The sequence below is a fragment of the Peromyscus eremicus genome, chromosome 8a (assembly GCF_949786415.1).
Source record: "Peromyscus eremicus chromosome 8a, PerEre_H2_v1, whole genome shotgun sequence".
NCBI lineage: Eukaryota > Metazoa > Chordata > Mammalia > Rodentia > Cricetidae > Peromyscus > Peromyscus eremicus.
Genome location: NC_081423.1, coordinates 85765787 through 85908915, shown reverse-complemented (window position 1 = coordinate 85908915; position 143129 = coordinate 85765787). Strand labels below are relative to the sequence as shown.

Here is a 143129-nt window from a genome sequence, read left to right as displayed (position 1 = left end):
GGAGTCCCACCAGTTTTTATCCCCCATTACCCTTCCACTCAACCTGACATGGCCCTATGGGAATGGAAGTTCTCTCTCCATCTGTCTTAATCTAATTACCTAGTCTGAAAATTCAGACATGTTGACCTGGAACTGGCCATCTCTCCTGAGCTGAGAACTCTGGCTTCTTAGTAGGATTATTCAAACAACTAGCAATATTAATTAGTTCAGTTCCCACACCACAGTTTCTTTTGAGAAGCATGTGGGTTGTGGTTTGGAGTTTCGTTTCTGTTCCAAGCTAAGGCCCCTTTCTGACCAGCCTTGTAGACCTCCACAGAAGCTCTTGTCACCTCGCTGCCCAGCTCTCACAGGCCTGTTTTTGTTTCTTCTTTCTCCATGGCTCCCCAGTGTGGCTCTTCCCTTAGCTCTGTACTCCACAGTGCTCCAGTCTAGACTGGCTGTGTTTGCCGCAGGTGCGGAGGCCTGGGAAGGGCTGGTGCAGGGCTGTCATTTCTTGGTGGGGAAGGCAGCCGCCTGGATGCTTGCTCTGTGCAGTTTTGTTTCTGCCCACTGGCCTTTGTTTGCCTTCCCAACAATCTCACTGTTTCCTGATTAGAAATGGAAAGAGGTCATTTTGACAGCCTTATCAAAGGGGATAAGGAAAGTGACTATCACTCTGTACCTCTGCGGGCTCTTTCCTGGGTCTTTCCTATTGATATGTGGTCTATTCCGAGGCCTCCAACACATCGTGTCCTACCCGTGCTTTGAGAACACCTCTGGGTGTTTCCATACTAATCTTCCCTTTCCTTTATGCTTCTTATTTTTCTTTTAGCCTCATCTATGAGGAGTTCAGTTGGCAACCTTTTAACTCGGGGTTTGTTATCCATATCTGAGACCAATCTCAAATGGAACTATATCAAGATTTAGCTTAACAGTATCTGGGCAACCTTTAAATGTTTATTTTCTAAAGGTGGGGAGTTTGTCTTCAGACATGCCTTCTACTTTAAAAACAGGGCAGCTAACAGCTATGCTTGTCTGTATGCATATAAGGGCACACATGCTTTGAAGCACAGTAGACCTTGAATTGATTCATCTTTGTGTGTCTTGTGCTCCTTTTGAAATACATATGTTTTAGTTGGTGTTATAGAAAAATGTTTATCACTTTGTGGGGGCGTGGTTTGAGACAGAGTTTCTCTGTGTAGCCCTGGCTGTCCTGGAATGTGCCTGGAAGTTAGACCAGGCTGGCTTCTAACTCAGTGATCTACCTGCCCCTGCCTCGTGAGTGCTGCTGGGAATAAAGGTGTGTGCCACCACTGCCGAGCATGATTTATCACTCTTTTTTTTTTTTTCTTTTTTGGTTTTTCGAGACAAGATTTCTCTGTGTAGCTTTGCGCCTTTCCTGGATCTCGCTCTGTAGACCAGGCTGGCCTCGAACTCACAAAGATTCACCTGCCTCTGCCTTCCAAGTGCTGGGATTAAAGGCGTGCGCCACCACCGCCCGGCTGATTATCACTCTTAATTTAAGTTCATTATCTTTTTTGCAGAAATTATTTCTCTCTTTCTCTCTCTTTTGTGCAGTAGTAGAAAACGAAATACAAGCAAGCATAGACCAGATATTCGGCCATCTAGAGCGTCTGGAGATTTTGTCAAGCAAGGAACCCCCTAATAAAAGACAGAATGCCAAACTGTGAGTGTTGACCCCTGACACGGCTCAGATACTTCAGGCCCATTGAGGCAGCCCTTTCTCCCATTAGAAGCTATAGAATATTCTGAAAATCTGGGTACATAGTAAAGAAATAAAAACTATGCAAAGATAAAGCCTCCCTAAAATACATAGTTCTAGCTAAGCCTCCAAATTAAAAGTATGAGGTTTTTGGCTCAGAAGCCTGTGATCATGGTCCCATGTTTCTTTTGGGGGTAATTCTGATCTCTTGTTTGAGGTCATTTTGAAAATAGGCATTTTTTCAACAGACCCCTGGCCACTGAAAGCTTAGTGCTGCTGGGGAGTTGGCTCTGCTGTTTTGTTCCCACTGGCCTCTGTTGGGCTGAAATGCCCTTGTCCCAATCGCCTCAATCAGTCTGTTTATAATGAAGTACTGATCTGATGTTTGATACTCCACCATGAAATTCAAAGGAAACTACCCTCACCACCACTCCAACCCCTGCTCCTAAAAGTTCCATGAAACTTCATTGCTGCCCTACCTCAAAGCTGCCCTTGGGCTTTTTCCAGGAGTGTGGAATGACCCTCGGAAGGTCAGGAAGGGGTCATCAAGCCTGCTTCCTGTCACCTGTTCACTGAAGAGTTGGAGTCCTGCAGACATTGAAGTAAAGCTGCTGGAATTGTGTGTGATTCCAGCCACCTTAACCACAAGCTGCTGCTCCACTCAGCATCTTGTTCATCAGTTTAGGCACTGGTGTGGGCACTGTGGGGAGAAGCCAAGCAAGGTCTTCTCCCCTGAGTATAAAGCCAGGCTGCCTCAGTGTGCCATGCTCAGTTCCTGGGATGTGATCTCTGTCTCCTTAATTCCAGCCGTGTCGACCAACTGAAGTATGATGTCCAGCACCTGCAGACTGCCCTCAGGAACTTCCAGCACCGGCGCTACGCCAGGGAGCAGCAGGAGAGGCAGCGAGAGGAGCTTCTGTCTCGCACCTTCACCACTAACGTAAGCCAGACACTGGAGATTGACGGGCACCGGACAGGTGTCAGGACTGAGTGCAGGTTACCAGGCATCACCTCTTAGTGGGGCGCTTGAAGTCGACTCAGGAGGAGGAGACCAAGTGGAAATGACAGGGGACTTGTGCATTGCCACTAACACATGCCCAGATGGGGAATTTCTCTCCAACACAAAAACTTGAAGAGGAAGCAGTTAAATTGAAGGAATGGGGAGAGGCTGGTCCGCTGCAGAGGTGGAAGCTCACACTGTTGAGGTGTTTTTGTGATTAGATGGAGACAGACGATTAGAACTTAGCCCATCTATAGAGACGCAGATGATAGCATTTGGAAGCTGCCATGGTGCAGTGTGTGTGTGTGTGTGTGTGTGTGTGTGTGTGTGTGTGTGTGTGTGTGTGTGTTTCCAGCCTCAGATGCATTAAAAAAATTTTTTAAATTTTTCTTTAATTTATTTTTATTTTATGTGCACTGGTGTTTTGCCTGCATGTATGTCTGTGTGAGGACACCAGATCTGGAGTTACAGACAGTTGTGAGCTGCCATGTGGGTGCTGGGAATTGAACCCAGGTCCTCTGGAAGAACAGCCAGTGCTCTTAACCGCTGAGCCATCTCTCCAGCCTGCATTAAAATGTTTTTAACCCTGGTCCGAATGGCACTTTGGAGGACTTCATTACCAGATGTTTAGTGTTGGATGCTTGGCTTCAGTCTTTGAGGAGCCTGTAGGTTTGCATGTTGGATTTCTTAGAAGCCCCACCCCTGCCCTCTAGCTTCAGTAGGACTGTTCTCTGCATGTGCAGTGTGCTAGCCCTTTTCAGGGCCCTGCGTTCTAACCAGGTGAGGTGGGTTTGGCCTTCATAGTTCGTTGTTTCTAACCCTGCCCTAGAATTCCTGCCTTTGCTCTGTGTAACCACACTGTAGACAGAAACACCAAGAGTGGTTTTGGTGGGTCTCATCTCACACAGACCGGGCTGGGGAGAGGACCAGGGGGCTCCTTCCTGCTGTCTAGCCTCCTACCAGACAAGGCCCCTCCTACCACAGAAGCCTTGGTTCTCACCGGCAGGAGGCTAAACCCATCCCTCCATCCCCCTGCCACAGTGCATTTCTCTGAGTGCCTCAGGACATGGCTTCTGAGTTTTTCCAGAGCAAGTGGGCAGGCAGATTGTGGTGATTAACAGTTCACAAATACAGCATGCTCTAAGATACTAAATAAGATAGCATACTGAAAGACAGGTCACATTCAGGAGTTTTTAGGCCAGAGATGACCTCTCAGCATTATTTTGTTGGTTGCAAGCCTGATGAGGCACTGCATTCACTAGGCTACTCAGAAACATTGACTCACCAAATGAAACTTCTTTTTGTCATTTTACCTATTCTAAAAGAGAATACCTAGCAACCATCCCTTTTCAGATGAGATGAACGTAAGGCAGATTTGTGTGTAAAGTCAATAAGTACTAGTCAGGTAAGGGGAGTCATTGATTCTCTTAATCACTGGAATCAGTACCATGGTACCAAGTAAAACATTTGAGAAAATTACTAAACATGGCTCCTCCCTTTGAGTTCTCATGTTAGCAGGGGAATTCAGCATGTCCACCTGAAGGTGGTTCTGAACTTCAGCAGGAGAACAAATGATGGTCTATCTTCCTACCAGTGGGAATTGAAGCTGCTGTTTTAGAAGGGGCCTTGCCTGGCAGGAAGCTGTGTCTGTCAGACAGCAGGAAGGAGAGCACCTGGTCCTCTCCCCAGCCAAGTCTGTGAGAGTAGAGCCAGCAGGATCGCTCTTAGTGTTTCTGTCTACAGTTGTGGTTACAATTGAGAGTTGGCTGTGCACTCCACCCTGGGATCCTGCCTATCTGGATGAGTTATTCCATCTCTCTGGGCTTCACTTTCTTCATCTGCAAAGTGGGGAGAACAGGAAGCCAGCATGCTGAATGAGTTTTAGGGAAATGGACCTGTGAAGTAAAAGGACTTGGGCAGTACTGATAGGGCATGTTCAGTCTGAAAGTCCAGCATCCAAAGGAGCTGCTCAGTAGGTAACCCATTCCAAAGTCTGCAGAGGCCTGACATCTGAGACACTTAGGTCCCAAGCCTTTGGGATAGCCTGTACTCAGCCTGTAGTCTGCAGCCTTCTTCCCCACCTTTCTTTCTTTTATAGTCTTTTCCTGCCTCCTCAGAAGTGTGTTCCCATCCTGAACACACTTAAGCCTTCAGTAGAAAACACTGCTCCTTTGATCTGGTGTCTCAGTCTAGTCAAAGGGATAAGCTATAGACAAAATAGCTAAAGAACAAAAGCAAGCATGAGCAAGAAGTGGTGGAAAGGAACATTTGAACAGCTAACTTTGGGAGGAGCCAGAGAAAACCTTCAGGAGAAATGAATTGAGGTCTTGAAGGAATAGCTGGCTTTTCCTCAGTGGGGAATGTGGCAGATGCAGAAAGCAACACTGTGGCAGAACTCATTTGGAGAGTGTTAGGCCTGACCCCTCCTCTGCTGTTGTGTAAGCAGACCCACCCACTCACCCCCCACCCTATCCACACACCTTTGCTTTGCTTTTTCTTGTTTGACTATGATTCTTGCATTGTTCCTCCTGGTTCTACTGGCTTGACCTTGGCCAAAAGGCAGAGTAGTAAGATGTGGCCAGATCCCAGGAGCCGACCAGTGAGGGAAGTTAATCAAGTGCCTGCATTTCTTCCACAGGACTCTGACACCACCATACCCATGGATGAATCACTGCAATTTAACTCCTCCCTCCAGAACATTCACCACGGCATGGATGACCTCATTGGAGGCGGGCACAGTATTCTGGAGGGACTGAGGGCCCAGAGACTGACCTTGAAGGTGGGGTCCCTGCTGGAGAATAGAGAGAAGGCCTCTTAGTCTGGCCGTGTCCTGTAGTTCAGCATCTATATTTGTATTTGCTTCTGTGTCCCCGGCTCATGCTGTGACAGTAAGCCCAAGCCCTTGAGCTTGCAGGTTTGCCAGGGCTACGACGCAACCCAGTGGCGTCTCTTGACAGCTAGGGCTTTGTCCCTTCACTGACTGCATGAGATTGAGGTTGCTGCAAAGGGACCAGTGACAGGCTGAGAAATGCTTCTTTAGATTTCCTCTCATAAGAATGAAGCATGGCAGTCTTCTAAGGTGGTTTCCCTTTGGAATTCCAGCTGTGGAGTGCATTATGATGAAGGCTTTGTTTTGTACTGATCCCAGGGGTCATGTCTTCAGGCCGTCTAATCCTGCAGTAGGTGGCTTCTAGAGCACATGGTGGTCCACATGGGTCTCTTCCTCTCATAGCCACAGTCCAAGAAGCCTGCCCTGTTGGCACTGTTGAGACCCTGACCCCTGGGAGTGGCTTAGAGAAACATACAGATTGATGTCAGTCATGGTGTTTAAGCCTCAGCCTTTTCCTGTATTGGCCCTGATGGCTTGGGGGTATGGGCTCTGTCTGTTATCAGGGTGTGATCCCAGGATAAAGCATTGCCAACCATTGGGCTGTGAGAAAATCACTTGGTAGTGTGACCATTATCTTAGTTTTTATTGACACACACTGAGCTGTCTGCTCTTCAGGCATCCAGTGTGTTTCTGAGCAGCTCCCACCATCTTTACCAGGGAGAGGAATAGACAGGCCTGCTGATGCTCACCTCCTGCTGACAGTTACAGTGTTTCCAATGGCCCAGGGGAGTGCTCCCCTTTCAGAACAGCCACTGAAGAAGTCTATACAGATACTGGTTGGCTACCCTGCCTTCTTTGTAGAGAACTGTCCTCTTTTCTGCAGCTCAGGGGAAGTTAAGACTTTTAAAACACATCCATGTGGCACTAATGCAGACGTCATGGGGTTGAGGTTCTCGATGGAGTGCTAGCTTCCTCCTGAAGTCTCGCTGAGGAGTTCATGTGCACTGTTAGCAGAGGTGGCTTGCCAGGAAGCCTGTCCAAGTGGTAGGTCTTGAGCCTCGTGATTTCTGACTCACTTTTCTCTATCTCTCCCCTTCTGTTTGTCTTGCCTCTTGATCTCTTCCTACCTGGGCCAGGGAATTTTCTTCCAAAACCGTTGGAGAGAAATGGGGGCATGAAAGAACTGGGATAATTGCTTTGATTTTGTGGTTGGAAATAGGGACTTTTTGAATTCATTGTCACTTTCAGGTGGTTTTAGAAGGTATGGCCACAAAGTAGTCTGCACTTTCACCCTAAGTCAGGATCTTTAACATAGGTCCCATTTTCTCACTGTCGTGAAAACATTTTCTAGTCTCCTCTGACAGCTGACTGATTTGACTTGAGACCTCCATTTTATTTTTATTTGCAATATAGAGAATCAAATGTAAGGCCTTACACATGCTAACCCATCACTCTACCAGTGGGCCACATCCCCAGCCCAAGATTCCTTTGTTTGGTTTTTTGAGACAGTATCTCATTACATAGCACTGGGTGGCCTGGAACTAGCTCTGTAGCCCAGGCTGGCCCCAAACTCACAGAGATCCGCCTGCCTCTGCGTCTTGGGTGCCGAGATTAAAGGCGTGTGCCACTGTTCCTGACCCAAGATCCTTCTTGATGAGGCTTATTGGCTTGTTGATCCTTGTCTAGGCCGATCATGGGCTCTGAATTCCTGTCCATGTTTCCTTGTGTCTTCATCACCTGCCCTCTTCTCTCAGTTGCTTATTAATGGGTGTTCCTTTTAGAAAATAAATGTGGAACTAGAGGTTAGAGCATTCATATGAGCACAATGGGCACCATGTGTCTTGACCTGACCCTGTACTTAACTTAGTTCTGTTACTTCATAAGAAACTGAATATACATTTAAACATTAGAAAATAATGAGAAAGACCAGGCCATGTGGTTTAAGCAATTGATTGTGGCAGCATTTACATTTATAGAAGAGGGGGTTTATGTCCTTAAGGAATCTCTTCCTCTTCTTTCTCACCCACCTTTTTTTTTTTTTTTTTTTTGCGACAGGGACTCTCTGTGTATCCCTGACTAACCTTGGAACTCGCAGAGATCTGCCTGCTTCTGCCTCCCAGCTGCTAGGAATAAATGCATGTACCACCGTGCCCAGCCTTTGCTATATTTCTTTGCTGCCTTTCCCACTTCAAACTCCCTTGTAAACACCAGCTATAACTCACTTACTCAGTAGAAGCCCTAAAGATTTCTACTCTACAGAATGAACGGGTCATTATCAAGGATTGCTGGAGCCATGGAGCTGAGGAAGTTTTTCACATAGCTTTTAAGAACATAAACTATTCTAGAAGTGTCCACAGGAAGATGGCTGTTGCACAAACCCAGTCGGTGCTGCTCATGTGTCTGGGAAATGTTTGTCTGTCATCCATTGCAGAAGTTTTCAGAACACTGGTGATGGAACATTTCAGGTAACTGGGCCATTGACAGCAGTGCTGCTTCCAGCTGGGTCAGAGGCTGGGCCCTGGACCCAAGGGCTGTCAGCTGCCTAAGAAGTCCTGGCACCAGCACAACTGATAAGGCAAGAGTGTTACCAAAGAAGACTTTGCCACATTTGATTATATACTGTGTGTAAATGAGAGCAGCCTGAGAATTAAAAACTGCAGAGTTAAAATGGAGCTACTTGAGAGCTGTGAGCCACAGAAACTGCTCAGTGTTGTAGATCCCTATTGTGGTAACTTCCACTTGGAGCTGGTGTGTAACAGTGTCTTAGACTTGTATGTAAGCCTTCCTAGAAAAGACCTTCTAGCTGCTCCTGCCCACCACTGTCCAGCATCTCATCCACTAGTCTGTGCCCAAGAGCAATAGCAATACTTGGCCCCAGGCCCAGCCTGTCTTTTCAGCTGCTTTAAGGTTCATCTTAAAAATCATGGTTTGTAAGAGCAGAAGATCTCTCAGCAGAAGAGAGCTGCTCTTCTGGGGACCCATGTTTGATCCTCACTACCCACACTGTGGCTAACCATTTGTAACTCCATTTCCAGGGCAGCCAGTGCCTCTTCTGACCTCTGCAGGTTCCTGCATGCACGTGGTACACACACATAAATGCATGCACACACATAAATGCAGGCATACACACAAATGTGTAAATAAATGTTTTTAAAAGTTGCATGTAGAAATTAGTTGTATTTTCAGAAGAGTAAAAATATTTGAGTAAGACACGTTAAGGTGTGGTTCAGAATACTCAGACTAGTTGGACCCCTTTGCCTTAATTACAAAATAATGGGAGAAGCAAATGAGGAACAAAACAGGACACCATTAGATATGAATGACCAGTAGACAGCCTCTGATCCTAGCAAGCCTTGAATAATCTGGTCTGCTTTGAGTCTGCCTTCTGTTCGCCTCACACTCTGCCACAGGATCTTCCACTCATAGTGGCTCTGTCCGCAGTAGCTCTCCAAGTTTTAACTTGTATGCACATGCTGTGTGCACACTTGTATATCTGAAGGATAGGAAAGGCTGGATGTAGTAGCACATGCCTAGAATTCTAGCATGGGAGAGGGTGAAGAAGGAGGACGACGAGTTCTAGACCAGCCTGGGTTACTTAGGGAGACCCTATCTTGAAAACAAGCAAAAATAATATTAAAAGATAGATTCAGCAGATTGCTGTAACTAATCTTTACCACTCTTACATATTTTTGCTTTTTTTTTTCTCTCTAGTTTTCTGAGCTTAGTTGTTCCCATCTGAGCTACTTTGCCTCTAAAAATTTAATGAGCTTCAGAAAAGACACTTGTATATAGTTTACCTATGATTAGTAGAGGGATGTGTCTGGTTGTATACATATGCAATACAATTGTCATGAATTGACTTAGGTATGAAAAAGTAGTATAAAAAGCCGAGAAGTGGTGACACATGTAGAGGTTTGCAGGTGGATCTCTGAGTTCAAGGCCAGAGTGAGTTCTAGGACAGCCAGAGCTACACAGAGAAACCCTGTCTCGAAAAACCAAACCAAACCAAACAAACAAACAAACAAAAAATCAAAACTTGGAAAGGCTGGGTAGAGTCCAGTGTCCATTGGTGTACTAGCTGCTGAACTTCATATAGCTCTGTTCATGCTGTGGTGTGTGGCCTCTTCCTCTGTTTTCAAGGTCCTTTCATGTGTGCGTCTATACGGTAATGTGTTTATCTATCCTCTGGTTGATGCATAACCAGGATTGCTTCTTGGTTTTCAGATCTTCTTCTAATCTTCTGGTTTTTTTTCTTTTGTTTCTTTGTTTTGTTTTGTTTTGTTGTTTGTTTTTTTTCGAGACAGGGTTTCTCTGTGTAGCTTTGCGCCTTTCCTTGAACTTACTCTGTAGCCCAGGCTGGCCTCGAACTCACAGAGATCTGCCTGGCTCTGCCCTGCCAGGATTAAAGACCTGCACCACTTCTTTTGTCTTTTTAAAGAGGCTTTCTTGTAGTCTCAGCTTTGTGTTTATTTGGAGATCCATCTTGAATGAGTGTGTTGCTCGAATGTGCAGGTGTCCTCCAGGACTCTGACGGTGCCTCTCACTGAATCTGGAGCTAGAGTGGTGGCCAGCAAACCCCAGCAATCCTCCTGTCTCAGCCCTCACAGCACTGGGAGCTGTAGGCTAACCACATCTGTTTTTTTACATGGACTCTGGAGTTCCAAACTCAGGTCCTGTGCTGGTGCCATTTCCCAGCCCCAGTTTTTGTATGTAATGTGAACCAAGGCTCACTTTTTTTTTTTTTTTTTTTTTTTTTTGTTTTGTTTTTGTTTTTCGAGACAGGGTTTCTCTGTGTAGCTTTGCGCCTTTCCTGGGACTCACTTGGTAGCCCAGGCTGGCCTCGAACTCACAGAGATCCGCCTGCCTCTGCCTCCCGAGTGCTGGGATTAAAGGCGTGCGCCACCACCGCCCGGCTAAGGCTCACTTTTTTTAAACATACATGAAATGTACATATCAACACATCTGATGCACATACATGATATGTAGCCAGTTCCAGCACCTTTTCTGGAAAAGGCTTCTTTTTCTTTGACCAAATACATGGTGGCGAAGTGAATCTATGTCTCTCGCCTCTGGCATGACCAAGAAGACAGTGTCTATTAGTAAAACCCTGGCTTGTGGTGCTCTTTAACCAACCACTCTTGGCAGTGAGGTTGATCTTTGTTTTTCTTTCTCTTCTCACCTCCCCAGGGGACTCAGAAAAAGATCCTTGACATTGCCAACATGCTCGGCCTGTCCAACACAGTGATGAGGCTAATTGAGAAGCGGGCCTTCCAGGACAAGTACTTCATGATTGGTGGGATGCTGCTCACCTGTGCAGTTATGTTCCTTGTAGTCCAGTACCTGACATGAGCCAGCTGCACCCAGCACGGAGAGTCTTCCCACTGTGTGCAAGCAAGAAGTGGGCTGGGAGGCCACCTTTTGAAATGTATGCCTTAACTGTGAAGACACCCCTCCCCCCAGGACTAATTGTGGCTTAGTATCAAACCTGCTTTGTTTTCTGTGACATCTGGGGAGTGGGAACTAGGGTCACCAAGATGTGTGGTGCTTAGGAAGTGAGTGGGTCAAGACCCTGTTATCTGGTTCTCACTGGGGGAGGGAGGGGTGGGTTTTGTGGTTTATCCACACAGCTGATGCTCACCCTGGAAAGCCTGCATGGTGAGGCTTGTACACAGGACTGTCCACACTGCTCACTCCTTGTCATTGCCCAGTCTTTGTGCTCCTGATGGGTTGGCTGGAGCACACGTGAGAAGATGAGGAAAGAAGACTTTCCTTGTGCCTTCTGGGGTAGATCAGTTCTCACATCCTTCCAGCCACTACCCAGTCCCAACCCTAAGAAAACATGACATGTAGGTGACTAACTGCTCACACCAGCACCCTTCCCTGGAAGCAGCTACTCCAGGGAAGTGGAGACATTGGAGCTGTTGCTGATAACATAAGCTTTTCCATGCCAGTTGCTGGGTGTTTGTCCTTCCTGAGGTGAGGCCAGCAGTGTTCCTGGGGAGTATTCAGTCTGGACATGAGTCCTGAGTCACCAGTGTTTTTCCAGTTAGTACAGCAATGGGCAGTTCAGAGACGGTAGCTTGGCACCTCCACCCAGGTTTCAGTGGGTGGGCCTTTGCAAGTAGCCATGAGCAAAGGGTGATTTGTAAGTTGCAGACTCATCTAGTTCTGCCATCTCAAATTCGTTGACTGTCTCTCCTCTCCCTTGAAATATGTTAGTAATATATCCATCAGCTAAGCCTCCATTTTCTCCAGCCCTGGTAGGCCACCCTGGAGATGTCCCTGGTAAGTATGTCTTTATGAGACTGTTTCAGGGACCAAGCCATTTTTACTTTGCCCAGCCATGATTAAGGCTATATTAATACCTGGTGTATTGCAGAATTTGTTTGAAAATTAATGTATCTTAAGTAAGCTTATTGTGATTAATCTCTGAAGTTGCCCGAAAGATCTAGAGAATTTATTTGTTCATCAGTCACAGGTCCTGCCCACCCAAACAATTCTAAATCTAGTAGCCTCATGGTGGGACAATCGGACACTCAGAATTCCTCAGAACTGGAAACCTGGTCAGTATTAATCCTACTTTTGATGCCCTCCCTATCTTTGCTTGAGTGTCCTCTGTGCTGTCTCCCTCTTCACAGCGTGTGTCACATACCACCTCTCTCCTGTGAGGAGCAGTGTTGGACATTTGTGGCATCCCTTTGGGGAACTTTCTCAGCTGTCACACTTTAAACCTGAGTTTCCTGGGTACTAATTTAGATTCTGGTCAGATTCAGTGTCTGTTGCTCCTTCCCCTCTAGGCTAAATGGGCCCTAGATGGCCAGGAAGTAGGGATCTGTGACTCTTCTAGGAAGAATTGATAGTGCAGAGTGAGAACTATGGCCCTAGAGGGGAGAGGCGGCTTGCGGCATCTTCAGACCTAGAGCTCACTTTGGGGAGGCAGATTGGGCATGATGAGCTCCTGGCTGACCGTAAAGTGGAGCTTGGACTGCACAGACCTGACCACCCTATCCCCTGGGCACCTGACGATCCCACCAGACAGCATGCTTTGGAAGATGTGCAAGCTGAAACTGAGCCATTTGGACTCAAAATGTGGGCAGCAAAAGCCCCCTGCCCCCTGCCCTTCAGTGATTGTTGGAACAGTGTTTTGTAGTATATAATGGTGTTCTGCACTTGCCTTGGTAGTGATCCTTGACTTTGATGAACTTGATGTTCCACAGCCACGTCTCCCTACTTGTAGTGGGGTGGGCGTCTTTACTGCCTGGGGGTAGGGAATAGTAGCCAGAGGATCTGGGCTGTGAGGGCATTGAGCTGGTTGCCTTGTGACTGTCCTCCCTTGCATTCCCATTCAGTACCTTCTGAGATTACCCCGACCTGATTGGGTGCAACTGTTGTCATTCTTCACCAGTGGGAAGGGGCCTGAGCCTGAATGGGATGCCCTCTAGTGGGGGTGGAGCTGAGTTCTTAGTAGAGCTGGCCAGAAGTTCCAGCCTAGCAGATGGTGTGCGCACCTTGGTGCAGCAGTCTGAGTGATGTGATTTGAAACAGGTAGGGTGCCTGTGTTAAACAGATGTATACTCCAGGTATGGCCACTTTAAGGAAAGCTAAACCAAGGGACCAAGTAAATAGTCTAGGTTTACAGGTTTCACTCCAGACTTTTCTCAAAAGCCAGCTTGCCCTGTTGAATTTAAATAGCTTTGATTGGCAAATTATAGTTACGCCCCTTGTTTTCAGAACACATCAGCTGAATAAAGTTGAGGTTTATTTAGAAAACTTTAAAAAAGCACTTGGCATTCTTTGTCACGACTACCCTTTGGTTTCCAGGCTAGAAGCTTTCATATACAATGTTTCCGAGCTACAGGCGGGGAGGCTGCCTCAGAAGCAGCTGGGGGAAAGACAAGTATAGGCTCTGGGAATATCCTCAGACCTCCTGTCTGATTCAGAACAGTACTTAAGGTTCCCAGGTAATCCTGCCGTGTGTGTTGGAGCCGCTGCCTCCTAGACAGAAAGCTGTTCTCTTAAAATGATAGCACTGGAAAGAATCTGGAACCAAATCTGCATATATGTGTAAAGAGCAAGACCTGGCAAGTCCCAAATGAAGTCTTATAGTAGCCCTCCTTCTACTCTGAGAAACAACTAGGGACTGTCATTCTGACGTAGTGCTTGCCCAGCATTCACACTACACTGGGCTCCATCCTCACCACTGCAGGGGCACATAATGGAAAACAAGGAAATAGGGCCTGGGGTGATGGCTTAGCAGTTAAGAACACTTGGCTGCTCTCCCAGAGGACCTGGGTTTTAGTCCCAGCACCCACACGGTGGCTCACAACCATCTTAACTACAGTTCCAGGGGATCCAAAGCCACCTTCTGACTACAAAGGTCCAAGGCACACGTGCACAGAAATATACACAGGCTAGCACCCACACACATGAAAGAGATAAAACTGAAATACAAAGTTAGGACCACAAACAAATGAAAGCAGAGGCATGTCAAATCAGGAAAACTGATTGTCAAACACAGGTCATAAAGCCCGGTGGATGCACTCTGGGAGTCCCTCCTGTAACTTGGGACAGCAGAGGAGCATGTTACTGGCTAAATAGGATGGGGTGTCACTTGTCTTCAGGCCGAGACCAGAACCTCCATACAGCCAGCTTCCCCATAGCCTTTTGTGTAGGCGAGACAAACTTCTTCACTTTCAATCTTCCCAGCCGTCTGAGTTAGATCCTGTGTTATACCTGCTGTGCAGGTAGGGACTAAGCCTTTGTGCTTTCCAGAGAAGCTGGTTCCTTGTGTGGCTATAGTCCCAACTCTCCCAACCTGCCTCTTGTATCCACTGAAGATGCTCTACTGGGAACAGGCAACAAGGCCACCTGCTAGTACCTAGTGAAGAATGTCATACCAGGAGTTATATGGCAAATTCTAGTTCTAAACTGAATGCATGAATGTCTCCAAGAGCAAGGAGGTGCCATACCCACACCTAGCCACTAGGGGGTGACAGTTCTCCACCCATAGCTGGTCTGCCCAGAGGCCCTTGCTTGATGCATTAAACAGTTTTAGTCTGGTTCCCTTAATGTCTCTGCAGAGCATGGCTCTGGGCTGCTTTAGAACTCCAGGAGTCCAGCAAAAGATGACCAAGTTTCAAGACTCCCTCTTCTCCAGTCCTTCCCTCAGCACTCTGACATGCTACAAACAGGCCCGGAAAACATTTCTCAAAGTGTTACTACTCTCCTGCTCTTTCCTCATGTGACACATAGGAGGAGGAAACAGGAGGGGAAAAGTTTGAGGATCTGGCAGGGGCTTGTCCCCTCCAATGCAGTAGAACCTGTGTTGCAACGCACCCCCCCCCCCCCACACACACACACTTCATTCCTGTGTTCTAGCAGCTGGCTCTCTACATCATGATCTCCTGGGAGCTTTTAGAAATAGCTCTGTGAAGGCATTTTACTTTGACTCGTTTATTGGTGTGGATGCAGACTGGACATTGTGTGTTACCCAGATGACTATCATGTGAAGGTATGACTTCAACTGTAGACAGGAATGGTATTCCAAGACTAGATGGTCCCCATGGACTTTACTCTGTCTCCATTGATTCCACTACATTAGACCAGCAGGAAGGCCCTAAAATGGTCCCTGGCCAGTGGTGTCTGTCATTAACTGATGCCACTCTGTCTCTGAGTAAAGTACTTCAGGGTGAGAGGCTAGCCCTTCCTGTTTCTCCAGCACACTTCCCAACCCTTCTGCCACTCCACTTCCCAACCCTTCTGCCACTCCACCCCTGGCTCAGGACTCCATGCTCCCTGCCTGCCGGGCTTTCTGGGGAATGGTTAATTGTTCCTCACTTCAGGGTGGTCGTCTGCACATAGTAGGTAGTCATATGGTCACAAGCTATTATTGGTGAAATTATTAAGGCCACTCCACGTAGTTAAAAGGGAGGTTTATTTTGTGGGGTAACTCACGAATGAAGGGATAGGCTACAGGGTCTGGGGAAGACATAGCGCAGTCTGGCGGTGTTCTCTGGAGAACTCTGTTCAGTCTACCTCTAGCGTCCAGGGTCTGGAAACCAAGAGAGGGCAGCACATCCGGATCTCGGGTCTTCAGGGCCCTCTCTTGGCCCCGACTTGTAGGCGTGATAGTTACGGAAGCCTCAATGGGGGTTGGAACTTCCAGACCAAAGCTGGAATGGCTACCCACTACAAGCTATCAAGTTAGTGGCCTGCAGGAGGCGCCTCAGCCCAGCCCAGCCCATACAGGTAATAGATTTTAGAGTTCAGTGTTCAGCAAAGCTGCTATGGCCACACCCAGAAGCCAATAAATAAATAAACAAATAAATAAATAAAAAATAAAATCCATGGCCACGTATGCTGTGGCCCACATGCTCATAGACCCTGAACAACAGCAATGGATAAAGTAAAAGGGAGAAGGGCATGGGCCACATAAAGGAAAAAAAATGGGCCAACCAGGCTGGAGAGAATTCAGGAAGTAGAAAGGTCTGCAGGAGCTAGCCCTCCAGGCCCTGGTAAATAGTGGCTGGTCATCCCCGACAACTAAAGGCAGTCAGTGACGACCAATTCAGGGTGCCCGAGTGAGGGGCTGACGCTGGCTCAGCCCTTCCAGCGGTGGTGTGGAGACCCTCCTTCCAGCCGCTAGTGACAACTCTGCTGGAGAGCTGCTAAGGTCACTCCAGGAGGGAGCAGGGGAGACACAGTGACAGCACTCAGTGCTTGCCACTAAAGTGGTGCTTCTCAGCCTTGGCTACTTCCTGGAGGTTTTTAAAAGTCTGGGTTTCAGGGTCAGCCCAGGAGGCTCCGAGCTACCTTGGTATGGGGCAGAGGCTGGGTTTTTGGAACTTTCCAAGGACTCTCCTGGGAAGGCTCATAGTGCCTTCCGGGTGTGGTACCCTACTAATCCTGTTTAGCTTCAGAGATTCACCCTGTTATCCAGAACAGCCAGAGGAAAAGGCAGCACACAGAGTCCCCACAACTGAGGGACAATGGCTCTGAGTAGCTGTCTCAGTGGGGCATTGACCAGGAAGGGCTTTTCCAGAGATGGAGGTGATGGGGCAATGACTGGGTTTTGGAGGAGAGGAAGAGTCAAGGGGCTGAGAGGGACAGGGTGACCTGTGGTGTTAATACGCTCTAACTCCCCTTTGGCTGCAGGAGGCAATGAGACAGCAGCTGGGAGGGTTGATGCCCATCACCACATGGTGTACAGCTGCCTGGATCCAGCTGGGAGCCCATAAAGAACTGGTTGCCCTTCAGAGGCAGAGAAGCTCGAGGCAGAGCTGAATGCTTGGTGGGTGTTAACTCATCAGAGACACAGGCGTGGGCTGTGCAGGAAGAAATTGATTCCTCTCTCATTTCCAACATGGCAACAGGTGCCACGTGGGCAGAGCCCACCCTGGAGCCTTCCCACATTTCTGTTAAGAGCAGTTTTCTGTTTCCAGGACATGTGCAGAGACACAGGTGAGAGGCAGCGAGTAGGTGCCTCTGTAGGAGGGCAGAGCAATCTCAGAGCTCCAGGACCTCTGCAGATGTGAACTTGGGGGTATAATGCTTTAGAGATGAAGCCTCAGTCTCCTGGTGCTGGTTAAGTTCCTGGTGCTACAAATGGAGTGTGCACCCAGTGTCCATAACAATTTAGTACAAGAAGCCATTTCTCTTTCCATTTGTGGCAGAAGGCAGCCTTTTACCACAGTTTAGGGACTCTGGAAGACCCTCAGCTGACAGCCCCAAAATGGAGAATGGGAGCTGTGACCACCTTTTGGATAAGACATTGGAATAAAAGTGTTAGGGTCATTCTTACCTGCTCTTGGTTAAAGATGTGGATGCCTGGGAAACTCACCAAAGGGAGGAAAAATAGCTCAAACCCAGCATCACCAGCTTTTAGCATAAAGTAAACCTAAGGGGCTGAAGAGTTGGCTCCTTAGTAAAGAGTACTTGCTGTTCTTGAAAAGGACCCAGGATCAGGTCTCAGAAACCACATTGCTCCTCACAACCCTCTGTAGCTCCAGTTTAGGGAATCTAATGCCCTCTTCCAGCTTCAGTGCACACGCACGCACGCACGCGCGCGTGCACACAGCACACACACACACACACACACACACAGAGAGAGAGAGAGAGAGAGAGAGAGAGAGAGAGAGAGAGAGAGAGAGAGAGAGCAAAACAAAGCCCAGTAAGTTTAAGCTGCGAGTGGTAAGTCATTCCTGGAATCTCAGCTCTTGGGAGGCAGGGGCAGAAGGGCCGTCAGTGAATCCGTAATCAGCCTGGGCTGTCAAGAGAGAACAATCTCAAAGAAAAAAAGGGCCAATTTAATAACTAGATATCATAGGGCAGCAATTAGATGCCAGAAACATGGGGCAGAGGTCATAGATCCCAAGAAATGAGTAGACAAGTAGGCTCCATGGAGGGGTTGCTGCAGCAGGCTGGAGATTATTGATTCAGGGACCTAAGCCCATAGGAGGAGTGGGCTTAGTGTTGAGTGGATTGGGTTTAGGTGCAGACTGAGCAAAGAGTAGGGAGGAAAGCTAGGGAAGGAGACCAAGGCTGGGAGTAGCTGCAGATGGGGGTAACCATGTCATTCTGGAGCCCAACAAAAGTTCAAGAAGGGCCTAATTCATGCCTGAATTTCAAGCTCCCAGAAGCCACACTACTCAGGAAGGAGTGGAGTAGGGCCCTGCACATCTCCTCAGGAGCACCCAATAGCCTAGTCCCCCCATCTCCAACCCAGTGATGTTACCAGCTGGTCTAAGACATGAGGAGACAGTAGGGGCAGGCACTACCTTCAGCTATGGAAGCACCCTCAGAGCATCTCATAGCTTGTGGTCATGCTGCTGACATCGGTGAGACCTAGTAGGAAAACTATTGGCCTGGTGTCATGTGTGGACAAGCTTTGCTCTGTTTGAGGATTCTGACCATTATCAACCTTGGACGTGATCTTTTGAGATGCTACATGGTGTGATGGTGGCAGTTATAGCTTTGATTCCTAACTTCAGCACTCATTAGCAACCCCAACCTTGGGCTTCATCTGTTGAATCTGTTTCCTGTCTGTTTAATAGGGGTAGTAACAACACTTCCCAAGGATGGCTTACACACCTGCTTTTGAGAGCGCAGTCAAAAGAAGTGGTTTTTCTAAGAAGGCAGAAGAATTTGCATGACCTGATTGTGAAGACCAGCTCTTCCCTTTATTGTGTGAACTTGAGCAAGTCACGTCCTCTATCCCATGTCTCTCTTCTCTTACCTTAATGGGATCAATAATGCCTCTGACACGGGGTGTCTGCATCCAGGACTTAGGTTTAGACAATCAGTCAAACTTTCCCAATGTTAATTAGCATTATGTAAGCTTGGCATTCAAAGAGCTGCATTCAAGTGCCCACTTTATTATTATGGGTCCCCACTCATCCTCAGCTCCTTCATGTATGTGTGGGGGGTGTTAATAATGTCCTACAGAACAGAGAGAACACAAGTTTTTGAAGCAGGGGCATCAAAATGGCTCAGTTGGTAATGCACTCAACATCCTAGCCTGGTGACCCACATTCAAGCCCATGAAGGTAGAAGGAGAAAACTAACTCCACAAAGTTGTCCTCTGACACACATGCTCTGTGTGTGTGTGTGTGTGTGTGTGTGTGTGTGTGTGTGCGCGTGCATGCGCGCTCGCAACAAAAAAAAAGCAATAATAATTTTTCTTAAATGTTGAGGCTTAGCCGGGCGGTGGTGGCGCACGCCTTTAATCCCAGCACTCGGGAGGCAGAGGCAGGTGGATCTCTGTGAGTTTGAGGCCAGCCTGGTCTCCACAGTGAGTTCCAGGAAAGGCGCAAAGCTACACAAAGAAACCCTGTCTCGAAAAACCAAAAAAAAAAAAAAAATGTTGAGGCTTATGAATCTGAGGATGACCTGGTGGTCAGTACTGGAAATGCCAATTCAAGCATCTACAGCAGTAGAAATCAGTGGAAAGCTTATGGGGTTGGTTGGTTGAAGACTCAGTGATACCATTGAGGCAGGCTTGGGCTTCCCTGGGTTCCCTGTGGGCGGTGGAACTCTGGAGAGAGAATGAAAGAAAGATGACCCATAATGGAGAGGCCGGACTGGAAACCTCACCTGCTGTCCGAGTCATGTTTCTCCTTGCGACAAGACACTTGACAAAGCAACCTGAGGAGAGAAGGGTTTGTCCCAGCTCACAGTGAATTTAGGGTTCAGTCCATGATGATGGGGAAGGTGTGCCAGCCAAAGAGGGAAGTGACTGGCAGTCAGGAGGCACAGCCCACTTTCTCCTTTTTATTGGGTCTCTTCTGGGACTGGTACCCCCACATTCAGGTTAAACCTCTTTGCAAACACCCTCATAGACATACTCAGAGCTTTGTCTCCTAGGTGATTCAAGTTGACAGTCAAGATTGATCCTATTTGCTAGACTTCAACCATTTATTCCATGATTACTAAAAAGCACCCACTGGGTGCCAGCTACAGGGCTTGGCTTTGGAGTGCGAGCAGGATAAACCACTGCAACCTCCATGGGTCTTCACATAGTACTCAGTACTGCACCTCACAGTTCCTAAGGATCAGGATTTGGAACAAGGCATGGTTAGAATAGTATGTCACTGTTCTGTGACATCCAGAGCCTCAGTTGGGAGATCCCAGGGCTACAGAGAAAAAACTCTAAATGCTGTCAACCTGAGTGGTGTTTGCTGTCTGCCGTGCCGTGCCTGGAGCTGCCCTGGAGCTGCCCAGTGAGCACCAGCACACTTCTCCATGTGGCCAGGCTTCCTCACAGCAGGGGCCAGGGGTCCAAGGCTGGGCATTCCAAGGGCAAGAGCCAACAGAATCTGTACCTTTTCATGAACAGGCCTTAGAATTTGCAGGACATCACTCTACCATACCTGTCTAACTATGGCAGTTAAGCTCCCAACCACGTCTTCCTCATTAGGAAGAACAGATGGTACGGAATGAACACACGGGAACAGCTGTGTCTGGGGACTCTGGGAGGCTGCACTCCCCTGAATCATGCTCATATATAAGTAATTTACAGTGATACAGTTTACAAACTCCATAGCTACAGGGTACTTAGGGGTGTGGCAGAACTAACTTCTACTTACCCTGGGACACATGGTGAGGCTTTAGCTGAATCTCTGAGCCTTGGCCAGGGAAGCCTAAGAGGAGGAGCTGAGTGGACTGGTGTACTCTGGGAAGTGCCTGAAACTCTGCAGCAGGCACTTGGGCTTGGAGTTGAATTTGGAAAGAGGTGTGCTGTGCCATATGCAGGGTGCCTGAGAGCAAGCTCACTAATCTGTCCCCTTCATTCCCTGTGCCTCTGCACACATCAGGCACTTGATGTATATTAATTGTAACTGAAGTAATCCACAAATGTTGAAGAGGAGCTAGGGACTGGAGAGATGGCTCAGCAGGTAAGAACAGCTGCTCTTTAAGAGGACCCAGGTTCAATTCCTAGCACTCACATTATGACTCACAACTGTCTGTAACTCCAGTCCTAGGGCCTCTGAGGGCACCAGGCACACATGGGGCACATAGAAATATATGCAAGCAAAACACTTGTACACACACACACACACACACACACACACACAGAGAGAGAGAGAGAGAGAGAGAGAGAGAGAGAGAGAGAGAGAGAGAGAGAGAGAGAGAGAGACACTATCCTACAAGGCTGTCATAAGGCCTCCTGGAGGATTCATGGGACAAAGACAGGCTAGATATCTCCTTTTTAAAAATTGAAAGGAAAAGATTGTGTGTGTGTGTGGAGAGAGAGAGAGAGAGAGAGAGAGAGAGAGAGAGAGAGAGAGAGAGAGAGAGAAGGTGCCTTCAGGAGCTTGAAAAGAGCATCAGATCCCCTAGTGCTGGAGTTCTAGACATTACTGTGTGGCTTCTGGAAACCCAACTCTGGTTCTCTAGAAGAGCAGCAAGTACCCTTAACCACTGAGCCGTCTCTCCAGCCCCTTACTTTCTTACTACAGGCACTTGAGGTCCTCTTTTTCAGTTGTTGCCTTTTCAATATCTCTGAGAATCCACTGGCACCGGCCCTCCCCCCGCCCCCGCCCCAGCCACTTCTTTCCTATCTGTGCCCTGCACCCCCTGGCAGGACTTTAGTTTTTTCTTCCCCCTGGACCATAGCCCATGCTCTCTACTACCCTCTGTAGGGTGGGTAGGAAGCCACAGGTTGGAGGAATGCTGAGGGCGAGTGAGCAACAGGGGCAGGAGGAAAAAGAGGAGAGGAGAAGGCAATAAAGGAGAGGGAGCATGGAGAAACTGAACCTGCTTAATGTGTGCTCAGTGCCCAGAGGCAGAAGCCGGGCTGCAAATTGCTTTTTCCTTCATGCCTGTCCCAGGAAAAGGCCCAATTAAAATAGCACCCATTGAAAAATGGGAGTGTAATTGCAGCAGGCCTCTTACTAGGCCCATCTCCACAGGCAGTAAGGGCTAGCTGTGAGCCTGAGGAGCCTCCCTGTATGAGTACAGATGCCCCGAGCTTTGCAAAGACAAGTGGAGAGGGGCTGCCCCAGCATCTGGCCCGAAAAGAACCCAAACCGGATGAATGCGTGGAGAATAATACTCTGTGCAGGAGTGGGATAGTTCAGAGTGCCGAGACCTGAGGCTGATGAGACCAAAACTATCCACTCCTAAGTCTAAGAGCAGGAACAGTGTGATTGAAAGGAGACTTCTGGGCAGGGAGGCAGCTTGTCAAGGGCCACCCAGCCAGCTAGGGGTGACAGAGCTAGAAGCAGAGAGGAGGCTACGTATTTGGCATTCATGGCTCCTACCACTTCATCCTGCTGTCTTGGACATCCCATCCTAGCCTTAGCCTGGGACCTTGGTCCTGGCTGCAGTTCCTCTGTCCTGGCTCTGTGTGGTATTTCTGCCTGACATGATGCGGAGAAGTAGGAGCCATGCCAAAGGTTTTTCTGGTGTCAAAGCACCTCTCCAGACCTCTCAGACCGATTTAAGCTCACTCACATGGCCAGACTGAGATGTCCCTAGGAGGCAGACAGAGATGGACACAACCCCTAAGCTGGCCAGAACAGCAGGCTCTGGGGGTGCCTGCTGGCCGCCCACAGTGAAGCCTAGTAGTGGGTGGTATTCTCTCCACAGTTACCCATTGGGCCATGTCTCATCTATCCAGACTTAGTTTCTATGACAACAGCAAGCTCCTCACCCATCCTGTTCATCCTTAAAAGATTCCCACCCCAGCTGTCTGAGGCCGGGCTCCTCGCCCAGCTGCCGTACCAGCCTACAGCTCCAGAGCCCAGGTTTAGCAGTGAACTGTCAAGCCGCCAGAACGAGTCTCCTGGGAGGTGCCTGGTAACTGGCTAGCCTTTGAAAACGTCCACGTGATTGCTTCTTAATTGGATTAGGAACTCGCTCCCAGGGGCTCTCTGCTCTCCATGTTGCAGCCATATCCCTCCTCTTTCCCCGGACCTCAGCATTAGAGATCTTCCCTGTCCCCTGCTCAATGCCCTCAGCCATAAGAGTGCTCACTGGGGCTACTGCAAAGCCAGTTACAGACCCAATGGGAAGAGAAAGCCTCTGATACCTTCTAACCCCTGTGTGGGAATGCTCAGGGGCCACAGCCCCTCTCTCCCCCAGGTAACCCCATTTCTGGTTTCCTCACAGCGTTCATGCCTCTCTGCCCCTCCTCTCTACACACCACCTCCTTCACAACCCAGCCCTAAATTCCCTCCCGCCAGAAGTCTTCCTGTCTAAATAATTTCTCCTCTGTCTTCTCACAGTGGCTATATTTAGTCCCTGTAACATGACGTGCCTTATGGTATATTGTGCCAGGGAGGGGGGGGGAGATCCCTGAAGCTATTTATTTCTGAAGTTATTTTTTGGTATGTTTTCTTTCTCTGCTGAAAAATTCTTCTAGTGAGCATATGTTGTTTATCTGCCCAGCATAAGAGTCCTGATCCCTTTCTGCTGGTGGCATTGTTTCTTTCTTATGGAAATCCACAGGCCAGCTAGAGTTGCTTCATCCACCGATAAGAGTCTGGCCAGTCAATTGACAGGTCATAGAGGTTGGTTTAAAGATGGTCATGTGGACATGTAGAGCCAATTAGAATTTCCTCTGGTATTCCTGTGGACACTGCTGGCTCTCTGACAGCTAGCGATTCTCCTGGGGGTGCTTACTTAACAAAAACAGTTAGAGATGCTCGCAGCTAGGAATTGTCATGTCACTTAGTTCTGGTCAATATGATATGGACAGAAGTTGCTGAGAGAGACGCATGGGAACAGATTCAGTTGACGTGGCCTCTTTTACCCTAACCTTAGCTGATGTCTCTAAAGATCCATGACACCCCAACCTGAATGCTCTTATCACAGTCATACAAGAGGCTTCCTGACAAAGAAGCTCCCAAGGACTACAGTGGAACCACAGTGGTGTGTGTGTGTGTGTGGTGTGTGTGTGTGGTGTGTGTGTGTGTGTGTGTGTGGTATGTGTGTGTGTGTGTGGTATGTGTGTGTGTGTGGTGTATGTGTGGTGTGTGTGTGTGTGTGTGTGTGCGCGCGCGCAGTGGCAACATCAGCTACACCCTTGCATTGAGTCATGCTGGATACTTGGGCTGCCCAGTATGGGAAGATGGTACTGTTCCTGCCTCAGCAGGCTTGCACTGGTTTCTTTCTTTCGTTGAAAGAGGCTTGAATGAAAACCTTCACAAAACCCAAACCACGTATTTGCTAGTCTCTGCCCTCTGTGCTCTGAGCTAATCCCTACAATAAGATGCTAAGTGCAGAGCTGACAGGCCATAAATGTTCCTTCCAGTGACTGAGCTCACCACATTCTTAGTAAAAGTCAGGTAAGAGTTTGAAAGACTGGCGGTGGTGGCGCACACCTTTAATCCCAGCACTCGGGAAACAGAGCCAGGTGGATCTCTGTGAGTTCAAGGCCTGGTCTACAGAGCGAGCTCCAGGACAGGCACCAAAACTACACAGAGAAACCCTGTCTCGAAAAACAAGTAAACAAACAAACAAAAAAAGAGTTTGAAAGGCTTTTCTATACAAACTAAACCAATAAAGGAATGAAGTCTTCAATTATCTGCATAGATCTCAGGCCACAGACATCTCTGAAGCAATGCATGGGCCAGACCTCCTGTCACCAAACCCTGCCTTCAGCACTCACCCCTCCAGGAAGCTGGCCACATCACATCCAATTCCACCAGCCTGTCTTTGTGATTTCTCTGACCTGACTTTCTCCCTGTGCTGCTGGACCCGGCCCAGGAACTTACACATCCTAAGCAGGCGCTCTTCCACTGAGCTGCATCCCCAACAATGACTCACTCTTCTTCAAAGTTGAACCCAGTTGTACCTAGCTCCATGAACCATTTGAGCACTGTATGTGTCGTCTTCTTAGTCCCACCCCACCAGTGAGCAAAGATCTTTCCAGACTAGAGCATTTGGGGCATCTGTGCCTTAAGACTAGGCACTCCCTGTGGGTGTGGCTCCCCTATTAGATTGGGGTCCAGATGCTGCCTCTACTCATGGAAGACTAGACACTCCACAATCACCTGTCCCTGTCTCAGTGCCAAGATAAGAAAATACGGAATCTGAACTCCAAGCCTTCAGAGAGAGCGTGGGAAGAAAGGGAAGGAGCGAGCAATTAGCATGGGGGCCATTTTCTCCTTTAGCTGAAAATGATCAACAGCCCATAAGGACTATTTGTAAGTCGGCGTTCATTACCCAGTGAGTCTTGTAATTTCAAACTCAGGTCCTGTCCTCTCCTAGGCAGCAATATATGCATCTCTACATGTGGCCAGGATTCCTTAAAAAAATTTGTATTTTTTGTTTTTTACACTTTCATTTGTGTGTGTGTGTGTGTGTGTGTGTGTGTGTGTGTGTGTGTGGTGTGTAAGTCATAGGGAGACTTACAAAAGTCAGCCTTCTCCTTCCACCATGCAGATCCTGCAGATTGAAATCAGGTCAGTAGGCTTGGTAGGTGACGCCTTTACTTACTGAGCCATCTTCTAGCCCCCAGGATTCTGCCTTACAGGACTTTCTTTTGTCTCTCGTGTTTTGATGGTTGCGTGACAATGGACCCCTTTATGTCAGACCCAAGTAGACATATGAGAGGAGGCCCTTGTGCATTTGTGGCCTATGGCTTCTGTCAGACAGGAACACCCCATATAGTGATAAGCCAGTGGAAGAGATGCAGCTTGTTTTTTGTCCCCGGTCCCTTTCCAAAAGACCCCACTATTATCAACAGCAGCCGCACAGTGAGTGCTCTGGAGGAAGAATGCTGACAGGCTCTTCCAGAAGGTGAAGAGTTTTCAGAGGAAGAGAAGGTAGCCTGCACAAGGAGGGCCAGGGTGCCCGTCAGGCAGGAGTGAGCAGGGCCTTTCTGAGCCATCCAGAGCAGAAAGCAAAGGGAATCAGGACTGTGTCCCAGAGGATGCAGGGGCTCTGTGGGGGGAAGGGGCAGAGATGCGGGATACCTTGACTACGGTTCAAGTCTGTATTTAGTATAGAATCAACGGGGAGATGGGCCAGACCCTGGACATGAGAGACACATGATAAAAATAGTGCTAATGATCCAGACATCTGCACGTGGGAAGAAGAACATGTGGAGAGACAGGCAAGCCTCTCATCTGGGTAATGCAGCTGAGATCCGGTACGGGATGTGGCTATGGAAACAGGAGGAATTGGGGTTCAATTGAACAACTTCTCAACTTTTACACAGGCTTTGTTCCCTTAGAGAAAGGTGGCCAGTAGACTGGGAGTGGCTGGTCACCCGGAGACAGTTGTGCCAAGGGTCATTTCCTTTGGGATGCCCCACCTATGACCCACAGAGAGCAGGGGGCTTCAGCTGCCCAGGACTCTTTCCATTGTCAGTAACCAATCAGGAGACTTAGAGGAGGTGAGCATTGGGAGCAGGGTGACCTGAGGCTTCAGCTCAGGTTAAACAAGCTAGAGAACAAGGGAGAATTGTGAAAAATTTTCAGCCTCCACATTTTCCAGGCATCCATACCCCATACCAAATAAGGAGAAAGATGGGATACATTTGCACAATAATTCAAGACAGGATCTCCATAGCAACAATTACCCAAAACTCCACTCCTGACAGTCGCAACAGCAGGAGCCAGCAAAGAAGATACGGGGGTGAGAGGCATGTGTGGGGCTCAGAGGATGGCTTCCTTTTATTCTTACATGGAAGGAGGGCTGGGCTGGTGGCAGGACTCAAGGCACCCCAGAGCCTGCCTAAGCCAAAAGCAGGGATCGGCAAAGGATGAGCGACTCCAGGGCCTACGTGAGGAACACTCCTGGAACATGTAGGCTAGGCATAGGGAAGCATCCCTCCCATGACCCACTCCCATGACCCACCCTGGCCTCTAGAGGTGTTGGAGTGGGCTAAGGATGGAACCTGACTTCCTGGGACCTTAGAGACCTTGGCTAATTTGAGTCTGCCTGAAAACTGAGTGTAGCCTACTGAATTAGGCTCGCATCTGACGAGATGGGGAGAACTGAATTCTAGCCAGCTCTGCTCCATCTCCAAAACTCTCTGTATGACCCCTCAGTGTCCCCCATAGTTAGATGTGTCACCGGCTTCCAAGATCTGTTACAAAGTTGGGCGACTAACAAGAGATAGGAAGTTTTGGGTTTTTGTTTTTGTTTTCGTAATAAATGTTGAATTCAGTGCAGACAGGTGGTGTCTGGACAGCCGCGCTGAAGCAGCTTGACGGGATGAGCCACACTCAAGGCTGCTTCACCAGGCAGAGACAGGTGGATGAGCATCGGTGTAAGGAATGTGGTGGGAACCTCAAGTGTGGCCAGAGAGGAACCAGGGAGACTGGGCCAGGTGGAGGGGGGGCTTAGTGGCTGGATCGTCATCTGCTTCCTACCAGCAGACAGATGGTAAGACTGGCAGAGAAAGCTCATAGGCAGGCGGTTATGTGCAGCCTCCGATGTTTATTTAGTTTTGAAAAAGAAGTTTGGCTCAAAAAGGAAAAGCATTCTGTTTTCCCTCTGGAAAGCCGTAAGCGTAGCCCTTGCTGGACCCTACACACCATCTTTGGGTTTTCTGTGCCTGGTGATGCTCGGGAGCCACTATTTTTTCTGATCCTAGAGTTCAGTTTGCTTTAGTGTCTCTGGGGAAAGGAGAGGAGTTTTGTTAGTTTAAATCTTCATTTGGGGCACAAAGAAAAAAGCAGGTTAAGTCTTTCTGCAGCAAAGAAAACAGCAAAGCCACTGTGTCTTACCAGCAGTTGGAAGGTTTTAGAAGGAAAACCACTCTCAGACACTTAGGAGCACTGTGAATGTCTCAGCCATGAAGCCATCCTTCACTGTATGAAGCACCCATGATGGTCCATACTGAGTGCCCCCAACCATACCTTACACTGACTTAGGTGAGAAGGGACGACGTTAGAACATAGCTTCAGCACATTTCCTGCTCCAGGCTCTTTCTCTCAGCATCCCGTTCTCCAACTCAAAACATTGCTCCCCCACCCTTTTTCATCTCCCTCCCACTCCATGACCGTTCTTCTCAAGCTCACAGCTGACTTTCTTCCTTTCTCTTCTGAGTAGGAAGAGGCAGGTGCAAGAGAGAGGCCATCTGAGGGAAGCTAAGCCCTTAGGTGAGACTTCTTGGAGTAGGCTTTCAGAGTAGGCTACCATAGGCCAGGTCTGGCCTCAACAGAAGGATACAGAAATCCAGTTGGACCAGAATGTCTAGACGTGGTCAGCCTCCCAGGACAGACTCTTCTTGCTGACCAAACTCAGTGATGGGCCACCAGAATGCATCTTCCAGAATCATATGTAGACAGAACGACCCATGTCCAGAGATCGGTGAGATGACTCTGTGGATAAAAACACTGGGCAAACCTAAAGACCTGAGTTTATTTCCCAGAATGCATTGGGCAAATACCTACAGGGGAGGTTGCTGGGTCATATGTAAGGATAAGCTTAATTGTATGAAAAACTGCAGACTATTTTCCATAGAGACTGTTTAATGCAATTGCATTCTCGCCAGCAGTGATAAGTCTTTGGGTTGCTATATACCCTCTTTGCCCCCGGTACTGCCCAGTGCTTGTATTGGGCAGAATCAAAGCCAGATATAATTGTGTGCATTGATGATCCCAACACTTCTGCAGTGAGGTGGGAGACAGAGAGAGGAGAGTCACCTCAGGTATCCAGGCTGGTGAGCTTGGGGTATTCAGCACAGCAGAAGCAGTAAGAGAGAGCCTGCCTCAACTGGGTACAAGGAGAGAACTGACCCCTAAAAGTTATCCTCAAATCTTCACATGCACCTTGGTGAGTACAAGCTCTGCCCCCACTACTAATGATGACCTGCATCCAAGGTCCCTCAGAGTTCAATGATGTGAAGAAAAACATCTCAACTTTAGAAGGGAGCAAAATCAACACCTGAAAAAATGTGCAACACCACCATTCGTTAGAAAGATAGGTGTTCAGTCCACAACATGGTACCTCCACATACACACAAAACCAATACAAGCACTGGGCAGTACCGGGGGCAAAGAGGGTATATAGCAACCCAAAGACTTATCACTGCTGGCAAGAATGCAATTGCATTAAACAGTCTCTATGGAAAATAGTCTGCAGTTTTTCATACAATTAAGCTTATCCTTACATATGACCCAGCAACCTCCCCTGTAGGTATTTGCCCAAGAGGAATGAAAACTTTTATTCATACATGCATAAATATCTATACATGAATATTCATGTTGGATTTATTCATAGTCACCCAAAACTGGATACAACCCAAATATACCTCAACTATAGACAAAAATAAGAATTCAAAATTTAAAACTTATGATACGGCTCAGCATGGTGGCATATACCCATGCTTCCATCACTCTGGAAGCTAAGCCAAGCAATCGCTTGAGTAGCCTGGGTAACGTAATTAGACCATGTCTCAACCAAACCAAACCTGTAGTTTAATAATTCATGGAATAGTAATGGAATAGTACCTGTTTTGCAATGAAAAATGAATTACTGACAGATGAAATAACATTGAGTGTATTAAACTAAATGTGAGAAACCAGATTGTATTGTATGATCCCATTTATTTGACATTCAGAAAAAGACAAACCATAGGGAAAGAGAATAGATCAGTGGTCATGAGAGGTCAAGGGAAATGATGGAAGGCTGGACTACCAAGAGGCTGCCCTAGGAGGTCTGTCCATGTATTCTAAGCATTTGTCAAAATTCACAATGCCATACATCCTGTCCTAGTCAGGGTTACTATTATTGTGATAAAACACCATGACCAAAAGCAAGTTAGAGAGGAAAGGGTTTATTTGGCTTCCATATCACTGTTCATCCCTGAAGGAAGTCAGGACAGGAACAATGGAACAGGAACCTGGAAGCAGAAGCTGATGCAGAGGCCGTGGAGGGGTGCTGCATATTGACTTGCTCACTGTGGCTTGCTCAGCCTGCTTTCTTGTAGAACCCAGGACCACCAGCCCAGGGATGGCACAACCTACAATTGGCTGAGTCCTCCCCCATCAATCACTAACTAAGAAAACGCTCTACAGGCTTTCTTGAAGCCCAGTCTTATAGTAGCATTTTTTAAATTGAGGTTTCCTCCTTTCAGATGACACTAGCTTGTGTCAAGTTGGCATAACACTAGCCAGAAAACACCCCAAAAGTTAATTTTACTGTAAATTTAAAGTAGAACTCAAAAGATACATTCATAGTGAATATTTTGGAGACAGCTTAAAAAAAAGCTAGGGATAAAAATGAGGCAAAAATAACATGAGAGCCAGATATGGTGATAACCAACTGTAATCCCAGAATTCCAGAGGCTGAGAGAGGAGGATGACATGTTGGAGGCCAGTCTGGGCTACATAGTTTAAAAACATGTCTCAAAAATAAAACAAAGCAATAATAAACTCAATTTTATCTATGGAGGAAGTAATCAGAATTTAAACATTTTATCAAGGTCATCTTGGGCTATATAGTGAGTTTGAGGCCACCCTGTGTTATGTGAGCCCTTGCTTCCAAATTATATATATTACATATTTCACATGTATATAAAACATCTATAGTTCCATTTTTTTCAGGATGAAGGTAGATACTAACTTCAGACTTTTCCAACAATGATGTCAAAACTTGAAAGGTAACCAACCGCTAAAAGACTCAATATAAAGTGCTTAATTTCCAAGCCAATAGAAGGCATGAGAAAAAGAAGACAAGCAAATAAAATGAGAGTTTTTTTAAAGCTTACTACATAAAATGATAGAGGTGAATCCAAATACATCCACTATCACAGTTAAGGAAAATCCACGGAACACAAATTAAAAAATTATATCTTAATAATGTTCAGCTACATGCTATGTACCAAATGGAGGACATGGGGAGTTTGCAAAGGGGAATGGGCTGACGGGAATACACACAAAAACAAAGCTGGTCTAGAAACATTAACATACTACAGGAAAGTGCAATTCGTGTTAATGCCTATGATACACAAAGCCCATTGCTAACCCTGCAGGGTGATGAGGGGGAAAAACAGCCTCGGGTGGTAGCTAACGTGACCATCACATGAATTTGAATTTCTTTAGTCAGCAAATCCAAATTTCTTTATGTGTGTGGGGCGGTGCCTGTGGGTGCATCTGTATGTTTTTGCATGTGGAAGCCAGAGGTTGGCATCATGTGTCTTTGCTGATGACTCTCCACTTTATTTCCTAAGGAAGGGTCTCTCACTTGGACCCAGAACCTACTGGTTCTACCAATCTAGCTAGGCAGCTTGCCCCTGGAATCCATTTCTGCTTCCCGAGTACTGGGATCACAAGTGGGCCACAGCACCCCTCTGTCTCCAGCCTCTGTGTGGGTGCTGAAGGTCTCAGCCATGCTCCTTAAGCTTGTACAACAAAACCTTATCCCCTGAGCCATGTCTCCAACCTCCAAAGTTATTTCTGAAGAGGGATAAGGGAGTGGAACCTCCCTTAAATTCCAGTCATAAAAATATTTTTTAATCAACCTAAGAGCTAATTTCAAAAGATACCCATAATGAACCATGCTTCCGGGTACTCATGTTCTTGTGTCTTCTCCTTCCACTTTGGATCTGACTTGAGTGGTGACTTGTTTTTAATACATAAGACGTGGCAGAGGAGAAAGATGTCAATTGTGTGCTGTTGTGGAATGTTACATTAACTATGTAAAGATGTGCTACATTTGTTTATGCTGTATTTGTTTAATTTTGTAAAGATGTGTTGCTGTTTCACCTTGCCTGCCTAAGGCACCTGATTGGTCTAATAAACAGTTGAACAGCCAATAGCTAGGCAGGAGAGGGATAGGCAGGCAGAGAGAATAAGTAGGAGGAGGAATCTAGGCTTGGGGAAGAAGAAAGGAGAGAATAAGGGAGAAGAAGAAGGATGCTGTGGGATGTCCTGTATGTTGTGAATATATGTTGCTCTGATTGATTGATAAACAGAAGGAGATGCCCAGGGCCAGCCAGCCTGCTGCCCACCAGCCAGCCAGACATGAGAAGCAGTGAAAGTAAAATATACAAAAGGAAAGAAAGGTAAAAAGCCCCAAGGTAAGACATAGATGAAGAGAAACAGGTTAAATTAAGTTATAAGAGCTAGTAGGACAAGCATAAGATAAGGCCAAACATTCATCACTAATAAGTCTCCGTGTCATGATTCGGGAGCTGGTTGGTGGCCCAAAAGAAAGCCTATTACAGTGTGCCAATTCTGGAGGTCCAAAAACGTTTGCTTTTGGTAAAGAAATTGGCCATGTCCTAAGTGCAGCTCTCCTCCTGTGAAGACTGGAGAATGCAATGCCATGGGACTGAGGAGAAGAGAGAGGTCCATTGTCCCTGACAAACTCACCCTCCTAATTTGCCAGATATGGATACGGTAGCCAGTGTGTCACCTCTGGATGGCTCAGTTACCATTGACATCTGCTGCATCAGGAGTGCCCTCCTCACCCATCTGACCCACAGAATCATCAATGTAAAGCCTAAGGGCCAGTTTGTAGCACAGCCAAAGATAACCAGTTACTTTCAATGTTGCCAGACCCCAGACTTGCTATATGTTTCCCAATTTACTCTTCCAACAACACTTAAAATATGTGTAACTGTAATTTCCAATTTCCAAATGAGGACTCAGGAAATATGTTGCACAACTGTTCAGGATAGAAGCTGGGCTTGAGTCAAGGGTTTCTTGATCATGGGCTCCACACTCCCATCCATTGCATTATGTGGTCAGATGGGGACAATCGGGTGGAAAACATATGATGTTCCTACGCCTTCCAGCATGAGCTCCTCTTCAGTGGCCCCTTCCTTTCTTCTTCCATCCTGTGTTCCAAAGGATGGAAGTAGATTACAGAAGGATGGTCAGACAATTAGGTGAGGACATAGGTTGGCTATTGTGGTTTTGAGACATTTCATAACAAGCACAAATCAGTGCTCAGCTGTTGTTTCGGGACATGTAGTTGCTGCACCTGGGAACCACCTTGCTTTTCTTTCAGTTCAAGTGAGTTCCTGACAGGGACTGTGTCTTGATCTCTGTCTGCTATCACCAGTGGAAAGGCTGAACTTCATGCATTGTGTTCATAGCCCATGGGGCTTCCCATACCCAGGCAAGCTTCTGGACTGTCACCCAAATTTCACAGATAAGGGAGGAAATGGCTCCTAATTGCTCCTGAGAGAGATCATCTGGTTAGAATACACCACTAGATCCCTCCTCTAAGGTTCGCTCTCTCCAGCTTCACATGGGTTCTGGGCTTCTGGCTGAGATGTTCTGAGCCCCCCAGGCTGTACAAGTGCTAAGGTCATGATGGTTGAGAACAGAACTTGGCTTAGGTATTCGGCATGCAGGGCTTCAGAACCATGGACAGCTCAGCTGTCTTGCTACCTAGGGGCAGGAAAGGAGATGGGAGGCTGGGTCCTCCTCAAGCTGAGCGCCGGAACAATACAAGAATCCACGAGTCTGGTCTAGTCATTTTGCATGAGAAGAAACTTAGGAAAGGAGAGAGACAACTTGTCCAAGGCCATACATCAAATCAACAGGGAACCTATTCCCTTTCACCTCTTCAAGGATCTCACATAACTGACTCCTCAGTGACCAAGCCAGAACTTGAATCAAAGTCTCCCAAATTAAAAAAACAAAAAAACAAAAAACTCATGCTCTTGTGAATGATCAGGAAATAAGAAAAACAGGAAATAAGTAAAAAGGAGAAATAAGAGAAACCGAAAGAACACCTGGCCCTGATGGGAAGGTCTGTGATTTGGCCTCTAATTGCAAATTCTTGACAGGAGCTTCCTACTTTGCCAAGGTGATGTGGCCTTTCAGAAACATTTCCGTTACTATGGCAACCTCATCCCAAGTTTTATCTCCATGACAATTCATTAGAGTTTTTCACCCTCTGGTGTGTATACATGTGAATGCCTATAATGTACACCACTCCCCAAATTAATGCAAAATCAAAATCACATTTGTTTTTGAAGTGGAATCTCGCATTATCCAAAGATGCAAGCCAGGAGAACAACGAGACACATTTGAAGGTGGGCGGGGCCCGGGGCATAGAGGTCCCCAGTGCTCTTTGAGGGAGCTCTGCCATTTCATCTCTATTAAACCTCCCCTGGTCTTAGTACACCATAAATTCACACGTGGACATAAAGTACCCCTCTTCCCTTGTATTCCTGCTAGTGCCCTGCTCATAACAAAGACTTGGGTTGCCTGTGCTGGGGAGAAGTGCTAGGTAAGGAGAGAAAAGCCTGAGGCCCCTGACTGCCACCTCTCAGAACACAGGGGTGTCTCTCCGGTTGCATTTGCCCCTGCACCCGACTTTGAGGCAATCAATCCTGGAGCTAGTGGGCTAGGTGGTGAGTGTCCAGAAGGGAGGTGTCCATCATCCAAATGCTGCTTGATCTTCCTTCTGTCCCTGGACCTCAGTTCCCTCTATTTCATGGTGAGAGCATTATGAAGCACCCCTAGCTGTACCCTGCAGAGGAAGCAGAGCTATTTGGACAGCCATAGACGAGCTGTGGCCAAGCTCTGTCCTGATAGCCAGAAGCTGCATTCTGGCAAATAATCCCATTCTACAAGAAGAAGCATGCCCAGGGGGTAGTGCTTAAGTGGAATTGTTTGCAGGACACAAATAATGAAAGAGGCTTGCAGGTGAGTGACAGAGCAGCAGAAAGAGGGGTGCCACCCTGTTGGCATTTCCCAGCCTGGCCTGAGACTGAATTTTAGAATCACATGGTCAACCTCCTTTCCCATGGGAAGAGAGCTTGCTACTTCTCCCAAGCCCTGTGTACACCTCTGGCTCCAGCTTTCTCCTGTCGCATCCCTCCTCTCCCACCCTGTGCCAGTCACTTCAGTGAGATAATGATACAGCTATAGTAGAGCAAAAGACACAGCATGTGGAGGCCAACATGAAGACACCAGATCCTAGCTCTGCCACTACCTGACCAAAAAAAAGACAGGGTTTCTCTGTGTAGTTTTGGTGCCTGTCCTGGATCTCGCTCTGGAGACCCGGATGGCCTCGAACTCACAGAGATCCACTGGCTGTGCCTCCCGAGTGCTGGGATTAAAGGTGTGCGCCACCACCACCCGGCAAATGTGAGAGGTTTTAATAGTTTGGGTTGTATATGGGATTCAGTGCGCATTGCAGATTCCATCCGGGAGCATGCAGGCTCTTCCTGGAGAGATGATCCCAAGAGAGCAATGGGAGGCAAGCTCAGACACAAGCAGCTACCATGAGTCACCAGCTAAGCTTTCTCAGCAGAGTCCATCTACAAGGTGCAGTGGGGCACAGCTGGAGCCTTTCCACTCACCTGGAAACCGAGTGAAACCCAACTGCAGGGGATCAGATAGCTAAAGGGTGATACGTGCACAACGAAAAACTAGGGTACTTATGATGTCAGTTCCCAACATGAGCCTATCACTGTATAGTGCTAAGTGAAAATAGGCACACATTTCAAACTGTTCAAAGCATGTTCAAAATGGCATGTATACTATAAAGACTTGTTTTTTTTTAATTAAAAAGCCCAATTTTTGCTGTTTTGATTCCTAAACATACAAAAGGAATTACAGCAAAGGATCCATGGCAATTCTTCCTGGCCGAAGGACTGGGGCTACTTTTTGCCCATTCTCTGTTTTTGTTGTTGTTGCTGTAAATGTAAAATTCCTTATGGAATAATTTTATGAGGAAAAACACACCGAGTGTGACCTCCGCCGATTGTACATATGGGCCTGAGCTGACATTCAAGGACCTAGCATGGCTTTGGGGCTCTGTGGCTCAGTGTTTCATGCCACCTTGACTCACTACATCCTCTGCTGTCATTGAGTCTTGATGGACCAGGGCAGAGATGCGTGGCCACTTTAAAACGTTTCTTTTCACTTAATTCACAGTGTGACTGAGAGCTTCCAGACATATTCTCACTTAACTTCTCAACCACCCAGAGGTCAGCTAATGGGATGAGGGAACTGGAGCTTTGGGAACTTTGACGGGGTGAGTGGCTTCCTCTGGCAGCTGGGAAATCTGAGGCTTGTCTCTTAGCCCCAAACCCCGTGTCTCTGTATATACCTGCCTAACCCTCCACCCACTGCCCAGCCTCTTTTTGTTCTATGAGCCGAACTGTACCCCTTAGGGTGCCTTCCCTCCCCAACTAGGGATGACGCTTTATGGAGTATGGAGGAGTGGGGCCCAGGCCTGGCTTTGAGAGGGGCTCACCTTCACCAGGAGGTTATGTGGTTGGCAGAGGACACAGACCCCATGAGGTAGGGGTGGGACCACCTCAATCATCCCCCTCGATGCTTCTGCTTCTCCTCTTTATTTTCAGCAGACTTGGAAGTGGCTGTGGTTGGCCAACCTGTGTGTAGCCAGAACCCTGCAAGTTGGGTGGGGGTTGGGGGGATCTGAGCCTCCTGCTGGGTCTCTTGCTTTGCCTCCCCCTCCACCCCATCTTTTCTCTGCTCCCCCTCATATTCTCTCCCCCTTTCCTTTTCTCTCCCACTCCTGGTCTTATTCTTGCTTCCTGCTCTAGCTAGAATGGGAAGATGTTCCCTCATGGATCCTGGCTCTGGGTCATGACGAGAGACATGGGGGCAGAAAAGGACCCCAGGATGAGAATTCCAGTTGCTGGAGCCCTTGGCTGAATGGCAGCTTGGAGCAAGAGGTGGCGGCGTCCCCCTACAACCCAGTTTTGCTCATCAAAGTACCATCAGTCAGGGAGTGAGGCCACTGTTGACAGACACTGGGCTCTTCTGCTCTCTTCTTCCCTTCTGAAACCAGTTCTGTCACCCCAGGCTATTGCGGATCCAGTGTGGTACTGGGATCTGTGGTGGGCGGGGCTCCACCATGGCTGTGCACACTTCTGGGGGAATTTGGACAGGCCAGTGCAGGAGGGAGTGGAGGTGCGGGTGTTAGCACTCCCAACTGTCCCCTGCTCCGGGATCAGAGGACAGGGCATAGAAGACCTGATTGAGCTCCAGCTGCCCTCTCCCAGGACTGGTGTTGCTGCTTCAGGAATGGCACGCTGGGACTGGACTCTTGCAGACCCCTGGCCCAGGACCTGACCCACAGTAGATTTGCTAGTGATGCTAGTTGAGAGAATGAACGTGGGCAAGTCTGTTAAGTTGAATGTCAGTTTCCTTTTCCATAACAGCAACTGAGAGGGTGTCTGCTCCTCTTACTCAGCAAGGTCCTAGTGTGTGTCTCGGGCAGCTTCTGTGGGCCTTGATTTCCTCATCTTAGGATAGGAAGTCAGTGCTTCACAAATTAGGGACTTAACAAAGTGTTTCCATTATGCTTATGAAAGAACTTTGAAAACAGCAAAATGTGGCATGAATATGAATTATTATCATTTTCCTGTTCAGGGTTCTCATTTCAGAAAGCCAGTTCCATTTTATTGGGGAAGGAGCTCATACATTAAATAAAGCTAATGGTAATGCTGGTAGTTTTCTTTATTAGCTGTCCTTCAAGTACCAGGCCCTGTGCTGGTAATACCACATGCATGGCACAGGAGCCCTGAGTCCTACCACTCCTATTGTGCAGATGAGGAAACTGAGGCACAGAAAGATTGAGCTACTTCTTTGAATTCACAGAGCCAGGAAACAGAGCAATGAGGATTTCTCAGACAATGGCACGCTGGGACTGGACTCCAGCATTTCTCCTTGCTGAATCTGGGAACCTCTGAGATTTGGCCACTGTATCATGAGCCAGCCTCACGGGGAAAATTCTTTCTGCACAAGGGTTGAGGACAGAGGAAGGGCTTTCTTCCAAAGTCCCAAGGCTCAAGATTCTGATCTTGGGTTGCCTTTCTTCTGGAGCACTGTGCCTCACTGGTTTCTACCTCACATCATCCTTCCTCCTCTTGTCTGAGGTTTACATAAGGCAATTTAGTCAATAACCACCACCACCACCTCCACTTTCTGGGCTGGCTGCAGGAACAAGAATGGTTACAATGTGACTGCTCCTCCTCCCAGAACCTGTGCCTGTCTGCTGTTTCCTCCTTGAGCCTGGCCTTGGCATGTACCTGCGTGTGTGAGCAAGCACCCCGGCACATTTGCCTAGGAATGCATGCTCGAACATTGTGGAATGGGCAGCCAAACATCCATGGTAAGCCTGGAGTGTTGCTGCATGCATGTAAGTCTGGCACACAGGACACTGAGGCAGGAGGATCTTGAGTTGGAGGCCAACCTGGGATACATAGGAAGACCTTAGAGTTTTTGTCTCAAAAACCCAACAAAACACTCATGATACTTCTCAAACAGGTCTTTGTTTATAGTGAGAGAGATCCTGCAAGGCTTGTCCACTAAAGCTTTTCTTTGTCCGCAAATTCAAGAGACTGAACTCTTGAACCACCTCCCTGTTGTCACATTAGTAGCAGGCCCTTTTGTTGCAGGAAGTTCTCAGTGTTCACTGGAACCTAGCCAGGCCGACATCTGAAGCCCTTATTCTTCCCCAATCCCCCCATCTCCCTCTTTTGGGGAGTTAAAGAAACTTCTTTGTGGTGGTCTGAGTGGCGTTACCCAGGCCACCAGGTGGCCCAGACCCCAGGCATTCATGCTAACTCATGCCAAGAGTCCAGAATCACAGTGTCCAAGTTGCCCCTATCTTCCAAGCCCTCCCCACCCAACCAGACAGGCTACCAGAGACAATGCTAATCATCAACATCCCAATATTCATTCCATGGGCAGGGGGTGGGGAGTTGTCTCACAGATATTTAACAAGGGCTTCGTGATACCTGGCCTCACTGGCCTGCCCATCCCACAGATGACTCCCCAGGTATGTGACTGAATGGCAGGCTGGTGGAAGGGACATATCTCCATATCTGTGACTCCGCAGAACTGAGTGGGAGCCAGGAAGAGTCTGCATCCTTCAGACTCAGTCACCACTTATGCTTTCGTTAAGAAACTCCCCGCCACCTCCTCCTCTCCCCAACTGTCGACAAAGAGAGAAGGTCCCTCCTGCTTCCCATTCTAAAGCCAGGGAAAGCTTCAGCCATCTTCTCTCCCATTCTCCTTCAGTTGGAGAGGAGAGGGAGGGACCTGAGCTCCTTTCCCCAGAAACCTTTCCAAGTACTGTATGCATGAGCCTGGCTAAGAGGGCACACATAGGTCAAAAAGCCGGTGGGAAGAGGGCTTTCTCCCTGAGGTGGCCTGGGCCCATTTGTCCCTTAGAGCAAAGGCTTGCTGCAAATGGCCCCCTTCCCTTCCTTCTGGCCAGTAAGCACCAAGTCCCCTCTAGAACTGGGTTTCAGGTCGGAAGACAGTGAAGGGTGCATTTCTTAATGGGAGGGTCTAGTGCCCAGAAGAAATAGCATTCTCAAGCCATTTAAGGGGCTTGTTCTGAGTCCATCCATCTACCACCTAAAAGAGTAGGGCGAAACAAGCCCTTGGATGGGGCTTCTGGGCTCAGCCTGGATTTTTTACTAGCTCCAGCCCCTGCCTACACAAATTAATTTGTCTGATATATTTATTTTATTCATAGCCCTCCCCCCTTTGGATTCCGTTCACTTTCTTTTCCATTTCCACTTTATGAAGAAGACTAAAATTACCAGTGATTTAATTAATCTCACCAACTGTCTGAGTGCCCCCAAAGGACCTGCCTCCTCTACTGCAGGAGTAGAAGAAAACAGTTCTTTGTAGGAAGAAGAAGAAGAAAAAAAAGAAAGCCAAACCAACAAAAAACAATTCCCTTTTCTCTCGCCTTTGAGAACCCAAGGGGCTCCAGAGCCGTCTGCCCCACGGCTACTTAAGTCGACCAAACTGGGGCCAGAAGTAGGACACGTTCCCTTCCCTCGCCTCCCCCAGCACACACACACACACACACACACACACACACACACACACACACACACTACAAATAGAATGCCAGGAAACCCGACGGCTATGGTTTTATTACAAAATTTATTTTCAGATGCAATGCGAGATCAGCTGCAAAGTCTCAGAGACTCACTCGCCTCTTCCCGTGCCCTCCTTGGAACCGGCCCCCACCAACATTCCCGAAATCCCCACGCGAGTGACCTCAACCCCGCATTGCATCTCCTGCCCCCTCTCCCACTCCCACCCTGCCCTGAACTTCTCTTTGTAAAAAACCTGTGACGAACTCTGCTCCCCCGGACCCGGTTGGAGCGCACACAGGAGAGACCCGGCATGACAGTCCCTTCGCGCTCCGCCGCCGCTCAGTCCTCGATGTCCAGGCCGGGGCAGTGTGAGCCACGTCGCTGACCTCAGGCGGTGGCTAAAGCCTTGAGGAAGAGGCTCTGCTGTCCCTTCCTCGCGGTGCTGCGACTCTGGCGACGGCGGCCGGAGCTCAGTACAGTCCGAGGATGGCGGCGCCCACGTCCTTGGAGGGTCTGCGCTCCTGCATCAGAAAGTTGATCATGCTCTCGGACTTGATGAGCAGGTTGCAGCCCAGGAAGAAAACGCCGAAGACCACGGTGAGCGACAGCACGCAGAGTACGGCGATCTGCGCCACGCGCGACACCCACAGGCTGCGTTCGTCGGGCGCCAGCCCCGCGGGGACCCCGTCGCTAGCGGTCAACGGTGCGCCCCCGGGGCAGCAGTCTAGCCACGTGCCCAGTCCGTGGCTGCGGTTCCCCAGGGCGGCCCGGGCGTCACCACCCGCCTCTTCCAGGCCGCTGTGGTTCAGGAAGCTCGCGTTCATCGCGGCGCGGCGCCCGGAGTCTGGGCGCGCGGTCCAGGGCGCGCCGGGAGCTGGCAGCGTCCGCGCTGTCGGGGACGCCCGGGGGGCTCTTCGATCACCCTTGAGCCGGGAGGAGAGGAAGGCGGGAGGCGGCCCACGCGCTGGCACTCTCGGTCCGCCTACCTTCCCGGCGGGAAACCGGCGGCCGGGAGCAGAGAGCAACAGGCGATGCGCGAGCTGGAGAGAGCCAACAAATAGTGCGTGGCAGTCGCCCACGGAGATCCACGCCAGCCGTGCCGCCCCGCCCCTGGCAACCGCCGAGCTCCGCCCCGCCCTACCCCGCCCTTCCCCAGCCCACTCGCTGTGCCCAAACTGCGGGAACACAAATCCCTCCCAGCGTGCAGCCTGCGCAAAGCCGGCTGGAAAGGGTCAGAACGTCCAGGCAGCTCCCGCCCGCGGGCCAAGTAACCTTGACTCACTCTGGGCAGCTGCTGTCTGTTCTGCTTAGAAAGACGCCCCAAGGTGCGGGTTCCCAGAACTGTGGCTCCAGAGACCGTCTGGAGCGCTTCTCCACTCTATTTAATGCTCGCACGGCGGGTTGGGGGTAGCTGTGGCCCCAGCGTTGCACATTCCACCGGGCTTGGCTCTGGGTGGCCAGGCTGTCCCTGCTGGACCCTCTCAGCTTTTCTCTGGCTGAAGGCTGTCACGGCCAGGAGAGCTCTTTGCCTCCTGTCCTACGTCTGGCTCCACATGCCACCCCTATTAAATATATTCATTAACATTAAGTCATTTGGGAGACTTTCTATTACTTGTTTGTTTGTTTGTTTAATAGAAACAGTCATTGTAGACGACTTAGAAAGCATGAACTAGCCAAAATGGGGGAAACCTTCTAAAACTGCAAAATCCTGCCGTCTGGGGTGGGTCAATTACCTAGACACAAACTCCTTCCGGTTGTTTCTATTTGTATTCCATACCGCCAACGGGAATGCAGTGTCTTGCCTACTGTAATGTACATGCTGTTTTGTACTGCAAGTGTCTGGCCCAGACAGTCTGTGCTTTGCTTTTGGCAGCAGGATTTCTTCAGAGAAATGCTTGGTTATGTCCTTTGTCATCCTTCTGGTCAGACCAAAGCTTAACCTGGGCTTGGAGCCCATGTCCTTGACTCCATCCAGCTGCAGCCCGCTGTCCGATACATACGGTGGGAACAGGAAGAGGGTTAGAGGAACTTTCAGGGCAATGCCTGTTCCAGTGAGCATGATCAGTATATGTGGGCCAATGACCTGGTCCATAAGCTTTCCATTATTCCTGCTTGTCCCCTACCCCCTTCCATCATCCCTGGGTCGATTTCTCTGGATAACTTAGTGTGGAAGGAGGAACCAGAGATGTTTGCCCTTGACCTGGGGTGTGAAGGGAAAAAGAGAGCTTGGGCTTGTGGAAGTGGACAAAGATCACTGGCTGAGGACAAGCCAAGGCTGTGCACTTGGATCTTTCGGGGACGAGAGTTAGCCAATTGCCTGTGCCTATCTAATTGAAGGCAGGCAGAGCAGGAAGCTTCCCAAGTAGAGGGAGGAACCCCTAGGGTGGGGGTGGGGGTGGGGGGCTGACACAGGAAAGTTTTAAGTGGGCTCAGCAGAAGAGGGGCATAGTGGACTTAGTTTGGGAGAACATATTGCTCCCCCTACTGTGTCCTTTAGGATTTGGGGACAAAATTATGGAAGCTGTCAGCTGCCAGTCAAGCTCAGGCCTACTTGCTACAGGGGCTTTGTCTGGCTTCCTGACTACTGGTTTTATTCCCCCATTAAGTTTGGTCGATGTCTGTGTAGATGTGGGCTCTCAGGCTCCGTCAGTTCAGGAATAGGGGTCCTGCCTGACCTGAACCCCGGCCGTAGTTCACTACCTGTCTGGAACCATGAGTCCTGGCAAGATGAGTCACAGTTTGGTGTGTACAAACTCTTAATATCTCTCTCTCTCTCTCTCTCTCTCTCTCTCTCTCTCTCTCTCTCTCTCTCTCTCTCTCTCTCTCTCTCTCTGTCAATATTTAGTGTCTTCCTCAACCATTTCTCTGTCTCCCCCCACTCCCAGGACTAAGGGTTGTACTTAGTGTGATTGAACATATGTAAGGCAAGCATTCTATTGTAGTGGGTAATTGTTCCAGCTTTGACCTTGAAACACTGCCCCTAGAGTGACAGCAGGTAACTACACCTGCCTATGACCTGCCCCTGGGGCTGACCTGCCCCTGGGGTGTGGCTGAGAGGGAGCCCCTTAAGACTCATGTTTGGCCCTTCTGGATACCTCGTGGTCCTGGAAGCTGGATGGGAGACCAAGCCAGAGTTCTCCGCTGGATGGTACCTCACCTCTCCTGGATCCTGTAACAAATCCCCTACTGGCTGTAAGTTATCCCAGAAATAAACCTCTCTTGATTACCAGATAAATTAGGTGGAATTGCCTCATTAATTACAGCAATAGTCTATCATGGAGCCATAGCTCTAGTCCCTTCTATTTTATTTTTGAAACAGGGTCACCAGTCTGGAGTTCATTGACTTAGCCAGGCTGTCTGGGCTGCAAGCTCCAGGGACCCTCCTGTCTCCCCCTCCTCAGCACCAGAATTACATGGGTACTGCTTTTTCACACAGGTTCTGGGGATCCAAACTCAAGCACTTTACCGACTGAGCCATCTTCAGGACCCCTGAACTCTTAATTTTTGTGGGAACCCTGACAGGCAAAGGCATTCCTTCCATATCAATGGCTGATCACAAATCCCTCCACATGGAGCAGACACTGATTTGCTCACAGTACCTGAGGGACAGGGATCTGGAAGTAGCTAGGCTGGGTGGCTCTGGCACAGAGTCCTTTATAAGACGGTACTCCAGGTTTTGGCTAAGGTTAGGCTGAGGGCAGAGGACTAGATTCCCAGATCTCTCCATCTTAGTTAGGGTTCCTATTGCTGTGAAGAGACACCATGACCACGGCAACTCTTATAAAGGAAAACATTTAACTGAGACTGGCTTACAGTTCAGAGGTTTAGCCCATTATCATCATGGCAGGAAGCATGGCGGCATGCAGGCAGACATGGGGCTAGAGAGGTAGCTGAGAGTTCTACATCTGGAGTGAGCCACTAGCACTGGCTTGAACTTCTGAAACCTCAAAGCCCACCCCCAGTGACACACTTCCTCCAACAAGGCCACACCTCCTAATAGTGCCACAATGTAGTGGGTAGCCATTCCAGTTTTGGTCTGGAAGATCCAACCCCCATTGAGGCTTCAGTAACTATCACGCCTACAAGGCGGGGCCGAGGGAGGGCCCTGAAGACCCGAGATCAGGAAGCGCCATGCCATGCTCTCTTGTTCCTGGACCCTGGACGGTGGAGGTTGACCAAGCAGAGCTCCAGAGAACACCGCTGGACTGCGATACACCTTCCCCAGACCCTGTGACCTACCTATCCCTTCATTTGTAAGTTGCGCCACTAATAAACTTTCCTTTTAACTACGTGGAGTGGCCTTAATAATTTCACCAATAGCCCCCTGTGATCCCATGGGGGCTATTTTCATTCAAACTACTATACTCCCTCAGTTGGCCATTGGCAGGAGGGAACTTCAATCCCTCACACTGGCCTTTCCATGGGGTAGTTTGACTTTCCTCAAGGCCAAACTTGGAGAATGTGCTAGAATATGAACAGTTGGTAGAAGGGAAAGGGAAGAAAAACTGAGGCTGGAAAATGAAACACGTCAGCAGCTCTCGTTGTTGAACTCTCACAGAAAGCCTTGGAGAAAGAAGTCTTTTCTTCCACAGAGACGTAGGAGAAAAATCTTGCGAGGTCGTAGCCGGCAGTGATACAGGCAGTAGATAAACCCGTAAAGCTTACAACCAAGTTCACACTCTTTCTAGCACTTCATATATGTGGGTAGACATATGTGTGCTTTGCTGTGAAGGAAAGATGGGAAGTCCAAGCTGTAGGGTGGGGCCTCAGGAACCCAGGAGCTGTGTGTCACCTGGTTGCCACCTCCTTCCAGAGAGAAGGAAGCAGGTGCCTCTGGGCCCAGCTGCCACCCACATGGGACTATTTTTACCCTCTACCTCAGCCACAGTCTGCATCTCTCAGATCTGGAAGGGCCATGTGGACAATCTGGTCCCCAAGAGGAACTGCCGGGGGGCCACCCAGAGGCTGTAATGTCCTGTCCCTGCAGCTGTTCGATGGCCCTCTGGCATGTGTGGGCCATCAGGGTTGGCAAGAAATGCTCCCCCCTCAGGCAAAGAGGTTAATAAAACCTCCCTTATTAGTGCTGCTGGCTAACTGAACCATGGGGACTAAAATGTCCTCATGAGCAGATATTAGAAACTATCTACACTGTAAACAGGATGAATACAGTGTTCTATGCACACGTGAGTTATTGTAATAAGAGGTAAGACCAAGTTAATTTGCAACTTTAAAAATGGAAATAGTTGACCATGGAAAGACGGTGCGCTTCAGAGAGGCCGAGAGCCCTTGAGTGGAATTTATTCTGTGAAGCGTTGCAAGCAGCCTCCTTGGTCCCTGTTTACATGAGTCATTATCCTAGCCAGCTCTTCCTGAAGCAGGCAAATTTGCCTTCTGCCCAGTTCCTGTCCAAATGGTCTCACGTTTCCAGTTGGCAGATGGGAGGGAAGCCAATGGCGTCTTTACTGCATTGGGTACAGAATTAAACACTAGTTGCTTTGTTTGCCCCTTGTTCACATGATGATGCCACTAGGGTGCCAGACCTATTCTGCCGTGGCAAGTGGGTAGAGGGCAGAGGCAGGCCCTCAGACTGTATGAGCCAATGTGTTCTAAGTCAGTGGGAGAAAGGCCTGGAGGTGACTTCTACAGTTGGGGAAAGGGGCAGTGCCAATATAAGCATTACGCAATGGAGAGCAGATGCATTCGTCAAAGGTATCAGAGACTCCATGTCTCACCTCTGCCATCTATCTGATTTAGGCTTGATTGATTGATTGATTGATTGAGAAAAGGTCTTGCTATAGTGTCCTGGCCGACCTGAAACTCAAGATGCTCCTGCCTCAGCTTCCTGGGTGCAGGATAACAGGTGAAACAATATGACCAGTTGGTCCATGTTTTAGAGAATATTAGAGTTGCAGAGATCAAGAATATATTTCTGCTGGGCTCCTGGTGGGCTATGTGATTTTTGGACAAGTCAACCCTCCTCTCTAGGGTTTTGATTGGTTCATCCATTAATCAAGGAAGCTGAGGAGACAGCTTAGTAAAGTGCTCGTCTTGCAAGCATGAGGACCTGAGTTTGATCCTCACAAACCATTATTCGAAAAAGGTGGAGGTGTGTTAGCACATACTTGTAATACCAGACCTGGGGAAGCAGAGACAGGAGGGCTCCTGAGACGCACGGATCAGATAGCCTAGTCTACTTGGTGGGTTCCTCCAAATGAAAGACCCTATCTCAAAAGAGTGAGGGTGGATAGTGCCTGAGGAACAACCCCTGTGGTTGATCTCTGACCTCCCCATTCGTGTGCGCGCGCGCGCGCGCGCACACACACACACACACACACACACACACACACACACACACACACGTGTACACACACACACATACATACACACACACACACACACACACACACACACACGGAAAATCTTCACTAAAACAGATTAGTGGACCAGGCAAGCTGCTTTCTGCTTTCCTGTGCTCTGTGTATGGAGAAGCACGAAGCCCAAGGCCTATTGTCTGATCTGTCCCCAAAGTGCCTGAGCCTCATACTCCATCTGTAGGAGAGGAGGCTGGCCATTATCTACAGTTCTCAAACTGTCCTCTCCAGAGCAGTGGTTCTGCAAAGTCTGCAGCACAAGAGACACTGGCCCAAACAGGTCTCTTTGCTGCAAGACTTCTCAGGGCCTTAAGCATGTGGTGTGCTTTGTGAGCTCCCTATAGGGGATTTGGGATGCAGCATTTGACAATGGAACCTCCCCAGTATCCACTGGTATTTTGTGCTGTGAGCTACCACCTAGAACACTTCGGGAAATTCTCTGTAGCTCCTCAGCCTCAGGTTCTTTATGCAGAACATAGATGCTGCTGCTGCAGAAGTTAAATGAGGCCATGCCTGGAAACAGGCCTGGCAGAGCACCTGGCAGAGAGTAAGTGCTCAATAAATGCTGGTAGCTATTATCTATAACGAGGGCCTTCCTTTCCAGCACTGACATTCTGTACTTCCAACTGCAAAGCATGTAATTAAACTGCGAAGCATCTGGCTTCCCGAGCAGAAAGAAGGAGCCCGGAGGAAGGAAAAGCGGGAGAAGGCTCCTTCTGGGCTGCCCATTTGTGCACCAGCCTCCCCACCAGCCAGTACAACAGGGAGTGGAGCAAGATGCCAGCCCTTAATGACAGGGCTTGAGGAGCCTGTGGTTCCCTGTTATCGTGGACCCTTGGGGGATATTTGCCAGTGTAGACAGCTGGAGGGAAAATCAGGGCTGCTTGATGGTTGCTGAAGTTTGAATAGGGTTGGAATGTTCCCCAAGGGTCTATGTGTTGATGATGACTTTGTTCCCAGTGTGGTGGCACTAGGAGATGGTGGGACCTTAGAGAGGTGGCCCCCTGGACTAGGCATGGTGGCTCACGCCTGTAGTACCAGCTTGGGGAGGGGTGGGGTAACAGGCTCGGGCAGGTGAACTCCCATATGTTCCAGGAAAGTCTGGGCTACAGAGCGAGACCTCGTCTCACAAAAACAAAAGGAAGGGCTGGGGGTGTAGCTCAGCTGGTAGAGCACTTGCATAAGGCCCTGGGCTTGACTTCCAGCGTGGTATAAACACGTGGTGTTGCTGGCTTGTAATTCCAGCCCTGGAGAAACAGAGGCAGGTAGATCAGAAGTTCAAGGTCATCCTCTCTCTGCTACCTGTTTTATTTGAAACCCACTTGGGATGTATGGTACCCTGTCTCAAAACAATAAAAAGGGGTGCTACCTCTGGGAAATCATGGTGTGCAGGTCAGTCCCCACCACAAGGAGCACAGGCAGAGAGGAGGACAGAGAAACTTGGTAAGGACAAGCTGGTTAAAAATGTTATCTAGGGGCAGATAATGCATGCTGGGCACCCAGAGGCACGGCCAGTGCCACAGGCTAATGGAATACAGGAAGGGAAGCTTCAGTTGGTGTTGCTGGAGAATTTTTCTCCAGCTCCCGCCACCAAGTCCCGCCAGTCCCAGAGCCCACTTATAAAATAAACACACAAACTCTTATATATTTTAAACTGCTTGGCCATTAGCTCAGGCCTGTCATTGTCTAGCTCTTACTCTTATATTTAGCCCATTTCTATTAATCTTTACTTTGCCACATGGCTTGTGGCTTACCGGTACTTTACATCTTCCTTGTCCTGATGGCGGCTGGCAGTGTCTCTCCCTCAGCCTTCCACTTCCCAGAATTCTTTTCCTTGTCCCGCCTATACTTCCTGCCTAGCCAATGGCCAATCAGTGATTTATTTACTGACCAATCAGCAACACACTTGATATACAGAACATCCCACAGCACTTCCCCTTTTTCTTTTCTTAAAAAGGAAGGTTTTAAGTTTAACATAGTAAAATTACATATAACAAAACAATTATCAAGCAAGAATTACAGTTACAATATTAAAGAAGAGATCCTATCTATCTTATATTTGTAAGTTTAAGGTTTTATATCTAACTTATCTTTTATTATAACTAAGGAAAATTGTAAGTATCTAGTCTTTAACCACATCAAAGACCTCAGAAGGATATGCTACTACCTGAGAAATGGAGAAGGATATAAGCAAGTTTTAGGAGTCTTGTAGGGTAGACAGAGACAGCTGAGCCTGGACAGTCATCCAAAGTTTTCTTGTAAAGTTGGGGCATCTGTCTTCAGCCCACAGGCCTAGAGTCTCTTATTTACTTTTCTCTGTGTCTTGTAGAATGTCTGGCAGATTTCTCTGCAAAGCAGGAACCTGAAGGACCATTTTGTCAAGCAAAGTTCAGTGGTCACCTTTCTATGGGTCCTGCATGTCCAGTTGATCAAGCAGTCCAGGCAAGAACAGTTTCTTGCCCAAATGGCTATTTTTGTCAAGGTGAAGATAAACTCCATATGGAGTGTCTTCGATGCCCATCATCCTCTCTGAAGTAAACCGGTGCCGTCAGGAGCAGACATGTCTCAGTGTCCAAAAAGTCTAAACTTTTAAAACATTTTAAATGCCATATTCTGTAGGTCTTTGAAGTGTTTGAAGACTACCTATCTATCTGAAATATATCTATGTATACCTAGAAGACTTAAGTAACATGGCTACAAATATTATCATAGATGACTAACTATTAATCTATTTTTTAATTATCCATTACAATTTTAAATGAGTTACATAAACATAATACCTCAAACAAGAATAGAAATATATATACAGTATAACAAAATTAAGTTTAAATTTGTATCAATAAACTAAAATCTATAGCAATGTAAAACATTTTAAACAAGTTGTTATTCTTTAAAAGTAGGTTCATTAATCTACCCTTTCATCCTATCATATCTAAACTATCCCCCTTTTTGTTTTAGAAAGAGATTGGATTTATAATCAACCTGATTTAAATAAAAATATTGTTTTTTCTCTGTCCCACAGCAGAGGGCTCTTCTGATTTGGGACATAAGAATCTCTTAACCATTTTTTTTTTTGAGCAATATGTCTGGGTTTAGAGGGGGAGTGAGCCAATTCCATCTCTAAAGCCAGCTTGGTATATTTGGGAATTTGGGCGTAGCTTCTCTTACTACTTCCTGCTGGAGGGGGGCGCTGTATCTTATGGGGAAACAAAGAAAATTTTAGAATTATGGAATAGTCCATGAGGCTGTATCGTCTGAGCCAGATGCCTTCAAACCATTTTGGATGTTGGATCATCTGGGCCATGGTGTCATTGGAGACCTTCAGGGGGTCTTGGCTGGTCAAACCTGATGTATCTTAATCTGGAACAAATCCATAGCCTTTGGCTTTCTGTGGGAACAAAAGCAGAGACTCCTTTCCAAAGTAACATATCCTTATATCCAAATTTTGAAGTCAAGATATCTTTAAAATATGCATATTGGTTTAACTCAGCTTCCTTTACAATCAAATATCTCTCTGCAGTTAAGAATCCCAAAGACAACACAATCCAGATTCTCTGTGTAATATTCATCTTTACGTGGCTTATTTTTATACTACCTTTACTGTCTCTTTAAAGACTTTATTTTTTAAAACTATGTATTTGTTTCTATAACTCTATATATCACCTTTATTTGTCTCTTTCAAGCCTACGTATCTTTTACACACATTGTAAACTATTACATCTGAATCTGTCTTATTGTGAATCTCTTGCCTTAAACTGCAGCAGCTGTGGCTGGCTCCGCCCACCTCAGCTTCCCAACATGGCTACGTTTACCGCCAGCTCTGGGAGCTATCGTGGGTCTATGCTTTTATCCAAGCAGCGTGTAGCCCAAAAACCTCTTTTTTTGTTTTGTACCTGCAAAGGCTAAATCTACCACGCTGCTTAATGTGCCACTTGCAGAGGCCTTATTCCCGCCATACTGCAGGTCGAGCATGCACGCCAGGAACCCGCCAGTAGCTCAAACCGGCAGCTGCCACTCATTTGAGAGAGACAATTAGGAACTGTTTTTAGCTCCTTGTTTTAGAATCTTTTTTCTCAGTTTTTAGGTGGAAACTCTTGCCACCACGTTGGACGCCATTTGTTGCTGGAGAATTTTTCTCCAGCTCCCGCCACCAAGTCCCGCCAGTCCCAGAGCCCACTTATAAAATAAACACACAAACTCTTATATATTTTAAACTGCTTGGCCATTAGCTCAGGCCTGTCATTGTCTAGCTCTTACTCTTATATTTAGCCCATTTCTATTAATCTTTACTTTGCCACATGGCTTGTGGCTTACCGGTACTTTACATCTTCCTTGTCCTGATGGCGGCTGGCAGTGTCTCTCCCTCAGCCTTCCACTTCCCAGAATTCTTTTCCTTGTCCCGCCTATACTTCCTGCCTAGCCAATGGCCAATCAGTGATTTATTTACTGACCAATCAGCAACACACTTGATATACAGAACATCCCACAGCAAGTTGGTGTCCCAAATGGCTTAATGATGCCAACTCCAGCTTAAGCATGGGAAACCATTCTTGGGCTTCATGAGCACATCTAAGGGCTCAGCACTGAGTCTCCAAGGTGACAGGATGACAACCAGATACCGACGCAAAGGAGGACCAGGCATGTAGTGTCTCTCATCACTTGCGTCAGGACCTGTGAAGACAGGAAGTAATTTCAAATTCAGTAGTTTAAGGCAAGTGCCTTTGAACTCTGGGCATCAAACAAGTACTTGGAGCAAGGCACAGGGGCTAGCTCTGGCTAAGCTTGTACTCGGTCTTGTTAAGGAAGCTTGACCTGGGGAAAGTGGGTGATATTTACTTTGTCTCCATCGCAACCAGTTACAGTGGGAGCTGCCAACGACACATCCTCTTCCAGAAACAGAGGACCCACGATAGTGCCTGGGCCAATCCTACTACCTCTTCCACTCGAACTGTTGGGGCGCAGGGGTCCATCCACCTGTGACCTGTGATTGGCTGTAACCATAGATGAACCAAGAATTCACGCTTTCCACAAACTAGTCATATGTCTTCTTGCCAATGAGACAACTGAAAAGGTAGAGCAAGGGGCAGGTTTGATAAATATTTGTTTCTGGGAGTGGTTGTCTCGGTACGCTCACTTCATGATCTTAACTGCTATTGTTAGGATTTTCAAAGATCCGGGTCCTTTGCGTTCAGTATCCATGGAGGCCAGAAGTGGGTGACAGACCCTTTGGAAGTGGAGTTACAGGGGGGATGCTGAGAAGTGAACCTAGGTCCTCTGTAAGAGCAGCAAGTGCTCTTAACTGCTGAGCCATCTATCCAGCCCTTGGCTAGATGAATTTTATTAGGTTTCATTTGAAAAAGGACCCTGTGCCGGGCGGTGGTGGCACACGCCTTTAATCCCAGCACTGGGGAGGCAGAGCCAGGTGGATCTCTGTGAGTTCGAGGCCAGCCTGGACTACCAAGTGAGTTCCAGGAAAGGTGCAAAGCTACACAGAGAAACCCTGTCTCAAAAAACCAAAAAAAAAAAAAAAAAAAAAAGACCCTGCTTCTGAAACTAGCATAAAACCACTAACACAAGAAAATGATTATTTAATACTACAAGGGTTGGTTTCAAAGGAGACACACCACACATTGTTGTTTATAAGACAGATCAGTGCCAAGCTGATGAACCAAGTCTAGCCACCACCTGTTTTTACAAAGAAAGTTTACTGTAGCACAGACATTTATGGATGCATTATCTGTGGTTGATTTTGTGCCATGATGACAGCACCAAAGCTCCAACAGAGATCTTACGGTCTAAAGGGGCTGAAATAATACTATGTAGGTCTTTATTTTAAAAAATGGTTGCTACCTCTTACTTCATAAGAATTTTAAAAAGGGAACTGGTTGAAGAGATGGCTCAGCTGTTAAGAGTATATACTGCTTGGAGTAGCACTGAACACCAACCATGTCAATGTTGTTAAGGAAGCCATTATGTGCTTGTGATAGTTAGTTGTAACTGCTTATGTAACCTAGAATCATCTGGAAAGGGAGTCTGTTGACAAGAGACTGTCTGCTTTGGATTGCCCTATGGGTATGTCTGCTGGGGGCTGTCTTAACCAAGTCAGCTGATATGAGAGGAGCATGCCCAGTGTGGGCAGTGCTATTCCCTATGCAATCCTGAACTGTTTAAGAGTAGAGAAATCAAGGTGATCACAAGAAGGCAATCAGACGGCTAGTGGTGGCACATGCCTGTAATCCCAGCACTCGAGAGGCAGAGGCAGGTGGATCTCTGTGAGTTCGAGGTCAGCCTGGTCTACAGAGCTAGTCCAGGACAGGCTCCAAAGCTACAGAGAAACCCTGTCTCGAAAAACCAAAAAAAAAAAAAAAAAAAAAAAAGAAGGCAATCAGGCAGCATGCATGCATTCATTTCTCTCCACTATTCACTGGGGATGTGATGTGACCATTGTCTCAAGCTCTTTTCATGATGCCTTCCCAGGAGCAATGGACTGTAACCTGGAACTGCAATGGTGCCTTCCCAGGAGCGATGGACTGTAACCTGGAAGTGCAATGGTCCCTTCCCAGGAGCGATGGACTGTAACCTGGAACTGCAATGGTGCCTTCCCAGGAGCGATGGACTGTAACCTGGAAGTGCAATGGTCCCTTTCCAGGAGCGATGGACTGTAACCTGGAACTGCAATGGTGCCTTCCCAGGAGCGATGGACTGTAACCTGGAAGTGCAATGGTCCCTTCCCAGGAGCGATGGACTGTAACCTGGAACTGCAATGGTGCTTTCCCAGGAGCGATGGACTGTAACCTGGAACTGCAATGGTGCCTTCCCAGTAGCAATGGACTGTAACCTGGAAGTGCAAGCTAAAACAAGTCTTTTCTCTCCTAAGTTGTTTGTTGTCAGGGTATTTTAATTGCAGCAACAGAAATAAAGTAGGAAAATACCTTTGGGGAGACAACTAGACTCAATGAAAGTTTAAACCTTCATCCAATTAGGTACCTAGACTCAACTATCAACAGAAAATGAAAAGAAAACAAAACGGGAAACGTACTAAGCCACCTCACAGATTTGCAACATGTGGTGTGGCTTTCCTCAAATAACAAGGCAGGCTGGACACTGGTGCTCAAGGGTAAGCCCACCAGCACCCGGGAGGCTAAGGCAGGAAGTGGACCACGAGTCTGGGGCTAACCTGGGTTACAGAGGCTTGCCCCAAAAAAGAAAAAATAAATAGCGACAATTTTGTTTGTGTGAGTGCCCTTGAGTAGCAGCTAAGCTCACATGTTCATGTCAAATCTGGGTTTAGCTTTTAGGCTGTCTCCTACCAGCTTGGAGACTTTGGACACGATGCTTAGCTTCTCTGAAGCTGATTCTTAGGATTCCCTGCTGGCAGTGTTGAGCATTGTAGCAGGACTCATCGGGGTCGACATTTGTTCTCCTAGGAAGCCTCATCCCATGGGCACAGCACCATCACTTCGCCTGTGTGCATTAACCCTGCTTTCTTTTTCTTCTTTATTGAGTGATTCGCTCCAGTGTCACCCTGTCTACTGTGTGCTAACTAGGCTAGCCAAGCCTGTGATGCTGCAGCAACTGGCCCTGTCAGTCACTCTGCTTCCTGACCGTGAGGCTCCAGGCAAAGTGAATGGGAGATTTCTCTAAAGATACCCCGAGAATCACAACTCTCTCATGCCATCGCCAGCTCCACAAACTGGAAACTGTGACTGCCACTATTTGAGTCAGGACCTTCTTTGACAAAGATCTGGGAGTGCAGGAAGTTCTCCTGGTGCTGATGGACTGGCAAGGTAGAATCAGAATCAAAGAGACGGAGGCTGAAATCCAAGCTATACTAAGTCTAAAGGAAATGGTAGTGGCCAACTGGGGGAGGCTGGGGCACCTAAGGGAAGACACTCCAGGAAACCTTGGACACGGGCTGCTTCTGTCCTCTAGTGGCTGCTGGCTAGCACAGCAAGTATCAGCTTCAAGATGCTGGGCATTGTTTCTGAACTTGTAAGTTATGTTGTGTTTCTTAATCATGTCTGACCCATAATTCCCTTTCCACAAAATACATTTTGTTTAATGACAGTAATTTCTAAATATTTTTCAGTGCCCCTTTGAAGTACTTCCAGGTAGGTCTTCTTTGTGAGCACACAACAGAAACACAACTCAAATTTGTTTATGTTAAAAAGGGACACTCACTGAGTCCCAGACAGGAGAAGGAAGGGTGTATGTGGATCCCTGAAGGGTTGCCTCTAGGACTGGATCCTGGCCCAGACTCCACAGACTTTTCATCAAGGCTTTGTGCCTCCTGGGGGCTGTGTCCACAGAAATTCAAACTGCAGGCTCTGGGTCCTGTGCAAAGCTTCTTAGCTCTGCAGAGTTCCAGTTCAGAATACAAACGTGGACACACACCCTTGCAGCTCAGGGGCAGGGACCTGTGACTGGCAGCTCTTCCTAAGAAACCAGGGTGGTCCTGTTCCCAGAAAGAAAGGGAGGTGGAAGGGTTCTGCCTGTTGGTCTGCCTTACATGGGACACCTTGCCTTCCAGACCCATCTGCCATTGCTACCTAAAGCTTAGACAGTTTTGCACAGTTCAAACCAGCATATTTACGGCAGTGATGACATCATAGAACCAGGGTTCCAGAAGGCTGGGGTGGTCAAGAACACGTGCCTTCTCGAGAAGAAGGAGAACCGTTAGCCAGGTGGGGCTGGAGAGTGCTTGGTGAGGAAGAGGAGGTTCCTGCCACAAACCACCTTGTCCTGTAGATCCTTCCAGAAGGCCCTGGGCTGGCTGGGAGTTAGGGCCAGAGAAGTAGGTAGGCTTGGAAGCTGGATAGAGCCCTATGATGGGACCACTGTCACCCCAAGGGGAATCCTTGAGAGGTGTAATGGCCCAAGGCAGACCTTTCAGCATCCTAAGGCTCTGAGAAACCTATCTCAGAGGGACATTCTGACTCAGAATGGGGAGGGCTGCATGTATCTGTCCGTTAAACAGCAATTTGCTATTTACCTGAAATCCTAATTCAACAGGGCCATTTGTTCTCTTTGCAACGATAGAGTGGGATAGTGAGAACAGCCAAAGAACGTCCCTCCCGAGTGCATGCTGTGTGGCAAAGACAGACAGAACAGGAGACCAGGGGGCAAGCAAGGTCACCAGAGAAGCCATCTTGCCCCTGCAGATGCTGAGGGGAAGGTGGAGGGATCCTGGCCTTTGCTCTCAACACCATACACCTGGTTTAAAGGGAAAGACGTACATCCTATGACAGGAGCAGGCCCCATGTGCTCTCATGGAGTGAACATTTTGAAGGAGAGAACACAGTTATTTTACAGATACTCTCTTCTTCATTTCTTCCCCAGGCTTCCCATCCTTGGCCAGAGCACCTCACAAGAGTTTATGTATCTAGAGGTACAGAGTGTCCCTTTGTCCCTCACTGACAATGTTAATTTTAGTTGCAAGGTCAAAACACTGTCTGGGTTTTTCTAAGCAATATGGGGAGGACCAAGACCATGTATACAAGCCCTGATATTTCTCTAGCTTCCACCACCTCAGACTTGGTGCCCATGGTAGTTCTTGTTCAAACCAATCATTATGCCCACACCATATTCCTATTGTAGTCCAGAAATCTGCCACATTCCTAGGAGTCTCGGTTCCACTTTGTAAGGAACGCGAAACAAAGTCTTGGGTGTTTATTATGTATCTTAATCATACCATCATTCTGATTGGGTAGGTATTAATAAATAAATTTTCATTTCACACATGGGGTCCGGAGAGATAAGTATGTTGTTCAAAGTCACACAGCAGTCCAGTCTTTGATAGCTGGCAGTGGGTGGGAATTCAGAGTCCTTGATCTTCAAACACACACACACACACACACACACACACACACACACACACACACACACACAGAGAGAGAGAGAGAGAGAGAGAGAGAGAGAGAGAGAGAGAGAGAGAGAGAGAGAGAGAGAGAGAGAGCGCATTAAAGTGCAGGTTATTTCTATAACAAGGTTACTTTTACTTGCTTTCTGATATGCACCTTGACAGAAACAAGCCAACAGAATCTACAAGTAACCCACCAGGAATTGCATAAGGCATAGTTTGCAGAGGTGAAGGTCATGTTTCATGTGTCTGGGAGTATGGCTTGGGGGAGATTGGCACCCCAGTGTTCCAGTCCTTCCTCTGAAGGCACGTGCTCAAATTCATAGCACAAATGCTGGTGAAGCACAATCTATTCTTCTCTCCTTTGTCAACCTGGCACCCAAATGCTGCCTGTGCCTAATTACAGGAGGACCTGCAGATGGAGCCAGGGTGGTCTTGATTTTGAGCTGTTGAATCTGGGCAATGGGTATGTGGAGGATCATGAGATTACTCTCTCTCCTTTTGTGTTTCAATTTTCCGTGACCAAAAATATGATATGAATTAAAAAATGAGTTGAGTGTGGTGGCTCTTGTCTGTGACGCTAAGGCTCTGGAAGCAGAGACAGGAGGATTGCTGAAGGCCAGCCTGGTTACATACTGATTTCCAGGATAGGCTTGGGCTGTAAAGTGAGATTGGGGTAGAGGGGGGCACTGAAACTCACCAGGAATTGTGCATTGAGTGAGCAGGAAAATGCGGTTTCTCTCCTCAGATCCCCCAGGCTCTCAGAGGCTGGCAGGCACCTCGTTCCTTTTGATGACGATGAAGGTGCTGCTTATCTGCATGGCAAGTTGCCTCCTGGTGGTGAATGGTGGAGACCTCATCAATCGCTGTGCCTTGGCCAAGATACTGCACGAGGAGGACTTGGATGGGTTTGAGGGCTACTCCCTGACGGACTGTGAGTGCCACTGCCTCAGCTCCTCTCCACCCCTCCTCTAGCTCTCTTACCCGCTTCCCTCCTTTGCCATTTGTCTTTCAAAGTCAAGTTCAAAGAACCATCTCTCGCCCCCACCAAGAAGCCTTTCCCAACATGCTGCATTTAAACCAACAACTATTAACTGAGCACTTATTATGCACCACTGTTTTAAATGTAATCAAATTCTTTCCCTCACAGTGATCACATTCTAGGAGGGGCAAGAGCAGCAACAAACACACACGCAGACATAAAGTCTTGGCTGGTGGTGACACATGCTCTAAGTGTATGATGCAGGTCTGTGATTCCCAGAGTCGAAAGCAAGAGGGTTGCTATGAAGCCAAGCAGGGCTAGATAGCAAGTTCTTGTCTCAAACAAGCAGACGAAAAAAGGCTTAAGATGGCTCAGCAGGTAAAAGCACTTGCCCTGTGAGCCTGACAACTTGAGTTTGACCCCTAAAACCAACATTGTTTTGGAAAGTTGGAGCTGGAGAAATGGCTCAGCAGTTAAGAAGATGTTCTGGTCCTCCAGAACATCTGGATTTGAGTCCCAGCACCCATGTCAAACAGCTCACAACCACCTGCAACTCCATCTCCAGGAAACCTGACACCTCTGGCCTCCACACGTACCCTGAAGTCACGCACAGAGACACACATAATTAAAGATGACTCTGTTTTACCACACCTATAACCCCAGGACTCTATGGCGAAATGAGTGCAGAGGAAGGGAAATTACCCTGAAGCTCCCGGGCCGGCCAGCCTGGAGTCCACACACGCCGGCCAGCCTGGAGTCCGTGACGCAGCTGCAGAAACAAGAAAAGCAAAGAGGAGAACCCTCTCCAAAAGTTGTCTTCTAACTTCAACATGCATTCCCATTCTCTCTGTGTCTGTCTGTCTGCCCACTTGCCCTGCAACCCCCCCCCCACACACACACACTTAAAAAAAAAAAAACCTTAAAAGCAAATACATGTGCAAAGGTAACTGCTGAAGTGAGGAGGTCAGAGACAGACTCTGGGGAAGTGACCCTGGGCAGTGTTGAAAGAAGCGACAAATGTCTAGAGGAAAGGCACTCCAGGCCAAAGGAGCAGCCAGTGCAAAGGCTTTGTCCATGGTCCTGCATGGAAGGGCTCTTTCCTTTCCATGGGAAATCTGTGCACACCTGCCTTGTAACACTTTCTCCACTTCTCCTGCTGTGTGTGCGTGTGCGTGTGCGTGTGCATGTGTGTCCTGGCACACAGTAGGTACTCAGCAAGTGCAGAAAACATAAGTGGGTGGAAAGATAGGGGGGGCGGCTGTACAAATGGACAGGGAAATGGACTGAAGGACGGATGGAGTCTGTGGGTACTTCTAGCTCTTCAGGAATAGCTAGCCTCTTGGGCCTTGTTCCCTCTCCTGATGCCTTGCTCCCACTTTTGTTCAGTCGACTCCTTCCCACTCAGCTTGCGTCCTTCTAACGCCCAAGCCTCTTCTCTCTGTTCTAAGGGCTGTGCTTGGCTTTTGTGGAAAGCAACTTCAACACATCAAAGGTGAACGAGAATGTAGACGGCAGCTTCGACTATGGAATCTTCCAGATCAACAGCCATTACTGGTGCAACGACTACCTGAGTCATTCAGAGAACTTCTGCCACACGGACTGTGAAGGTCTGGCTGGGAGCCCTGGGGTGGGAGGGCTGAGAGAGGAAACCAGGCCCTACTTACAGGCACAGCCTAGGCATGTCCTTCCAGGGATGGTTTAGAGAGCAAGGAGTCCCTTAACTGAGCAGAGGAATAGCTCCACAGTCTTAATACCCCATCCTTGCGTGGGGTCTGGAGGGTCCCTTGAGGAGGATCCAGAAAGACTCTTAATGGCTGGGAGTGGCATTGCAGGCACACTAATTAACAACATGTTCTGTATTGAGCGTATCATATGCATAGCTCATTTTATCCACCCTTCCACACAACAGAAACTTTATGATCCCTGCTTCCCAGATGAGCAAATTTAGGCTCAGAGAACTTCTAAGGGCTGTTGTCTTTAGTACCACCTATTTGGGAGGCTGAGGCGGGAGGACTGTCTGAGCCCAGAAATTCAAGGCTGGCCTGGGGCCATACAATGAGATGCTGTCTGAGGAAGGGAGGGAAGGAGGGGAGGAGGGAGGGAGGGAGGGAGGGAGGGGAGGAGGGAGGGAGGGAGGGAGGGGAGGAGGGAGGGAGGGAGGGAGGGGAGGAGGGAGGGAGGGAAGGGGAAAGGAGGGAGGGAGCCTGGAAATGTGACTTTCGGCCTTAAATGCTCAGGTATAACCATTCACTGGTTCCCAGGCTAACGGCCGGATCAAAGGCCAAGTACAAATTTCTTGCCTCAAAGCTAATCTAGGAGGCTTGACAGGACCAGTGTCTCCTTCCTACCCTAACATTCTTGGGTTTCTCACCTACAGACCCCTTTATAAGCAGGACTTTTTCTTGGTCTGTGTGTTGTCTGTTTTTACACCCTTTCCTCCCAGAAATCTGAAAACTCTGGGTGAGCCATTACCTACCCTGGCTGGAGGAACAGCAGTGGGCAGGGTCAGTCTCCTCCGGGCCCCACTTCCCATCTCTGGCAGCCACAGCAGGGCTATCCAAATGGGTCCCTAGGATGGAGGCCTTGCCTAATCTGGAAGTGCTCAGGCCCTAGGTTGACAAGTGCAGGCAGAGACAGTGTCTGTTTAGTCTTTGGGATTAGCCTTTGAACATATCACAGGTGACCTCCTCTTTCTTTTCAGATATGCTGGGTCCCAACCTCCTTCCATCTATCCACTGTGCGAAAAAGATTGTGTCTGGATCAGGAGGGATGAGAAACTGGTGAGGAGGCTGGGTGGGATCGAGTTAGGAGGAGCATATGACAGAGTGAGAGGCAGTGGACAAGGACTTGTGGGCAATCGCTTACAGAGGTTTAGAAAAACACGGAGCTGGAGAGATGGTTCAGTGGTTAATATCACTGGCTGCTCTTTCAGAGGACCCTGGTTCAATTCCTGGCACCCACAGGACAGATCACAAACATCGGCAACTCCAGTCCTAGGGGAACCAACACCCTCTTCTGGCCTCCACTGGCATTGCATGCACATGGTACACAGGCAAATACTCTCATATACAAAATAAAAATGAAAACCTCAAAAAATTAAAAAAAGGAAAAAGATGGGGTAGTGAATAGCATTCTTTGACATAATACCTGGGGTTGGTTCTTTCTCTGATATTGAATTAATAACTTTTCTTTCTTTCTTTCTTTCTTTCTTTCTTTTTTTTGGTTTTTGTTTTGTTTTTCGAGGCAGGGTTTCTCTGTGTAGCTCTAGCTGTCCTGAAACTTGCTTTTTAGACCAGGCTGGCCTTGAACTCACAGAGATCCACCTGCCTCTACCTTCCAATGCTGGGATTAAAGGTGTGAACCACAATTGCCCTGCAATAACTTTTGATTATAATAAGACAAAGCAACTTGACTTAGCAGAGGAAAACTATTTGTGCACATGTTTACTTTACTTATTTTTAGTTTGTGTATGTGTGTGGCATGCACGTCTGCGTACATGTGTGTGGAGGCCTGATGTTGATGGAGTCTTCCTCAGTCTCTCTTCACCTTACTCATTCAGCAGTCTCCAAATTGTACCCAGGGCTCACAGATTTGGCTAGTCTGGCTAAGCAGTTTGTTCCAGGAATCCCCTGTCTCAGCGCTCAGAACACTGGAATTCGAGGTGGACAGGCCTTCCTGACACTTATGTGGGTTTTGGGGGGAATTCCAGCTCTGGTCTTTATGTTTGTGAACCATCGCCCAGCCCAGAAATTTATTTTGAGAGGATGTCTCTTACTGAGCCCACTGAAGGGATGCAGCTGGGCCTCAGGAGAAAGTTGGAACCTCAGGAGAGGCTTCTCATGGCCAGTTCTGCTTCCACGGCTTCCACGTTCAAGTCACCAATCTCTGCAGACCAGCATCCCCTGCTCTCCAATCCACAAGACAGCATCCCAAGTCTATAACTTGAAGTCCTTGGTGGATGGGTTAGTCAAGTCCTGGTCAAAGTTCCTGATACAGCGACTCTAATTGGTTCAGTGTGAACCAGTGTTTTCCCCCTTGATCCAATCCGCCGAAAGCATAGCCAAGTCGTTATACAAACGTGTCTCCTGCAGAGGCCTTCTCATAATCAACAATATTTCCTATTAAAAGGGACTCCTTAGTGGTACAGATACCTCAAAGTTTTCAGCTCCTCAAAACTGGAGGCATAGGGGACCACTTAATCTTTTCTGTGCTTCAAACTGGACATAAAACTAATACAAATGGCCCCATATACAGGAACTGGTAAGAATGCAAAGGGTTGTAAGTGTTGCATGCTCAAAACAAGATCCAGGAAGGAAACTTAATGATCATCGGGGCTGATCCTTTTTGAAGGGGAGGTTCAAAGGTTGCAACTAGGATTTTGTTTTAATTAGCTCTAAATCCTATAGAATAGTGACCCCCACCTTCAAAGGGAAGTGAGGAATTAAAAATGTGGATGCTTATGAATGAGGGAAGAGGGCAAGCCCCAGGAGTGAGGGAACCTCAAAGAAGAATCAGAAAGGACAGCCCAGTCAGGAATGAAGTGGACTCTGGGTGCTGCTTTGCAGGGAGGCGTCTCCAATACTAGATCACAATGTGGGGAAGCAGCAATTAAACAGAGAACGAAAACCTTCTCTTTACTCCACAGGGTAGAATGGAGGTTGCACTGTTCCGAACGGCCGCTCTCCTATTGGATGACAGGATGCCATCTGGGATGAACCAGGGTGCAGACCCACCGGAGAGTCACTCCAGAACCCCTCTTCTACTGGGAGATTCTTCACTACTTCATCTTCTTGCTTTCACCTCACACTATTTTCTTCTCTTCCCACTCACAAGTAAAAATGACCAGAGTCCCAGGGGAAAATGTCTTACGGAGGTTCCGTGCTTGTGTTCATCCAGACCCAGTTCCTTTGTTCTTAACTGTCATTTGCAAACCAAGAAGACGTCAAATAAATACAATTATTTTTTAAAAATTTATTAAAGCACACTCTGGGCAAAGAATGTGTTTATTTAGTTCTTAATTCCACTTACATTTGAGTACGTACCACTTTAAGAGTGTTCTAGGCATGAGAAAAGGGAAGACTGACACACACACACACACACACACACACACACACACATATATATATATATATATATATGTTGCTCTTAAGGGATTCACAATTAAGTTAGTGAAGAAGAGCCAGCCACAGACATTACAGTGGGTGATAAAATATTTACTAAAATCTATACTTGTTGCTTAGAAACAGTACCAAGCTATTAGTAATTACACCCCAACAACTATTTTTAAAGGTTAATAGAAGATTCAGATATAGGTAGCCAGTGGGGCTGAGGGTCTGGCATTGAAATGGAGAAAATGGGACTGAGATAAAAAAAAAAAATGGTAACAGGTGCCAATGACTTGGAGAGAATGAATGAGAATCTAGATTATCAAAAAAATAATAATTTTTAAAAAAGTAGAAGAGGACCAGCAAAATGGTTCAGCAGGCAAGAGTGCTTGCTGCCAAGCCTGAGGACCTGAGTTCAATCCCAGGAACCTACATGGTAGAAGAAAACTGACTCCTGGAAGTTGTCCTGACCTATACACCTGTGCAGTGATATGTGGGTGTACCACACACACACACACACACACACACACACACACACACACACGTGCATGCGCGTGCGCATGAAAGCTTTTCTGGATAGGATCTGATTGGTTTGGCAGGAGCAGACATGGAGTATAATTTGCTTAAGGACACGGCACAAAGGCAGAAAAGGGACAGCTGGGGAAATGGCCTGCACACAGCCACTATCAGTAGTGTCTAACTAGAGTGTTCACGTGGGCCACTTAGTCCTCTACCCCGAGCTTTAACCGCATCGACAAGGATCTGACTGTTCACTAGCTTCCTGACTTCTATATTTCACAAGCAAGTAGGAAGTCAATCAGTAACTAAGCCAGAAGAGCCCCACATTAGATACTTATCTTGTGTCAAAATACCCGAAAAACCCAGGGTTTTATTTCTTATTTTTCATTCTTTGGCTCATAGTTTGAGGGTCCAGTCCATCACGGTTGACATGGCAGCAGGAGTGTGAGACTAATTGATCACATGGCATCTGCAATTAGAAAGCAGAAAGAGATGCACGCTGATGTTCAGCTAGCTCGCTTTCTCCTTTTTGATTGGTCCAGAACCCCAGACCAAGGGATAGTGCCACCCACATTCAAGTCGGTCTTCCTTCCTCAGTTAAAACTTTCCTGGAACTATCCTCCCAGACACACCCCATGGTGTGTTTCCATGGCGATCCTAAATCTAGTCAAGCTGATAAGGATTAATCATCACAAATTCGAACTTGATTTCAATACTTCGTTAAGAATATTACAACTAGTCTCAGCATTTTTTGGTAAAATAATTTCTAGCATCAAACTTTTATGGAAGTCATACATGCAGGAGAGGGGAATATAATACACTTCATTTTATAAAATGAAAAACTAATATTGTCAGGACTGGAGAGATGGCTCAGTGGTTAAGAGCACTGGCTGCTCTTTTAGAAAACACAGGCTCAATTCCTAGCACCCACATGGCAGCTCACAACTGCCTGTAATTCTAGTTCCAGGGGATCCAACACCATCTTCTGGCCTCCGTGGGCAACAAGTATGTGTGGTGCACAGTCATACATGCAGGCAAAGGCACTTGTAAACATTAAAATAAAATTTACTATTTTGTTGCGGACAGGTGAAAACGTCATCATAGACCAGTATGGAGCCGAGGGCTGTCATACAGAACTCAAATGTTCTTCAGTCCTTTCGTCGTCCTCCGAAAGCCTACAATTACTGAGTCGTAGGTCTCACCTTCTCTCTGCGCGTTACTCCAACAAGTAGCCCATTGTATCTCCTGGAACACCTTCCTTAGGTGTATCAGCTCCAGGATTTATGTGGGTCCATTTTGATCCCTTTCCAAATTTTTCTTCTCAACTCACAGCTTCTCACACTCTCCAAACTCCACATATACACATCAGCAGAAACTCCAGGACAAGCAGGGACATGTCTTTAAAGGTTTCACGCTAGACCCCTAGTGGTTGAATTCTGGCTTAGTTTTGCATAATTAAAACTCTTTAAAGTTAACTCAAAGGATCCCATCTTTAGAAGTCATTTCCCACCAGTTCAACAGTGCTAACTGGATAGTAGACTCTTTTGGAAGTGAAGATGAAGCTGGATCCTGTACGTCTACCCTTGAAAAAAAAAATGCTTGGTTAGGAGCACTAGAGTCAGCTCTAGCGTTGGAGCGGTGCGGTTGGCGCCGAGGATTATACACCAGAGGTCTGCCGGGTGACAAGGGGAAGGACGAAGCTGGCCCGCCGCGGGCCACACCCTTCGCACGTGCGCCTGTGCAGGCGTTGCTCGCCGCGCAGGCGCACTGAGGGGAGGATGTAGGGGTTGCACCAAGAGCGCGAAAGCGTTGAATGGAAACCTGAGCTCTGGGCCCTCTGGTGGAGGCTGCACTGAGGAGGGAGGATGGACGAGGCCACCTCCCGCGCCTGGGGAGACCCGGTCCCTCCCCCTTGGAGCTCCGGCTGCAGGTAATGGCTTCAGCTGACACAGGTCCAGGACCCGGCGGTGGGCAGTGAGCCCGCCGGGCGCCCTTAGCCACCCGCACTTCTCACGCCCTCGTCGCCTCCTCAGAGGAAAAGCCTCTCTCTGTGCGTGCGAGGTGAAGGGCGGCGACTCGTGGGAACTGGGGCGGGAGATGAGCGCTCACGTCGTGGGCCTCCCACAGCATTCTCTCCCCGTTCACAGCGTTCTCCCAGTTTGCCCTTCTGTTGCTAATCCGGGCCTTCCCGAACTCTGCAGCGGGCCCCGGTTTCCACACCATCCTCAACTTTTCCTGGGCCAGGGACGCGCAGAGAGCCCCGAAGGCTTGAGACCGGAAGGCTTGAGACTCTTCAGACGTGGTCCGTGAAGGTGGGTACAAATGAGGGAGCTGGAGTGAAGTTGAGCTCAGCCCTAGCGTTTGTGCGGCTCTCTGGTTCACGACTGCATCTCGGTGTATTTTCACTTGAGCCGCGAGGGCTTTCTGGATGGTTACATGATTTTTTTTTTTTCCAGGTTTGCAGCAGTGACTGGTGTAAAAGGTCAAACCCAAGTGTACTCATGTAGACTATTCCGCATCGGGTTTCTGTTGCCTTTAAATTTAAGACATCACAGGAGGTTAGCTGTGTTGCTTTCCTGTAGATTTAAGATGTGTGAGTTTGACAAACTGTCCGTTGTAACCGTTTCCCAGAAAATAGGCTTCTTTAATGTGCTGTAGAAACCCTCTTCCATGTCAGCATGCCAACCGATTTAATTTCCCAGCGCCTGCCTCGGGGCCACATCTATGACTCTCAATTCAAACACCTGTCCTTTTCAAGGACCGTTTCAGTTACTGATTGGCCACCTGATCTGTCTTTTTGCTTATCTTTGTCCATGTAGCTTTCCTCGTCCACTTTATTGACTCTGAGAACTTTCCTCAGTAGGGATCCCTATTACACCATCTCTGCTTCTGTACCTTGTTCAACACTTTCTTCCATCTTTGTTCATCCACTTCTAATGATGGAGGAGATCATCTGTCATGCATTGTTTAATTATTTAATTGTGGTCTGTTTCTAACCTGTGACCAGGTCCAGGCATTTATATAGTATAGATGTCACTGGAGAAATTACAAAACAGTAGTGAGTTTTTCCTGCTTTTTGGAAACTGGGACTATTTCATAAATCTTAGGTGTTAAGCACTCGGGAGGTAGAGCCAGGCGGATCTCTGTGAGTTCGAGGCTAGCCTGGGCTACCAAGTGAGTTCCAGGACAGGCGCAAAGCTACACGGAGAAACCCTGTCTCAAAAAACCAAAAAAAAAAAAAAAAAAAAAAAAGAATCTTACAAGTTGCAGGGCAGTGGCGTACACTTTTAATCCCAGCATTCGGGAGGCAGAGCCAGGCGGATCTCTGTGAGTTCGAGGCCAGCCTGGGCTACAGAGTGAGAGCCAGGAAAGGTGCAAAGCTACACAGATACACAGAGAAAAACAAAACAAAACAAACAAACAAACAAAAAAAAGAATCTTACAAATTAAGCCCATCATTGAATAAGTGAAGTCATACTTAGTACAGAGTTTAAGTATTCTTTTAGCTTTGGTGAATACAGCTACCTTGTTCCCCCTGACACATACCTTTTACAAATATAGAAAAGAGAATGATATTTTTTTTTTTTGAGACATGGTTTCTCTGTGTAGCTTTGCGCCTTTCCTGGAACTCACTTGGTAGCCCAGGCTGGCCTCGAACTCACAGAGATCCTCCTGCCTCTGCCTCCCGAGTGCTGGGATTAAAGGCTTGCACCAGTGGGCGGTGGTGGCGCACGCCTTTAATCCCAGCACTCGGGAGGCAGAGCCAGGCGGATCTCTGTGAGTTCGAGGCCAGCCTGGGCTACCAAGTGAGTTCCAGGAGAGGCGCAAAGCTACACAGAGAAACCCTGTCTCGAAAAACCAAAAAAAAAAATAAAATAAAATAAAGGCTTGCACCACCACCACCACCACCGCCTGAGAATGATATTTTTAAAAGCACCTTAAGAGAAAATTTTACTTCATTTTCTCTTCATGAAGGAAGATGATTACCAGCAACAACTGTGGTAAACTTATCTTAGGTAACGGCTCTGTGCTTCCTGCTTGTCCAGAAAAGCCCAATGTGACTATCACACGGCCAATCTTCCTGACAGTGCTGGGCATGTCAGCTTTCTAACAGGCAATTAGTTTTAGATCTTCAGATAGAGCAATTTCATTTTTAAATCATTTATTCACTCATTCAGTCATTCAGCTGACATACTATCAATCCCCTACTAGATGGTGTGGACTGTGCTTGATTTTGGGATAAGAAAAGAACAAAATATTGGCCTATTGGGCGAATAACGACTTGTGATGGAACGAAGATGCATAAACAGATCCACAGGTTACTAATAATGCTTTGACTTATTTTGTATTGTTGAAAGTTTAGGAATATATATGTGGTAGTTTGAATCTAACCGGCCTCCATAATCTCATAGAGAGTGGCACTCTTAGGAGGTGTGATTTTGTTGCAGTGGGTATGGCCTTATTGGAGGAAGTGTATCATTGTTGGGGCAGGCTTTGAGGTTTCCTATGCTCAGGGTACTGCCCAGTGTCTCAGTTGACTTCCTGTTGCCTGCAAGCCAAGATGTAGTCACCACCATATCTCCCTTCCCGCTGTCATGCTCCCCGTCATGATGACTATGGACTGAACCTCTGAAACTGTAAGGGAGCCACCCCAGCCACCCTAATTAAATGTTTTCTTTATAAGAGTTGCTGGAGTCATGGTGTCTCTTCACAGCAATAAAAACTTAACTAACACAATATAACACTTTTCACAATTGGAGTAGACATCTTGAACTTGTGGTGTCTACTGTACTGTAAGATTGGGAATTCGCTTAATTGATAGAGTGAGTGCATGCCTAGCATGAAGCACTGGGTTCTATTTCTAGCACCACATTAAAAAAATGAAAGGTGGGCATAATCCCAGCACTCAAGAGTTGGAGATAGGAGGATCAGAAGTTCAACATTGTCCTGGGACTAAAAAGAGAATCCAGTTATATGAGACATTGTCTCAAAAAAAAATAAAATAAAATAAAAAAAGATTCATAGTGACTTGTAAAATATTTATAGAGTTAACATGAGGAATAATTTGTAGTCTCACAGAAGTGTATTCATTCAGATGAGCCTCTCATAGTTTTTGTTGCTTGTAAAATTTATAGAGATAGGTGTATTTCTTCCTTTTGATGGATTAGTAATTTGGAGAGGGGTTGGTGGCAGTTTCATTTCATCTGCATTTTGGATCATATTCTGAAGTAGGACCTACTAGGTGTGAAGACTTAAGCATTTCTTTGCTCACTCGAAATGCTATGCTTTCTCTGCAGGACTTCCTTTTATCATGACTGTCACCAACAGAAGGCAGTTAGTAAATCCTGCATCCTGGAAATGATGCAGAAAGTGCCGTGACTTAAAAAAATAGCATTTATTTAGGGTTCTCTATACATAGTTAAAATGTTCTTCACATCCACTCTGTAAAGTGAGCATTGCATTTCAAGTATATCCAAAATGAAGTCTTTGGCAGGTTTTGATATTTTAAGTCTGTTATGATTAGGTTTGCCTTGGCATCAGACATAGGGCAGTTTGACATCAGGCCCTTGTAATGGCTCACAATACCGAGAACTGGCAAATTACTACTTTGGTTTCCATTGATGGCCAAACAAGGATGAAGGAAAACTTTGTAGACTTTGACCAACCATACTCTCAACATTCTAATCCTAGACTTTAGATAAAAGGATTGAACTGGATTATGTGAGAGGACAACTATTGTTGAAAGTAAATAGGTATATATGAATTGGCCCACCATCTATAATTAATCACCTTAATCACTTTGATAGTCCATAAATTTCTCCACTGTTTGTGTAGTATGTAATAAAAATGCCAATATCTGGTAGTTCATTTGCAAATCTTAATTGATTTTGAAGCTGTAGGATACCTCACTGTTAGCTGGGATTATTGTTTATTTTTTAACTCTTTTCATTAAAACTCTAGGTGTTCTGTGGATGTAGCTCAATGGTAAAGAGCTTGCCTAACATGTGTGAGGCCCTGGCTTTTAGTGTCACACACACTTACTTCTAGAATGGACTTTAATTCAAATCCCTAACAGCTTCATGAGCTTCAGTTCTTTTGTTTAGTTCTGCTGTGCTGCAGAAGTGGTGCTGATGTTCCATGAAGACAGAAACCCCTGAGTTGTTGGCACTGCCAAAGAGCCTGTATATAAGCTGGAAGAAGCTCTGTTCTCAGAGTGGGAAGGAATCCATTATTATTAATTTATTTCTCAAATTCCCTTTTCAGTGGCAAGTTTTTGTTAAGCATATACTTGACAGAACTTATAAATTCAGTCGGGGAGCTGACCTACCTGCCCACAAGCTTTGGAGGAAGGAGGAAATCACGTTTCTCTAGTTCCTGATTAAGGACTTACTTTTATGCTAAAGTAGTTGCCTAATCTGAATATCTTAGAGTCTTCAGTTACCTTGGCAAATCATTATCTAAATATTTCCATAAACTCCTGTGTGAATTAGTTTTTTGGTTTTTTTCTCCTTTTTGGTTGTTTGAGACAGGGTCTCACTATGTGGCCCTGGCTGTCCTGGAACTCACTTTGAAGACTCAGAGATCCACCTGTCTTTGCCTCCCAAGTGCTGGGACTAAAGGTGTGAACCACCACCACCTGGCCAAACATTTATTTCTTTGACTGCTTGTGGAATGGCTTAAGCAGTGAATAAATCAAATGTAGAAAAGATATTCCAACTGACTCTGGGGGGTTTTTGTTTTGTTTTTGTTTTTGTTTTTTGTTTTCTTTTTTTCCTAGACTCCATGGTTATAGGGCTAGGGTGTCTAAGTCAGAAGCAAGGGTGTTAGTGATGGAGTGGAATAGACTTACCATGATCAGTTCTACCCACACATTCCTCAGTGTGTGATTCAAGCCTTGATCCACAGGAGGCAAGAGTCTGCAGGAAGTACAGCTTCCATCTGCCGATTTGAAACCTGTGAGTGTGTGGGATTCATACCACATTCCTGGCTTAGATCCCTAAACTGGCACCAGAAAGCTCTGGAATAGATTGAGGTGGTGACAATGAGTCATACCAGATTGTACCTAGACTAGAGCTGGGTAGCCAGACCCTGTGTTGTGTCTGCCTTTCCTCACTTAGGATAATGGTCTAAGAATTATGTGTATACTTCTGTTTTTTAAACATAGAACAATTATTATTACAAGCATTTTAAATTCATCTGTTTGGTTGGACCTAGGACAGTTAGCATTCTGTGTAATAATGGCTCAGACTCCCCTTGTGCTGCTGTCAGACATTAAGATTTAGTCATTATTTAAGACACGTATTTTAAGATAGCTATTTTCATTATCTTAACTTTTGAGTTTAGAAATAAGCTTTCTTGGATTGTGAAACAAAATTACTGATAATTATATACAGAAGGTTATATGTTAAGAATGTGGTAAACAGAAAAATAAAAACAAGTCTAAGAAGGAATTCAGTGGTGGAATAATTAAAAAGAGAATAGTGGGAGGTTATAGCCATTTCATATATTGAGTATATATTATACCAAGAGTCTATATCATCCCACAAGAAAAGCAGTGGTGCAGATGGAAGCACAGGTAAGGTACAGCTGCTGGTAAGTTCACACAGGAAGCTTCCCTTTGTATTTAACTAAATGCCCTTTTTGTTTTCTTGAAGAGACCATTTAAGTTTTCAACAGGTTGCAGGTTTAAACAACTGTGGTGTGTGTGTGTGTGTGTGTGTGTGTGTGTGTGTGTGTGTGTGTGTGTATGTGTGTGTGTGTGATGTTCTTGAGGCTGTAACTTTCTGAGTTCTTTCAGTCTGGGTGGAGTGAACCTCTGTGCACCTTGAGGTGTCAGCAGACATCAGAAGATGTTTGTGTCCTGACAAAGAAATATCTGAGTAAAGTCTAATGGTCAATCTTCATAAAGAATGTGTCATTCCATGTTTGTAGATTAAGGAAAGGCAGTGGATAGTATAAACTCCTAGGTTAGCACTGGGACAGAGCAGAAAGGACATTGGAACTATTACAGATTGTGGATGTCAGTCTCCCTCCCCCCCACCCCCCCCCCGCCCCACCCTGCAAAGATGCCAGTAACTAGAGTAGTTAGTAATTCTCTTCTCAGATAACATGAACCATGAAGTCTCTTAATAATTCTTATTCATCTGTGTAAGACAATAGAATCTCATTGAGTCTGTTAGCTATATCGTTTCTGAGTGGCCCATACCCTCTGTTTATCTGAGATGGGCTTATGCTTAATTTTGGAACATAGGTATAAAGCTATATAGGTCAAAGCATTACTGTAAGCTGTTACAATTTATAAGCATCCTGCTTACCCATATGTATCAGTATGCAGTATGACATAAAATGTTTTTAAATTTGTAAAGAAAGTGTAACAATCAAGTGAGGGAATATAAAAGACTATAGATATAAAATGCATTTTGGTAAAGAAGGTTAAAGAGAAAGAATGCTTTCAGATGAGAAAGGATCGTAGGTGGTAGTTTTGTCCTAAAGTAAGCAGTGTTCCAAAATGTACATCAAAATTGAGGACAAACAGAAAGCTTAAGCACATTACAGAAGGTCTAAGTTAAAAAGGTCTGTGAGAGGTAAAAAGATGCTAGTGTATTATTAAGTTTACAATTATGGCCTGCAGATAACTTACTGGATAAAGGTACTTGCCACCTCACAATGCAAGCCTGGTGACCAAAGTTCCAACCCTGGAAGCCTCTTAGAGGTGAAAGGAGAGAACCCACTCCATATGCTGTCCTTTGACTTCTGCATGCATGTTGAGGCATGTGCCACCATACAACGATAATAAAAATGTCTGACTTTATTATCATTAAAGATTATTTTTACAGTCCTAACAACAGACATCATTTGATGCTTATTTCATGGATCATTCTACTCTGGACATTAGGGAAAAAAGCTACAGAAGCAAGAAACAGGGTACAGATACTCTAAGATAACTTTTCAATTTGGCTTTTGGAGTTTTCTACAACAAAGTTGAAAGAGAATCCAAAAGGGGGAATGATCACAGACAAGAGAGCAAGCAGAATCTAACTGGGACCCTGCCTAGTAATGGTTTTGTAACAAAGGTCAGCTGTCATAAATAAAGGGCGGGGCGGGGTAGGCCTGGTTGCCAAGGTTCCCTGAGCTCAGGGGGCTTTCATTCAGTTTCCCACCAGTGTGGGGCAGCACTGTGGATTGAGTCCCTACTGCATGTCATGTCTCTACTGCAGTTTGGCGCACGAAGGCTTCTCTTCACGTGGCAACTTTTGTGGCTGCTGGCCCTGGCTGTTCCCATTCCAGAGTTCACTGGAAACCCAGTCCAGTTGACTTCAGAGCCCTGGGTGCCAACCAAGCTCTGGTCTTGGCACCCCTCTGATCATCCACCTAAATCCCCACATACTCGAGCACCCAAGACAGACACAGGGGGCATTGAGGATCTGGGGTCCTCTGCTTCCACAGAAGTGTTGGTCCCACTTGAGGAGTTGACTGACAGTTTACTTCCGTTCCAGGATCCCAGTACTTCTCGGGAGCCGAACCCAGAGCCTGAGGAGCTTGCTGTTTCACATCAGGATCTGACCAACAAGCTGATACCATCTGGGAAGCAGCCAAAGAACATTTTAATGCTAAAGGGGGATCAAATTCAGGCTCCCATTGTGCCTTCACAGTTCAGAAGTACTCCCAGTCTATCTGAGGCTACAGATCATCAATTGTATGAAGTAATTGTTCCACCACTAGACAGCCGGAGTTCAAAAGCAACAAAGTTCACTGTTTCACCCAAGGAGTTGAAGAAAGATCTAGCTCAGCATAAGAAACTTGCTAAAGTGGTTGTTGGAAAACCTCAAAAAATCATGGATGATTATTATGAAGACCTGAATATGAATGAAACTTATTCTTACAGCCTTCCTCTGCAATCCCAGGAGAGTGCAGATGAAGCGCCAGAGCTCTTAGAACAGGTTGAACCTGACCAGTTGGAGACACAAGTTCGAAATCCAGAGAATCCCCTTCAGGATGCTCCAGATTATTTCCCACAGCCCCCTGAGGAAGATGAGCCTTTAATCCCAGCTCACCGTCCTCTTCCTTCTGAGGAACGACCAGTGCATCCTGAAATAAATGGTCCACCTCCAAATAGAAATGAAGCTCAGCACTCAAACTTGCGAAATGTCACAGTGAATCCTGTTGATCTTGAGACAGTGACTTCAGAGGCAGATACGGAGGCACAAGCTACTCTGAGCCAGCCACGGACCCTAGGGCAGTTTCCAGAGAGTTCTGAGTTGTTGGAACCTTCATCAACCCAACACGAGGCCCCAGATGAGATTTTAGAGCTTCCTGAAGACCTTGAAAATTCTGGTAGCCAGCTAGAAGCTCTGGCTCCGTCTACAAAGCTCCCTGAAGAAATCAGTCTAGTTGAGCAAGAGGCTACAGTTCCAGTTCCAGAATCCTCTATGCAGAGTGTAGTTGAAACTCCACTAACCACAATTCCACATCCCAGTCAGGATCAAGTTCTCCATTATACTTCGCCCAAGATTACAGTCAAACCTGTAGATGTGGCAGTTACAATAACTTCTGAACCTGGAAAGGAGATTGAGTCATCTCCATATGAGGAAGAGACTCCAACTCAGACTCCAGGTCCTCTTGTCGGAGCTGAACCTTTCCCCAGCCAGCAGCAGCAGCCAGCTGAACCTTCTGGGTATCCTGAGGAGGTTGAATCTTCTGGAATTGATTTGGAATCTCCAATTCAGCCTCAAGAGAATGCAGAGGAGGTGGGGCCCTTACCAACCCAGCAGGAAGATCTGTCTCAACATCTGGGCCCTGTGTTGGAGGATGAATCTTCTCCCAGTGAACTGGAGCAGCCAGTTCAACTTTCTGAGTCTCCTGAGGAGGTAGGATCAGGTTCCGGAAACCAGCCTGAAGCCTCAGTTCAGCCTGCGGAGGTCCCTCCAGTCGAGCAGGAGGCTCTGCTTCAAACTTCAGAGTCTCCTATTGAGAGTGTAGGTGAAACTTCACCATTTCACCAAGTCCAGCCAGATCAGAGTGAAGAGCACCATTATCATTTGCCACATGTTACGGTTAGACCTGTGGATGTGGCCCTCACCATAACTTCAGAGCCTACCAAGGAGACTGAACCTTCTCTTGCCCAGCAGGAATCCCCAGTGCATCCTTTGGAGTATGCTGATGAGATGGAACCCTTTCTGAATGGGGAGAAGCCTCCAGCTCAGGCTTCTGAGCCTCCTGAGGAGAGTCAGTTTCAAAGCCAGCTGGAGGTACCAGCTCCAGCCTTTGAGTATGCTGAAGAGTTTAAACCTTCTGCATCTGATCAGGAACAAGCAGCTCAGTTTCCAGAGCATCATGAAGTGACAGTTTTACCCCCAGGTCGCTATCAAGCTCAGCATTCTAGCTTGTCAAATGTGACTGGTCAACCTCCAGATGTGGAGATTACCATCACAGAAAAACCGGTAGCTGAGATGGGAACGTCTCCTGTGTACCATGAGGCTACAGCATCTCCTGAAGAGGTTGAAATGCCAAATGAACAGGATATTCTGTCTCAATCCCCAGAACCTATTTTGTATCATAAACCTCTAAGCCAACAAGAAGACACAGCTGGAATATCACAGATCTCTGAGGAAGGACAACCCTTTCCAGACCAGCAGGAGGCTTCAGAACAGATTATAGAGCAGCCTAATGAAGAGGTAGCTCAACCTCCAGATTATCATGAAGTAACAGGTCCATCCCTGGGTCATGGTCAAGTTCATCCTCCAGCATCACACAATGCCCCAACTCAGTATCCAACCATCCCAACAGAGGAGCAAAATTTTCTAGTTGGTCAAGAGGTCCCAACCCAGCCTGAAGAACTTCCTGAGGAACCTGGTCCAGAACAGATTATAGAGCAGCCTAGTGAAGAGGTAGCTCAACTTCCGGCTCACCATGAATTAACAGGTCCATCCCTGGGTCATGGTCAAGTTCATCCTCCAGCATCACACAGTGTCCCAACTCAGTATCCAGCCACCACAACAGAGGATCAGCATTCTTCAGTTGGTCAAGGGGTCCCAACCCAGCTTGAAGAACTTCCTGAGGAACCTTCTCTAAGTCAGCAGGTTAGCTCAGCTTGGCCTTCAATGACAGATACATATTTTTCACCTGCAGATCTAGAGGCAATGTTCAGAACTGAACATTCAAAATCATATAAAGCCACCATTAAACATGTGGGCCCAGCACTTACCATAACTCGAAAGCCCTCTCTGGAGATTGGATCAGTTCCATTTCCACAGGAGGACCTACTAGAGCCCATAGATTCTACTGAGCAAGGTAAATTTTCACAAATCCAGACTAGTGCCCTTTCAAAGCCTCCATATGTCTTCGAAACTGAATCTCCAGCCTTCCAAGAGGCCATAGCTCAGACAACAAAGGCGCAACCTAAAGAGGTGCACCTTTCTTCAGCTCAGCAGGAAGCCTCAGAACTGCCTCCAGGTCACAGTATGGGAATAAGACCTTCTTTACATCAGCAAATGGCCGCAGACCTCCATGAGAATCACGCTCCCAAACCACTGAAAAATACTGTAACTCACATTCCAACACACAAGATGATAGTTCCAAGGCCAGATAAGGATCGAGTAGAGTCTACATCATCACCTAATGGGTCATTTCGGACTTTGGACCTAGAAGTTACTGCAACTTCAGAAATTATTCCAGAGGCTGAGCATTTACCGAAGAGGACTATAAATCCACAGACTAATTTTCAAGGGGAAATTTCACACCCAACTAAAACCACAGTTCAATCTTTGGATCTGGAACTTGCCATAAATCTACAACCTACTAGTAAGGACAAACTTTCTCAAACTATTCAGGAGACCACAAATCAGATGATGGGACCACATAAAGAGGTTGTAGCTCAAGGTCCAGAATATAATGAGATGACAATTCCAACACCAACTGAGAATCAAGCTGAGTATCTAGTATCACCCACTGCCTCATTTCAGTCCTTAGACCTAGAACTCACCATAAGTTCAGAGCCTACCAGAAAGCCTCACCATCCTACAACACCCCCTAAAACAGAGCACTCTATGGTGATACATCCAGAGCATGTTCATATTCAACATCCAAACCCAACTAAAGCTACAGTTCAAACTTTAGATCTGGAACTTGCCATAACTCCTCAACCTATTGTTGAGGGAGAATTTTCTCTTAGTATGCAAGAGAACATAACTCAGATTACAGAGCCACCCGAAGAGGCTGTAGCTCCAGCCCCAGTGTATCAAGAGGTCACAGTTCCAACACCAGGTCAGGCTCAAGCTGAGTATCTAGTTTCACCCAATGCCACATTTCAGCCCTTGGACCTGTTACTCACCATAACTTCAGAGCCTACTAGAGAGACTCACCATCCTACAATTCCAAAGCAGACAGTAATAGTTCATCCTCCAAAGCGCCCTCTGGTGATACATCCAGAACAGGTTCACACTCAGCATCCAAACCCAAATAAAGCTACAGTTCAAACTTTGGATCTGGAACTTACCTTAGCTCCACAACTTATTACTGAGGGAGAACTTTCTCAAAGTGTGCAAGGGACCACAACTCAGATTACAGAACCACCTGAAGAGGCTGTAGCTCCAGCTCCAGTGTATCAGGAGGTGACAGTTCCAACACCAGGTCAGGCTCAAGCTGAGTATCTGGTTTCACCCAATACCACGTTTCTGCCCTTGGACCCGTTACTCACCATAACTTCAGGTACTAGAGTGGTCCACCATCCTTTCATTCCAAACCAGAATATAATAGTTGTTTCTCCAAAGCACACACTGGCGATGCATCCAGAATACATTCACACTCGGCACCCAAACACAGCTGAAATCACAGTTCAACCTTTGGATATGGAACCTACCAAAACTCCACAACCTACTCTTGAGGGAAAACTTTCTCAAACTATGCCAGAGAGCACAATTTATCTTACAGAACCACCTAGAGAGATTGTGGCTCCAGCCTCAGTGTATCAGGAGGTGACAGTTCCAGCACCAATTAAGGATCAAGCTGAGTCTCCAACAGCACCTATTGTCTCATTTCAGCCCTTAGACCTGGAACTCACCATAACTTCAGAGCCTACCAGAGAGCCTCACCATCCTACAACTCCAAAGCAGACAATAATAGTTCATCTTCCAAAGCGCCCTCTTGTGAAACATCCAGAACATGTTCATGTTCAGCACCAGAAGCCAACTCAAGTCACAGTTCAACCTCTGGATCTGGAACTTACTGTATCCCATCAAACTACTGCTGAGGAAAAACTTCCTCAAACTGTACAGAAGAGCACAACTCAATTTACAAAACCACCTAAAGAAGTGACAGTTCCAGCACCAGGTCAAGCTCAAGTTGAGGGCTCAACATCTCTTGTATCATTTCAGCCTTTGGATCTGGGACTCACCATAAGTTCAAAGCCTACAAGAGAGGCTCACCATCCTACAACTCCAAAGCGCCCTCTGGTGATACATCCAGAACATGTTCACACTCAGCATCCAAACCCAGCTGAGTTCACAATTAAATCTTTAGATCTGGAACTTACCATAGCTCCACAGCTGACTGCTGAGGGAGAACTTTATGAAAGTATGCAAGAGACTACAACTTATCTTACAGAACCACCTAAAGAGGCTGTAGGTCCAGCGCTAGAGTATCAGGAGGCAACAGCTCCAACACCAACTCAGAATCAAGTTGAGTATCCAACCTTACCCAGTGTCTCATTTCAGCCCTTGGAGCTTGAACTCACCTTAAGTTCAGAACCTGCTATAGAGACTCCCTACTTTATAACCTCCAAGAAGATTGTAAGAGTTCATCCTCCAAAGCACCCTCTGGTGATACATCCAGAACAAGTTCATACTCAGCCTCCAAACCCAGCTGAAGTAACAGTTAAACCTTTGGATCTGGAACTTACCTTAGCTCCACAGCTTACTGCTAAGGGAGAACTTTCTCAAAGCATGCAAGAAAGCATAACTCAGATTACAGAACCTCCTAGACAGGTTGTTGTAGCTGAGTATCCAGTTTCACCCAGTGTCACATTTCAGCCCACAGACCTGGAACTCATAACTTCAGAGCCTACTAGAGAGTCTCACCATCCTACAACTCTAGAGGAGACTACAGTTCCTCCTCCAGAGTACCCTCTGGTGATATATTCAGAGCCTTTTCACAATAAGCATTCAAATCCACCTAAAGTCACTGTTCAGCCTTTGGATCTAAAACGTACTGTAACTCATCAACCTACTAATGAGGGAGAACTTTCTCAAAGTATGGAAGAGGGCACCAAACCACCTAAAGAGGGTATAGCTCTAGCCCCAGAATTTCAAGAGGTGACAGTTCCCATACCAATTCAGGGTCAAGCTGAGTATCCAACACCAGCCAGGATCTCATTTCAGTCTCTGGACCAGGAACTCACCATATCTGCTCAGCCTCCTGCAGGGACTCACTATCCTCTAGCTCTGGAGCAGACTACAGTTCATCATTCAGGTCACAATGTGCTGCTAAACCCAGAACTTGTCGTTCCTATTACAAGAACTCTAACTGAAGTCATAGTTGAACCTGATGATTATATCCCATCTACGGTAGGAAACATTACTGAAAATTTGCAGAGGACCACAGCTAAGGTTACAAAACCACCTAAAAAGGTTGTAGCTCAAACTCTAGGATATGCAGAAGGTGAGGTTCCAGCTCTAATTCAGGATCAGGCTGAGTATCTAACACCACCATATCAGCCATTAGACATGGAACCCACTGTAACTTCAGAGTCTACTAGAGAGGCTCATCATTCTGCAATTCTCAGTGAGACTAAAGGTCGTCTTCCAATGAATTCTCAAGTGACACTTCTAGAACAGGGTCACATTCAGCATCCAAGCACAACTGAAATCCCGGTTCATCCTTTAGATTTGGAAGCTGCCATAACTCATCAACCTACTACTAGGGAAGGACTCTTTGAAACTGTGCAAAAGACCTTCTCTCAGCCTGCACAGCTACATGAGGGGCTTGGTACCAAAGCGCCAGTGTTTGATGATAGTAAAGATACAATGCCAGGTCATCCCATTCAGCATACGATGTCACACAAAGTCCCAGTTAAACATCTTGATGTAGAGCATGCTACTACTGAAGTATCTAAGATAGAGGGTGAACTTTCTGAAGCCCCAGAGAATATTACTATTCCTCCTCCAAATAACCCTGAAGAGACACTCCCACCTTCTGACAAGATTCAACCTCCAAACATAACTCACTATTTACACTCAGAATTTTCGGTTACTCGACAACCTAATACAATGGTTAAACGTTCTGCTCGTATGAAGGACACCCCAGCTCAGACTTCAGAGATACCTATGGAGACTGTAGCTCAATCTCTAGAGCATTATGAGATAACACCTCTAACTTCAGTTCATGTTGAAACTCAACATTCATATTCATCAGCTATAGAGCCTGAGCATTCGGAAGTCCTAGAGTCTGCGCATCCTGAAGTCCCAGGGACTACATCTTACCTAGAGTCTGCTCATTCTGAAGTCCCAGACACTATATTTTATCCAGAACCTTCACATTCTGAAGTTGCAGAGACTACATTTTATACAGAGTCTGCCCGTTCTGAAGTCCCAAAGACTACAGCTGCTCCTACAGAGCCTTTGGATTGTAGAGTCTCCAACACTGCAGCTGTTTCTCCAGAGTCTGCCCATTCTGAAGTCCCAGCTACTACAGCTGCTCCTACAGAGGATGCAGATTGTAGAGTCGCAACAATTATCGCTGTGTTTTCAGAGTCTCTACATTCTGAAATCCCAACAACTACAGCTGCTTCTAAAGAGGCTGCAGATGTTGGAGTCTCAACAATTGCAGCTGTTTCTCCAGAGGTTGCACATCTTAAAGTCCCAACAACTACAGCTGCTACTCCAAAGTCCCCTGAAATGACACCTCTACCTCCAGATCTGGCTGAGAAACAGTATCCACGCCCAGCTGAAGTCACAGTTACATTTTCCAAAGTGAAACTTACCTCAACTCCATATCCTGAAAGTTCTAGTACAGAACAAGATTTAGCTATGGAACAAAATGCCTACTTGTACACCGACATCTGTGACTTCTGCTTGTGTGAAAATGAGACACTGTTGTGCATTCATCTCAGCCCAGTGCGGAGACTCCAGCAAGTGCCTGTGCCAAAGCCCGACACCTACAATGACACTTTTGCTATCTTGTAAGACTCTCCTTTATTTCTGTTTTACAGCATGCCTGACATAGCACCCTTTTTCTCAAAGCCTTCCTGGACCTTCCTCGTCACCCAAATTCCCATTGATTGACTTTCTGCTCTTACCTTCTCTTGTCAGCTTTTCCTTGTCCTCAGTTCCCTTCCTCCTCCATGTCCCTTCTCCAGTCTTTTATTTATGATAACCCCTCTTCTTTTTCTGTATTCATTCTTATTTAGCCTCATTATATCATTGCTTAACCTTTGGTCTTCTGTTTCATTCTTCCCTTTTAATAATTTATCTTATTAGTGAGGGTGCATCAGAGTGATTAGAGTAGATGCTGGAGCTGGACTCCTGGGCTTTGACCTAAACTCTGCAACCTTGGGTAAAGTATCTCGCTGTGAATTAACTTCCTCACCTGTAAAATGAAGAATATATGATGGCTACTGTTTCACAGAACTGTTGTGAGGTTTAGTTGACTACATGGAATACTTATCTTAGTTCTTAGCATACATGAATGTTAGCTTTGCAATCTCAGTTATGTCCAGAGCTCATTCTTGTTCTTAGTTTTCTATATTTTGCATGTATTGTGTGCACTACTCAGGGCTAAGAAGTATGGGAGACATAGACGTGTGACATTTTCTCTGGAACATGAAATAATAGATGGGGAAAGGGAGAATATTACATTAAAACTTTACCTTTGGCTCAAAGAGTGCCTGATTTTAAAATAAAGTAAAAATAGGTATTCCAGCATAGACAAAGCCGTAGCTGCAAGAATAAGGATCTAATATACTAGTCTACCAGCAGAGATTGAGTTAAAAAACAATGAGATGTTATGAAATACTTTGAATATCAACTCAAGTGGTTTGAAAGTCAACAGTGCGATACGGAGAACCATTATAAATTTCTAAGAAATATTGCAAAAGTATTAAAACAGAAAGGCAGAACCTTGCTATGTAATACAGCCTGCCCTTGAGTTCATGATCATCCTGCCTCAGCTTCTCAAATGATAAATATAGGCATGTGTCTTAACGCTCAGAAATAGGATCATTTTAGCATCCTTGTGTAGGGGAATCCAGAGGGGAAGCTTAATTCTTGATGACCATATAGAAAGATGTACAAAGTCTAGGAATAAAGTGAGCAAGAGCTGAGCCACTGGGGCTATGATGGGAGTGGGAAGAAAACCCTGAATCCCCACAGAGTAAGAGAAGATAGGATTTAGTGACTGATGAAAGAGTCGAGGACTGATACTGGATGCGATGGTGCATCCTCTGACTCCCAGAACTCGGGAGGCACAGGTAGGTAGATCTCTGTGAATTCAAGACCAGCCTGGTCTCCAGAGTGACTTCCACACCAGCCAGGGTTACAGGATTGGAGTGTGCCCACAATTTCTGTCCTGGATGAAGATGAGAATGACAGATGGACTCAGCAGTCAGGAACGAGAGCAGCTTGAGGGTGGTGAGTTCAGTTTTAGGCATTTTCCTTCTTGGTGAACATAAAATTAGACAGCTTGGGATTGAATGGAGATGTCCACTATCAAATGAGTGGATTTCTTTCTTCCCTACCACAAGAAAAAGTATGTTTAAACTGAGCAAGAAGGTCTTCACTGAGAAATAAGACTAGAGCTAAAGGTAAATGCTCAAAGTGAGACACAGAGTTGAAACTAAACATAAATTAGGTGTTTAACATTAGATTCTTTTAAGCATGTGCCACTCAAGGATATATTTTCATTTTAAAAAAATGTGTTGGAAGCCTGGTATGGTAGTATATACGTATAATCCTAGTACTTGGGAACTAAAGAATGAGAGTCACAAGTTCAAGGCCAGCCTGGACTATACTTAGTGAGATCCTGTCTCAGAATGACCAGAGGGCTAGGAATACAGCTCAGTGGTAGAATACTTGACTGGCACACAGAATGCCCTGGATTCCATTACTAGCTCTACAAAAAAGGGTGAAGGGTTGGGACACCTGGGGAGGTTACTCAGCTGTTACTGGAGTTCAGATCCTCAGAATCCATGTCAATGACAGGTTGGTGTGACAGTCTATTTGTAATTACAGCCTTGAAAGTCAGAAGCACATTCTCCAGAGCAGTCTGGCTAGCAAGTCTACCATACCAGTGAGCTCTAGGTTGGATTGAAAGATTCTGCCTCAGTAAAGCAGGAGAATGATTGAAGATGGCTCCTAACATCAGACTTGGGCCTCCACATGCACACACGCAACACGGACGCAAAAGACACGGTGTTTCTAGGATAATCTAGAAAACTCATTCCGTGTAGCTTGCCGCTCTTCTCCTATGCCCTACCAACCAAAATCAACCCCGCTTGCATTTTGGTTTCTTCACAGGAATTTCCAAGGAAATGATATTTCTTACATTGACAAAAATGTTTGGAAAGCATACCGTTGGGCTGAGAAACTGTGAGTAGTATATATTCTCTCCAGATGTTATAGAAAATATTGCCCTTTTTTTGTCCAGGTTTTGAAGTCAATATGTCTGAGGAAAGACATTTCCTCTGTTCATCCCACTGAATTTCTTTAGAATAGGTGGCTGGACATGGAATGTTTAGGTTAGAGATAGGAAAACTTAATGGTTCTAAATAAACAAATAAATTGGTACTAATTGAGTTTCTCTGGTAAGTTGCATGAGGACTGGGATGTGGTTCAGTGTTAGTATACTTGCCTAGTGCATGAGGCCCTGAGTTGGAACCTTAACCAGTATATGCAAAATTTTTAAATGTTGTGGGTTTTCATTGAAAGACAAATTTGTTTTCCAGTACCGAAATCATCTATGATGACACTTTTTTTGTGTGTGGTTTTTCGAGACAGGGTTTCTCTGTCTAGCTTTGGAGCCTGTCCTGGAACTTGCACTGTAGACCAGGCTGGCCTTAAACTCACAGAGATCTGCCTGCCTCTGCCTCCTGAGTGCTGGGAATAAAGATGTGAGCCACCACTGCCTGGCCTATGATGATGTTTTGTTTTGTTTTGTTTTTTCAAGACAGGATTTATCCGTGTAGTTTTGGTGCCCGTCCTGAATCTCACTCTGTAGACCAGGCTGGCCTCAAGCTCACAGAGATCCACCTGGCTCTGCCTCTAGAGTGCTGGGACTATAGGTGTGCACCACCACCATCCGGCTATGATGATGTTTTTAATGGTTATAAATTAAGTTAGAGGGATAGTGAAACCTTCCTTATGCCATAATCCCTCAGATCTGGGGTAACTGCTACTCAAAATTTGGTATATATCCTTCCAGACATATTTTCATATAGAAAAATAGGAGTATTGCTGCTTTCCTTACCACTTTTACATGATTGATAACATTTGGTGACTTGATGGTTTCACTTCATGATATTTAAAGTTTCCTTTTCCCTATACTATTAATTTCCAGTTCTGCATAATATTTCATATAGGGCTGAGTTAAACATCCTGTATACCTCAGACAAGTGTTTCTATAGGCTAGATACTTAGAAATGGAATCTCTAGGGTGGAGACCATTGTATAGATGAAATTTTAATTGCTCCCAAAAGAACTGATGACAATTTACACTCTCAGCAATAGCATATGACAGCATGTGTTTCTCCATTCCATTTCACCACTGGATGTTGTCCATCTGTTTGATGATTTTTGATTCAGATAACCTTTTAATCTTCCAGAATTATCAGTGAAAATCACCTGACTGAATTACATAAGGATACATTTGAAGGCCTGCTGTCCCTCCAGGTTTTGTAAGTTAGCTAAGCATATCTATTTGTAAGTTATGGGTTATCTATTGATTAACAAGGGATTTGAACTAGATAGATACTAACATCTCTTCAAGCAATAAAATTGTGCAATTATTGGCTGGGTTTGTCAGTGTTTGCTTATAATCCCAGGACTGAGGAGGTAGAAAATAGGAGGACTGCTCAAAGTTGGAGATCTTCATGGTCTACATAGTGGGTTTCCCATCAGTTCCAGGGCTGCTTGGCAAGACCCTGGCTCTAAAGACAAAAACATAATAAAACAGAATCTGCAGTTATGCCAGTCAGGGGTTTGGGGGGAGGGCTCAGCCCATCTCTAACATGAAAATGCCTTCTATCCATTTTAAATTTCTTAAATCATATAGACGAGCTTCAGATAGAAGAACTCCATTTGCAGGGGGAAATGTTAGTAAGGTCTGAGCAATTACTGGACCTCACACGACCCTTGTTTTCTAAGGCATATGCTTGTATTTGGATTTAGTCTGTCATACCTCGATCAAGTCTGATCCATGTTCTCATTTACTATAGGAGTGGTTTGACAGTTTTAGAGGACTTGTGCCAGTGCCTTTTTTGTTGATGTGACAGGGTGACTGATGAGAACAACTTGGAGGAGGCAGGATTCACTTTGGCCCTTCAGTTCAGAGGTTTTTGGTTTATGGTAGCTGGCTCCATTGTTTCTGGGTCTGTGCATGGGCTTGCAAATCCAACTAACAAGTCTAATTTACTAATTTAGACTTTGCAAAAAATATTTAAGACAATGTAGTAGGATGTGAGAAATTAATGTTAACTTTGAATAGTTGTATCAAAGAGAAGAAAATAGACAACTATATTAATTTGAAGGTCATTAACCCAGAACGTTTTCCCCTCTTTGAGATATGGTCTCATGTAGCTCAGGCTTGCCTTAAACTCTCTAAATAGCCAAAGCTAGCTTTGAATTCTTGAATCTCTTGCCTCTATTTTCTAAGTGCTAGGATTACAGGCATTCATTATCACACAATTTATGTAATTCTGGGAATAAAATTCAAGATTTTGTACATGCTGAACAAGCACTCTACTAACCACAATAATACCCTATGCTCTTTTGTTTGTTTTTGAGACTAGGACTCAAATGTATCCCAGGCTGACCTTGAATTTGCAACAGTCCCCCTACTTCGGCCCCCTAAGTGCTAGGATTGCATGCACGTGCCATCATACCTAGTTTCTTATAATAATTTAATCTGAATTAAACTGACACTGAAATACTAAATAAGTAGCTAAATGCTAGATTGTATAAATATTATTAACATGATTAAGTCATTAGGAGAACAGACCGGTATTATAGTTTTTAATGTAATAATTTTTGTGCCTATGTGAAAATAGACAATAAAAGATGTGACTAGTGGCACATGCCTTGAACCACAGTACTAGAGAGGTAGAGGCAGGTGGATCTCTTGAGTTTGAGGCCAGTCTGGTCTACATAGTGAGTTCCAGGCTAGTCATGGCTGTAGTGTCTAGATACCCTATAAAAAAGTAAAAATCTGGGGTTGGGGATTTAGCTTAGTGGTAGAGCGCTTGCCTAGCAAGCGCAAGGCCCTGGGTTCGGTCCTCAGCTCTGGAAAAAAAAAAAAGTAAAAATCTTAACAACATTGTTGCCAAGGAAGGAGTATTTGCAATAGTAATTCTGTTTGTTTAGAGATAAGCATGCACTATGTTGTTCAGTGGGAAAGCTTGCTTTCTAACCTTTACCCATAGGGTCCAGAGTAGTGTACATCTTTAATCCTTATTGAGCTAAATAAAAACGACATATTTTAAAAATGCATGGGGTATACTTTCTATTTGAGAGCATTAGGGAAGTGCATATACAGATCTTTACATGGTTTTAAAACATGGGTGTGGTGGCACATGCCTTTAATCCCAGTATTCCGGAAGCAGAGGCAGGTGGATCTCTCTAAATTTGAGGCCAGCCAGGACTACAAAGTGAGATTCATCCTAAACCAAACCAGAAACATTTCCCTTCTATTGACACTTAGAGAATGGCCATGATTGCACTGGTCCTACTTTTATATTGGTATTTTTGGGGACCCTTTGCATCTGAACTCCCAAACTGTACAAAAATGTTTGGAGGAAAACAATAAAATACCTGAATAGAGTAGTCCTCTTATTTATTTTAGTTTGTAAACAGTTGGTTCATAATAACATAATTTATTGTCATTCATTTATTTAAATGTCCCTCAATTTTTAAAAAATGTGCTCAAACAGAACATGCCCAATACTGTGTCTATTATTGGAGGCACAGAGATAAGTAAGACAGGGTTCCTTCCCTCTCAAACTCATGCACTTCGAGAGAAACTGACACAGGAGCATGACTCTTAAGATGCTGCAGAGATGCTGAGAGGGTTCAGCCATAAAGTCATAAACTGAATTTTTTCCAAATAAGCCACTGTCCTTAAACTCATCAACTATGTGTTTATTTTATAAATATAAGTGTCAGTCTCAAACTTGGTGGGCAATGTAGATGAGATAGACTCCACGCTTTCAAGGAATTTATGATTAGAAGAAGGGTTGTGAAAATAATTTCAAAAGTATGAGGGGGCTGGAGAAATGGCTCATCAGTTGAGAGCACTTGCTGCTTTGCAGAGGACCAGAGTTCGGCTCCCAGCATCAACATCAGGGAGCTCACAACCTTCTGTACTTCTAGCTCCAGAGGATCTGATGCCCTTATTGGTTCTCTGTGAGCACCTGTACACACACACACACACACACACACACACACACACACACATACATACATACATAAATAAATAAATAAATAAATAAATAAATAAAATTTTTTTTAAGTAATGAGGCCTGGGGATAGGGCTCAGTGGGTAAAAGCACTAGCCAGGAAAGCCCGTATTTGGTCCTCAAAACCCACATTAGAAAAAAGACAGATGTAGTACTGTGAATCTTTCATCCCAGCACTACTGTGAAGAAATGGGGACAGACAGGAGCTGGAAGTGTTTTCAGCCAGCTAGCCTCCAGTAAGCAGTGTGGCAGAAACAAGAGAGTCTTGCTTCAACAAAGTGAAAGATAGGAGCTGATTTCTGAAACTGCTTCTGGCCTCCACACATGTACACATTCATACATACATTTTTTTTTTTTCGAGACAGGGTTTCTCTGTGTAGCTTTGCACTTTTCCTGGAACTCACTCTGGAGACCAGGCTGGCCTCGAACTCACAGAGATCCGCCTGGCTCTGCCTCTCGAGTGCTGGGATTAAAGGCGTGCGCCACCACCGCCTGGCACATTTTTTTTTTTTTAGGTCACTGAGGTATAAATTTTGTCTAGAGTACAGAAGAAGAGAAAAGACTTGGATTTAGTTCAGGGAAGCTGTTCCTACACTAATTGTATTTGGATAAAACCTTGAAGAATTACTGGGAATCATCCAATAGGCCCTTTGGGGAGAATGTGCTAAATGCTAATAACAAGAGTGAAGAAAAAGCCAAACACATCCAAGAGTTTGAGGGTGCCATGAGCACCTGCAGAGTATAAGGGAAAGAAGGACGGAACCGGGCCTTCTTTAGAATTGAATGCCAAGCTGAGGAGCCATGGCACTGTAAAAAGAATCCTCATAGCACCGCCTGGAGAGCTCGTTAGAACTTGATTATGACAGTGCCCCCACCCCAGTTACCAACTCAGTCTAGAGTAAGGCTGATTTCTACTTTCTACAGCTCCCAGGGGCCAGATTTGTGCCTGTACATTCAGTACTCAGGGGGGCTGAGGTGAGAGGTGTGCATTCTACATTATGTTCAAAACAAAAGTCACTTAATAATTATTCTTCTCTCAGCAAAGACTACCTCCAAAACTTACCAGCATCTATAGCTCTCTTTTTATATATGAAGATCATGAAGATTGAGACTTTTAGAATAGATATGGATCGGGGTAGGGGCTCTAGAAAGTTCAAGTATAAATCCAATGGTTTAGAGTCTAGACAAAAACAATAATATTATCAGTTCTAAATTCTTTTGTTTATTCATACTAATTAGATATCTAATAGCTAATCAAAGCAATATTTCCGTTTTACTTTTCCTAGGGATTTATCCTGCAATAAAATACGCTATATTGAAAGAGGGACATTTGAATCATTACCTTTTTTGAAGTATATGTAAGTTACAAATTCAACTCATTTACATTTGGAATTTTATAACCCCATGTTAATTATTCTGTTACGTGATTAAAATTTTGCTAGTAGGAAATAAGCCAGACTTAGAACAACAAATATTGCATGTTTTCTCTCATCTGTAGAAGCTAGACTTATGCCTTTTTTTTTTTTTTTTCAGTGCTGGGGACCGAACCCAAGGCCTTATACTTGCTAAGCAAGCATTCTATCAATGAGCTAGATTCACAACCCTTAGACTTACATGTAAATACACATATATGTGGCATAGAAGTAGAAGGTGGACTATGGAGGGCAAGAAAGAAGTCTAGAAAGATGTAAACAAAAGAGGATAGTGGGAGAAAGACAAAATGCCATTTTTTTCTATCATTTGAAATCTAGATTTAAGTGTGCATGTGTGCGTGCGTGTGTGTGTGTGTGTGTGTGTGTGTGTGTGTGTGTGTGTGTGTGTAGCATGAAAGGAAAAGTGAGACTCTGTGGGGAGGAAAGGGACAAAAGGAAGGGACAATGGAGAACAGCAGGAAGGATAAGTAAGCTACAACACATGCATGTATACATATACACACACACACATATAATGTAAACTGTCATGATGAAACCCACTATACATATACAAATGAAATAAACTTTATAGCTAATAGAAAGTAACTACAATTACAAAGCAAGTTATTTTTCATGTGTGTGCCTGTGTGTGTGTGTGTGTGTGTGTCTGTCTGTCTGTCTGTCTGTGATAATACACTCATGCGGATGTCTGGCTGTCTGGCTGTCTGTGTGTACACCCATGTGGATGTCTGTCTGTCTGTCTGTCTGTGTGTACACCCATGTGGATGTGTGCATATTCTCATGCTTTATACAGATCACAGAACTTGAGTTCTATCCTTCCACCATGTGAGTTCTGGGGCTTGAACTCAGGCTTGGTGGCAAGCATCTTTACCCACTGAGCCATCTCATCAGGCCACATTCTTTTAGTCTATGGTAAAAATGAGTGAGACTTGAATCACAACACAGCACTGATTTTTAGTCAGTGTGGCTGTGTACCCAGGTGACATTTGTCAACTTTGGATTTGCAACGGGCATCTAGTGTGCAGACCCCACAGCTGTTCTAAACATCCTCCAGCGTATAGGACAAACCTACATAACAGAGAGGTCCAACCCAAAATTTCAGGGATACTGAGGTTGTGAAACCCCCTCCTAGTAAAGTAAGATCATTGAAAAAAAGGATTTATTTATAATTCACTGTAGTTAGTGCATTGCATATGTAAATATGAAGTGTAAATCATAAGCCAATATCATCCACAATGAGATTTTCTTAGTGAATTGAGAAAACATTGAAACCATTTCTGAGAAAGGTTATGTTTCATCATATTTATATTAGAATGATTGTTAAATGATAACTGTTCTGAAGAATTTTTTTCTTTTGGCTTATGTCTTTAATTTTTTAAAATGATTTTAGGAACCTTGGGTGCAATTTACTCACTGAACTGAGCTTTGGAACATTTCAAGCATGGCATGGAATGCAGTTTTTACAGAAGTTGTAAGTGAAGTAGAAGTTAAGCACATGTAAATACTTATTTGTGTGTTAAAAACCCAATGGAGTATTGATTCACCGAGTGTAAACCCTGTGTGAACTGTGATAGCTTGTCTTAAGGTCCATTCATTCTTTTCCAACGAGGAAACTAAGGCCCAGGAGACCAGGAGACCTGTGTAAATTACAGGACATGATCTGCTTTCCTAGTCCTGACCTTCAGCACAGACACCACAAGTAACACCACTCAAGTAACACTCACTAGGTATCATCATGGGGCCCTAGTGCTGTGGCTCTGATGTGTGATGCTTTTGGAAACCGACTTGTGATTCCCTCTCCCATGCACAGTTCCCAAAGAACAAAGATTAATAACAAGTCCTCCAGGGAGCAAAAGGTGTAGGTGCTTCCTCAGAAATGTAAAGCTGAGAATTCACCCTGTGACTTCTCTCCCCATCATCCAGAATGTTATTTTTCAGGAAGTATATGCCTCTAAAATCATGGATTCTCTGTGGGTAAGAGGCACCTTTGCAGCAAGGGATAAGATGCCATCTGCATTAAGCTATATGGTTGAAAATATTCAAAAAGAAAATATGTTGCTCTAGCCTGGTTCTATATAATACTTTTCTTCCTCAAGAAGAAAGTGAATTTTATTAGCTTTTAGCCAAAAATTCATGTTTCTCTGGCATTATGGCATCTGCTTAAATACCAGCAGTTGTACTCAGGAGACAGAGGCAGGAGGATCATAAATTGGAAGCAGTCTTGGACTAATAATAGACTCTTGTGTCAAAACAAAACAAAGCAAAACAAAAACCCCACTTTGTGTGACATTCAGTGGCCAGGAAGACATTATAAACTCGAGAGGAAATTTCTGCTCTGAATCTGATTTTGGGTGACTGTAACCTGTCTGGCAGGTCAGAAACCCAGATTCACAGTTGGTTCCCATTGGAGGAAGGGTTGGGATGTGCTAGAGCTAGATGAACTGTTCTGTAGATGCTTTGTGGCAGTCCCCTCTCCAGCACAGCTTGCTGACTCCTAACTTGGGGAAAGGAACCACAGGGTCTGCTTTTCAGGCAGAGGAGCGTGGATGGTGGGTTAGGAAAGACTCATGCAGGAGACACTGACTTGTTATCTCTAGTTTGTGTCCATCTTTGCAGAAAGGGAGTCTGCTTCCCGGTGATGAGAAAAGCAACGCTAACTGGTATTGGACATTGATATTCACATCATGTGGTCTGAATGGAATGGTACCTCCCAGAATTCAGTCACTATCACAGATTGGCCCAGTGAGGTAGGCACAGTGTATGCTTGTAGGCCCTCAGATGCTGAGGCAGGAGGATGTCTTGAGCCCAGGAGTTCAAGGCTGACCTAGGCAGGATAGTAAGAACTCATTAAAAAAAAGAAGCAGCAGCTTTACAACAGTGGACACAACCACCAAGTGTGTGCTGGGACGCCTTTGTTAGGATCCAACACCTAACTCTTTGTGATAGACAGGGCAGTTTTCTTCAGGAAATATTTCCCATGGTAGGACAGAAACTACTGCTGCTTCATCGTCGTCATCATCATCTCTCCTCCTCCTCCTCCTCCCTCTTCTTTTCCTCCTCCTCTTGTATTTTTTTATTCTTCTCTCATACATTATATCCTAACTATAGTTTCCTCTCCCTCTACTCTTTCCATATCCCCACTTCCTCTCTCCCCCAGATCCACTTCTCCTGCTTCCCTTAAAAAAAAAAAATAAGAGCAGGCCTCCCAGGGATATCTACAGCAGATGGCATAATAAGGCACAATAAAATGAGGCACAAACCCTCCTATCAATTCTGGATGAGGCAACCCAGTAGGAGGAACAGGGACCCAGAACAGCACTGTTAAATGAGCTGTATAGGTACAATTCCTTGAATAAGAGTAGAAATGTATGTACAGTATGTTCTAACCAAAATAACCTTAAATTTGTATCAACATACAAAAATCCATATCAGTGTAAAATATTTAAAACTGGTAGTTGCTCTTTTTGTTTAAAAGTATATTCAGTATTCTACCTTTTTATCCTATCATTTCTATAACATTTATACAGTATAACAAAAATAACCTCAAATTTGTGTCAATATACAAAAATCCAAGCCAATGTAAAATATTTAAAACTTGTAGTTGCTTTTTAAAAGTAGATTCAATAATCTACCCTTTTATTCTATTTCTATATCCCTTCTTTTTCTTTTTAAAACAAGATCCCTGAATCTAATCTGCTTTGTTCAGCTTTTTTCGTGACTAATACCAATAACAACTTGTAACCAACTCCCCTAAATTATGACAAATATCCATAACCCACTAAATGACCAAAAACCTCTTGGGAATGTGGGCATTGTGTTCTTAAAATTACTTCCTGCTGTCTGGGGGCAATGAAATCTTATGGGACCCTGAAAAAAATATTGGGTTAATTGTCAAGTCGTGGAAGTGCTAGCTATATCATTTGTTGTCCAGTCTCTGTGTAATGGGAAAGTGCAGGGTTTGTCTCAAGTCCTAGCTAGAGTAGTCTGTGAGGCTGGATCATCTCAGCAAGCCACCTTGAAATTGTCCTGAGCAGTTTGTAGTCCAAAGCTGAACTTTAGGTGGTGTTTGTCAGCTTAGTGGTGTTATCATAGTCCAGGTGGGATCATTGTGGGGCCCCATCATCCTTTTGGAGACTTCTAAGGTCACTGTTAGGCATGGACATGGTTCACTGCAGAAAACTTAAACATTTTAAATGTCATATGCAGCAGATCTCAAAGAGGTTAAAGGACTATAATTTGTTATGTACATTCAGAGTACAAAAACTTAATTCCTCGTTACCTAATAGAGTACTCAAACACGAAATCATGTACTGGGAACTAGATTAAGCCCTTTTCTAGAATTAGTACTCTATATGACAATATCACAATAAAAAGTTTAATATATATATATTAATCTTACAAATTTTGATATAATATTCATACCATAAGAAAAGTTTTAAAAAGTCAAAATAAAACCCAAGGATCAATGAGATTACTAGCAATAGAATAGTCCCTTAATTTTGGTTTTTCTTCTGTCCCATATCAGGTGGCTTTTCTGACATTAGACAGAGATTTTAGATTTTACTCTAACAAGCATGCTTGGGTTTAGAGAAGGAGAGAACCATGCTCCAACTCCAAAGCCAGCTTAAATTTTTTTTTTTTTTTTTTTTTTGGTTTTTCGAGACAGGGTTTCTCTGTGTAGCTTTGCGCCTCTCCTGGAACTCACTTGGTAGCCCAGGCTGGCCTCGAACTCACAGAGATCCGCCTGCCTCTGCCTCCCAAGTGCTGGGATTAAAGGCGTGCGCCACCACCGCCCGGCCTCATCTTAAATTTTTAACTGAACTATGACTATAAAAAGACCATTCGCATTATATGTCTGTAGAGAACAGCAGAAACAAGCATTTAGGAAGAGTTATGAAATTTTATCCTGTGGGAAATGTGATGTACCAATAGGCCAATTTATTTACTCCTTTTCTTGGGACATTTTCTCTGGATGATTCATCCTTTTTCTTCAGATGTCTCATTTGTCCAGTGGTCTTCAGATTCCTTAGCTGGTTGCCTTCATTCTCCTGGAAAGACAAAAACAAAACCCTTCTGCCACCTTAACTTTGGGGAGTTTCCCTTTTGGCAAGTTATATCTGATCAAATGAAAAGAATTTGTTAGTCTTGTTAGTTTAGATTGAATGGTCACACTGGTTGATGAACTATCACCTCTTCTAATCAAGAAATCTCTTGTTCCAATCCAATCTTTATCAATCTTGATGGTATCCACAGCTTTTCTTCTCCTGTAGAAACAAAAGCAAAACCTCTTCACTAATGGAAACCATGGTTTCCATTCTGAGGTCAACACATCTTTAAAGTATACACACTGATTTAATTTGGTAGTTTTTTTCTATTAGCCAGTGTCTCTCCACAGCTGTTGTTTCTCTCTCATTAGCATTTAGAAAATTTAAAGTTAATAAAACATTAAGCAATCTATTTCTGTGGGTCTTTATTACTCTTTTCTGTTTATTAATATATCTTTTAGAGTTCGGTTAGATCATTCTATAACTGCTTACCTTGTAGGATTGTGTGGTATACCTGTAATATGATTTATGTTGTAATATGTAAAAAACTGTTTCATTTTACTAGAGACATATGCTAGAGCATTGTCAGTCTTAATTTGTACAGGTATTCCCATGATGGCCATGACGTCTAACAAATGTGTGATTACAGAATCAGCCTTTTCAGAACTCTGTAGATGTAACCAACCTTCTTATTAAATAAGAAACACAGAACCAATGCAAAGAAGAAAGCCAAGAGGTCAGAGCTAAGAGCTAAAACCTTACCCTTCCTCCTGCAGTGGTCCTACCTCTCCGAACTCACTACCCCTGTGTTAATGTCTTTATATAGTGTTCCTGTTCTGCCTTCTCATTGGTTGTAAACCCAACCACATGACCGCCTCGTCACGGCCTGTCTGTATAGGCCTCCAGGTTTTCCTTGCTTGGTATTGAGATTAAAGGCATGTGTGTCCAATAATGGCTGTATCCCTGAACACACAGAGACTTACCCAGCTCTGCATACCAAGTGCTGGGATTACAAGTATACGCCACCACTGCCCTGCTTTCCTATGGCTTGCTAATAGCTCTGACCCCCGGGCAACTTTATTTATTAACATACAAATAACATTTTAATACAAATAAAATATCACCATAGAACTCAAAGCAGTTGCCCATTGAAATCTTCAATATGTGTCTATGGTATGATGTACATATTTTAATTTTCCAAATTCTGTAAAATGAAACACATCCATTTGTCAAATTTCTTCGAGTACCCTTTGGGTTGCTTCCTGTAGGTAGTGGAATTTGATTATACAAGGAACAAGTAGGACATTTTCTTATAAATTCTATCTCTATTCCTTTGAAATCCCTTTATCCTCATGGCCCTTGACTAATTTCTTACCCTTTGTGGGTGCTCCTATTTAGACACACATCTCTAATGATTCAAGCTAACATACACAACAATAGAGAACATTGTGGTGTCTTTCTGGGTCTAGGTTACCTCACTTAGAATGATTATTTATATCTATATCCACTTATATACAAATTTCATTTTTCTTTAAAGCTAAATAATAGCCTTTTGCATACATGAAGCACATTTTCATTATCTAGTCATCCATTGATGGACATCTAGGCTGTTTGTATTTCCTGGCTATTGTGAAAAGAGCAGCAGTAATCAGGGAATAGCAAGTATCTCTGTAATATGATATAGAGTTCTTTGACATTAAGCCCAGAAGTGATATTGTGTATACAGTAGCTCTATCTCTAGCTTTTTTGAGGGATCTCCCCCACTGGTTTCCATAGTACACCAGTTTGTACTCCCATGGGCTGTTTGTTACCACTGAGCTAGAGAATGAGGAATGATCCAGAGCAACTTAAAACAACACACTTTTCATTGCTTCTGTTACAGAGATTGAGTTAGATTTTCTCAATAAATAAATTATTCTGTAGTGTGATGAGCCTTTGATTAAATTTACAGAGTTCTGAAAAAAGTGGTTCTGGCTTTTTTTTTTTTTGACAATTCACCATTTGATAGAGGAATGAATTCTGATGTTCTTACATTATTGTTTTCATTAATGTCACCATCTTGTCATGACTTTAAGTCTCTAAAGTCTCAATGACAATGGGCTAGTTAGGTATTAGTCATGGAAATGATTAGGGAAAAGAGTAAATATAGAGGCATTCTCAGATAAGCACAGAAAGTTTAAACCACTATTTCTAAGCCAATCATGACAATGCTCATGTCTGTAATCCCAGCACATGAGATTTAAATCAGGAGGATCAGAGTTTCAAGGCCATCCTGATATGCTTAGTGAGTTCTGGTTTGGGGCTAACCTTATTTACATGAGACTGTGCCTCAAAAAACAAACACACAAAACAAGAAATAATTTCTAACTCATTATTTTATACAATCAATACACACTGAAAAAAGAAGAAATTTTGAGGTTTTCCATATTAAGTCCTCTGAAAATCAATGTTAAGTTGCAGCTCTCTTAAATATTTTCTAATAAGTTAAACACAAGCTCTGGTGTCCAAACTGACTTCAAATTCCTGCCTTACTGTTTATGATCTTAGAAACAAAACAAGTTATGTAGCCTCTGTGTACCTGGTTTCCTCATGGGTACATGGACCAATTATAACCTGGACCACTTAAGATATTGTTACAGTTAAACATAAAACAGTAATGACAGATGCCTGGAAGCACAATGGATTTTTAATACAATATTTGTATTATTTCTTTGAGAATTTCATACAGTGTAGTTTAATGATACTCACCTCTCTCCTCCTCCAGCCCCTCTCAGATCCACCCCTGATTTCATGTCCTCTTTTTTTTTTTTAATACTCATTGTGGTAGTTTGAAAGAAATGTCCCTCATTGTCTTAGTCATTTGAATCTATGGTCCCCAGATGGCTCCATTTGAGGAGGTTGAGGAAGTGCGAGCCTTGTTTAAAAAGGTCCATCATTGGTGATGAGCTTTCAGAGTTTAAAGACTTGCACCATTTCAAGTTTGCTTTCTCTGCTTCCTGTGAGCCTCAAGCTTCCTACTCCTGCTGTCATTTCTGTGCTCTACCATCATGGACTCTTTTCTGTATGTTGCCTTGGTTAAGAGTGCTTTATGTCACAGCAATAGAAATACACCCATTGTGCCTATGCATTCCTAATTGTGGAAGCATTACTGGAGCATGGTTGTCCTATCAGGAGTCTCACTCTGAAAAACTTATTCTCCCCACTCCAGAAACATTCAGCTGTCCACAACTCCTCAGTTAGGTGTGTCTCTTAGTTAGGATTTCAATTGCTATGAAGAGACACCATGACCATGACAACGCTTATAAAGGAAAACATTTAACTGGGGCTGACTTACAGTTCAGAGGCTTAGTCTATTATCATCATGGTGGGAAGCATGGTGGCATGCAGCCAGACATGGTGCTGGAGAGGTAGCTGAAAGTTCTACATCTGGATCACCAGGCAGCAGGAAGAGAGAGTGAGCCACTAGTCCTGGCTTGAACTTCTAAAACCTCAAAGCCCACCCTCAGTGACACACTTCCTCTAACCTCCTAATAATGCCACTCCCTATAGGCCTATAAGGGCAGTTTCATTCAAACCACCATAGGGTGGGACTTGTGAACCCCTTTCCCCTCCAGCACAATCAATGTTGGCCAAAATAATTATTAATACATGATATAGATATACACTGATATACTTAACCTGAAGGCAGATTTTCTGTTCTTCTGTTTGATTTCAATTCTTCTATTCATTTTTTTGTTTTTGTTTGTTTCCCAGCCTGGGCACCAAAACAAGGCCTGTGTCAACACAGTGGAAGAGAGAATTTATTGATTTCATTGATGTATAAACAGTGTTGCTTATTTATGCAACAGACATTTTTAAAATACCATAGTAATTTCAGGCACAGGATGACAGTAACAGTAAGTCCTGGTCCCTGCCCTCAGAAGTTCATGGACCAGGAGACAGACAAATAGTGACAGGCACCCTCACACAGGCTTGGTTAACCAAGAATGCAAGTGAGCATTTGATGGAGTTAGGATATGACCAGTTCCTCCTCTGACATCCTTTTTTCTTTGTCTCCAAAGCCAGGGAAGTAATCTCCCCGTCCCTCAGCCCCTCTCCCACACCTCCCTTAACTGAGTGAATTAACAACAAATTATTTTGTATTTCTAAAAATGGACAAGCATCTTGGATTGTGGGAGTCATTAAAAATAATATTTCCTACGTTTTACTATCAGTGTAATTGTAGGATTTTTAAAAACAATTTTTTAGATTTATTTATTTTTGTGTCTGAGTATTTTGCCTGCACATGTGTCCATGCACACCATGCCCTCAGAAGTCAGAAGAGGACATTGGATCTCCTGAAACTGGAGTTATGGATGGTTATAAACCACTGTGTCAATGCTGGGACCTGACCCTGGTTCCTTTACAAGAGCAGCCAGCACTTCTGACCACTGAACCATATCTCCAGCTCCTCATCTGTAAAATATTTGAATGAAAAATTCTTTGGCACTTTTTTCTTTGCAATCCACTTTTTTTTCTGTTTTTCTCCCTATGGTCTTTTTATTTTCTATACATGTGGATCGTTTCCAAACTACGAATGTTTATGGAGTCTAGGGGTGGCTTATAGGTAAACCAAAATGTTTTTTTAATGTCTACTCATTTATTTTGTGTCTGTGTGTGGATACATGTATGCTAGGGCATGTGATTGCCATGATATGTTTGTAGAAGTCAGAGGACAACTTGGGGAAGTCAGTGTTTTTCTTCCATCATGCAGGTCCTGGGGATTGAACCTGAATTGTCAGGCTTGCTCAAATTGTCAAGCTCCTTCACCTGTTGAGCCATCTTGTTGGCCCACAAAGCAATTAAAAAAAATTCCATACCAAAGAAATGAATGTAAACTTTATAAGTAGACTCATGCACATTGAAAATGCTAATAATTTCAGTTACTTTGTATTTTTCAGGATTCTCAGCCGTAATCCTCTCACAATTGTTGAAGATCCCTACTTTTTTAAATTGCCAGCAGTAAAATATCTGTAAGTATTGTGATGATAATCTTATGGTTCATGAGATGATTCCTGTCCTTCTTATTGATTTTCACTTGAGAGTATTTTTCTCATTTCTTATTAATCCTTTGATAATATCACACACTGTGTTTTGATCATATTCATCCCTTTCTCAACTCTTCCAAATCCACACCCCTTCCCTACCCACCCAGCTTTGTGTTCTTATACTTTTGTTTGTGTGGCTTTCCAATGGAGCATGGTCAGCCTGTCTGGGGCCACACTCTTAAAGCAGGCCTCCCCTTTCCGGTTGCTATCAGTTGCCAATAGCCCCTTAGCTAATGGCATCATTTCATGCCCTCTCTTTGTCTGGCTTGTGTTTATATGGGTCTCATACATACATGCTGTCACAACTGCCATGATAGGTCTGGAAAACACTGCTGCCTTGTAGTCATCCACAGCATCGGGCTCTTACAATCTTTTTGCCCTCTCTTCCACAATGACTCCTGAGTCTTAAGAGAGAGGTGTGATGTAGAATGTCCCTTTTAGAGCTGAGTATTCTGTAGTCTCTTATTCTCTAACAGTGACCTCTGTGGGTCTCTGTGTTAATTGCCATCTATTCCAAAAAGAATCTTCTCTAATAAGGGTTGAGGGATGCATTACTCTAGGGATTTAAAGATAAGTCATTAGAATTTCATTTAGTACTATGTCCTTTAGCAGAGTGATAATAGTAGGTTTACCTCTAGGGCCTATGACCTCTATGGGCACAGATTCATGCCTCAGTAATGTGCCAGGTATGGGTTTTAGCTTGTGGAGCAGATCTTAAATTCATCAGAAAATGGTTGTTTATTTATTATCTTACGTTGTGCCAGTATTAATCAGTGAGCATGCCTTGCCCAGCCAATTATTATTTTTGCTTGCAGGATTCATGGTTGAGTAAGATTGATGATTACTTTCTCCTCTGGTATTGTGCATAGCACCTTCCAACACTATTAAAGCTAGCCAGTAAATATGAAACTTCCAGTTGAGTACCAATTTGATTTCTCCATATTCTGTGGCTCAAGTATGTGATATCTTCTGTAGTGAGGTAATACCATCAAGTTATGGAAGATAACCAAGAGCATTAGCAATAACCTATAATATTTGGAGATCTATGGGACCTCAGAGGCCAATAACTCCAAAACAAGTGATCCATTCCCAATAATGAGCTTTTTATTTGTTAGCCTGTGATGTCTCATAAGGAAATGTTTCCTTATTATAGGTTACTCCACTTAAACTGTGTGTTAGGATTTCTGTTGCTGTGAAGAGACACTATGACCACAGCAACTCTTATAAAGGAAAACATTTAATTGGGGCTGGCTTACAGTTTCAGAGGTTTAGTCCATTATCATCATGGTGGGACATGGCGGTATGTAGGCAGACATGGTGCTGGAGAAGTAGCTGAGAGTTCTAGATCTTGACCCACAAGTAGCAGGGAGAGATTGCCACACTGGACATGGCTTGAACATATATGAGACCTCAAAGCCTACCTCCACAGTGACATACTTCTTCCGAGAAGGCCATACCTACTCCAACAAGGCCATACTTCTTAATAGTGATGTCCCTTATGGGTCAGGCATTCAAACATGAGTCTGTGGGGGCCATACCTATTCAAACCACCTCTCCCTCTCCCCCTACCTCTCCCCTTCCCCCCTCCCCCCTCTCTGTGATATCTTCTGTAGTGGTAGAAGTTTCCATACAACTTTTTCAAGAGGTCTTTAGTGTTATTCCTTTCTGTATTCTGTCCTCTACCTTGCCCATCAAAGAGTATTTTGTCTTAAGGATAAAAAAGTCACAGTTTCAGTTTTAACTTGATTATTTTAAAATGCTATTAAGGGCTGGAGAGATGGTTCAGTAGTTAAGAAGAGTATATGCTACTTTTGCAGAGAACCTGAGTTTTAATTCCTAGCTCCCAAGCTGGCTGATCATAACTGCCTTTGTTTCCAGCTCTGGAAGAATCTGATGCTTCTGGCCTTCATAGACACCTATACTCACAGATTCCCACACACAGACCCATATACACACAATTTAAAATAAAATTAATCCTTTCAAATGTTATTAACAAAGAAAATGATGAAGAAAGGATAAATAAAGACATTCAGCCTGGGGAAAGACCAGTATTAAAGATCATAGAGAGATATGCAACATGGACAAAGCTGGTCTCAGCAGTTGAGATCTTTTGCTGCTCTATTGTGAGGACTAGCATTTGAATCCTAACACCCATGTGGGTAGCTCACAACACACTTTGACTGCAGCCCTAAGAGATCCAGTCCTCTTTTCTGGCTTCTATGGCACCCACACACATTCACGTGCATCTGCTTAGGCACACAGATACATAGACACACAAAATAAGTCAAGAAGAGAGATGAGTATATCATTGTTTCAGAAAGCAAAGAAGCATAAGTGTATACTATTTTTAAAAAGAACAGGAAATAGGAAGTAGTAGTTATGTGGTAAATGCAATATGAAAATGAGAAGTAAGAAGATAGAATTCTATTCAGTGCCATCTCGTTGAGTGGATGGTGTAAGTAGTAGCCTTAGATATAGTAAGCTCTATAGAAGTTTCTTCTCTGATGGGCTTACTTACTCCTGAGCCAGATAGCTTCATAGGAAAGCCAGAGCTTAAGTAACCACATGTGACAAAAATGGTTCCTCATGAAATCTGGCTTTCTCCTTCAGAGACCTGGGAACAACGCAAGTGCAACTGACGACGCTTGAGAACATCCTCATGATGACTCTGCAGTTGGAACATCTGTAAGGTTCATTTTCTTAGAGTAATTTCACCTAGCTCTTTTTCAAGTTTGTTTTATGCTAGTTTTTTATTTTATTAGTTTCTTGTCAAGATAATTGAGAGGAAGTTTTCATGCAATTAAGTTCAAGTACAGAGTTTGATGTATTTGCATAGTTGGCTAGTCACTGCCACAGAGCTTAGGTAACCATGCACTCTGCCGCCCCCAAGAGGCCCATCATGGGCAGTGAGGTGGCTCAGTGCATAGCACTGTGAACGCCTGGTGACCGAATTTAGTTCCTAGAAACTACATTAAAGTGGAGGGAGAGAGCTAACTCGACAAGGATGTCCTCTTACCTCCATGTGAGTGTTCAAATGCACACATGCACACATGCAGTAATAAAAGTTCAAAGGCCCTTCGTGCCTTTTCAGTCAGTCACTCCTTTCACCCTTTAATCCATTACTGTTCTTATTTCTGAACCTATAGTTTACCTTTTCCAGCACATCTCATAAATGATATCCCATAGTGTGTGGCCATTTGAATCTGTCTTCTCTCCCTGAGTGTGGTCTTTAACATATCAGCAGTGTATGGCAGTTGCTCCATTCACCTGGTCTTTACTTTTCAGTTTTTTTTAAAAGCATTTACTTGGATTAGGGGTGTAGCTCAGTTAGTAGAATGTTTGCCTAGCATGCATGATGCCATGGGTTTGATATAAACCAGGCATGGTGGTGACTACCTGTCCTCCCCAGCACTCACAGAGTGTAAGCAGGAGAATAAAAGATTAAGGTATCTTTGGCTACATAGGTAGTTCCTGGCTAGCCTGGGATACATATGAGACCCTGTCTCAACAACAACAAAAAGTTGTCTTCCGCCAGGCAGTGGTGGCGCACGCCTTTAATCCCAGCACTCAGGAGGCAGAGCCAGGTGGATCTCTGTGAGTTCGAGGCCAGCCTGGACTACCAAGTGAGTTCCAGGAAAGGCGAAAGCTACACAGAGAAACCCTGTCTCAAAAAAAAAAAAAAAAAAAAAAAAAAAAAAAAAAAAAAAAAGTTGTCTTCCTACTAGCTGATACCTAGTAATGTTTGTGTTCTTATAATCTAATTTGCATTTGTTTAATAACGGGTGCTGTGGAGTGTGTGGTTATACCCAGGTATGTTTTAGTGGTGTGTATTTACGCCTGTGTCCATATCTGAATTGGATGTTTTTGTTCTTGTTGAGCTTCGGTTTTGGTTTGTCTTTGAGACTGAGTCTCTTTTATATAGCCCAGGTTGCCCTTGAACTTGCTGCTATCCTTCTGCCTTTCCTCCTGAATTCTGGCTTTTCTGGCTTTGCGGACTTTTGCCACCATACCCAGTTTCTTACCAAGGATCTCTTTTTCTCTCTTTATTTTGAGTGCATATTTGTGTGTGTGTGTGTGTGTGTGTGTGTGTGTGTGTGTGTGTGTGTGAATGTGTGTGGTGAGTACATGCAATGGCACACATGTGAAGATCTAAGGACAACTTCCAAATGTCTCCTTCCACCATATGGCATTGGTGGAAATGCAAATTCAAATGCCAATACCCACTGAGCCACCTTGCTGAGTCATTTGCTTTCTGTACTCTGCATACAAGTCCTTTCTCCCAGATATGTGTTTAGTCAGTATCTTCTCTCTGTTTGTGGCTGATGTTTTCACTAATAAAATATCTTCTGAAGAGCACATGTTTTTAAATTTTTATGTATGATGAACTCTAGCAGTGTTTCTTCTATAGCATGTGCTTTTTTTGGTGACTTACATAAGAAATCTTTGTCTGAGTTACCCATTGTTGGAACTGCAGCACAGGTGGGTAAGAATGGCATGGAGGTAATAGTCTGAAGGGTACCAGCCTGGAAGTCTTGCAGAGGGGGACCAAGTGGTCAGGGTTTGCTGCAGCAGCAAGCATTGCCCCGCCCCCTCTTTTCAGCTGTACTCTGGCCCCTGCTGCAAAGAACCAGGCAGTGGCTACCAGCCTGGCATGATCTCTGCCTGCCACATTTTCCTCTTGGGCAAGGTAGCACAAGTTCCCCCATGGCTCTCTGGTTCTAGAAACAAAAACTCTCAAGAGGCAGGTGACAGTTTTACAGATGAGGTTTCTGAAGACTGAGTAGAAACTACTCAAGATTCAAATAACAGATAAGCTCATGGTCAGGTGATGCACAGTGTATGCCTTCTCTAGCTTGACAGGAACCATGTAGCAGCTTCAAGACTCTTTTCCAGATGCCTGTAGACTTTACCCAGAAGAATTACTGCTATGAAGCAGCTTCAGGTGAATGTGCTCACAGAGAAATGCAAGTTTTCTGAGGAAGATCAGAAGGACCTGGAGCAGAAGTGTCAACACTGTAGCAGCCTCTGTTGATAAGAAATGGGACTTCATCCTGGTGATACCCAAGATGAACACAAAGAGGAACTACAGGCAGGGAAGAAAGCAAGAGCAGGAAAGGAATTAGCAGCAATAGAATCCCACTCCATCCCAAAGGACTCATGACATTAGCACTCTCCAACTCTAAAGATATGGACAGTGAGTCAGTGCAGGAATATGGTGACCCAACCTGAAACACTAGTGGCTGTTTATATTAAAGTGACATTTTGGACTTTAAATACCCTGTCTTTTTTTTAGAGCTGCACTTTGAATCCACCAACTATTTTATCAGTCCTCTCAGGACAAAAACATGTGTGCTGCAGTCAGAGCCAAGACAATGGCTGACTCCTTTTCCTTTGGATACTCTGAAATCATGTACTATCACAGGTATATAACTGACTCGAAAAAAAGGAACAAAATGTTATAATAAAATCACTAAGAAAAAAAGCATAAGGGTAATGAAGGCTTTTAGGTGCCAGCCTTAAAGCCTTCTTTTAGGATTCTGTAAGACAAATTGCCTAATAGTCTTATTAATAAAAAAAACCCAGAGCCAGATATTGGGGTAAAAACTGAGAGGTCAGGGAAGCAGAAAGAAGCCAGCTAGAAATCATCAGCCAAAGAGAGAGAGGCCTACTTCTTGTATAACCATGCCTATATGCCTTTCTGTCTCTGCCCTCTTACTTTCTCTCTCCGCCCAGCTACATCACTTCCTGTCTCTCTGTACAGACCTACAGACCTCCATGGTTATTGCTGGGATTAAAGGCATATGCCATCACACCTGTCTCTGTTCCCAGTGTGGCTTTGAATTCACAGAGATCCGGATGGATCTCTGCTTCCTGAATGTTAGGATTAAAGGCGTGTGCTACCATTGCCTGACTTCTGTGTTTAATATAGTGGTTGGCTTTTTCCTGTAATCTCCAGATAAGCTTTATTGGGGTGCACAAATAAAATATCACCACAGGGTTCAATAAGCAAGGAAAAACTAATCAGAGGGCGAAGTAATGAATCTGTTTACACCATGTTCTATCTATCCATGTTTCTTTATTGTTCCATCTTGTTCTCTCTGATGTCCTCCTTTTTACCAAAGTTCTCAGGTTATATACCCATACAATCAACAATTCTCTGGCCAAAGCAAGGTCACAAGGCTTGAATTTTTTCAGGGTCATAAAAGAGGATAAGTACTGCACCAGGCAGTTACTGTCAGGCCTTCTTTATGACTCAAGGTGGGAGTGACTTGTAAAAGCCTCAGTGAACTCTTAAAGGGCCTGAGAATCTTTCTAAACCCCTCCTACCACTTCCTGTGTCTCTCTATATGACCTGTGTCCTCCAAAACTTCTATGGTTAATTCTGTTCAGCTAGTAACTACTCTCCCCTCTGATCAGTGTGAACTTGATTGGCAGTCTCAGGAGTGTCAGAGTGCAATAATATCCCACAACATTTTCCCTTTTTGTCTAAATAAAAAGGGAAGGTATTAACTCTTAACACACTAAAACTATATACAGTAAGAATCATTATCAACTAAGAATTACATTCACAGTGTGCAGTCCATTTGCATCTGGCAAATTCAGAGAAAACACTTCATTATCTATCCTATCTTGGTGAGTCCAAAGTTTCATACTTAATTCACTTTCTTTCCTAACTTGTATTAGCAACCCAAAACCATCTTTTTAGACCTCAAAACATTTTTTTTAGATAAACAAGCTTAAGCTTTTATGTCTCTCAATCTTGTATACTTTACACCTCTTTTGTGAGTTTCTTTCTGAATTTGGTAACAAGGAAAACTGTAACTGTAACTATCTAGTCCTCAGCCCCATCAAAGACCCCAGAAAGATATAATATTACCTGAGAAAGCAGGAAGTACAGAGCAAACAGTTTCCAAAACTATAGAAACAACAGAGACATCTGGCTGCCTAGACAGTCCTCTGCAACATTGGGATATCCATCTTCAGCCTACAGGCCTAGACTATCTTACAGACTTTTCTGTGAAGCAAGAATTTTGAAGGACTTTCGTACTTTGTCTTAGCAAAATTCGGCAGTCTCTATTTTTTTGTCTTTTTCAATTTGGACAGTATACTCTGACTAGTTGAGGCAAGGGCAGTTTCTTGCCCAGTAACTAACTTTGCCACAATGAAAGCAAACTCCATATGGAGGTTCTTTGAGGCCCATCCTTTTTTGAAGTAAATTAGTGCTTCCATAAGCAGATGTGTCTCTCTGTCAAGAAAAGCCTTGTTATTAAAACATCTTAATGGCTGGGTAGTGGTGGCACACACCTTTAATACCAGCACTTTGGGAGGCAAAGGCAGGCAGATCTCTTTTTCCAGGCCAGGCTGGTCTACAGAAGTAGTTCCAGAGAAACCCAGTCACCAAAACCAAAACCAAGCCAAACATCAACAACAAAAAACCTTAAGTGCCATATTTTGTAGGTTCCTGAAGTGTTTGAAGACCATCTGTCTATCTAAAATATATCTGTTTGACCTTGAAAATATACATAACAGGGCCATAGATTTGATTATTAGATGATTAGCTACTAACCTGTATTTCTTAATTATCCTAAATAGTAACAACAGCTTTCAAGGACCAGAATTTTACATTATGTTGTTGAATGGGCTGCATAGGTACAATACCTTAAACAAGAGTAGAAACATATATACAGTATAACAAAAATAACCTTAAATTTGCATCAATATACAAAAATTCATACAGATGTAAAATATTTAAGATTAGTATTTGCTTTTTTAGTTTAAAAGATTCAATAATCTACCCTTTTATCCTACCATCCTATATTCCCATTTTGTCATTCCTATATTCCCATTTTTCTTTTCAGAACGAGATCTCAGAATCTAATCTCCTTTGCTTAGTTTCCTCCCTGACTATGACCAATAACAACTTGCAACCAACCCCTCCCCCAAATGATGACAAATATCCATAATCCACTGAAAGACCAAAAACCACTCACACCACCATTTGGGAATGTGGGTGTCATGTTCTTAAAATTACTTCCTGCTGTCTGGTGGTAACTGCATCTTTAAGCTACCCCAAGAAAATTGAGACAGTGGTCAAGTCCTAGGAGAGCTAGCTGTTGTCCAGTCTCTGTGTGATGGGAAAGTGCAGGGCTTATCTGCAGTCCTGATTGGAGTAGTCTACAAGGCTGGACCATCTTAGCTAACTGATGTTAAGTTGTCCTGAGTAGTTTGTAGTCCAAAGCTGATCTTTGGGTGGTGTTTGTCAGCTTAGTGGCATTACTACAATCCAGGTGGATTCGTTGTTGTGGGACCCCATCATCTTCTTAGAGACCTCAACTGTTACTGCCAGGAATGGTCATGGATCACTGCAGAAAACTTAAACTTTTTAAAATGTCATATGCAGCAGATCTCTGGGAGGTTAAAGGACCATAATTTGTTAAGTACATGCAGAGTGCACAAACTAGTTACCTGCTTCAGACTCAAGCCCGAAATCACCTACAGGAAGCTAGATGAAGCCTGTTTCTAGAATTAATGCTCTATGTGACTTGTTTGTTTGTTTGTTTGTTTGTTTTTTGAGACTGGGATTCTCTGTGTAGTTTTGGTGCCTGTCCTGGATCTTGCTCTGTAGACCAGGCTGGCCTCGAACTCACAGCTATTCGCCTGCCTCTGCCTCCCGAGTGCTGGGATTAAAGGCATATGCCACCACCGCCTGGCTTGATAGCCTTTTAAGTTAGTTTAGATTGAATGGCCACGATGTTTGATGAACTATCGCCTCTCCTAATCAAGAAGTCTCTCTTGTTTGAATCTACTCTTTACCAATCTTGATGGTATCTATAGCTTTTTTTCTACTGTGAAAAATAAAAGCAAAACCCCTTCCCCAACATAACACATATTCTGGTTTCCATTCTGAGATCAACACATCCTAAGAGTATACAGGCTGGTTGAGTTCAGCAGTTTTTTTCTACTATTTATTGTCTCTCCACAGCTGTTGTTCCTTTCTCATTAGCATTTAAAAAATTGAAAGTTAATAAAGCATTGTGCAATCTGTCTCTGAGGGTCTTCATTATCCTCTTCTGTTTATTGAGCATTTCTTTTGAAGTATGATTAGATATTTTTATAACTGCTTGTCCTCTAGGATTGTGTAGTATACTTGTAATATCCTTTATGTTGCAATATGCAAAAATCGGTTTCATTTTACTAGAGACATATGCTGAAACATTGTCAGTCTTAATTTGTTCAGGTATTCCCATAATGACCATAACTTCTAATAAATGTGTAATTACAGAATCAGCCTTTTTCAGAACTCAAAGCCATTGCCCATTGAAATCTTGAATATTTATCTATGGTATGGTTCACATACTTTAATTTTTCAAACTCCACAAAAATGAAACATATCCATTTGTCAAATTTTATTTCTTTGGTTACTTTTTGGGTTACTTCCTGCAGGTAGTAGAGTTTGGTTATACAAAGAACAAGTAGGACATTTCCTTATAATTACCTTGGCTTGTTGCCAAGTGATAGAAAAATCTTTTTTCAAACCATTGCTATTACCATGGTGTTTCTTCTGAAATTCTGAGGCTTCTAGCACAATTCCTACCAATAGCTGATCAATTTCATCATTACCTTTAACCATATGCTATTTGATATGTGTTATATACAATGGATGGTTTCTATTTTTGATTATTTCTTGTAATTGAATAAATAACGAAGTTAATTCTGAATCATCTGAATAAGTTTAGCAGTTTCAATATGTAAAACAACTCTTTATGCAAATTGAGTCAGGAGCTATATTAAGAGGTTCTGGGAAATCTAATAATACCATGAGAATAGCATATAATGCTGACTTTGAATCAAATCATAAAGGCTTTTAGCCACTTCACTTAAATTTCCTGACTTATAATCTGCTTTTCCTGACTTATTTGCATCAGTATAGAATGTAGGGGCTCCAGAAATTGGTGTTCCTCATACAGTGTGAGGAAGGATCCAATTAGTCCTTTTTATAAACTGAAGTCTCTTGTTTTTGGGATATTTGTTGCTGTTCTCTCCCAAGAAATTACTGACAGCTCTTTGCTAATGTTCATTTTCTGCCCATAATGAGGAAATTTCAGCATTAGTAAAAAGGTACCACAATTTCTGTTGTGTCTATTCCTGTTAATTAGCGAAGTCTCAATTTTCCTTTCAGAATCAATTCAGAAACCTTTTCTACATAGGTCTTTTTTTTTTACTCTCTTTGTGTGGTAAAAAATATCCATTCTATGATACTATCATCTCTCTGCATAAGAATTCCTGTAGGAGAATGAGTAGACAGTAGTGTGACTAGGATACAATCAAGCTCTGGATTCAAGCGATACATATGTGTATCCTGTGATTTCTCTTCTACCAAAGCCAATTCTCTCTCAGCCTCAGCTGATAATTTTTTAAACTATTTAAGTCCTTATCACCTTGTAAAGTTTGAAATAACTTAGTTTTTATGAGTAGTTAATTTGATTGTGGGTCATAGCCAGTTATTATCTCCCAGCAATTTTTGAAAATCATTAAGAGTTTGTAATTGATCTATTTTGATTTGTACTTTTTGTGGTTGAATTTTTTGTAAAGATATCTTATATCCTACTCAATTAATAGAATCTCCTCTTTGTATTTTTTTAGGAGCAATTTATAATTCCAAACAAGGCAAAATTTTCTTTACTTCTTTAAACATTTTCTCTAAGGTGTCTGCATCTGAATCAGCTAGGAAGATATCATCCATTGACTGAGGAAACTGTTTATGAATATTTCCAATGACTGTTATACAAAATATTGGCACAAAGTGGAAATGTTTAACATCGCTTATAGAAGAACTTTCTACTGATACCTTTTAACAGGCTAGGAATTATAAATAGGTACTGTGAAGGCAAAATCTTCTCTATCCTGTTTCTGTAAAGGTACAGTAAAAGCAGTCTTTAAATCAATTACTGTAATAGACCATCCTTTAGGTAATAAAGAAGGCAAGGAAATTCTCTATAAAGAGCCCATTGGCTGAATCATCTTACTAGTGGCTCTTAGATCTGTTACCATTTTCCATTAACCAGAAATTTCTTTCTTTTTCATGACAAATATAGGAGAATCCAAGGGCTGGTTGATTCTTAAATATGTTGAGCATTTAGCTGCTCCTGTACCAGCTGTTCTAATACACATAATTTTTCTGATGTTAAAGGTCATTGTTCCACCCAGACAGGATTTTCAGTTAACCATTTTAAAGGTAGGGCTGTAGGTACCTTTGAAAGATCACCAGTTTTTGTGTGTTGTTTATGTACAACCTGAACAGTCCGTGACTGTTCTTGGTAATACCTTTTAATATTTTTCTCAGAAGCATTCTTTATTTTATGGTTTGTTTCTGAGATTGGAGGAATGTTAGTCTGGGTTTTCCATTGCTGTAACAAATCACATCCCCATAAATTCATTGCTATGTTAGCCATTAGGAAATTAAATATGGCTTTAATTTCCCTACCTGTTCTTCTGGCCCTATACGTTCGATGCTCCTTGTACTTTGTTTTACCTGATGTAAAGTTCCAATTCCTAGAAGCTGAATATTTACCTCCTGAAGAGGCCAAACTGGATGCCAAAATGTTAGAGAAATTATTGTTACATCCACGCTGTGTCTAGTAAACATTTAATTACAATGTCATTTACTTGTATTTTTAGCTTTGGTCTTTGATCATTTAAAGAAGTTTGTAAAAATACTTGATTTATGGTCTCTCCTGAAAATTTTGTTTTATCTACTGAAGCTGTTCTGCATCCAGAGCAGTATGATTTTTAACAACAAGCCTTAAGTCTTTTAATTGCTCTGTGGATGAGTTTCACCAATGCTGATAAGGAATGATTGAACTCAATTTGATATTGGGGCCTGCAAGAGGCCCCCTAAGGCATTTCATGATGGCAAAGGGTTACCTTGCCTGTCCCTTGTTGATCTGCATTCATTAGTCCAGTGTTGGCCTTTGCCACACCTTCTGCCTGGGCTTCTGTTTGGACTACCTCTAGAAAAAACATTGTTTCTAGGAAGGCCTGTCTACAACCCCTTTTCAGATGACCTTGCTTGCCATAATTAAAATATCTGACCTTTTGAATTTTCTTAAAATTTTTAGAAATTACTTCTCCTATGCAATTATTATCCTAAGTGTGAGATCTAATATCAACTGTATTTTGGATCCATTCATCTATGGGTTCTGCTGATCTTGCCTTTAAAAGCTTAATCACCCTTTTGCATTCTGAATTAGCATTTTTAAAAGCCAAAGATTTAATTAATATTTGTTAGCTTCTTGGTCTGATATCATTTTATTTACAGCTGAAGTCAATCTTTGTGAAAAAAAAATGAGTGAAGGGTTTTTTGGGGGCCTTGTATAATTTTAGTAAATGAATCAGTCACCTTTCCTGATTCTTCAACCCTATCCCAAGCATTCAAAGTTTCTGTACAGCATAGGGCCAAGGTGTGATCATCAAATCTAAACTGTCTTTGCAAATCAGCATACTCACCTTCATGGAGAAGCTAGTTTTGGGAAATTTCCATGCCCCTAGCCCTACTTCATTGTTCTATGATCCTAGTTTCCTCCCTACGCCATGTTTTCCATTGTAACTGAGGACCAGCTTCTTTTGCTGTAGCTAATTTTTTCAGTCTTATGGGATAATTCTATTCTGAGTGGTCTATGATTTTAACATTTGCTTCACAAAGGGTGAATGCATACTATATGAAATGACTTATTCCTTAAATCTCTTCAAATCTAACATTTCTACAGGATCCCAGTTAACTTCTGGTAGCCTTGGGGGTGCCTATCATCTGATGGTTGTTTTTGTGTGGTAACTGAATATTGGTTTTCTAATAACCTTGGGCCTCCCCTCTTTAGTTTTATAATGCAATGGTGCAGTAGGTTCTGCTCTAAATTCCTCTATCTCTGTGTGAATATTTTTCTTAGTTTCATTTGTAGGTCTTTCTAAGGATTGTATTGTATCAGTCAATTTGGACATTTGGAACCGATATCAAACCACTTTTTTTAAGGATAAAACATGAATTACCAAACTGATAATAATTATAATCGACATTATGTCAATCCCAGCTAAGTTGATTATCCCTTCATTGATTTTTTTTCATTTTCAAACCATCCATTGTGGAACCACACAGTGTCCTAACTCCCTGTATCATAATACTGTTCCCCATTCTTAATGTGGGAAATACTTTTTTCTTAAGGAGACTAAATCTTCCTTAAGAATTCCCAGGTGTCTCACCAGATCTGCTGGCTTCTCAGTTTTTCTACAGCAGCTGTGCTTGACTATGTGTGTGTGGTGGTGGGGGTCAGTTTCGGGGTGCCCAGGCAGCCAGGCTAGCACAGTGGGCCCTGGAGTCGCAGTGGGAAGCTGCTGTGCTGCATGGGCCGGGCAGAGGGCACTTGCAGCTGCTCACATGTAGCCTGTGTCTGAGGTTGTACGGCAATGGCAGTGCAGCAGCAGACTGAGCAGGTGTGAGCAGGTGTGAGCAGGTGTGAGCAGGTGTGGAGGTGTCCTGAGGAAGGGGTCCACGGAAAGCCCACAACCTTCGAGGAGAGAGAGTAAGCTGCCTGAAAAGTGGACGTGGGGATGTGCAGGAGAAAGCCGCATGGCAGGAAGTGAGGGCAAGGGCCTACTGAATGACAGCCAGCATCTGCCTCAGGGTCAGAGAAGTGGTGAAGAACCTCTCTTTCTCTCCTTTCTCAATCCAAAAAGGGTATGCAAGTCTTTCTAAGCCCCCTCCTTCTAAGCCCTGTGTCTACTACTTCCTGTGGCTCTCTCTATATCCTGGGTCCTCCAAAACCTCTATGATTAGTTCTGGTCAGCTAGTAGCTAGCTCCACCCTCTGATTCAAGGTAAACTTTTGTCAGTCTCAGAAGAGTCAGAGTAAGTTCAAAATATCCCACAACAAACTGGGCGGTGGTGGTGCACACTTTTGATTCCAGCACTCGGGAGGCAGAGCCAGGCCGATCTCTGTGAGTTCGAGGCCAGCCTGGTCTACAGAGTGAGTTCCAGGACAGGCACCAAAAATACGCAGAGAATCCCTGTCTCCAAAAAACAAAAAACAAACAAACAAAAAATCCCCCAACACATGGTCTTACTATGTAGCCATGGCTGTCTTAGATCTCGCTCTAATGACTAGACTGGCTTCAAACTCACAGAGCTCCACCTCCCTCTGCCTCCAATGCTGACGGTAAAGGTGTGCGATTTACTTGCTTTTGTGCATGTTAAGCTTTTCACTCCAAACACTGTGAATTTAGTTGGGGGCGTTATAGATTTTGTTATTCCCATAAGTGTGCTCCCAGGTATGGCTGTTGTTACTCAGAAGGGTCTCACCGTTTTGATTCTATCTTTGGAGATTTGTGAGGTGGGAATATGAAGCAACCTTTAGAGCTGCTGATTTATAACTCCCAAGACACATTCTAAGTGCCCTGTGGCCGTCAGTCATCAGTTCTCCTTCCTGGTATGTGTGAGTGCCCTGCGGCCATCTGTCATTTGCGTGTGTGAACAGAGAGGATTTATAACGACATACCAAACTAAATTATTTTTCTTTATAACCCAGTTGGCAGTTCTTTTCCTGACTGTCAGCAGTTTCTTCAAACACATGCAGTACTCAGTACTTTGCTGAATACTTGAGCTGTCTCCCTTCATGGTTCTGTTTTTTCTCTGTGTGCCTCTTACCTTATGATACTCTGTCCTGTGAACTGTCGCCACTTTGATTTTCCCGTTTTCCAGCTCTGGTTCTGTCTGTCATCAAATAGTCTACTGTTGGTTACTTTGTGTTTCCCTCCTGGCAACAGAAAATTTTCCAGAGTAGTAAGTTAGTGTGCAGTCAGCTTTTCACTGTGGCAAAATACCCGAGAAAGACAACTAAATAGAAGGAAAGTTTCCTGAGTCCCAAGTTTCAGAGATTTTAGTTCATGGTCACTACATTTTATCACTGTAGACATGTTGGACACAGAGTCTTCTCACTCTTGCCCTGTGCAGGGTTAACAGTCATCCTCTGGACAGCAGTCCTCAAAACAGTTCACGCACATAGGGCTAGATTACTTCCAAATGGAGAAGTTCGTCATTGTGGTAGGGATACACACAGAAATTATTAATGGGACTATAATAGCTTCTTTTTGTTTGTTTGTTTGTTTTTGTTTTTGTTTTTCAAGACAGGGTTTCTCTGTGTAGCTTTGTGCCTTTCCTGGATCTCACTCTGTAGACCAGGCTGGCCTCGAACTCACAGAGATCCGCCTGGCTCTGCCTCCCAAGTGCTGGGATTAAAGGCGTGCACCACCGCTGCCCGGCAATAATAGCTTCTTAAGGACCCCCTAGAAGTACTAGAATTGAAACAATGATTAATCAGACCACACCTTGATCAGGACTGCTGAGTTATGCATAGTCCCTTCCTCTCCCCCACCTAGATCTAACACTCATGTCAGTTCTTGAAGATGAACTTGTTATCACAAGGTTCTTTTAGTGTTTGTTGTCTCCAATGTAGCCACATTAAATAAGCTCTCTTTGCTTTTTACCACCACCCCCACAAATAAAACAAAAACAAAATAGCACCCTGGTTTTGTTTGGTTTTCAGTATTTGTTTTATGGTCTTGAGTGAGGGAGGTTGAGTCCATTCACTTCATTTTGGCCGTAAGTCAATAATATCCTTTACATCTTTCGTTTTGATTCAAGATCAATTATATGGCAGGTGTTACCTCTCATGTTTTTGGTTTTGAATCAAGACATTTTAACTCCTTTTTCATGAGCCATGAATTGGCATTCCAGTCTAGATTTGTCTGTTTTCTTGTGAGTAATTCAGGTCAGATATCTGTACTGCCTTCTTGATGGGACTTAAAGTGACCTGTCATGTTGAGTTTGATCACATGTAAAGGGGAATGTTGAAGATCTTCAAATTATTGGTTTTATATGTTGTAATTTGAGAATAACTAGAGACTGGCTGTGGCACTTAGGAGGCAGGAGTTCATGGATCTCTATGAGTTTGAGGCCAGCAGGGTCTATATATCAAGTTTCAGGACAGCCAGTGCTACATAGAGAGACCTTGTCTCAAAAAACAAACACAGGAAGAGAAGGGGGAAGAGATAGGAAGGAAGGAGGGAGAATGAACCTATGGAATTGTTGAGACCTTAAAGGTCCTACTCTCAAACATCTTTCACCTGACTGGTTTTGATAACCTTTTTGGAACTAATTATTACTTGGTAGTTGCAAAATTTTCTTCCACATCAGTTAGCTAGTGTTTTCTTCAAGACCTACCCTGCTTTTCTTTTTGAGTATCATTAGGAATTCAGATTCTCTTTACATTGTATTATTTATTATCCCTCCTTTGTTCTCACTTTCTCTTTGTGTCTCCCAAAGTGTGTGTGTGTGTGTGTGTGTGTGTGTGTGTGTGTGTGTGTGTGTGTGATCAAATCCAGGTCCTTGTACTGCTTCACAAACACCATACCAAAGAGCTGCACCACAGCCCTTATTCATTGGAACACAAAAATAATCCAGATTTGGTCAGAGTGATCCATGCTGCCAGTTAACCGTGAAGTATGGGTTAAAGTAGGCTATTTTAGGCCTTGCATAATCTCTAATATTCCAATAACAGGAATAGGGAAAAGTATCCCTAGGTTGGAGGCTTGCCCAGGCCCTTCTTCCTGTTCATGACCAACCGAGTGAGACTTGAGCTGGGAGGAGAGGCTTCCTCCATCCATGTCACCTGGTTCTGTTCCTGTCACCTTTGTTTTAGGCACAAACCCACCCTGACACTCGCTCTTCTTTGAGCACCTCTGTCCTCCTCCGTGATGATTTTCAATTTCAGAGAGCAGCAATTTGCCTTTGAGTCCCCACCCAACTGCCCACGCCACGTGCCTCAAGAATTCCTTCCTCCTCAACCCTGTGGTGGCCTTGGCCTGCCTCTTCTGCACCTCAGTAAGGCTTTTCCAGTAAACCAATGTTCTGTCTTTCTGTTTATAGGATCTTACCTAAACACATGGTCTGCTGCCTCTGCAAATATAAAACTGATATTGAGATTGTCTGCAAGACAGTCAAAGTGCATTGTCATAGTGGATGTCTGATAAACACCACACATTGTCGTGAGTCTCTTCCTGATAAATGTTTCTAATTTTATGCCTTAATTTTTAACTAATTATGAAAAGTATTAACTGAAAATAATTGCTTATTTTTATTCATTCATCTATAACTTCTTTGCTGAAAGTTGGGCTCTCAGCTATTACTGCATGATTGAAAAATAGAACTGTTCCATTTGCAGAAAGAGCAAGAGAAAGGAGTGAATGGGGGAGGGATAACATAAAGGACCACAGACTCTGCACGATGCTGTCTGCCTGGTACCTTGCTTCCCATGATCACACAGGCATGTAGTGCACCGCACTCTGTACGCTGGCTTTGTGGACATCAGTCTCAAATGACTCCTGCCTTTTGGACATCTCTAGATGGATTGTGTTTAGTTTCCTTTTGTAATTTTATAAGTGATACCTTTTTATTTAGAATCTGAGAGCTTCTATTCTATATGACCAGTGAGTGCTGCCTCACTCCGATAATGGAGCAAAGAGCTCTTCCATGTCGACACTGACCAATTCTCTACTTGCTTTTAACCTCAGGCCTTTCTATCACCAGATCATTCAGGTAATTTTAAGTGTTTTTCTAAACTGAATGTGGTGGCATGTGGCAGTAATCCCAGCTACTTAGGAGGCTGAAGTAAGATGAACTAAGTTCAAGGCCAGACTAAGCAATTGAAAGAGAATCTATCTCATTTTTTTTTATTTTAAAAGGGAACCAGGATTTAGCTCCATGGAATAGCTTGTGCTCAGCCCTAAAATATTTTTCTATATATTAGTTTGTTAGCATTAACTTCACCCCGAAATATGACAGTTTTCTTGTCTGAATAACTTGAATGCATGTCTTTAGCCTTGGTCTGGGGAAGATAAATAGAATTAGCATTTGACTATCTATATAAATAAGATGTTACTTATTTTTAATTAAAAAAAAGTTTTAACCAATTACATTATTCTCTTCTTCCCCAGAAATGGCAAGCATTTCCCTTCTTTTACACATCAGAAGTGTCAACTGCTGTCACCTCATGCTTGAGTTATCTCTCCCTAATTCTAGGCTGTCCACAGACCCACATTTTTCCTTTCACCGCTCCCTTGGGCCCTCGCTACCACCCAAAATCCTCTTAATTCTCCTGGGAAAGAAACACAGCTACACAGTGGTCCACTTGACCTTCATACTACCAGAAGCTTTGATTTGTTCCCATAAGGAGCTAGAATAATGAGCAATGAATGAGAATAGGCCTCAGACAAAAATAGCTCTGACCTTGGACATTTTATGACTTTGAGTAATATTTATCCAGAAATTGCTGTTGTTCTGTAAATGGATTGTACATAAGGATAAACCCAGGACATTAAACGTGTCTTCACATATACTTTATAACCCCCTCCCCTCAAATATAAGGGAAGAACTAGGAAGATACACAGAAAGGATGCTTTTGTTCCAGGAGCTAGAATACATGGCAACAGAGCCTACAGGAAGAAATTGGTGGGTAGGTAGAGAAGAACATTCATCCAGATGTGAATGAGAGGCAGCTGCTTTAGCATTTCTGCCCTCACTCCCCTCAAAGGATGTCAATCATCGTGGTCAGCTGTGGGGTGTGTCAACCCAGGGCACATTGAAAAGATGGAGAGAGGAAGCCTAATGGGCCTCTGGACTCTGAGGCAGGATGATGTGAATGTGTAGGAACCTGAGGAGGTTCTCTGCAGGTCAGTCAGACTTGCAGAGAGGCTGGCTTTGTCTTAAGGCCCAGGGTCTCTACTGATCCATTGGCTGTCTTAATAGACTTCCTGTGTGCACAGTGTGTAGTGTTCCCAGTAGGTGGCTGCTTTGCCAGTGACACTCTCTCTTTCTGCTCCTGTCATTTCACAGGATTAAGATTAGGTTTATTTCCCCACAAACACTAATGGCACACCAGTATTTGCTGGCTCATAATTTATTTGATTACAGTGTATGGATGTGGACTGAGAAAGGGCTAAAGTATTCTCTGACTAAAGGCAATCTCTTCCTTTTTGATAGTTGAAGAAGCATCTATAGGGAACCCAGAAGGACCTTTCATGAAGGTGTTGCAGACCCGGAAGGAGAACACCACCATGGAACTCATTATTGAACCAGAGAAGGGCTATTCAGACAAAGAAAATGCCAATTACTCCAGCTCCATGGAAGAAGAGATCAACTTTAGTGATGAAAATGATGTTATGAGTGCACTAAATTACATATTGCCATATTTCTCTGAGGGAAATCTGGAAGATGTAGTATCAACAATGTTACCATACATTAAACTGCTGTTTTCTCATGAACAAGATTCAGATAATTCCTTGGGATCTGTGCAGAATGATACAGAAAGTCTTCCTCTTAAAAATGAATCCGAGTCCGGTAACTTCACTTACAAAAATAAATTGAATAAACTTTATTTTCTAGAAAATTTGTTAGATGCAGAAATTAATGAGGTTAAAAAGGAAGGGAAAACTGTTGTACAGAAGGAGAAGTATAATAATTTAGGTAAAAAATTTAAGCGAGAAATATTTGAAAAGAGATGGGAACCTGCCCAGGCAGAGGAAAGCAGTCTTGAGATTGAGAAGGCAGAGAAAAGGCTCCACAGGATGAACAGAGTGCTCAAGGGGACAGGAAGCATACAGAAAAGGCATTTCAAGGACGTGAGTGCCAAGAGCCTGTGGAGCAAGCAGAGTGACCACGCACCTGTGGAGAACATCGCCAAAGACGGGCAGCTCAGGAGCCCACCCACAACAGAGCTGCAGCAGCTCCATCTGGGGCAGAAGCCCAGGAAGTCAGTGGGAAGTTCCTTCCACTCAGAGCCCTTGCTCCCAAAGGAACACAGGGAGGCAGTGTCTTCTTCCCCAGAACCGTCCCTGGTGGACGAGGCTCCCACTACAAAGTCTCTACCTGAGTTTATAGACAGACGAAAAGACTTGTCTTACACCATTTATGTTTTAGAAAGTGCAAATGCCAATGTGAAAAGAACGAAGGGGTCTAATCCTAATTTACAGTCTGAAGAGAGACATCGAAACCTTAGGAAGAAAAAATCTCATTTCCAGTTGATTGCAAAGAAACCAGCATCCTCTGTAGTGAGGAGCCTGGTAAATTCCCCTGCTGGAGGGGTCTTTTCATCTTTAGGAGACCTGAGTTATACAGAAAAGCCTATTTCAGAAGTATATGCTGCTTTAGAACCTTCTACAGAAAAACCGCTCGAAGAAAATCAGGCTGCAACAGATAATACTGAAGAAAACATCCTCGAACCAACCGCCATGATGCCTGAAGAAGCTGCATCAGAAAACGTACCCTCTGAGAATCCTGTTGTATATTCTAATGTGCCTACATCCTATGTAATTCCAACAGTTAAGCAAATCAGTGAGCCACATTTAGAATTCATCTTGGGGTCTCAGAAACATTCCCATTTCAAAGAATATGAGTACCCATTGGTGATGTCACCAGGTGAACACTTTGAATCTCATCTAAACAAGCAGCTGCAGCCCCTCATCCCCAACAATGACGTGAGGAAGCTTATTTCTCATGTTATCAGGACTTTGAAGATGGACTGCACTGACACCGAAGTGCAACTGTCCTGTGCCAAGCTCATCTCCAGAACAGGGCTCCTGATGAAGCTTCTCAGTGAGCAACAAGAATTCAAGTTTTCCAGGACCGAATGGGATACAGAGCAGTGGAAAAATGAGAACTACCTCAATGAGACCTCAGAATCCCACCTGGAACCAAGTCAGGTGAGAACAGTGCCAGAACATGGGGCCCCTGCCTTCTCAGTCATTCAAGCAGAAGGACCAGGGGCTCCCAACTCCAGATCTTGTATTGGCCACACAACTCTAGCCCAGCTGAGACAGTGATTCCCACAGTGCTTCTAAATTTATTGACAGAAGCCAACCTAAAACACAAAATATAATAATTGCATTAGATAGGTAGCATGTTCGATTGGGTATGTTCTTTTAGAATCAGCGAGCTACTGAAGTAGAGAATTTTTATTAGCGTTTTTTTCTTACTATCATTTTGTTTTATAGTATTGGGGATTAAATTAAGAACCTTTGTATACATAATATGCAAGGTCCTGATCACTAAGCTATATGCTGTAGCCCATAGTTTTGCTTTTGTTTATTGTTTGGTTGGGGAGTTTTGTTTTGTTTGAGACAGTGTCTCACTATGTAGCCTGGAAATGCTGTGTAGACCAGGCTGGCCTTGAATTTACAGAGATTCACCTGCTTCGGCCTCCAGAGTGCTGGGATTAAAAGTGTGTGCCACCTTGCCAAGCCCAGCTCTTAGTTTTATTGAGTCAAAGTCTTAATGTTAATCCAGGGTAGCCTGGAACTCACCTGGTGTTCTAGGTTGTCCTTGAACTCCTGTCAGTCCTCCTAGCTTCACCTCCAAATGCTAGATTCTATACATAAGTTACCATGCACAGCTAGCCTTCACCTTCTCTCGTTCTTTTTTCTTTATTACTTTTTAACAACCACACAAATGTCCATTCACTTATTTTATATATTCCAGCGTGCAAAACAAGTTCCAGGATTCAGCTATAACAACAAAGTCATCTTGGCAGTATCTGTAACTGGAGTCGTGACAGTTTTGATTATCATTTTCTGTCTCATTGAGGTAAGGACAACAGTACATTCATGTGTCCAGAATGTACCCTGTCTGTGTAATAGTTTAGAACCTGTGAACTGAAAACCTGAGCCATTTACCCTCTGTCTACAAGTAATGTCCCTGTGTGTTCACAGGTATTCTGTCTGTGCAGCAGGGCTCCTCAATGTCAGGTCATTATGTAACATTCTGATTTGGTGTCAGAGGGGTGGTGTTGGTGTGAGACACTGTAGGAGCAATGGAGAGTTCTCTGTCGGTGAGGATGGTGGAATTTTGAGTGTGGAAGGCAGAGGATGTCCTCTGGCCACTGTAGAGACAGCACCTCCACTCCTACTGTGGTTGTGACCTCCTGGGAAATCTCTGTAAAGTCCTCCATTGCTCTTTAGTTGTGTTTACACTTCACCCTGTGCTTGCATTTATTCATACTTTCATTATTTCTTCTACCAATTTAGATGATAGGTTCTGTGAGAACAGTAAGCATGCCCAGTGTTTTGCCTGTAGTAGATAGCAGTGGTGTTCAAAGAAGATAAATGAAGCATTCCATCAATTCCACTATGAGGAATGATACAATCCAGTACTTATTTCAAATAGCATCAGAGAAAGATGTTTGGCACGCCTCTGTAGTCCCAGCTCTTGGAAAAGAGAAGCAGAGTGAGCCAGAGTTCACAATCATTCTCAGCAGTCTAGTGAAGTCAGGCCAGGAATATTTGAAATGCTGTCTTTAAAAAAAGAGGTGAGCCGGGCAGCGGTGGCACATGCCTTTAATCCCAGCACTCGGGAGGCAAAGGCAGGTGGATCTCTGTGAGTTTGAGGCCAGCCAGGTCTACAGAGTGAGATCCAGGACAGCACCAAAGCTACACAGAGAAACCCTGTCTCAAAGAGAGAGAGAGAGAGAGAGAGAGAGAGAGAGAGAGAGAGAGAGAGAGAGAGAGAGAGATGAAATAGTGACAGACAGAGAAAAGTGACGGACAGACCAGTGCTCCAGTCATTTGAACACAGGGACTGGGGGCTGCAGACCTACGTACAGCCTGTGCACACTGAGCATACGCTGCATTCCCAGACACTAAGACTTTTGATTGTTATTTTGTCTTTTTTTTTTTTTTCCAGAACTGAGGACTGAACCCAAGGCCTTGTGCTTGCTAGGCAAGCACTCTACCACTGAGCTAAATCCCCAACCCCAAAGATTTACTTATTTATTATGTATACAGTGTTCTGTCTGCATGTGTGAATGCAGGCCAGAAGAGGGCACCAGATCTCATTACAGGTGGTTGTGAGCCACCATGTGGTTGCTCTGGAAGAACAGTCAGTGCTCTTAACCTCTGAGCCATCTCTCCAGCCAACACTAAGACTTTTGAAATGTCACCCGTTAATAGGTTAGTCAGTGGTGAAAAATGAATAAATGATACCAGAACAACTGTCTGGCTGTTTTGTTGTCAAGTAATGAAAGCTTACTACTTTTTACCTTAAAGAACTGATGATAGAGAAAATAGAAGTACTTCTAAAAATAAACGTGTGGAGGAACAGAGCTGTCTAGTCCCAGCTCCAGAGGCAGAAGCCTTGGGTGGGTCTGCACACTGTCTTTGGCATCCTTAGGAGTGTCAGCACTGTGCCTACCGAGCACAGGACCGAGTTCTCCATTCATTGTCTGATCGAATCACAGACTCCATCAGGGAAGGTAGAGCTTATCAAGCTTCTCCTAAGATGAAAGAGCAACTTAAGGCCCAGTGGCCAAACCAAGAGTAAAGCGCCTTGTTCCCCTGATCCTGAAGCCTGCACCCGACCCTTCACACACACCACTGGTCAGTTTCACCTCCTTAGAGACCATCAGGAAGTATTGGGAGTGTGGGGGTACAATGAAACCACCCAAAGCGTTAATACATTGCATGGAAAAACCACCCAATGGAGAAGGAAAGTGTCTGGAGAAAGCCACTCATCTGCCAGCCTGTGCCTCCTTCTGTATGAGTTATGCTCTCATTATAGAGGCTTTGCCACCTCAGGGAATCCAGGCACGTTCTGGTACTGCTTTCCAGCACTTTCCTAGCACTATTTTGTCATTTGTACATGTCTCTCTCTTGATTTTTCTTGTTTGTTTCTTTGAGACAAGGTCTGATGTAGCCCAGGTTAGCCTGAAACTCACTATGTAACCTGGCTTTCAACCCTTTATCTTCCTGCCTCCACCTCCTTAGTGGTAGGATCACATACGTCATCATACCCAGCAGTTGTTTCTATTTTTTAGTCCTTCTAAAATGTGTTTATCTATTTTTTTAGTAGGATTGAGGCAGGGAATCTCTTTCCTCCTAAGTTAATATATAATTTTTCAATCTTCTTTTGCAGATTTATTATTTTTATTTTTCATACATGCATGTGTGCATGTGTGTGTATGTGTGTTTGGGTGTTTTGCCTGTATGTATGTCTGTGCACCACATGCACGTAATACCTTCAGAGGCCCAAAGAGAGTTTTGGGACTCCTGGGACTCGAGTTACAGACAGTAACATTGTAAGCTGCCATGTTGGGTGCTGGACATCAAACCAAAGTGTTCTGGTAGAGTAGCATGTGCTGTTCACTGCTGATCTGTCATCTCTCCCACCTTGGCTTTTTTAAGTTTAAAAAAAAATTATGAGTTGGGAGGCAGAGACAAACAGATCTCTGTGAGTTCAAGGTCAGTCTAATATAAACAGAGCATTCCAGTCCAGCCAGGGCTACATAGTAATACCCTGTCTCAAAACAAGCAGTTCATCTACTGTGCAGTGAGCACACACGTGGAGGCTAGAGGGAGGTTAGTCAGCTCTTGCCTTTCCACCAAGTGGACCAACCCCAGAGATTAAACTCACATAGTTAGGTGGGGTTGCAGCTGAGCCATTTCTTTGGTGTGGCTCTTCTAGTTTTTGAAACTATAGACAAGGCTGGCCTGTCATTTCTTTTTGGTGTCCTACAGAAGGGTTGTGGAGCTCTTATCACATAGGACTTTTACATCTCCAAGTTTACTCTCAGATACTCTACATCTGCATTGCTGCTCTACTCAGAGTCTAGTTTGTGTTGACGTGAGAAGCCATTCTGCGTGCAGGCGTGAATGTTCTTAATTTTTCAGACAATGCCATTGTTTAGACTTTGGGTATATACTTTGATGAACTTAAAAATATTTTTTGGCCAGCTTGGCATGGTGGTGCTCACCATTAATCTCAGCACTCGGGAGGCAGAGGCAGGCAGATCTCTGTGAGTTCTAGACCACCCTGCTCTACAGGGCAAGTTCCAGGACAGCCAGGACTGTTAAACAGAGAAACTCAGTCTCAAAAAAAAAAAAAAACCACACACAAAAAAATCATGCTTTTCACTTTTAACAGAAATTATTTTTATTAGTAATTATTTGCTGAATTTTATCTAAAATAATCAGTACAATGTATTAAGCAAAACCTGAAGGTTGGTATTGTGAAGAGACAAGAACAGCAACACAGGCTCCTGTGCTCACTGAGCAGGTAAGACTTTAGGTAAGTAAAAGGATTTAGAGACATCCGTCATTGTTACAATCAGAATTGTTTTTTCTTCCCAAACAGGTTTATTCACACAGAACAAAAGAGGGAGATGAAGAAAAGTCCACAGGGTAAATATGAGACAGTCTTTCAAGGAGAACATGAGAGTTAGCAGAGAACTCGGGATGCACCTAATTCCCTCATCTGACAGGGAGAAAATGGCCAGAAAGAATATTATCTTCTCTGTTGTTTTGCCTGGCTCCCAGAGAGGCCCAGGAACTAGCATGGATGCCTCTGGTGTCTCCAGGCCTTCAAGCACAAGGGTGGAAATCCATAGGTTTGGGCTGTACCCCTGTGCTGGGGTCATCTGCTCCAACCCAAGACTCCAGAATTGGATGCTTTGGGGAAGAAGAAGAAGGGGAGCCACAGTGTTACAGTGCAGGGCTGTGAGTAGAACATGAGACCTTCCTAGGAGAGGAGGAAAACCCATCTTCTCATCCTGTTGGCCGCCTTTTGAGCCTGTTCTTAGGAATGACACAAACCTCGTAGAACTAAAGCTGGGAGAGAGTATGGACACTAGTTAACTTCCTTCTAGTGAGGAAGTGAAGGAGAGTGGAGGAAGTTTCTGGTCCTGTGGTCACTCTCTAGGGCATGTCAGGAAGAGGATCATTCTCCCTGGTGGGGCCTAGTTTTTAATTCAGCTATGCTCAGGCTTTGGTCATGTTTCATTTCAAATCTGTATAGCATATATGTCTGGAAAGTACACTCTGAGTTTTCTAATTGTCCTTGGATTGAGAAAAGATAGCTTGTGTGTGTGTGTGTGTGTGTGTGTGTGTGTGTGTGTGTGTGTTGGTGCTAGTCATGTACTTTACTGCTCTTTTTTTTTTTTTTTTTTTTTTTTTGAGACAGTGTTTCACACTTAGGCTGGCCTGGAACTCACTATGTAGCCGAGGCTGGCCTCGAACTCTTGTTTCAGCCTCCCAAGTACAGGGATTATAGGTATGACCCATCATGCTCAGCCAGTCGAGCCCTTTAAACTGTTCTCATGACCCACTCGTCAGAGGCAGTCTGCAGGGTGAAATCCTGTGAGTCTGCCGGCTGTGCTGTGGACCTGGGCATTGCAGTTGGAGGATAAAGCAGCTAGGCAAGCAGGAGCGGCCCCTCCCTCACCTCAGCAAGTCCGCATGGGAGAGTTGGTCTGAAGGAGGGCAAAATGCTCCTGCCCAGGGTGGCTTCTTCAAAGGGATATGTTTGTTGAAAAGGATAAGTGGGGTAAATGTCATGCTGGTGCCTTGGCTATGCTCCAGGACAAGCCACATCCAAAGATCTCCCCAGAGGCATCGTGGGGCCCTTAGAACAGACTTGGAAAGTTCCTAGAAGCCAGACATGCATGGAATTGTTCTCAAGTCCCAGTGCTGGGGTGATTTTTGTTATTGGGAGAGCCAAGGTATCCCCTAGACACACACACACACACACACACACACACACACACACACACACAATTAACACAATCACTAACTGTTTTCTGCATCTGTTTTCTTCCAAGGAGTAAGAAATCCTACAAGGACAGTAAGAGTCAGGTAAGCCTGAGACTCGGTGCTGTGGCTGGAGAAGGCAGGGGTTAGCAGAATTAATGTCTCCCCTTCTGTTTCCTAGGAAGGATTTGCCTGGTTAAGGTGGCCACAGTGGCTTACAAATATATTCAAATGTGACACAGAGAAGAAAAGCGGGACTGAGGATCTGCAGTCCAAGGAGTTCTCCACAGAGGAGGAGATCACCATTCATGACATATCTTGGTAAATGTCTAGCACAAAGAGCTTAGGGCAAGTTGCACATTTCAAAATCTGAAAGCCTTGGCCTTGCTCTTCTTCCAGGGGGACCAAGGAAGAAATCACACCCGTCCCAAAATCGTCAGCCACTGAAGCAGAAGAGAGTGAAGGAGCCGAGGATGCTGAAGTTACAGAATGATCTGCTATCCTTTATTAATAAATTATTTTTTGTAGATTGGTGGTTGTCGAGGGCCTTTGTGAATAAATGAAAATCAGTGCATAGCAGTTGATATTGTGGGCCAGTAAAGATGGCTCATTGTGGAATCTTCCTTTACACGGTGTGAATATATATCACTGATTGTGCTGCAAGCAGCAGGCCAATGTATGGAATCCAGCTACTATGACAAAAGCCACTACTTGGAAAGGTCAAGGACCTTTCTGAAGGTCAAGCCATGGCTTAAGAAGTCTTGGTGATATTTTAGCTTTTGTATATATATTCACCGATTCCCACAATGATTTTCTTGTATGCTATGTGTGGTTCCAAGAACTCCAAACAGTGTATTTATTTAAAATACCTATCAAGCATCCAAGGCCAAACGATCTCGTGAACTAAGGCAACACCCTTATGGAAACAACGCCTGTCTCCTAGGTCAGGCAGATAACTTTATTTCTTGTGCAATTTAAGCTGAGACTCTTCTTTCTTATACAGCCTTACTAACATTATAGACTCCTAACGTCTTACCTAACCACTTCTAGGAATGTAGACTGAGCACATAAGTCCCCTTTTCTTGATATACTAACCTATCATTAGCTCTCAGTTGACCTCCTTTACCACTCCCTTTTTGGGTTGTAAAAGAAAACCTGCTGGTCACTCCCCGAGGAAAACTCTTGTCTGCCTTTTTGACCCTGTAAGAACTCAAGCCTGGTGACTGTACTCAGCCAGAGGATTGCTATTGCTTGGTTTTTATAACTGAATACCTGAGACACTTGAAAAAAACTGAGAGGCATAAGGAGACTTAGAATTTTGGGAGAGAGGACTTGAGGACGAGATGGAGAAGAGAAAAGAGAATGGAAGAACTAGATGGGTAAGAACTGGAAAGGAACTAACTAGATGGTGAAGAACTAGATTGAAGGGCTAGAAGAGAGGACTAGAGGAACAAGATGGAAGATGAAGAGCCAGCTGGGGAAGAACAAGATGAGAAAGAAGGAGATGGGAGAGGAGCTAAGATGGAAAGGAATTGGATGGATGAGAACCTAGATGGGGCAGAACTAATGAGAGAATTAAGATAGAACTTAGAGGGGACAGCAGATAAAGGTAGAGACAAATCAGGCAAGAAAGGAGCTAGGCATGAGAGAAGAATAGAAGCTGTGTAGAGAGAGAACTGACAGAATAATAAAGTGTATGGACCAAGGAATTTCGTGTACATAGATTCATTTCATATCATCAAAGATTAAATTATCAGCTGGTTGTAGATTCTTCCCAGACCCTGGGAGGGGACTATCAAGGGTCTGGGCCCCCATAGTCTCTGATTGCTTTAATTTAAGAAGCTCACTGGCCTATAGCTAGGCAGGATAAAGTTAGGCAGGAGAACCAGACTAAGATGCTGAGAAGGCTGCGTGCTAGGTGACCTTTCCCTGTCTAGTGGATTCTGTTGTGGCCTGTGGCCTTGGTCTTGCTGAGATGCTTCAAAGGCTTATTAAGAATGTCTGGGTCCCCATGAAACCCTACTACACCCAGGTTTACCAGGAAATTTGGATGGGAATGGGGTTAATGAGCTATATGGTTTATAAAATCAGGAAGGCTGATAAAAGAAGTAAAGCTTTGAAAGGCTCCAGTCCTGCACCTGCCCATGGCCATCATTAACTGCTCCCTGAGTCCACTCACGATGAATCCTGTCAGCTAAACTTAAGCAACCTGTGTTAGGTGGGAACACGGAACATCGCTGTGCACTTACCTAAGTACCATTTACAATGTGGCATTAATAAATGTATGTGAGTAGCACGAAAAAAAAAAAAATGCTGAGAAGAAGCAGGAGGGGTCTCCAGAGATGCCATGAGACACAGAGCAGGCAGGATGGGAAGTATGTGCATGAGGTAAATGAGCCTTGGGGCAGCACATAGATTAATAGAAATTGGTTAAGTTATAAGAGCTTGTTAAAAACAAGTCTAAGCTATCTGCTGAACATAATTAATAATAAATCTCTGGTTATTTGGAAGTGGGAGGCCAGGACAGAAAAGTCTGCCTACAAATGGTGCCCAAATGTGCAGCACCTACATACACATAAGACCTCAGAAAGCTTTAAAAAAAAAAAAAAAGGTTATAAACACACAAAAACAGCGCCACATGCAGCTTCCTAGTCTCCTATCTTTCAGACTAGCCATGGTACCGAGACATGTCTCCTGGCTGCTGCCTGCGGCCTTGAGCCACCAGTGTGAGCCAGTTGCCAGCACACCATGAGCTAAGCAGCATAGTGGGTTTAAGTTTTGCTCATGCAGACAGAAAAGATTACAGATAGGCAGTAAAGACAGATTCAGACAAAACCTCTAAACAGGTTACAGTGTGTTTAAAAATGTACAAAAGCTTGGGAGAGAAAGGAGAAAAGGTATATAGACAGTCATAGAAAAAGTATAGTTTAAAATAATAAAGTCCTTGAAGAAGGAGTAATTTTTTTTTTTTTTTTTTTTTTTTTTTGGTTTTTCAAGACAGGGTTTCTCTGTGTAGCTTTGCACCTTTCCTGGAACTCACTTGGTAGACCAGGCTGGCCTCGAACTCACAGAGATCCGCCTGGCTCTGCCTCCCGAGTGCTGGGATTAAAGGCGTGCGCCACCACCGCCCGGCTGTAAAGTAATATTTTTAAAAAGCCACATAAAGATGGAAAACTTACGGGGAGGCTGGATCTTGTATGTTATTGTATTGTCTTTGAATTTTTTGATTATTGATGAAACAAGTGACAGCTGCTAAGAGATTTGATTTTGAAAGCTGCTAGATTAAACCAACCTATGTATTTTAAAAATATCTTAACTTCAAAATAGAAGTCAAAAGGTATGTTGCTTTGGAGGAGAAGATATGCTTTTATTTCCACAGGAAATGAGAGGCTGTGAATTCATTCCAGGTTGATATTCAGATTTGATTGGGAGAGACCCCCCCCCAAATCCTGACTATAGATATAAAGAAATAAACCTAGAAAAACTACAAAACAAATAACATATTTTACCTACTCAAACATAAAACAAAAATTCATCTTTGGCTAACTTGTGTACAACACACAGTTTATACTTGTATTAATACAGAAATGTGTGTTACCTTGAAAAGCTTCTGTACTTTCATAATGAGGAGACCGGACAGTGGTGAAAACAGATGGCCCAGGTAAACATCTCAGAGCATCTCTGTTAGTCTCCTCAGTATTCTACACCCAGAACAGCTTCAAGGCTGCTGACTGAGATGCTCCAGCCTCACAGTCTACTCCAGCTAAGACTTAACAATTATCCTGGTTTTCTCAAGGTTTCCCCAAAGATAGCAGCAACCACAGACAACAAGAAGTAGTCTAAAGAACAATACCCACATTCCCAAAAGATGGATTATTGATGTTATCATTTAATGGAGGTTGGTTACAAGTTGTTATTGTTCATAGTAAAAAAAAAAAGGCTAAACAAAAGAGTTAAATTCAAAGATCTCTGTTTAAAAGATAAAAGGGGTAGGATATAGAAATGATGAGATAAAGGGGTAGATTATTGAATCTACTTTAATCCAAAAAACAACTATTAATCTCAATATATTTTACATTGGTATGAATTTTTGTTTATTGATACAAATTTGAAGTTATTTTTGCTATACTATATGTTTCTACTCTTGTTTGGGGTATTGTGCTTATGCAACTCATTTAAAAATGCAATGTATAATTAAAAACAGGTTATTAGTCATCTATAATAATCAAACTTGTAATCATATTAGATATGTTTTCAAGGTTAAATAGATATATTTAGATAGATAGATGGTCTTCAGAGACTTACAGAATATGCCACTTAATATATTTAAATAACCTAAGGTGCTATGGATGTCTTTCTGTATGTTGTGACTATGTGTTGCTGATTGGTTGATAAATAAAGCTGTTTGGCCAATGGTGAGGTAGAATAAGGTTAGATGGGACATTCCAACTAGAGAGAGAGGAAGGAGAAAGGCAGAGTCAAAAGAAACTGCTTGCTGCTTCCAGGAGAAGCAAGATGTAAGATAAAGTACCAGTAAGCCACAAGTCATGTGACAAAGTATAGATTTATAGAAATGGGTTAATTTAAGATATAAGAGCTAGCTAGCAAGAAGCCTGAGCCATTAGGCCATATAGTTTGAAAATAATATAAGCCTCTGTGTGTTTATTTGGGTCTGAGTGGCTGCAGGATTGGGCGGGACACAGGAAAACTTACAGCTACACTAAGGCTTTTCATGACAAACATATCTGTTCCTGGCAGCACCAATTTACTTCAAAGAAGATGATGGACATCAAAGAAACTCCATATGAAGTGTACTTTCTTTAAAAGGAGCTAGCCATTTGGGCAGAGAAATTGCCCTTGCCTCAATTGTTGATAGTATACTGTCCAAACTGGACCAGCAAGACACAAAAAAAGAGACTGCCAAACTTTGCCAAGACAAGGTAAGACAGTCCTTCAAAATTCCCTGCTTCTTAAAAATGTCAGCCAGATATACTAGGCCCGTAGGCCAAAGATGGATGCCCCAACATTATAGAAGAACTTTGGGTGACCAGGCAGCCAGATGTCCCTGTCAGTAGGTAACATTGCTCCTTTCTGGGCTCTTTGATGGAGTTGAAGACTGTATAATTAAAGTTTTCCTCAGTTATGATAAAAGATAAGTTAGGTATAAAACTTTCAACTCACAAAGATAAGATAGATGATGGAATATTTTCTCTAGATTTGCCAAATACAAATGGACTATATATTATAACTGATTCTTACTTGATAAGTTTTTTGTGGTATATAATTTTACTATATTAATGTTAAAACTTTCCTTTTTTGTTTAGACAAAAGGGGGAATGTGGAATACTCCTTTACACTGTGAATATATGTCACTGTGATTGGATTAATAAAAAAGCTCACTGGCCTATACCTAGGCAGAATAATGTTAGACAGGAGAACCAGACTAAGACTGCTGGGAAGAAGAAGCAGGGGTTTTAAGATGTCATGAGATGCAGAGCAAGCAGAATGGGAAGTATGTACATGAGGTAAACGAGCCTCAGGGCAGCACATAGATTAATAGAAGTGGGTTAAGTTATAAGAACTAGTTAAAAATGAGTCTAAGCTACTGGCTGAGCATTTATAATTAATATTAAATCTCAGTGTGGCCATTTGGGAGTGGTTGGCAGGGCAGAGCTGATCTCTGATCTCCACGGAAAACTCTGCCTACAGCTCATTGTGTGAAAGCAGTTGCCATGTAAGCCTTGTGACCTGAGTATGATCCAGAACCCAAGTAAATAGGATGAATGTAGTGGTTTGAATTAAAATGCCTCCCCTAGGCTCATATATTTGAATAATTGGTCCCCAGTTGGTGGAACTGTTTGGGAAGGATTAAGAAGGATAGGGTGTTGCTGGAGGAGGTATGTCACTGAGGGTGGGCTTGAGGGTTCAAAAGCCCAGGCAATTCCCATTTCTTTCTCCTCTCCCTCTCTCCTCCCCCGACCACATCCCTCCCTCTCTCTTGCTCTCTCCTCCTATAATAATTTTTTCTTTTTGTTTATTCTTATACAAGCATCCTGATCACAGCCTCCCCTCCCTCCACTCCTCCCAGTCCTTTCCCCCATGGCTACCTACCCTCTGTTCCAGATCCACTGCTCCTCCATTTCCATTCAGAAAAGAGCAGGCCTCCCAGTGATTCAACTGAACACAGCATAACAAGATGCAATAAGACTAGGCACAAACCCTCATCGAGGGTTTAGCCTCATCAGGGATAAACAAGGCAACCCAGTAGGAAGAAAAGGGTCTCAAGAGCAGACAAGAGTCAGACTCCTCTACTCCCACTGTTAGGAGTCCCACAAACACCCTAAGCTAAACAACCACAGCGTATATGCAGAGGACCTAGCATAGACCCATGCAGGCTCTGTGATTGCTGCTCCAGTCACTGTGAGCACCTATGAACCCTACTTAGTTGATGCTGTGGGCTGTGTTCTGGTGTCCTTGGCCCCTCTGGCTCCTACAATCTTTCTTTCCCCATGCTCTGCCTAATGTTTGACTGTAGATCTCTGTATCTGCTCCCATCAGCTGCTGGAGGAAGCCTTCCAGATGATGATTGGGCTAGGCACTGATCTATGATGAGTATAGCAGAATATCGTTAGGAATCATTTCAGTGACTTTTTTTTTGTCACTTGTGAAGAAACCCTTGCACAGTGGGAGCTCCCTCGTGGACCCAGAGTAGGCACAAACCACACCTAAATACCTGTCTTCACAGAGATACCCTTTATTAAGTGTTGAAAAAACAGCAGCAAGTGATCTTGCAAGTATAATTTTTTTTTTTTTTTTTGGTTTTTCGAGACAGGGTTTCTCTGTGTAGCTTTGTGCCTTTCCTGGAACTCACTTGGTAGCCCAGGCTGGCCTCGAACTCACAGAGATCCGCCTGGCTCTGCCTCCCGAGTGCTGGGATTAAAGGCGTGCGCCACCACCGCCCGGCTAGGTATAAGTTTTAAGAAAAGAATAAAAAGGGATGCCTGTGTTAGAGTGGGCTTAGGATGTGATGGTTTATTTTGATTGGGCATGTTAATTAGGTGAACAAAAAGGGGCTTTGATTGCTGGACTTCAGTAGTCATCCTTAGGAATGAGTCTGGTATAAGAATATATCCAAGCCGGGCGGTGGTGGCGCATGCCTTTAATCTCAGCACTTGGGAGGCAGAGGCCTGTGAATCTCTGTGAGTTCGAGGCCAGCCTGGTCTACAGAGTGAGTTCCAGGTCAGCCAGGAATGTTACGCAGAGAAATCCTGTCTCGAAAAATCCACCCCCCCTCAAAAAAAAAAAGACATATCTAAATATGGGAATAGACCTTGATGGCTAGCTTTAGGGGTATGTATAATCTGTGGTTTATAAGGGAGAGAGAAGGGGGAAAGGCAAGGTCTGCCAGCGCCACATTTGCCCGGGCTTGCTAGGGTCCTACAAGTCATGTTTGTTCTTTCCCTAGGTCTCTGAGCCATCCAGTTTCCGGTTTCTGGCCATCCAAAATATACATTTGAGGATCGGAGAGACGGTTCAATGTCTAATAGCTCAGTCTCACAACTCATCATAGGAGATCTATCTGATGCCCCTCCGTGGACACCAAGCATGTACGTGGTGCCCAAATATACAAGCAAGCAAAACACCCAAACACATAAAATTAAAAAAAAAAAAATTAAACCTGGGAATTGAAACGTTAGACTCTTGTATTGGGCAGTGAGACTGGAGTAGAAGAATAAACCCAAATACCCGCCCTGAAGGCGGGGTCTGAGGGCGCCTGGAGGATCGGACCCGCCCCTCACCTTCGTGGCCCCGCCCCCACATCCCTGCGCAGTCGCGTGTGCTAGGCCGAGGAAAAAACGGCCTGCGCTGAAGGAGAAACTGACAGGGCCGCCGCCCACGCTGAGGGAGGGACGACAGGAGCTTCTGGCAGCCGGACACAGGTCCACCCGCACTTCTCACGCCACCCCAGAGGAAGGTGTGGGGCGGGAGATGAGCGCTCACGTCGTGGGCCTCCCACAGCACTCTCTCCCCGTTCACAGCGTTCTCCCAGTTTGCCCTTCTGTTGCTAATCCGGGCCTTCCCGAACGCTGCAGCGGGCCCGGTTTCCACACCATCCTCAACTTTTCCTGGGCCAGGGACGCGCAGAGAGCCCCGAAGGCTTGAGACCGGAAGCGGTTTTTTCAGACTTTCTGGATGGTTACATGATTCTTGGTTTTTTTGAGACAGGGTCTCTCTGCAGCTCTGACTGTCCTGGAACTTGCTTTGTAGCCCAGGCTTTCCTCGAACTCAAGAGATCCACCCGAACCCCGAATGCTGGGATTAAGCCATGCCCCACCACTGCCCAGCGGTTACATGATTTTTTAAAGGTTCCTGACCGTGACTGTGGTATAAAGAGGTCGAACCAAAGTGTACTCATGTAGAATATTCCACATCAATTTATGTTGCTATTTATTTTTTAAAATTTGTCTTTATTTTTATTTTATTTTTTTGGTGTGTGTGTATGTGTGTAGGCACAGGAGCCACGGAGCACATGTCGAGTCAGAGGGTGACTTTATGGAATCCATTCTCTCCTACCTTTACATGGGTTGCAGGAATTGAACTTAGGTCTTGAGGCTTGCATTGACACTCGGCAAACGCCTTTAGCTACCAAGTCACCTCGCTGCCGCTGACTTCTATTATTTTGTGTGTGGATTTAACGTGTGAGTTTGACAGACTTGGTCACTTGTAGCTTTATCGTCATTACTCAAAATGCCTGTCAGAATGCCAATTCCCAGAAGATGGACAGTGCAGCCTTTAATGCAGTGGTCCTTAACCTGGGGGTCAATTGACCCTTTCACAGGGGGTCGCCTAAGACGATTGGAAAACACAGATAATTTACATTATAATTCATAGCAGTAGCAAAATTACAGTTAGGAAGTAGCAACAAAAATAATTTTGTGGTTGGGAGTCACCACAACATGAGAAACTGTATTAAAGCATTTGGAAGTTTGAGAACCAATTCTTTAATGCCTTATAAAAGCCCTATTCCATGTTAACAGGCAGCCCATTTTATTTTCCCAAAGCCTTTGGACAACATCTCATTATGTCCCCCAATTCAACCACCTGTCCTTTTTCTGACAGGCTATTTTATCTGACTACTTGCTGCTGACCTTGCTGCCTCTTCTTGTTTGTATTGGTCCCTCATGGATTAACCCTTTATGGACTTTGAGAACTCTACTCAGTGGTAATTATAAGTATGCTATGTCCTCTTTTGTACACTGTTGAGACCCTATTCCATCCTAAACCACCCACTTCCTAGAGTGGAAGTGAATGCCTAGAAGACATTCTTTAATTTTTGGACTATGTTCTGTCTGTTCCTAGCCTATGACTAGGTCCCATATCCATTTAGATAATATAGATGGTACTGGAAAGATTAGAAAATGTGAAAAATTGTAATTACTTTCTAGTACTGTTTGCATAGCAAAACCGTTTCATAGGCTTTAGGTTTTAAGAATTTCACAAGTTACTGGGTGGTGGTGGCTCATGACTTTAATCCCAGCACTGGAGAAAGGCAAGAGAATCTCTGAGTTCAAGGCCAGCCTGGTCTACAGAATGAGTTCCAGGATGGTCAGGGCTATACTGAGAAACCCTGTCTCAAAACAAAACAACAACAACAATTCACATGTTAATCCCATTAAGGGTAGTAAAGTCAAGATATAGTTGAGAGGAGAAAGTGATCATATTAATCTATTTATTTACTTAAAACAGAACCTTGGATTACTGTAACTATCCCTTCCCCAGTTGTTATCCAGTTGGACTATAAATGTGCATTATACACACAGTTCCTACTTTTTTTTTTTGAGACAGTGTTTTTCTGTCTTTTTAAAAGTTGCACTTATTTATTTACATGTGTGTATGTGCGCACATGAGCAAGCACCTGGAACTCACTCTGTAGACCAGGCTGGCCTTGAAACATTTTTTCCATTTTTAAATACAGAAAATATTTTAAAATAAAATCAAGAAACATCTTAAGCACCTTAAGAGGAGTGTTTATTTCATCCCCATCACACCTACCAATGGTATAAAGGAAAATGATTGACAGCCAGAACTGTGGTAAGGGCCTCAGTAAGATGGCTCACAAGTAAAGGCTCCTGCTGCCAAGCCTGACAGCCTGAGTTTGATCCCCAGAACCCACGACTGAATGAAAAGGCTCTGACAAGTGGTCCTCTGACTTCCACATGCACACTGAGGTGCTTGCTCATGTGCGCACATACACACATGTAAATAAATAAGTGCAACTTTTAAAAATGATTTTAAAATTTTTAAAGGATTAAAACAAGTGGCAGTAGCCCTACCTATCCCTCTTAGTTTGGGCAGTGGCCCTGCAGCACTGTCCATTTATAATTAGTCATCATGGGACTGGAATGATGGCTTTGTGGTTAAGAGGGCTTACTGACAGACAATGCAGAGGATTGGAGTATGGGTACTATCACCCACATCTGGTGGCTCACAACCTCCTGTAGCTCCAGCTCCAGAGGGTCTTCTGCCCTCTTCTGGTCTCCACAGGTACCTGCACACATGTGCACATACACACAGACATGCACATGGAAATAAAAACAAATGCTTAAAGTGCTTCACAACGATCAGCTTCATACGGAGAAAGCAGCTTTATTTTTTAAATCATTCACTTACTCAATTAGCAGACTGTTGGTCTTCTTTTAGATAGTATGGCATCTTGGTTCTGGGAATGGAAAAAAAAAGTATTGGGTCCTCAGGTGTTTAACAGCTTACAAACTAGTGACAGGAATACAATTAGCAGACTGTTGGTCTTCTTTTAGATAGTATGGCATCTCGGTTCTGGGAATGGAAAAAAAATAAAGTATTGGGTCCTCAGGTGTTTAATAGCTTACAAACTAGTGACAGGAATACAATGTGTGCATAGATCCATAAATAATAATAATGCTTTGACTTTATTTGTATTGTCCAAAAATTGTGAATATATATCACTTTCTAAAAATGAAGTAGGAGAGATGTTTCAGTGGTTCAGAGCACTGGATGCTTTTCCAAAAGTCCTGAGTTCAATTCCCAGTAACCATATGGGATATGAAGCCCTCTTCTGGCATAAATGTGTACATGCAGACAGGGCACTCACTGATTACAATAAATAAATAAATAAATAAATAAATAAATAAATAAATGGATAAATCTTTAAAAATGAAATGAACATCTAAGAAAGAGCTAGTAGTATAAGAAATTTAGAGTAGGGCCAAGCATGAATGATGGCACAGGCCTTTAATCCCAGCACTCAGGAGGCAGAGGCAGATTGATCTCTCTGAGTTCAAAGCCAACCTGGTCTACTTAGTGACTTCCAGGACAGCCACACAATGAGACCCTGTCTAACAACCAAAATTGTAGGATTGGGGATATAGCTCAGTTGGTCGAGTGCTTAATAGGAAGCCCTGGGTTGGATATCCCACCATAGGAAACAAAAACAAAACACTGTGCTTCATGGCATATGCACACCTGTCATCCCTGCACTCAAGAGGCAGAGACAGGAGGACCAGAAGTCCAGGATGATTCAGGCTAAGTAGTTTAAAGCCTAGCCCAGACACCGTGAGACTTTGTCTCAAGAAGAGAAAAATTCCACAGTAACATATAAAATATTTAACCTAAGAGAAATTTGCATTCTCAAAGAAGTTTTGAGATGCAGATGAGCCCCTGATAGTTTTAGTTGCTTGTAAGGTATGTTAGGAAGGTTGTTGGTGGCGCCTTGCAGGACTGGAGCTAAGATAATGGTCACTGAGCCCACACCTATATCAGGACTGATTAATTATGCATATTTCTTTCTCTTGTAAAATTCATAGAAATCTGTGGTGATATATTGTGTACCCTAATAAAAATTTGCTTGAAAATCAGAGGACAGAACAAGTCACTAGATTAAACATAGAAGCCAAACAGTGATGACACACACCTTTAATCCTAGCACTTGGGAGGCAGAGATCTGTCTGGATCTCTGTGAGTTCAAAGCCACCCTGGACTACACGAGATTAACTCAATCTAGGAGAGAAACAGAGCCAGGCAGTGGTGGCACACATCTTTAATCCCAATACTTGGGAGTCACACACCTTTAATCCCAGCACTTGAGATCTCATACCTTTGCTTAGGAAGCACACATGCCATTAATCCCAGCACTAAGAAGGAAGTGATGGCTGGGCGGAGAAAGATATATAAGGGTTGAGGAGACAGGAACTGAAGCCTTTTCAGGCTGAGGAGTCCTCGAGGTAAGAGATGGTGGCTGTGGCTTGTTCCTTTGTTTCTCTGATCTTCAGGCAAATTTTATTAGGGTACACAATATATCATCACAGAAATCAGTGAATTTCTTCCTTCTAACAGAGATTAGGAACTTCAATTAACAGGTATCAGAATAATCTTATCCACACTTTGGGTTATATTCTCAATCAGGAGCTACCAGATAAGAAAACTGAAACAACTCCTTTGCTCACTTACAATCCTATGCTTTCTCTGCAGGGCTTCCTGGGTTACTTTTATCATCACTGTTCACCAAAGACCAGTTCATCATTGGCCTTGAAAATTATGCAGGAAAGTATTGTGGCTTAAACAATAATATTTATTTAGGGTTCCCTATTAATACAGTTAAACTGTTCTCCTATGCTATTTAATCTTTATGGTCACTCTGTAAAATGAGTTAAATGTACATCCAAAATGAAATCTCTGGCAGGTTGTGATATTTGTGGCTCTCCCAAATGTGATTTTTAGGTTCATCTGGGCAGCAGACATAAGGCAGTTTTATATCAGAGCCCTTGCTCCGAACAGCTCATGATACCAGGAACTGAAAATGTACTGCTTTGGATTGACTAACAGGATCATGAAGGTAAGCCTTATAGATTTCCTTTAAACATTCTAATCCTAGACTTTAGACAAAAGGATTGAACTGGATTGTTAAAGTCTAATTACCATCGAAGGAAACTGGATGTGAATCTGTAACCTCTAAGTGATTGGAACTGGTCTACTACCTAGAATTAATCACTTCAGTCACAGGGATGATGAAGTCCATACTTTTCTCCACTGTTTATATGATGTGAAATAAAAAGTGATTCCCTATATCTGATAGGTGTTTTGCAAATCTTACTTGATCTTGAAGCTATAGGACACCTCAAATAGTAGCTGGGATAATTGAATCACAATTTTTTTATTTCTCTTCATTTAAAAACCTAGGAATGCTGGTTATAAGCGATGGCACAGAGAAACTGCCCAACTAGACTACTCTGGGCAGAAAGATTTATGGGAATTCAAACTGTCAAGGCCATCTCTTGTGGAGGGCAAAGAGAAGAGCAAACTGGCAGGAAAAGCAAGCAGATGTTTCATGATAGTCAGCAGGGTAGAAATCTGAGTTAACACAGGCTGCCGGATTGATCTGGAACGAGGTGCCCCTGCCCGAGGTCATTTACCTTTGGGGGAAGGTCAAGAGGAACCCACCTTTAGGCTTGTTTACCTGTTAACAATCCTTCTGTTTACCTGGCCACAGTCCTTCTGTTTAAGACAATGTCAGCAGCACTGCCCTTTCGGGAAAAGGGGAGCTTTGGACCTGATAGTGGGGTTGTGGCTCACTAACAGAGAGGTCGCTTAGCATATATGAGGCCCTGGTTTTGAGCCTCAGTGCCACAAAGTCAAAACCAAATTCTAGGACGGATTGTAATTCAAAAACATAGCAGTTTTAACTGCTTTCCAACCATGAGGAGAAAATCTTGAGTTACTTGTGTGTGGAAAAGCCAGGCCAGATGTCCTTCTGTACTCATAGGGCAGCCTTAAGAGTACAGAAACCCTGGAGCTGGCATTGCTGAAAAACCTTTGCTTGAGCTGGAAGAAGGTCTGTTCATAGCACATTGCCTAACTTAGGATTTCTGTTGCTGTGAAGAAACGCCATGACCACAGCAACTCTTATGAAGGAAAACATTTAATTGGGATGGCGTACAGTTCAGAGGTTTAGTCCATTATCATCCTGGTGGGAGGCATGGCAGCCTATAGGCAGACATGGTGCTGGAGAAGGAGCTGAGAGTTCTACATCTTGATCCACAGGCAAGTGCACTGTCCCATTGGGCATAGCTTGAGCATAGGAGATCTCAAAGTCCACCCCCACAATGACACTGTGATGATTTGAAAGAAAATGGCCCCCAAAGGGAGTGGCACTATTAGGAGGCAGGGCTTGGTTGGAGGAAGTGTGCCACTATAGGGGTTTCCTATACTCAAGCTACTGCTAGTGAGACAGACTACTTCCTGTTGCCTACATATCAAGATGTAAAACTCTCAACTCCTCCAGTACCATGTCTGCCTGAACATCACCATGTCCTACCATGATGATAGTGGACTAAACCTCTGAACTGTAAATCACCCCAAATAAATGTCTTTCCTCTATAATAGTTGCCATGGTCACAGTGTCTCTTCACAACATAGAAACCCTAACTAAGACAGAAGTTGGTACCAGGGACTGGGGTATTGCTGTGATAGGCCTGATCATGCTTTTCTTTGAAGGTCTATGGACCTTGGGACTGTAGATTAGAAAAGCAGTTGATCACTTTAAGTGCTGCTTAATGGACCATCCTAGGGGAACATGGAAGACAGTGATGCTGAGTGTGATTTAAACTGTGGGTGCCTTGAGCAAGAGGTTTCAGAGGAGAAGAATTTTAGTATGTTGCCTAGAGATCATTCTTGTGATGTTTTGGTAAAAAATATGGCAGCTTTTTGCCCTTGTCTGCCTAAGGCTAAAGTGAAGAGTTTTGGATTAATTCCCTTGGCAGAGGAAATCCTGAAACAGCCTAGTATAGACTCTGTTATGTGGTTATTAGTGGTAACTCTAATGAAGATTTATAATGAAAAGGAGCAAGCTGAGCAAGAAAAAAATACAACATATAGAACAATTTGAGGAGAAAAGAAGCACCAGGAATGGAGTTATGTGGAATGGAGCTGTGTTCGAGATTAACAGATGAAGAAATGGAATAAAGGAAGTGATGACCTCGGGGCAAGATACCACCCAGAGAAGTTTCCAGCTTGTAAAAAGGAATTAAAGAAAAGCTTAGAGCCAGATGTGGTGTGCACACCTTTAATCCCAGCACTGTGAAGGCAGAGGGCAGCAGATCTCTGAGTTTGAGGCCAACCAGCTTCAACAGGTCAGAGAAGGTAAGAGGAGACGTAGAGTCAGTGAATACTAATGAATACTAAACACACACACAGGATACTTATCTGAGGGGGCAAAGCTTAATTCTTCATTTTGTTTTCTCATTCTTCTTCTGTTCTTTATTTTTCCCTTATCCTTTTTATACCACCTAAGACAAAAATTTCTATGCAAGAAAAGATTACCTCACAACCACACGTTACATATTTGCCAAAAACAAAACCTTTACACAGGAAAAAATCACATTATGATCACAAGTTACATGTTTTCCTTAGAAGCCCACAAATAGTTAGACATTTTCCTTTGTATTTATTTTCCCATCATAACATCTTCACCTCAAAGCACTGATTCTTTTATTACTATTCGACAAGGTTTAAGCAAGCCGAGCGTATTTCTGCCAGTTCCTTTGGATGGCAGGCAGCTGTTTGTGGTTTCAGCGCAGCAGATTCCAAGCCTGTTTCTATTCTACAAAGTTTTTCTCAAGTGCTCAGCTAACCATCTATTTTTCTTTTTTCTTTACACACAATAGAGTCATTTGATTTCCTTTCACAACTTTATTTTTTCAAGGCACACACCAAAACCTGTGACTAATTCTGTAAGCTACATGACCAAGGAACTCAGACCTAAGGGACGTAATTGCTTTCTTTGATCATCAGCCTGTTTTTCCACAGGCAGAGTTCGTGGGTCCGTAATGCATGAACCTTCCTTGTTCTTACTTTCTGTCCTCAGCAAGTCTCAGATCTAGCAATGGGGGCGGTGACTTCTTTCCTTATTTTTATCTTTCTTGTATTTCTTATTAGAGCAATTGGCAGAATTACCTAAACCCTTTCCCTAATCATCTTTACTAACTGTCCTAACTACTTGTATTTTAAATCATCAATCCAACCAAGTGTCATTGCTCTTATAAAAATCATCTTCGGGCTGGAGAGATGGCTCAGCAGTTAAGATCACTGGCTGTTCTTCCAGAAGTCCTGAGTTCAATTCCCAGCAACCACATGGTGGCTCACAACCATCTGTAATGAGATCTGGTGCCCTCTTCTGGCATGCAGGCAGAACACTGTATACAATATAAATAAATAAATAAATAAATAAATAAATAAATAAATAAATAAATAAATAAATCTAAAAAAAAATCATCTAATTTAAAAAAAGAAAGAAAGAGCCTGTCTCAAAAACAACAAAAAAAAATCATCTACATTATAATCAGCAAGTAAATTGCCCAGTGAGGAGGGGTATTTTTCCAAGAAACAAACACATTATACTAGATACGGTGGGAGTCTTTCACATAATAATCACACCATGCCAAATACAGTAAGAACACAATAGCATAAAGCAGGAGAAAGCACAGCAGAAGCCAGGGTTATTCTGGAGACAATCCCTCTGGGGCTTTGCCTCTCCAGGGCTCACTCATCGTCCTTGTGCTATCTGCTGGGTTGTGTTCCATAAGTTCTATTGCTGACTGCCACTCTTCCAACATGGCCACCACCACCATCCTGGTCTAAAGAGCAAGTTCCAGAACAGCCAAGCTTAGGCAGTGAAGGAAATCATTGAAAACAGAAAGCTGGTGAAGATGTAACTGAAAGATCTCTGAGTTCAAGGCCAGCCTGGTCTACAGAGCAAATTTCAGGACAGCCAAGGTCAGGCAGTGAAGGAAACTATCAAAAACAGAAAGTTCACCAGGCAGCAGTGACACATGCCTTTAATCCTAGCACTCGGGAGGCAGAGGCAGGTGGATCTCTGTGAGTTCGAGGCCAGCCTGGTCTACAGAGCGAGATCCAGGACAGGCACCAAAACTACGTGGAGAAACCCTGTCTCAAAAAACCAAAACCAAAACAAAACAAAACAAAACCCAGAAATCTGGTGAGGAAGTAATTGAACAAGGGGGCCATGTTCCAGCCCCGTAAGCTGCAGAACTTTATAGCTTTGGCCCCGTGGTTCTGGCTTCAAGGATAGAAGAAAGGCATTATGGAACTCTCCTCAGAGACTAAGAAAAGCCACTGAGTCCAGGCATATGTCAGGAATGTCCCTAAATGGAGGCCTAGAGAGGCCATTGTGTGAAGCTGTGAAGGTGATGCCTGGATTGCCTTGAAGACCCCAAGATGTTAGAGATGCCAGAGCTGTGGGATACCTGCTGAGGAGAGCTGCTAACAGGGCGTGGAACCAGCCCAAGAGAAAGAAGTGTGCTGCAGTCAACAAAGCTGAAAGGAGCTGGAGATCTGAAGAGCATTTTGACATCAGACATGAGATGCAGAGTTTGGAATTTGCATAGTGAGGAAATACTGTGCCATTATATGTTGGAAGTATGTGATCTGCTTTTTTATTTTTATTTTACAGGGGATTACAGTTAAGAGATTGCATGAATCTCAGAAGAGACTTTGAACCTTAGACTTTTAAATAAGTTTGAGACCGTTACAGACTATGGGGACTTTTGAGGTTGGACTGAATGCATTTTGCATTATAATATGGCTACAAGCCTTTGAGGGCCAGGGAGTGGAATGTGGTGGTTTAAAAGAAACATACCTCCTCCACTAAGGCCAAATCTCATAATAGTGCCACTCCCTTTGGGGACCATTTTCTTTCAAACCACTGTTGTAGAATATTATTTTAAGATATGTTACATTTGTTTATGCTCTAGAACATTTGTTTAATGATGCAAAGATATGTTGCATTCTTTTATGTCGCATTTGTTTAACTCTGTGAAGCTGTGTTACTGTGCCTGTCTAAAACACCTAATTGGCCTAATAAAGAACCCGAACTTGGTTAATACCAAGTCAGGAGACAGGACAGGCAGGCCTGGCAGGCAGAGAGGATACATAGAAGGAGAAAAAGAGCAAAGGAGATGAAAGAGCAAGAAAAGGAGGAGAGGACGACTCCAGGGCCCAGCCACCCAGCTACACCAACAACAACAGAGTAAGAAAGAAAAAAAATGGTATACAGAAATAGAGAAAGATAAAAGTCCAAAGGCAAAAGGTAGACGGGATAATTTAAGTTAAGAAAAGCTGGCTAGAATCAAGCCAAGCTAAGGCTGGGCATTTATAAGAAAGAATAAGCCTCCATGTGAATTTATTTGGGAGCTGGGTGATAGGTCCCTCAAAGAGTAAAAAAACAACCAATAGCAAACACCACACACCTTGTAAGATTGAAGCTAAGACAATGATCCCTAAACTCACACCTAGATCAGGACTGCTTAGCTACGCATACATCTTCTTTGCATTATAATTTTTCCTCTGTGTAAAACCTATAGCTCCTGTTGGCACCCTGGAAGAGACTTAGGATCATTAAACCCATTCATCTGTTCCTCTGATCGCATTGACTAAATATCTCTGCTTTTTACTATTAGACTTCTTTTTTTTTTTTTTTCGGTTTTTCGAGACAGGGTTTCTCTGTGTAGCTTTGCGCCTTTCCTGGAACTCACTTGGTAGCCCAGGCTGGCCTCAAACTCACAGAGATCCACCTGGCTCTGCCTCCCAAGTGCTGGGATTAAAGGCGTGCGCCACCACCTCCCGGCTTATTAGA

At 44.3% G+C, this 143129-nt stretch overlaps 5 protein-coding genes and 1 long non-coding RNA gene across 9 annotated transcripts in view; 5 read left to right on the top strand and 1 right to left on the bottom strand.

Moving 5' to 3' along the window:
* Gosr2 (golgi SNAP receptor complex member 2) overlaps positions 1 to 11016 on the top strand; it is an 18716-nt gene extending 7700 nt beyond the window's left edge. The window contains exons 3-6 of one of the 2 annotated variants that reach the window (XM_059271928.1): positions 1558 to 1666; positions 2510 to 2642; positions 5341 to 5481; positions 10720 to 11016. In XM_059271928.1, the coding sequence (XP_059127911.1) occupies positions 1558 to 1666; positions 2510 to 2642; positions 5341 to 5481; positions 10720 to 10881 (545 nt within the window). In that variant the 3' untranslated portion in view covers positions 10882 to 11016. The remainder of the gene's footprint in view (positions 1 to 1557; positions 1667 to 2509; positions 2643 to 5340; positions 5482 to 10719) is intronic. The other variant, XM_059271929.1, reaches the window with a different exon arrangement.
* Positions 11017 to 39853: 28837 nt separating this feature from the next.
* Positions 39854 to 40858, bottom strand: Rprml (reprimo like). Its single transcript, XM_059269758.1, has one exon. It carries the CDS (start codon positions 40594 to 40596, stop codon positions 40243 to 40245), a length of 354 nt encoding a protein of 117 aa, XP_059125741.1. The 5' UTR covers positions 40597 to 40858; the 3' UTR covers positions 39854 to 40242.
* Positions 40859 to 54771: 13913 nt separating this feature from the next.
* Positions 54772 to 61982, top strand: Lyzl6 (lysozyme like 6). 2 transcript variants are annotated; one of them, XM_059269756.1, is made up of 5 exons: positions 54772 to 54941; positions 56751 to 56936; positions 58433 to 58591; positions 59686 to 59764; positions 61630 to 61982. In XM_059269756.1, the coding sequence occupies exons 2-5, from the start codon at positions 56795 to 56797 to the stop codon at positions 61697 to 61699; spliced, it is 450 nt and encodes a 149-aa protein (XP_059125739.1). In that variant the 5' UTR covers positions 54772 to 54941; positions 56751 to 56794; the 3' UTR covers positions 61700 to 61982. The 2 variants fall into 2 exon arrangements, with proteins under 2 accessions (XP_059125739.1, XP_059125740.1); XM_059269757.1 differs by having other exon boundaries at positions 54791 to 54827.
* A 9779-nt stretch (positions 61983 to 71761) lies between these two features.
* On the top strand, positions 71762 to 124973 carry LOC131917822 (mucin-2-like). Its single transcript, XM_059271924.1, has 14 exons — positions 71762 to 79781; positions 82114 to 82185; positions 83418 to 83489; positions 87551 to 87622; positions 89088 to 89168; positions 97683 to 97754; positions 100440 to 100514; positions 114804 to 114922; positions 116916 to 118633; positions 119409 to 119513; positions 123054 to 123100; positions 124516 to 124549; positions 124626 to 124765; positions 124844 to 124973. The coding sequence occupies exons 1-14, from the start codon at positions 71812 to 71814 to the stop codon at positions 124935 to 124937; spliced, it is 10671 nt and encodes a 3556-aa protein (XP_059127907.1). The 5' UTR covers positions 71762 to 71811; the 3' UTR covers positions 124938 to 124973.
* A 1384-nt stretch (positions 124974 to 126357) lies between these two features.
* LOC131917823 (ATP synthase subunit ATP5MJ, mitochondrial-like) lies at positions 126358 to 126745 on the top strand. Its single transcript, XM_059271925.1, has one exon. It carries the CDS (start codon positions 126420 to 126422, stop codon positions 126600 to 126602), a length of 183 nt encoding a protein of 60 aa, XP_059127908.1. The 5' UTR covers positions 126358 to 126419; the 3' UTR covers positions 126603 to 126745.
* Positions 126746 to 132254: 5509 nt separating this feature from the next.
* Positions 132255 to 137024, top strand: LOC131917825 (uncharacterized). Of its 2 annotated transcripts, none has more exons than XR_009380742.1 (3): positions 132255 to 132419; positions 133565 to 133667; positions 136952 to 137024. It is a non-coding gene; the product is annotated as an uncharacterized LOC131917825 (long non-coding RNA). The 2 variants fall into 2 exon arrangements; XR_009380741.1 differs by having other exon boundaries at positions 132260 to 132384.
* The last annotated feature ends 6105 nt before the right edge of the window (positions 137025 to 143129 follow it).

What these genes read in the sequence shown, in the direction of transcription:
- Rprml (XM_059269758.1), bottom strand. Translation starts at nt 40,596, where the DNA reads ATGAACGCGAGCTTCCTGAACCACAGCGGCCTGGAAGAGGCGGGTGGT.
- Lyzl6 (XM_059269756.1), top strand. Translation starts at nt 56,795, where the DNA reads ATGACGATGAAGGTGCTGCTTATCTGCATGGCAAGTTGCCTCCTGGTG. An exon ending in CTGCCACACGGACTGTGAAG is followed by an intron (nt 58,592 to 59,685) that starts GTCTGGCTGGGA and finishes CTTTCTTTTCAG; the next exon opens with ATATGCTGGGTCCCAACCTC. An exon ending in TCAGGAGGGATGAGAAACTG is followed by an intron (nt 59,765 to 61,629) that starts GTGAGGAGGCTG and finishes TTTACTCCACAG; the next exon opens with GGTAGAATGGAGGTTGCACT.
- LOC131917822 (XM_059271924.1), top strand. Translation starts at nt 71,812, where the DNA reads ATGTCTCTACTGCAGTTTGGCGCACGAAGGCTTCTCTTCACGTGGCAA. An exon ending in AATGACACTTTTGCTATCTT is followed by an intron (nt 79,782 to 82,113) that starts GTAAGACTCTCC and finishes GTTTCTTCACAG; the next exon opens with GAATTTCCAAGGAAATGATA. An exon ending in ACCATTCATGACATATCTTG is followed by an intron (nt 124,766 to 124,843) that starts GTAAATGTCTAG and finishes CTCTTCTTCCAG; the next exon opens with GGGGACCAAGGAAGAAATCA.
- LOC131917823 (XM_059271925.1), top strand. Translation starts at nt 126,420, where the DNA reads ATGCTTCAAAGGCTTATTAAGAATGTCTGGGTCCCCATGAAACCCTAC.